A 128,130-nucleotide genomic window follows, 5' to 3' on the forward strand; every position below is an offset into this window, starting at 1 on the left:
AAGTAGTTGGCTAATGAAGTGTTAATCGGCTTAGCACCTCCCATATTGAATGGATCAAGTACCTTGGCTATGTACTCTGCCTGTGATAAAACTAGTTTCTTGTTTTCTCTATCATGCTTTATCCTCATGCTTAGGATTTGTTTTGCAGCTCCTAAATCCTTTATGACAAATTCTTTAGATAGTTGTCTTTTGAGATCTGAGATGTCCTTCATTCTTGAACCGGCTACAAGTATATCATCAACGTACAGAAGAAGGATGATGTACGACATATCAAACTTCTTCAAATAACAATAGTGGTCTGCATGACATCTCCTAAAATCATTTCCCGACATGAAACTGTCGAACTTCTTGTACCACTGCCTCGGGGCCTGCTTCAGGCCATATAAACACTTATTCAGTCTGCACACTTTGTTCTCCTTTCCTGGTGCCATGTATCATGTCGGCTGATGCATATATATTTCTTCTTCAAGGTCCCCATGAAGAAAGACTATCTTAACATCTAGCTGTTATAGATATAAGTCCTTTGTAGCCACTATACTCAAGACCATACGAATTGTAGACATTTTCACTACCGGTGAAAATATTTCAGTGAAATTGATACCTGACTTTTGTTGAAATCCTTTCACAACCATTCTAGCCTTGTACCGTTTCGAACCATTGTGCTCCTCCTTTAGTCTGTAAACCCACTTGTTATGAAGAGCTTTCTTACTCTTGTGTAGAGTGACTAGCTCCCATGTACGATTAGACTCAAGAGAGTCCATCTCATCATCCATGGCCTGCTCTTACTTAACTTGTGTATCCGACTGTAATGCCTCTTCAAAACACTCTGGTTCACTATTATCTGTCAGCAGTAGATAATGTAAGGAGGGTGAGTATTTGTTCACTCCCCAAGTGCAGGTTGTGATGTAGTAATAAACTCGGTAAGACCGAGGTCGAATCCCAAGGGACTGAAACCTATACGTTTATCTGAAACTAAGTAGAAATAGAACTAGCCTAAGATGAAATCTAAATCAAATATAAATTGATGAATAATGGTGAGAGATTAATGTAAAACTTAAGAGAAATCAGAGATAAGAAACTAGGGATTCAGAAGATCCACTTGTAGAGATGAGGGAGATCTTATGCCTGCTTCAAAAATCATGAAAATTAAACTGAACTTCCTCTGATATAATTTTAAAGAGATGAAAGGTATATGCATTAGAATGGATTCCATCACCAAACTATGCCCAAGAGACAAAGCAAACAATAGAATTAAACTAATTACCAACCAATCAACATGCTATGAAGGTTAGGAAGGGTACCGTCATCCGACCATGTCCAGGAGACGATGGTGAACAACAGGGCTTCCTGACATCATAAACATAAAAAGTAAAGGAACATGCTCAAAGCTATTGCAGACCCATTGTAATTTTAGTCATAACAGACCATTAAAAACTAAAAATATTCCCTTAATTAAACCAAAATCAACATCAGTTCAATCTAAACAAAAGGCACAAGCAAAGAGTCTCTTATCACACTACAAGCTTCACCTCTTAGCCCTAGCTAAGAGGTTTAGCCTGTCATAGACATGCTAAAATCTCATAAAAAAAGAAAAGGAAAGAGGAACCAAAGGAAGAAGAAGGAAGAAGGAAGATGTGCTGTACTCCACGTCCAAGTCGCTCCACTTTTCTCTCTCTCCCACGTCTCCCCTATTCCAGCCCAGGATCTCCTCAAGCTCTTTTTATAGCTGTTGGAGTGGTGGAAATCAGATTTGGAAAGCTGTCGCACGCGCAGCGAAAGCCTTTTCGTAGCTAAGTTTGGGGCTTCATAACTCTCGCGTTCCTTGCATTATTTCTATAAAATCAACGTCTCTTGGAATTATTTTGGCTGGCCTACATGATGGACGGTTCGGATCTTCCATATGATCAAAGATGGTAGGCCACAACCGCCTGAAAAATTAGATTTGGCGAACGTGTGTAACCTTTCGCACGTCCAGCGCTGTCGTGATCGGTGGGTCCCACAGAAGTACTTTTAGAGAAATCCAACCCGTCCATTAGATTCAAGACGAAATTGAAACGGATGGTTTTGAACATCTGTTGATGCGGCCCAGAGGAGAAATCACAATAAAATTACTTTTAAAATTGCAAGGCAGTCCGTTTGTGGCCTCTGTATCGTGCATATTTGTATGCATGGGTACAAACAGTCAGCATCGGTTTGACGTCTTCGAGGCCATATAAAAGATGGACGGCTTGGATCAGATCCCTGGGCCATGATGGTGACCCACTTCGTTCAGCAAAACGAACCGCCCATCGGTTTGTGAAACAGAGAGTTTTCGTCTCTGTTTTGGCAACTGAGATGGAACGGTCAAAGGTCCGTTTGACCATGGTAGAAGTACAGCGCATGGCTGGTGCACTTATGCACGTGCACATGCCACACAAGGTGGGGTCCACTGCAATTTTCTAGATAAATCTGCACCGTCCATCTATTTTATCTCCCAGATTAAGGTGTTGAATCCAAATTTGAGGTAGTTTCAAATATCAGGTGGGCCCAGAATCAATGATTTATGGGCTGATCTGTCAGTTGGGGCACTTTCATAGTGATCCGAGGGCTAAAATTTGACATGTACGTTAATTTATGTCCCCAATCCCATGTATGAAGTTTCGAGCCAATCGGATGACGGGAACCCTGTGATCTTGCATTCTGCGCAGTTTCGGGCCTGTTTAACGTGAACGGCTTTATTTCCTTAGATCCCTGGTGTGTAAATCCTTCAGTCTCAGTCCTCTGGAGTCCGTCTCCTGCTCTGATGACTTTAGAGTGTCAAATCCATGCTTTTAATATCCTTTTTCAATCAACGCTCCTGATTTTATCCTGCAATAAAAATACAATTAAAATACTCCATTAAGAATTATCATATACGTAAAATCTGGCAATAATAAGCGTCTGATATACAATATTTGACCCTCATCACAACTCCCAACCAGCATTTTGCTAGTCCCAAGCAAAACATGCAAAAAATAAGTTGAGAATTATAGGAGAATTTCTCTAGTGATTTTTGAAAAACATCCAAATTCCAGAATTCTAAGGTTTATGAATGTTAGGCATAACTTTCTCTTAGATTCAAGCACACGGTAAATGTCAATATCAAGTTCAAAGTATTAATCCATCAATTAGAATAATTCTAAACATTGAGTTTCATGGGTGTACAGTGTAATCTCAACTTATCATCATTAAAAGATCCAGTCATCAAATTCCTAATAACATTGATAATCAAAAAGGGTATTCAAGACAGCCAAACTTTCCTTACAGTTTTTCTTTTCATTCTTCCAGCTTTTGATTTTCCATTGATGGGGAGGGGAATCAAGTCCTTACTTATAGGGAGCAAACCTATGGTAAAAACCAGTCGCCCAATTTTTATTTATTTTTTAATGTTAACCTTGAGGAATCAAACCTTCACCTGTAGGGAGCAAACCTATGGTGAAGACTATTTACTCAATCCTTTCAAGCTTAGTGATTAGCAAGTTACACATTCCATATCGAACTGAAATCTTAATGTGCAAGCGAGATGTGTCTTGTGAAATTATGACTCAATCAATGTTTAAAATTTCTAATCATGGATTAACAATTTAAACTTAAATGTGAAATTTAACAGACAACTGAATCTAAGAGTCATAAATTACCAACATCACGTATCTTGAAATTCTAAGTCACAAATGGATGTCAAATTCGCATCAAATTCACAAGAATTTCTAAAAAAATTTCACAATTTTTGCTCAAGACCGAGAAAATACTGATCAGATAACCTAATCTCCCACCCCTAACCTAAAATCAATATTGTCCTCAATGTAAAAGAAATGAGCATGCAATGCACATGGGACAACGAAAGTAAAGTGATGGGAAGATAGTACCTGGATAATGAATCAAGATAGATACTTTCCAAAGATATCTACGTAAGAGAGGGTCAACATAAGAGACAAACCAATAAGAATAAAATCCTACATATACCACTTTCACAGGTGCTCTCGATTGCATTTAGCATATGCAACAAGGCTTTAAACCCCTAGGTTGCCCTTAGTGGACGAGTTGTAGTCTCGTGAGAGTTTGCAGTAATGTTACTCATAAATATTTGAACTAACTAACTAAAATAAAATAAAATAAAAGGCTGGGTTGCCTCCCAGGAGCGCTAAGTTTACCGTCTTTAGCCAGATAAATAAAGCAAACTACCTTAGTTCTATGAAAGCGATAAACCTACCTATACCTCCATCAGACTAGGAGATCAATCCTGGTAAACAGGAGCAGTCAGAGGCATGGACATGTCCTCTGAATCAAATTTCTCGACAAATGATTTTAATCGATGTCCATTTACTTTAAACTCTTTGCCATTGTCGAGATGTCTTATCTCAACAGCCCCATGCGGATAAGAAGTAACAACAATGTAAGGGCCGGTCCAACGAGATCGAAGCTTACTCGGAAAGAGATGAAGTCGAGAGTCATACAAAAGGACTTTCTGACCTGGCATGAATGATTTTCGTAGAATATGTTGATCATGAAATGCCTTCATCCTTTCCTTGTAAATTCTCGAGTTCTCGTACGCATCGTTCCGGATTTCTTCAAATTCATTTAATTGAAGTTTACGTAGCGAGCCAACGTTGTCTAGATTGAAATTCAAATTTTTGATCGCCCAGTACGCTTTATGTTCCAACTCCACAAGCTAGTGACAAGCTTTCCCATAGACAAGTCTAAAAGGAGACGTTCCAATAGGGGTTTTAAAAGTAGTACGGTATGCCCATAAGGCATCGGTCAATCGGATTGACCAATCCTTACGATCAGGGTTAACCATTTTCTCTAGGATATGTTTGATCTCCCTATTGGAAATCTTAGTTTGTCCACTTGTCTGTGGATGGTATGGGGTGCTCACCTTATGAGAGATACCGTATTTCTTCATTAAGCTCTTGAATGGTCTATTACAAAAGTGTGAGCCCCCATCACTAATGATGGCTTGAGGCGTCCCGAATCGCGAAAGGATGTTCTCTTTTAAGAATTTAATGATCGTGCGATGGTCATTATTTCGGCACGAAATTGCTTCGACCCATTTAATGACATAATCTACGGCGAGCAAAATATACAAATTTCTAAATGATTGGGGGAATGGTCCCATGAAATCGATGCCCCAGTAGTCAAATGCTTCTATGATAAGGATGAGATTCAAAGGCATCATATTTCGATGGGACAATGCTCCCAATTTTTGACAACGCTCACAAGCCTTGCAAAACTCATAAGTGTTCCTGAACATAGTGGGCCAATAAAAGCCACACTGTAAAATCTTGGCTGTGGTCTTTTTAGCAGAAAAGTGACCACCACAGGCCTGTGAATGACAGAAGGAGATGACACTCTGATACTCGTCATCTGGCACACATCTCCTAAGAATTTGGTCTGGGCAATATTTGAATAAATATAGACCGTCCCAGAAAAAGTTGCGCACCTTAGTAAAGAATTTCTTCTTATCTTATGCAGTCCAATGTGTCGGTATGGAACCTGTGGCAAGATAATTGGCAATAGCAGCGAACCAAGGCGAATGGGAGACTCTGAACAGTTATTCATCAGGGAACTTGTCATTGATATGGGTCGCCTCAGGGGAATCAGAGGTATTAAGGTGAGACAGATGATCGGCCACTACGTTCTCTACTCCCTTTTTATCTTTAATTTTCAAATCAAATTCTTGGAGTAGAAGGATCCATCGTATCAAACGGGGCTTAGAATCATTCTTAGAAAGAAGATACTTAAGTGCCGCATGATCTATGTAGGTAATGATCTTGGATCCGATCAGGTAGGACCTAAATTTATCCAAAGCGAACACTACGGGTAGGAGTTCCTTTTCCGTAGTCGAGTAGTTCACTTGGGCAGAATTTAAAGTTCTACTTGCGTAATGAATGACGTAGGGCCTCTTATCTTTTCTCTGGCTTAGAATCGCTCCAAGAGCATAATCAGAAGCATCGCACATAAGCTCAAAAGGAAGGCTCCAATCGGGTGGCTGCATGATAGGTGCAGTGGTAACATGCCCTTAAGCTTGGTAAAAGCTCCTAGCATTGTTCAGTCCACTCGTATGATGCATCCTTTTGCAGAAGATTACATAAGGGACGAGAGAGGAGACTAAAGTCCTTTATGAATCGTCTGTAAAACCCCGTGTGTTTTAAGAAGGATCGCACATCTCTGATGTTCTTGGGTGGAGGTAGGTTAGAGATAAGATCGATTTTTGCCTTATCTACCTCGATTCCCTTGGACGAGATGATATGCCCAAGGATAATTTTCTTGTGAACCATGAAATGACAATTCTCCCAATTAAGTACCAAATTCTTTTCTTTACATCTTCTCAGCACACATTTAAGCCTCTCTAAGGATTTGCTGAAAGATGAACCGAAAACAAAGAAATCGTCCATGAAGACCTCTAGATATTTCCCCACCATATCAGAAAAGATACTCATCATACATCGCTGAAAGGTGGCAAGGGCATTACATAACCCGAATGACATCCTTCTGTAGGTAAAAGTGCCATAGGAACATGTAAATGTAGTCTTTTTTGGTCCTCAAGGGCAATTTTTGTAAGACCCGTATCCTAGCTCGTACCATCCTGTAGGCTTCCGCGGTCCTCCCGGTAGAATTTCGGCGACCCGCGATCTTTTATCGGCAGTTGCACGCGACCCCGAGTCATATCCGTATTCCAGAGCCGGGTCGATCCGAAACTTGTACCCTAGCGACCGCGCCGTCGCCGCGGTTCCGATGCCGCGTCTCGCACGCCAAGGCGATACCCAGGCTAGGAGATGTGGGCCTGCGTTTAGTTCGAGAAAATGCCGTGCATTTGTAAAATTCCAAGAGAATCTCTACAACCTTTCAAATCAATCCCATCAATCATGTCAAATGTCAAAGTACTCCCATCACCTCACACCCCATCCCCAAGTACAACTACCCCTCCCCTAAAGTCAACACTCTCTTACAACCAAGTACACTTACCCATCACTCACCATCCCTCTCTCCCATCACTTTTCTCCCATCATCTCTCTCTCTCTCATTCTCTCTCATTCTCCCAAGCAACCCCAAAGAGAAAATCGTCCATGGTTTCCATGGAGAAGCCATGTGTGGCCCACCTTCCTATCTTCCATCCCCACCCTCTAAAACCAATCTCAACCATTGAAGTCCGTCCTTTGGAGCTCTAGATCGTGTTGGTGGAAGAACGAATAGGCGATTAAAGGTGGGTGCTTATTAAGATAGACCTTTCCATGTTTTGATGATGGGCTAAGTGAGGCCTACTGATTGATGGTATGGATCTCACTTGGGACCTTAGATGTGGCCGATGGCCCATCTTGATTTTATTGTCATTCCATGATGGGGCCATTCTCCATGGACCCCATCATGACGTTTTCTCTCTAGTCTAAAAAGGGGTCATGTAGACCTTACATCTTGGTGGAGAAGGAATCTCCACCATTGATCTTTAATTTGGTGGGCCCACATGCAATGGGACCCACTTGATGTATGATTGGATGCTTGAAACGGAGGGCCCATAGTGCCGGGGTCCCTCCATCACGCGTGTCCCTCTTTCTCTCTTTCTCTCTCCCTCTTTTATTTATTTATTTTTGTGTGTGATGATATGGCCGTGTGGCCCACTTGGATGGACCCTACCATGAAGCATGTATTTTATCCAAGCCATTTGTGGGTGGGGCCCACTTTATATGGGTTTTTTACCCAAGCCATCCATCCTTTGGTGGCCCACCTGAGCAAAGCCTACCTTGGTAGATGTGTTATGCACAGACCGTCCACCTCCAGGGACGTCCCTGGACATGAAATGAAAATACAAATATGAGCTTGTTTCAAAGCTTTGGGAAGGGTTGTCTGTGTAGGCCCCACTTCGATGTATAAATTCAATCCACGCCATCCATCCTTTTCCCCATACCATTTTAGGTGTTGAGTCGAAAAATGGGGCCAATCCGACTTTCGGGCGGGCTATGGCATAGCAAATAGCGTGCGTACCATTAAAATATCCCCTATCGTTTCTATACACTAAAATATTTTGGATATTAGGCTTGTTTGGCTTGTCTTGAGCCATAAAGAGCCATTGGCTGGGTCGAATCCACCTGCTGCGGGCCCCACCTACGAAAATCCCCAGAAAAACTCTTTTTTTCAAAAATAAAATAAAATAATATGCTGCCGCTGACGTCAGCAGGCGTTGCTGCGCTGTGACGTGCTACAGGGGCTAGGGACGTGGGTCCCAGCCATGGGCTCCACCGTAGTGTTTGATAACATCAAAACCGTGCATTTGGTGGCCCCCTTTCTGGGTAGTGGCCCCTCCAAAAATCAACCATATATGGAACTTGGGTGGCCCACATTTCAGGAAAGAGTGGAACTGAACAGTTGCCATTGAAATCTGTTTGGGCATCCAGAAGTTTTGGACCACTATGAAATTTGTTTTGCCTCTGCATCCAGGGTCTGTGGGACCTTATCAACGGCCTGGATGGCAGATACACATTATGATGGGCCACATGTGTGGACCCCACCATAAAGTATGTGTTTTATCTACTCCCGCCCGCCCCTGTACACGGCTACGTCCGTGCAGCGTGGGCCCAATGATGTATGTATCCACGCCGTCCACTGCCTGGATGGTGGGACCCACCCCCCACGTGTGGGAGGGTGTGTGTATGCGTGCAGTGTGTGTGTATATATATATTATATTATATATAATATTGTATTATATTATATAATATTATATATATTATAGATACCATATGTAGATTATATATTACGTTATATATAATATATACTTGATGATGGGCCTTCATGTGGACCCCCCCCATGATGCATGGGTTGCATCCAAACCATCCACCATTTGGCAAGCTTGTATTACAAGCTTGAGACTAAAAATAAGACAAATCTATAGTTCAAGTGGACCCCACCTTGGTATATGTATGGGGCCTATTTTGATTTAGTTATGGCCGTCCATTGAGGCCCACCTTGGTATGTGTATGAGGCCCATCTTGATTTAATTGTAGCCATCCATTGAGGCCCATATGATATGCATATGGCCCATGTGATTAGGCCCATTTTGACGTATTTTAAGGCCCGCTTGTTGTATATGAGGCCCATGATCAAGGACCACCTATTGTGTATATAAGGTCCATTGGTGCGGCCCACCTGTTGTATTTGAGGTCCACCGTGACATGTATTAGGACCATGTGATGCAGCCTATAGTGATGTGTATGTAGCCCTTGTATGAGGCTCATTGCGATGTATATTAGGCCTTTGTGTGAGGCCATGGGCCCACTTTATATTTGGCTCTATGTGGTCCACTGCTTGGGAGCTATGTTAGTTAAATTACCACATTGATGGGCAATGATGGTTAAATGCCCACATTGTGACCTTCTCTTAGGCCTTGATAGTCTCATTCTCATCATTCACTTGTGGGTTAACCCTAATCAGTGGGCCCCATTCACCATAGACGGATGGCTCCGTACTATCGGATTTGATATAACCACGGCCGAGGGCCGATCCTTATATTATGGTTGATCGTCTGTTCATCTATGGACTCCACCTTGTTTACGTGCTAGTTGTCGATGCCAATTATCGATGCTAATTGTCGTGTTCGATTGCCGATTAGCGATCAAGGCCGATTATCATGGCCGATTGCCTATTCCGATTGACATGACCGATTTACCGATTCTGATTATCGATCGATCCGATTGTTGTAACCGATTTGTCGATTCTGATTATCGATCGATCCGATTGTAGTGATCGATTTGCCGATTCTGATTATCGATTGAACCGATAGACGTGACCAATTTACTGATTTTGATTATCGATCGATCAGATTGTCGTAACCGATTTGTCGATTCTGATTATCGATCGATACGATTGTCGTGACCGATTTGCCGATTTTGATTATCGATCGATCCGATTGTCGTGATCAATTTGTCGATTCTAATTAATTGATCGATCCCAATTGTTGTGGCCAATTGCCGATTCTGATTGACGTGACCGATTTACCAATTTGATTATCGATCGATCCCAATTGTCGTGGCCGATTGCCGATTCTGATTATCGATCGATCCCGATTGTCGTGGCCGATTGCCGATTCTGATTATCGATAGATCCCGATTGTTATGGCCGATTACCGATTCCGATTGTTGAGGCCGATTTTGATTGCCGAGGCCGATTGTTGAGACCTATATGATGTATATGCGATCCATAGTTGAGGCCCATTGTGATGCATTGGAGGGTCAGGCGATGGAGTCCATTGTGATGTATGGTGGGCCCATGTGAAAGGTCCATCGTGGTGTGTATTATGATATTGAGAGAGACCCATGGTGTTGTACGTTTGGCCCTTGTGTGAGGCCATGGGTCCAACATTCCTTGGGGGACTATGTTGGTTAAATGTCCACATTGTTTGATTGATTGTCGATGCCGGATATTGATACTGATTATGAGTATGTGACTGCATAGCATCATGATCATGCCCATATGCATCATTTGCATGTTTGTTATGAGATGTGGTTGACCATTGCATATGCCATTGGGCGGGATGTTATGAGACTCCCTGATAGGCGGAGGTTATCTCACATGAGCACACGATATACGTAGGATTTATGCATGACTGGATTGTATGACTCATGCATCTTACATTATGATTACTGTACGCCCTAGTAACATCAGGGCCGTAGCCTCCACAGGCATATCGTGGATGACCAGATGGGACACCAAAAATCTGTTCTACATGGGGTGCTATAGATATCCCTGGGTGAAAGTCTCTAAACCCTCTTGGTTCCAGAGGTTGCTCCAACGTTTAGACCGAGTGGATGCACGAGCGCATGAGGGCCGTATACCATTAGGCCGCATCTCCCACTGTGTCGTAGTCGGTTGGAAGGGGGTATGGCCTTACCTGCCCGAGAAGAGGGGGCAATGCTAGGCTGAGTCTGACCAGCTCGAGGAATGGGTCCACTATCGATGAGCTGGGCCCGATATTAGCAGGCGGATAGTGAGGTCTCTTTCACTCACCTTGTTGCGCGCGATGGGGTGGCAATCTGGTTTAGAGTGTAATAGACCCCGATGATTTTTCAGAGAGTAACCGTACTGATATGTGGACTTATTGAGCAGGAATTGCATATTCATTCATTCATTCACTATCCACTCGGGCTAGTGGTGCGTAACTATTTGTTACGTGTACCTTCGCATGACGAGGATTTCGGTTGGGCGCGTGACTAACCTGAGATCAAGAGTTTACCACATTGAGTTTGACTATCCAAATTTAGGTATGGGACTGATTTGGATAGAAGTCCCTTGTGATGGACCCCGTAGCCTGCGATACTACGTACTATCATCTTGACTTCACACTCCACCATGGTCATTTCATTTGCACTGCATATCACATTACATCCACAGTACTTAGCATTTTAGGTTACTATATTTCTGCATTATACGCCCTAGATACGACTGACGGTATTTATAGACTCATCAGGATTTGCATATTGCATTGCATCATCGGCATTTGATATTTGGCTTGCTGTCTCCGATTGCATAGCTGATCTGCATTGCTTCATCAATATATGATATTGTTTTCATTATATTTCCGCATCGCATAGCCTGGATAAGGCTGATGGTATTTATGGGTCTATCAGTATGTTTTCGCATTATCTTGATGTCGTATGATTCATAATCTTGTTAATATTTCCGCTTACTCTGGTATCATATGATTCATGACCTTGTTAATATTTCTATTTACTCTGATTATTCCTAATCTGGTCAGTATTTCTACTTATTCCGATATTATACGATTTATGGATTACCAGTATTTTCGGTATTGTATGATTATGATATTGTATTGAATACTTGACACTTACATTGTGCACACACTTTCACCACCCACTAAGCTTTCTATAAGCTTATGTACGATAGATGCATACAGGTGGCGTTAGGTCGCAGCAGCGTTGAGCTTGGAGCGTGCAACGGTCTTCTGGAGCTTGATTTTTTTATTTATGTATTTTCCTTTCAGCATTGTACTCAAATGATTATATTAATGGACATGTGATGATGATGTACCTTTGTGATTCGGGTAATCTTGTGGTTATGCTTATTGCGAGTTAAATGTACACAAAGAAAAAAAATCCTCCTTGTAGAATCCTAGGATAGGAATCTGACGTATGGACGCTAGGAGCCGAGAATGGGGTACTGCAGAGGCTGTCGGCACCGGATTCGGCGATCCGGATTCCTGTGAATCCAATTTTCGAGTTTGGGGCGTGACAATTTCAATTTGATTGTATCCCGGATGCCCGTCAAGGAAGTAATAGTAGGAATCACCAGCTAGCCTTTCTAAGATTTGATCGATGAAGGGCAAAGAAAAGTAATCCTTCCTTGTGACGGTATTCAGCTTCCTGTAGTTAATGCACATTCTCCACCCAGTAGTAACTCTGGTCGGCACGAGTTCATTATTGGCATTGGCTACGATGGTGATCCCGGACTTCTTAGGAACCACCTGAGTTGGACTCACCCATTGACTATTAGATATGGGGTATATGATACCCACATCCAATAGTTTAAGAATCTCGGCCTTAACCACTTCCTTCATGTTTGGATTTAGTCTACGCTGTGATTGCCGAGCGGTTTTTGCATTATCCTCACGATATATATGGTGAGTACAAATCGATGGGTCAATTCCCTTAAGGTCCGCTATCGTCCATCCAAGAGCTCCTTTATGCTCAAGGAGAGTACCTATGAGCATACTCTCCTGCGCTTTCTCCAAGTGGGCAGAGATCACTACTGGGTATGTCTCATCTTGACCTAAATAGACATATTTTAAATCAGAAGGTAAAGGTATTAGGTCAAACTTCGGTGGCTTGAGGTTAGACAGTAGAGGCACTACATCGGTTTGGGGCAACTCTTCGAATTGTGGCCTCCACCGGTTAACTTCAAGTACCGGCGCAGTATCAAGCATGGCACACGTCTCTCTAATCATGTCATTATCAAAATCATGGGAATGGGCCAGGCACATCTCTAGAGGATCAGAGGATAAGGCAAGAGGCGTTCTATTTTCCACGAAAGAATCAATCATGTTAATGTCGTGGAAATCGTCATCATCCTCTGAATTGCTGCCGTTATTGAAAAAGATGTTTGACTCCAATGTCAAATTTCTGAAAGACATAGTCATGACATCATTCCTGCAATTGATAATCGCATTTGAAGTGTCCAGGAATGGGCGACCAAGAATGATGGGAATCTAAGTGCTCATGTTATTGATGGGTTCGGTATCCAGGATGATAAAATCTACAAGGTGGTAAAATCTATAGACCTGGACCAACACATCCTCGATTATCCCTCTTGGTACATGAACAGTGCGATCAGCAAGTTGTAGTGTGGTTAGGGTGGATTTTAATTCACCCAATCCTAACTGTTTGTATATCGAGTAAGGAATCAAATTAACGCTTGCTCCTAAGTCAAGAAGTGCGTGATCAATTCGATAGTTCCCAATTACACATGATATGGTTGGGCTACCGGGATCTTTAAATTTCTACGGCACGTCTTGCTTCAGGATGACACTCACTTTCTCAGTCAATAAAATATTCTTTTGCATACTCTGTCGTCTTTTGGTTGTGCATAGGTCTTTCAGAAATTTGGTATATGAAGGTATCTATTTTACGACATCAAGTAGAGGAATGTTGACTTTTACTTGTTTCAACACTTCTAGAATATCCTGAGAGTTAGGCAAATGTTTTGGTGTAACCAACCGTTGGGGGAATGGAGCAACTGGCTTCTCTAGAAGTTCCAGTTCTAATTTTTGTAGGGCATCACTAGATCCATCATTGTTGTCCACTTCCGGGTCCTTAGGCTTTTCAGGCCTAACTGGGATGGTCTTGTCAATGATTTTACCACTCCTAAGAGTGGTGAGGGTTTGGCTTGTTCCATCTGATTTGAAGAGCTAGGGTCACTTATTTCATATTGCGCTTTGGGATTGGGGAGAGGTTGAGCAGGAAGCATCCCCTTTCCTCCACTTGTTAATTGTGATTCTATCCTTTGAATAGACGACACAAGCGTTCCTAATGCCGTGTGGTTATCATGAAGCACTTGTGCCGAATTCTGATTAAGTTGCTCTTCTTCTCGAATATGTTTTTGAACCGGATCCTCTTTAGGTCTCTCTTGTTATTATTGTGAAGTTTGATTAAAGAAACCTTGAGGGGTAGCAGTTTGTCCATTCCTCCAACTAAAATTTGGATGATTTCTCCAACTAGGATTATACGTATTAGAGGTCGGTCCATTGAAAGGTCTTTGATAGTTATTTACGGCATTGGATTGTTCATTCAACACCTCTCGAAAAGCAGGTATTGTAGAACAATTTTCAGTTGTATGAATGTTGCAATCACAGATGCCACAAACACTTTCATTAACCTTATCCTTCTTTCCTTCCATGACCTCAAATTTTCTTATGAGCGTAGTCACTTTATACTTGAGATCATCCTCTTCTTTCAAAAAGATACAATCCACCTTTCTCCTTAGATTGAGTCGGCTTAGACGTGGTGTTTGACTTTGGGTAATAGTCCCATGATTGTGTTTTTTCAGCAAGACTATAGAGGTAATCCCATACCTCATCAACATTTTTATTAATGAATTCTCCATTACACATTGTCTCGACCATTTGGCGCATGGAAGAAGTCAGTCCATCGTAGAAAAAATTTGTAATGCGCCACGTTTCAAAGCCGTGTTGTGGGCACAAACTGACCAAATCCTTGAACCTTTCCCAACATTGGAAGAATGTTTCATCTTCCTTTTGGGCAAAGTTAATGATTGCTTTCTAAGGGTAATTGTTTTATGATGTGGGAAAATTTTCTTTATGAATTCCCTCTGTATGTCATTCCATGTGCCAATGGATCTAGGACGCAGTGAATGTAACCACGTCTTGGCCTTCTCTTTCAAGGAAAATGGGAAGAGTTTCAACCTAATTGTATCCTCAGATACCTTAGGAAAGTATAAGGTGGCTATAATCTCGTCGAACTCTTTCAGATGTAGAAATGGCTCTTCAGATTCAAGCCCATGGAACTTAGGAAGGAGTTGGATAACCCCTGGCTTGATGTCCATATATCCTGTATTCTCAGGAAAAATCATGCATGAGGGTATACTCACCCCCGCCGGTTGTAAATAATCTCGTAAAGTATGAGGCGGGGGTGCTTGATGCACCTCATTCTCATCATGTGCTTCCTCAACCCTAGGTTGGGGTAGTGCGTGAGGTTGATTTGCAGCCATAACCTCAATTAACTCGGGGAAATTCGAGCGGTGTCTAGACCTGCGATGGATAGTCAGCCCCTCAACTAATCCTCCTTCACTCAAGAGACATCGAGTATTATCACGAGCCCACTTGGGCATGAAACACTCGTATCCCTTGATTTAAATTGTAAACCTAGTCCTAAGAAAGGAATTAAGAATCTAAAAAGAAAGAGAGGTTTGGAGAGAAGTTACCAAATTGGAGTCCCTAAGTTAAAAACCTGCAAAACAAACAAAACAAGTTAGTTTCTAAAAATAGAAAGTCTAAGATTATAAAATTCCTAATTAGAAGTAAACTAATTTCTAAAGAAAAAGAAGAAATTCCTAGAAAACAAATTAGGAAAGTCTTAAACTAGAAAGTAAGTTAATGAGAGGATATGAAAAATAGAAAGTAGAAATTAGAAAGACCTTACTAAATTAGAAGTTTTTATCTTAAAAGCCTATAAAACAGTAAGGTTAGTCTCAAAATAGAAAGTCTACAAATAGGAAAATTCTAGAAATAAAATAGGAAACAAGGTTAGGATTCTAAAAGAATTAGAATTAGAAACTTGCTAAAAAGGGAAACAAATCCTAATCTAGAAATAGAAAGGAAGAATTTAAGAAGAAATTACCAATTTAGAAACCATCTCAGAAACCTACAAAATATGAAAACAGGTTAGTTTTTAGAAATCAACAGAAAATAATCTAACCTAAAATTAGAGAAATCCTAATCTTAAACTAATCCTAAAACTAGTTAATTTCAGAAAACGTAATCGACAGTCCCCGGCAACGGCGCCAAAAACTTGTTCACTTCCCAAGTGCAGGGTTGTGATGTAGTAATAAACTCGGTAAGACCAAGGTCAAATCCCAAAGGACTGAAACCTATACGTTTATCTGAAACTAGGTAGAAACAGAACTAGCCTAAGATGAAATCTAAATCAAATATAAATTGATGAATAATGGTGAGAGATTAATGTAAAACTTAAGAGAAATCAGAGATAAGAAACTAGGGATTCAGAGGATCCACTTGTAGAGATCAGGGGGATCTTATGCCTGCTTCAAAAATCATGAAAATTAAACTAAACTTCCTCTGATGTAATTTTAAAGAGATGAAAGGTATATGAATTAGAATGGATTCCATCACCAAACCATGCCTAGGAGACAAAGCAAACAATAGAATTAAACTAATTACCAACCAATCAACATGCTATGAAGGTTAGGAAGGGTACTGTCATCCGACCATGCCCAGGAGACGATGGTGAACAACAAAGCTTCCTGACATCATAAACATAAAAAGTAAAGGAACATGCTCAAAGCTATCGCAGACCCATTGTAATTTTAGTTACAACAGACCATTAAAAACTAAAAACATTTCCTTAATTAAACCAAAATCAACATCAGTTCAATCTAAACAAAAGACACAAGCAAAGTTTCTCCCATCACACTACAAGCTTCACCTCTTAGCCCTAGTTAAGAGGTTTAGCCTGTCATAGACATGCTAAAATCTCATAAAAAAAGAAAAGGAAAGGGGAACCAAAGGAAGAAGAAGGAAGAAGGAAGATGTGCTCCACTCCACGTCCAAGCCGCTCTACTTTTCTCTCTCTCCCACGTCTCCCCTATTCCAGCCTAGGAACTCCTCCAGTTCTTTTTATAGCTGTTGGAGTGGTGGAAATCGGATTTAGAAAGCTATCGCACGCGCAGTGAAAGCCTTTTCGCAGCTAAGTTTGGGGCTTCATAACTCTCGCGTTCATTACATTATTTCTGTAAAATCAACGTCTCTTGAAATTATTTTAGCTAGCCTACATGATGGACGGTTCAGATCTTCCATATGATCAAAGATGGTGGGCCACAACCGCCTAGAAAACTGGATTTCACGGATGTGTGTAACCTTTCTCACGTCCAGTGCTGTCGTGATCGGTGGGCCCCATAGAGGTACTTTCGGAGAAATCCACCCCGTCCATTAGATTCAGGATGAAATTTTGGTCAGAAACGGATGGTTTTGAACGTCCGTTGATGTGGCCCAGAGGAAAAATCACAATAAAATTATTTTTGAACGTTGCAAGGTAGTCCGTTTGTGGCCTCTATATCGCGCATATTTGTATGCATGGGTACAAACAGTCAGCATGGGTTTGATGTCTTCGAGGCCATATACAAGATGGACAGCTTGGATCAGATCCCTAGGTCGTGATGGTGGCCCACTTCGTTCTGCAAAACGGGCCGCCCGTTGGTTTGCGAAACAGAGAGTTTCCGTCTCTGTTTTGGCAACTGAGATGGAACGGTCAAAGGTCCGTTTGACCATGGTGGAAGTACAACGCACGGCTGGTGCACTTGTGCACGTGCACATGCCACACAAGGTGGGGTCCACTGCAATCTTCTAGATAAATCTGCACCATCCATCTATTTTGTCTCCCAGATTAAGGTGTTGAAGCCAAATTTGAGGCAGTTTCAAATATTAGGTGGGCCCAGAATCAATGGTTTATGGGTTGATCTGTTAGTTAGGGCAATTTCATAGTGATCTGAGAGCTAAAATTTGAAATGTACGGTTAATTTATGTCCCCAATCCCATGTATGAAGTTTCGAGCCAATCGGATGGTGGAAACCCTGTGATCTTGCATTCTGCATCAGTTTCGTGCCTCTTTAACGTGAACAACTTTATTTCCTCGGATCCCTGGTGTGTAAATCCTTCAGTCTTAGTCATCTGGAGTCCGTCCCTCGCTCTGATGACTTTAGAGTGTCAAATCCATGCTTTTAATATCCCTTTTCAATTAACACTCCTGATTTCATCCTGCAACAAAAATACAATTAAAATACTTCATTAAGCATTATCATATACGTAAAATCTGGCAATAATCAGGGTTTGATATGCAATATTTGACCCTTATCAGTATCGGACCGTGGGTCTCCTCTCCTGAGTGGACTGCCTCACAACTGATGTCTGTAGCTCTGCCTCATAATGCTCTTGTGCATGATCATCCTGTGGCACTGTAATACCCGTGTCCGGTAACTCTTCCAACTCTACAAATTCTTTCTTCTCAGCCTTATTTTCCTGCACACTATACTTATGCATCACTTTTTCATTGAAGACTACGTCCTTACTTCCGATGATTTTTCTATTTTCTGCATCCCAAAACCTGTAGCCAAAATCATGCTGCCCGTAGCCTATAAACGTGTACCTCTTGAACTTTGCATCCAACTTGTTTCTGTGCTCTGCATCAATGTGAACATATGAAGTGCAACCGAATATTCTGAGATGTGCAAGGTTCACTTTTTTCCGAATCCGCGTTTCTTCTAGTAGCCCACCATCCAATGGTGCTAAGAGACTTCTATTGATGAGATATGCGGCAGTATTCACAGCATCTGCCCAAAAGGTCTTGAGTAACCCTACATGTAAGCTCATGCTCCTGGCGCGCTCTTGGATGGTCCTGTTAATACGCTCAGCCACACCATTCTGCTGCGGTGTCCCTGGAATCGTTTTCTGATGTTTGATTCCATTTGTTGTACAATACTCCTCAAATCTCTTATTACAGTACTCTCCCCCATTATCAGATCTGAGACATTTTACTGTTTTACCTGTCTCATTTTCTACCATAACTTTTCACTTCTTAAATATATCAAATACATCAGATTTATGTTTTAAGAAATAGACCAACAGTTTTCTACTAGCATCATCAATAAAGAAAACAAAATAATGTGAGCCACCAAGAGATAATACCTGTGCCGAACCCCACACATCAGTGTGTACAAGCTCCAACAGATGCATCTTTAGAGCGCATCCTGCCTTCTTGAAACTTACCCTCTTCTGCTTGCCATACACGCAGTCCTCGCAGAATTCCAAGTCAATAGACTTCAACCCTAGTAGCTTCCCTTTTGACAATAGAACTTTCATCCCTTTCTCACTCATATGCCCCAACCTCTGATGCTATAACTGCCTATTCACTCCAGTTGATGTGACTGCGAGTGAACTATACGATCCTGAAGTCACGTACAAAGTACCTTCCTTCTTGCTTCGAGATATCACCAAGGCACCTTTTGTGATCTTCCAGGAATCACTGGTGAATGTCGTCACATAACAGGTATCGACTAACTGCCCCACTAAGATCAAGTTCCGTCTAAAACTCGATACATGTCCGATATCCTTCAATTTCAAAGTCGTTCCGTCTTTCTGATTTATATGAACGTCTCCCTTTCCAATAATACTGCACGGCTCATCATCACCCAGGTAGACTCTCTCAAAGTCACCTGACACATAATTATACAGAACTTTCTTATATGAAGTGGTATGAAATGAAGCACCTGAATCTATAACCCAAGACTCATTCCTTGCATTAAGAGATAAGATCAATGCCTCTGTGTCACTCTCCTCAGATAGATTCACTGAATCCTTCCCACCTTGAGAGCTTCCTTCTTATTTCTTAAGAGCCCTGTAATCACGTTTCATGTGCCCATTCTTTTCACAATGCCAACACCCGTCTTTATCTTTCGGTCCCTTGGACTTTTTCCTCGACCTAGAACGTCCATGTTTATTGCCTCCTTTGTTTAGCGACCTTCTTCTTCGTTCAACGTTTAGAGCATTCCCTAAATCCCCTGAAACTCGTGATGTCTTTCTTCTAGATTCTTCGCTGAGAATTAGACCGGCCACATTATCAAATTTCAGCTTTATCAACCCTGAAGAATTGTTCACAGCAATCACTAAACCATCCCAACTGTCTGCCAAACTGGATAAGATCAATAACGCCCTAACCTCATCCTCAAAAATAATGCCGACGAATTCTAACTGGCTCGTGATTGTATTGAACTCGTTTAGATGTTTAGTCACGTTCCCACCATCTGACATCTTCATGTTGAATAGCTGTTTCATAAGATGAACCTTGTTGGACGCTGAGGGCTTTTCATACATAGTGGCTAGGGTTTCCATTAATTCTTTTGTAGTTTTCATTTTGAATATATTGAAGGCGACGCTCTTAGACAAAGAGAGTCAGATCGTTCCTAAAGCCTTCTGATCCAATAAAAACCATTCATCTGTCATCCTTTCTGGTTTATTCTCTTTTCCTCCTAGAGGAATATAGAAGTCCTTCTGATACAGATACTCCTCCATCTGCATCTTCCAGAAGGTAAAGTTTGAACCATCAAACTTCTCAATTCTAGTCTTTCCTTCTTCCATCATCGCTCCCAATAGAACTAAACGAATAGCTCTGATACCAGTTGTTGCGCAACATGCCAATAATGCAGTGAATCGATCCAATTTGCGGCCTCACCCACAAACGATAAAGAAGAAGAAATATAGACTAGGAACAGAATCAAAGCATTCCAAATAAACCACAAGACAAGACATACTTGAAAAAATCCCAACAAGGGTAAAAAACCACGGATGCAAACTTCCACTATGAAGAAAAATGAAGATTACAAGGCAATATAGTAACCTCTCCCTTGGAAGTATAGAGAAAACTCTTTGCCAACATCTTAGAATTATTTCTCATACCATAGAAAAGCCCTAAGGACACCTATTTATAGTTTAGGCAACTTCTCTTTTGCACCTCTGCGAAAACCAACTCAAATTTTCGCAATCTGTATCAAATCCGGAGTCAAATCTGCGTAAGCTTGACTGGTCTTATGGAGTCTTCGACCGATTGAGCGGCACCCTCGACTGGTCAAGCACATCCCACGACTGGTCAAGCACCTTGGAAATCCAAAATCTCAACTCGATGGAAAATGAGTCGAGTCAGTCCACGACTGGTCGAGCGGGCTACTCGACCGGTCAAGCAGGTCACTCGACTAGTCGAGCGGCCATCCAGATGTGGCTCCAGATCTCAAAAAGTGTCACTTGGGCACGATTGGAATGTTGGATGCTCATGTGACTCACGCTGCCTACCGAAAAAATAAAAATGAAAATGTGTTTTAGTCATTTAAGCGTGCATTCAAATGCACCCTTGAGTTGAATTTTCAAACATTGAGTTTAAATCATGGGAAAATGTTGAAAATTAGCAAATCCTATAAAATTCTGAGGAATAGCCCTGGAATTGAAATTTATGTTACATTTTGTTCCATCATGGATTGTAATATGGAGCCCAAACGCTCCATATGAAAGCCAAGGACTGAAATTTCAATTTGTTTATTTCTACTTTCTTAATGTTTCATTATGAAATTATCTAATACTATTAATTTGGAATTGAAATAACATATGATAGAATTGATTCTACCTTAGACTAATAATTGCAATTCAATGGGATAGTGCATCCAAACACACGCTGAGATCTGTGGTTGTGAGTGTAGTTAGCTACTTATCCAGTTTCAATTTGTTGTGGCACTCGAAACACGCTTATGAAACGTATGTGGTCCTGGAATGCCTAGTGTACGGATATTTTCATTGGTATTGACATTTAGAATCTTTTTCGGAGAATTTTTTGTACTATACTACAGAATTCCTCGGCGAGGTTGTGATTGGTTTGTTTGATAAGCAATGGACATCCGTCTCTCAATAGTCAAAGCATGACAATGGAGGCAGTGAATCCAGACCATCCATGTAGCGAATCTTATATGTGACTATCCCATGGTTGAAAATCTGATGTAGAGCGGGTCACGGATAATTTCATGGAGGGCCGATTGGAGACATAGATGATCCGGACCGTCAGAACTTAAAACGGATGTATTTCGTAAACCAGAATGAGTTATGGAAGTAAAATATTTGATTTTGGGGTAGGATGAGCTACTTTAGCCACCTAACCCATTATGTCAGGTTATGCAAGCTGGATTTGCGAAATACCATCAGATCGACAATTGTTTCCTTGTTTTAATTCCATTTTTACTATAAATAGTAAGTTTTAGTTTGATTATAACTCTTCATCAGTTGGGCTTTAATAGTTGCATCGAACTTAAAAAGTGCTTAAAGTAATTAGGAGAATAGCGTGGTGAAGCCAAATAGGATACTTACTATGTTTTGCCGAAAACCTTGCGCACTAGTAGACATCACACGACCGTCTTAGTAAGTTGCGAATTCTAGGAGTTTTAGTTGTAGTTTGATTCTGAAATTTCTTCCACTGCTTAGTATCCCTATTTAAAGGGCTGTGAACTCATTTATTTCATTCATCAATCAATTTCTAATTTTATAGAATTTATTTTCTATTTTCTTGTTCTTTTCCTCGTGGATTCAAGAAGTCTCTGTGAGGAGTCCAGAGAAGTTCCGTAGATTCAGAACAATTATCCCCTTGATCAGGAAGATGGTACTCGACCTCACGTCCTTTACTGTGTTAAAATCACATAGAACTGGCTATCCTAGCCAAACGAAGGGTGATTTGGAAATGGACATTAAACGTGAAAATAACTTTTGGTTAAGATTCAATAAAAAAACTAATGGTTATGATTGTACTGTTGTTTTTTTTTTTTTTTTTTGTTACACACGCGTTCACACTACATTAGATTTTCACCACAATCGGTACTCAAACGCATGACCTTGTAGGTTACAATGGGTCGGGGGAGCCGGTATTATAAAGCCAAGACTTTGCTGGAAACAATATTTTAAAAATAGTAGATAATATTTGAAAAAATAAAAAATTTAAATAATAAAAATAAAGAAAAGAAAAGATGACTTATGTGTCAACGAACTCAGTTAGCAAAACAATACTTGACTAAGACAAATATTTAAGAAATATAGAGAAATAATTGATTTTGGAGTGAGTAAAAATAGATTAGATTTTATTAATTTATAAGCCACAATTAGATGCTTAAAGTACCATTTCAAATGAGTTAGGTCTGTTGGGTTTGAACCCAACTGGTATGACATTATCAGTCTTCACATAGACCTAGACCCAAACCCCGACTCGGACCTGGCCTGGCATGGCGTGCACCCATGCACATCCACTGTCCAACCTAGAACAATTCGGCTCGTCGCACACGCGTATGGTTAATGGCATAGGTTTGGGCTAATGACGTAATCTCCTATCGAACCAAATTTACATGTCTCCTGAGTAGGGACTCATGCCTAATGCAAAACTTCTCTTTTATACACTTTAGTTTTTCTTTGGTCCTTTTTTATAAGGGAAAAGAGAGCTACAAAAAATAAAAAACTTTTCAAAAAAAGAAATAAGAATTTAAAAAAAAATAAATTGAAACACTTTATTTATATATATATAAAATCTTTTAAAATACGACAATCACCCACATGTTTCAAATTCAAAATACTCCGGTATAAGATAAAAGAATTGTGTAATAATGTCAATGTCTATCTGACTTTAAGCATAAATGGCTATACATGTCACCCACACAACTCTTCCGCTACAGTAGATTTTGCAGTTTGGTGTCTTTTGACCATGCACCTTTACTTGAATGTTCATGAGTGCTCTGGAAAAACGACCTTTATATTTTTATAGAAAGCGACTCCACTTTCATACTCATATATATGAATTCCATTAAGTATATATAACAATTGGATACACCATCATATTTGGTAATGAATTCATTAAGAATTCAAAAACTCATCATCTAATACATTGTTGCTTACACTACTTAAACCATAGGAAGGGGCAAGTTCTCTACAATGCTTCACAGTCTCCCAGTGTCTTGTTATTTACCCATTAAAGCTATCGCATGAGATTTTCACTTATATAAGTTTGGGTTTATGCTTTGAAATCCAAGGACGAGGTCTTTGGTGTGTTTAAATTATTTCATGCTATGGTCGAGAAAGAGACAAGTAAATCATTGAAGTGCATCCGCACTGACAATAGTGGTGAATACATTGGCGACTTTCATGAGTACTGCAAGTCACTGAGTATACGGCATGAACAGACGGTTCCCAAGATCCCCCAGCATAATGGTGTAGCTGAGCGAATGAATCACACCATTGTAGAGAGAATCAGATGCATGTTATCCCATGCGAAGTTGTCCAAGACGTTCTGGGGAGAAGCAATGCACACGGTGGTGTATTTGATAAACAGGTCTCTATCAGCCTCATTGAATGGAGAAGTACCTGAGAAGGTGTGGACTGGACATGATCCATCGTATAGTCATCTCAGGGTGTTTAGATGTAGGGCATCCGTTTACGTACCAAAGGACGAGAGGTCCAAGCTAAAGATGAAGATCAAGCAGTATGTGTTCTTGAGGTATGGTGATGAAAAATTCCGTTACAGATTGTGGGATCCGACCGAGAAGAAGCTCGTCAGGAGCAGAGATGTGGTTTTCTTTGAAGATTAATGTATAGAAGACATTGGTAAGCCAGAGAAGAACCAGCCTAGTTCAGGTGAGCTAGAGGACATGGATCTGGTTATTCCTCCCGTGGAGCCTGATGACGGGGGAGTACAGCAAGGTGCAGAGGACGAGGGAGTTCCTACAGAAGATGGACCGGGGGAGCAGCCCCCACTTGATCCACCTGTTGAGCCACAGGTGAGGAGGTCATCCAGGTACAGACAGCCATCCAAGAGGTACTCGCCGCATGAGTACATTATGCTCACTAATGGGGGAGACCCAGAAGATTATTTTGAGGCCCTAGCCGACGAGCATAAGGGGGAGTGGTTGAAAGCTATGCAAGAGGAGATGAAATCCTTGTATAAGAACCATACCTATGATATGGTGAAATTGCCCAAGGGTAAGAAAGCTTTGAGCAACAAGTGGGTGTTTAGAAAGAAGATTGAACAGAAGAATTCATAGAGGAGGTTCAAGGCCAGACTTGTGGTGAAAGGATTTGGTCAGAGGAAAGGTATAGACTTCAAGGAGATATTCTCGCCAGTGATGAAGATGACATCAATACAGGTGTGCTTAGGTTGGCGGCTAGCATGGTTCTGGAGATAGAGCAGTTAGATGTTAAAACTGTCTTTCTCCATGGTGACCTCGAAGAAGAGATCTACATGCATTAATCAGAGGGTTTCGATGTCAAGGGCAAAGAGCATATGGTGTGTAGGCTGAGAAAAAGCTTGTATGGGCTAAAACAAGCTCCACGGTAATGGTACTAGAAGTTCGACTCGTTCATGTTATAACATGGGTATGCCAGAACAGAGTCGAACCACTGTGTGTTCACGCGCAAGTTCTCAGATGGTGATTTCTTAGTTCTGTTGTTATATGTTGATAACATGCTCATCGTGGGAAAAGACATCAAGAAGATCGATAGGCTGAAACAGAATTTGGACAAGTCGTTTGCGAAGAAAGACTTGGGCCTGGTCAAACAGATCATAGAAATGGAGATAACCCGTGACAGAAGCAGCAGGAAGCTTTGGCTGTCACAAGAGCGGTATATTGAGAAAGTCCTAGAGCGGTTCAATATGAATGCAGCGAATCCGGTCAGTACTCTACTGGATTGTCACTTTAGATTGAGCGACAATCAGTGTCCCAAGACGAAGGTAGAGGTGGAAGAGATGCAGAAAATACCCTATGCGTTTGCAGTAAAAAGTTTGATGTATGCTATGGTGTGTACATGCCCAGACATAGCATATGCAGTTGGTGTTGTCAGCCGGTATCTTGTCAATCCTGGCAAAGAGCATTGGGCAGTGATGAAGTGGATACTGCAGTATCTAAGAGGCTCATCCAGGTTGAACTTATGCTATGGTGACAGAAAACTTATGTTAGAGGGCTACACAGATGCAGATATGGTAGGTGACATAGACTCCAGGAAGTCTACATCGGGGTTCATTTTCATGTTTGCAGAGGAAGCGATTTCTTGGCAGAGTAAGCTACAAAAGGTCGTAGCATTGTCGACGACAGAGGCCGAGTACATTGCAGTAACATAAGCATGTAAAGAGATGCTTTGGATGAAGAGGTTCTTACTGAAGCAGGAGCAGCATGCGGTCTATTGCGATAGTTAAAGTGTTATACACTTGAGCAAGAATTCAAGTCAGCACTCCAAGTCGAAACACATAGAGATTCGGTATCACTGGATCAGGGATACTTTGGAACAGAAGGTGTTACAGCTTGAGAAGGTCCACACGGACGATAATGGGTCAGACATGATGACCAAGGCTTTGCTCAAGGGTAAGTTTGAAGTTTGTAGAGACCAAGCTGACTTGAAGAAGGTGGATTCCTCCTGAGTCGAAAAGGGAGAGATTTGATGGGAATTTTCTCCTGATTGCTCGGTTCGATGAAATCGAACTAGTTTCGATATCATCGATAATTGCTGAATTTTTCACCGCTGGTCGCTGAACAGTTTTTTGGTCCTGTCGATATCATCGATAGGACTTTAGATGATATCGAGGCTGTCATCGAGAGTGGTTCAATGACATCGATAATTGTTAAAAATTTTCACCCCTGGTCGCTGGACAGTTTTGGTCCTGTTTCGATATCATCAAAGGACTGTCAATGATATCGAAGCTGTTATCAAGAGTCTGTCGATATCATCGAAGAGTTCTGCAGATGCGATTGCGGAAACGCAGATTTTACGGATTTTGTTTCTTATTTGGATTCTACCTCTTTCTATTCTTATATAAAAGGGTGTATGTGGGATTGGGGTGGATTCCAGGGTTTTCTAAAGTTTCCTAAAGGTACTCTGAGAGAGCTTAGGGCTATCAAAAGGTGTATGTGTGTGTGTGTGTGTGAGAGAGAGAGAGAGAGGAAGCGGGTGGAAGGGAGGCTATGCTCGTAGAGGTGATCTACCATATCTCAGCGCTTCCACGTCCTCGTAATCGGTGAGATCTCTCCGTCTTCTTTGTTTCTCTTATTGTTTATCCACTCCTGCGTGAGTAAAGATGGTTTGATCCAAGCGGTGTATGCTTGTGATCGGTTGTAACGTTTTGCTTTATAGTGGATTGTTGATCTGGACGAGCTCTCGTGATTTTTACCTCTTTGAGGGTTTTTCACGTAAAAATTCCTGGTATGGTGTGGTTTATGTTTTGATTTAGTACATTGCATTATTATTCCATAATTCTGATTTGTTTCGGGAGGCTAGATCCTAAGGTTTTGTGCAAGGCCCCCAACACCAAGCTCGGGTGCCCTCACTGTGCATAGAGAGTTCTTGAGCACATATCTCCCACCGTCCAACAATTGTGGGCAGGAATCTCAAGGCACATTTCACAATGGACTTCTGAAAAATCAAATATCCAAATGCTAATGGATTCTGGCCAACTTCTAATTTAAACATTGCTTTTGTACGTCCTTGAAGTCTTCCTCTTTTTCTTTTTTTTTTTACTTTTTTCTTCTTTTTTTTGTCAACGTACACTTTCCTCTCACACGTGTGGAATGTGGACCACCTGATGGCTTGTTGAAGAGTGATGAGGAGCAATTGAAGTGCCGGTTAACTACTACTCACTGGTAAGAGTAATTCTCACCAAAACAATAGAAATTATCTGATTCTCTTCTCTTGTGTTTTAAAATTTCGTATGTTGGATTCCTTCAGTGGTCCCTTTCATATAGATTAAGATCGTTTTCGTTTTGGAATTTTCTGTTCTTGTCGGAGAAATCGTTACCGGAGAGAGAGACATAGAGCCGTTTTCAACAGTTACTTTAAGCTGTTACAGGATAAAAAGAGAGAGCCGTTATGGGTAGAGATCAAGACCAATGATTGTTTGTTGTCTGTCCCACCTATTCAAAGGCTCGGTTCCCACACATGCGTGCCACAATGACATCATGTGGTGAGTAGACCTTAGGTACATAAAAATAAAAAAATTAAAAAAAAAAATAAAAAAATAGGGTAAAACGTGGAAAGGGAAAGAATCCTCGTCGGGATAATAAGTTAATAAAAAAACGACAAAAGAAAAAGAAAATAAAGAGACAGAAGAGGAATGGGTGGGCCACACGAATGACTTCAAGCACAAGCTAGATTTTGGATCTTTGTGTTGTGACGAACTAGAATACATTTATATCAAAACAGTTCAAATTGTGTCCTTTCCATGGATGGTGCCCGACGTTTGACAATACCGTTCTGGTGTTCTGTTTGTACATGGTTCATGGTCCAATGATCTGAACCATTCATACTACGGACCTCGCATGCACCAAAAATCCTGCAGATTGAAAGATTGTAGCCCTCATATCAACGGTTTGGACCATGGATGCCACATGTACAAACATATAACCCCCAGATTGGAAGATCTTTAGCTGAATGGTATTTGCCTCTTTCTACGTTGGATCTGAGCCACTGATGTGTTCTCTCTTAAAAGCCTTTTTTTTACACCTGTTGAAGCAAACTCCCCATCCACAGTATTTTGGTGGATTGGCTACTTCCCATCCACAAGATTTCAGGGGATAGGCTATCCATGGTGGGGCCCATGATATGAATGGCCCAATTGCTGACTCAGAGCCTCCACCAAATAAGATAAGTTTTAACTTGGGGACCCGTTTGGATACCACTAAATAAGTTACTTTTTCTACTTACAACAGTAGATAAGTTACTTATTTGAGATAAGTAACTTTGGTTTAAGATCAATTATAAATAACTTCTTTTTTATTTGAAGTTACTTAACCACTGAATCTAAATAAGTAGAAACCAAGACAAGTTACTTGAGGGATGTTCACAACCCCAAGTGTGGGGTCGCAATGTAGTAATAATCTCGGTAGACTGAGGTCGAATCTACAAGGACTGAACCTTGTACGCAATCTGAAAGTGACTAGAACTAGAACTAGAAGAAGATGTAATCTAAATAAAGAAAGTTTAAGGGAATAATGGTGAAATCTTAATTAAAACTTGTAAAATTCAAAGGTGGGAAACTAGGGTACCAAGGATCCACTTGTAGAGATCAAGGAGATCCATGCTTGATTCACGAACACAACTAGAAACAGAGTCATATCCTCATCCAGTTGGAAGATAATTCATTAAAATCCAAATATGAACTTCCTTTGATCTAGTTATCAATAGAAGATAGGTATGAGAATTAGAATGGATTTCATCACAAAACCATGCCCATGAGACAAAGTAAATAACAGAATTTAACCAATCCACATCCAATTTGAGGGAGTTATGAACGTTAGGAAGGATTCCATCATCCAACCATACCCATGAGACGATGGCGAACAACAGGGATCCTACGTTCATAATCCCTATAATGAACAGAACATGCTCAGAGCCATCGCAGATCCGTTGTAATTTAAGTCACAATAAACCATTAAAGACTAAAAACATTCCATGTAATCAAACTATAATCAAAGAGGATTCATAAACATAAATCAAAATCATAGAAAACTCCCCATCATGCTACAAGCTTCACCTCTTAGCCCTATCTAAGAGGTTTAGCCAACCATAATCATAATCAACTAAAGGCTCTTAAAGGAAAGACATAAACAAAACTAAGAAGAAGGGAGAAAAACTCCTGATAGCAGACAACCTCTCCACACCTTCTTTCTCTCTTTCTTGCTCTACCCGTTCACGTCCACCCACATCCAGATGATGAATGCCCTCTCTCTCTTTCTCTCTCCCTTTTATAGAAGCACCGGGGGTAGTGGAATGAGTTGGTGTGGAGTTTTATGCACAACAGCATGCGCGGCCGCGAAAACACAAGCCGAGTTGCGTTCTAACGGTGTTTTCAAACTGTGGACGTCCAAGAAACACGTTTTGACTCCATAATTGGGGTAAAGACACTCCTCTGAAGATTCTGGACGGTTCAGATCATCCAATCGACCACAAACGGTGGTCCACAACACCCCGCAACGTCTGAAAAAATCGGACGTGAGTACGGTGCGAAAATTCCTACGCTAAGATGCTTAGTAGGCACCACAGTGATGTTTTCAGCGAAATCCACCCCGTTCATTGGATTCTTGGCAAAATTTTAGTTGAAAAAGAGTGGTTTTAGTCAAGTTTTGGTGCGATTCACTGTATCAAATCAACTCACCGTTCATCCTACATTTTCCAACGATCCACATGTGTACGTGTGTATGGGGCCAAAAGGCCATCATGGCCAGGGTGTGGCCACCCCCAGGACGTAATGGACAGTCCTGATCGTCTGTTTAGACGATGGGTGTGGCCCACTACTCAACTGATGTTGTACGCTATTTACTTTTTACGGAAAGGGTCGGGTTAGCCCGGCTTTGACCGGGATGCCCAACTGGTGTGGTGCAGGTGTGCACCAGCCGTGCACACTCATCCCTTCATGTGGGGTCCATAGTGAGGTTTATGAGAAATCTGTTCCATCTATCCTCCCTCTCATCTAATTTAAGGGGTTGATACCAAAATTTGAAGCATATCCAGACATCAGGCGGGCCCCAGATCAGTGATTTGTGGGCTGATCTGTCCGTTGGGCTGCTTCCACAAAGATCCAAGGGCTGAATTTCAACATGTACGGTTGATTTAGGGTCCTCAGGTTAGATATAAAGTTTAGAGTCAAACGGATGGTGGGAACCCTGTGGTCTTGCATTATGGACGATTTTCAGGCTTCTTCATTATTGATCACATGATTTTCTCAGATCTTTGGCATGTAAATTCTTCGATCTCTGTCTCATGGGATCCGTCCCTTGCCTTGGTAATTTTTGAACATTAAATCCATGCTTTTAGTACTATTTTTCAGTCTGGGCTCCTAAATTCACCTTGTAGCACAAACATAATTAAAATAGGGCGTTAAACAGTATCATGTTCGTAAAATCAGATAATAACTGGGGGTCTAATATGCAATATTTGACCCTCAACAAGAGATAAGTAGCTTATTTTAAGTAACTTACAATCCAAACACCCCGTAAGTGATGAAATTACTTTTTTTTTACTTGAGGTAGTTTGGTAAGCATAGTTGTAAAAATATCTTATGTGCTAATAACAACTTTATCTCAATAATTTTTTTAAAGCTTATTGCTTTTCTACTTCTCTCTCTTGATCCATGTAAAAAAAAGCTCTCTCTGAATGTCCATGTCAAAGGAGGCTGATGTAGAGCGGGTCGCAGACAGTTTCATGGCCAAGATGGATCAAAAAAGGCCCCGTCAATGACAAAAGTGATCTGGACCGTCGGACCTTAGATCGGGCATATCTCATAATCAGGAATGAGTTATCGGGCGTAAAATATATGATTTTTGAGGTATAATGAGCTGCTTTAGCCACCCAACCCCACTAGCTGGGTTGCGCAAGCCGGATTTGCAAAATACCCCTGGATCGACGGACGTTTCCCTATTTTAATTCCGTTTTTACTATAAATAATAAGTTTTAGTTTGATTATAACTCTTCATCCGTTGGGCTTTAGGAGTTGCACCCAACATGAAAAGAATTTAGAATAATTAGGAGAACAGCTTGGTGAGGCCAAATAGGACACTTACTATTTTTGGCCAAAAACCTTGCGCACTATTAGACATCACGACCATCTATAAATAGTAAGTTTACTATTTATAGTAAGTTGCGAATTCTAGGAGTTTTAGTTGTAGTTTGCTTCTGATTTCTCTCCCATTGCTTGGTATCCCTATTTAAAGGGTTGTGAACTCGTTTATTTCATTCATTAATCAATTTCGAATTTTATAGAATTTATTTTCTATTTTGCTTACTTTCTTTCTCGTGGATTCGAGAAGCCTCTGTGAGGAGTTTAGAGAAGTTTCGTTGATTCAAAACAATTATCCTCTTGAGGAAGACGGTGTTCAACCTCATCACGTTCATCCCTGCATCAGAGGCTCTCTCTCATAGTCCATATCAAAGAAGGCCCCACATGATGGATGGTCTACATTAAATGTGGGCCCCACATGATGGATCACTACGTATTAATATGGGCCCACATAATGGATGATCCACATCAAAGGTCAACCCATGACAATAAGTAGCCTACATCCAAAGTGGGCTGGTATGATTGACGACCCACTTCAAAAGTGGGACCTCCATGATGGACAGTCCACATCAAAGGTGGGCTTCATATGATGGGGCAATGGACATTGAAGCTGGCCTCACATGATAGATGACCCATATTGAGGTGGCCTCACATGATGGACTGTAACGTCTCGAAAAAATCCGTACAAGGACCCGAGTACCACCTCAGGAAGAAATCACCCAGGACCAAAACCTTTAGAAATTAGGTTAATATTAGCAAGTGCTAAACTAGAGTACTTGTGAAATTAGCACTAATCACTTCAAATATGATCTGCACGACCTAAACCATGTAGTATCATTGACGCTACATTACCCTGAAATCTAAAATCCATCCTTAAACCCAGTTGCTCTCGGGAGCACACCGAAACTCTGTATCGGATCTGGACCGCACGTCGAAAGTCCGATAACCGCAAAACTATACAGTTATGATTGCATTACTGGACTTGACAATCTCCTCAGAAATCAAGTCTTAATTGTATCTAGAAATGCACAACTTGAGCCCAGAGCAAAGTGTGTGAGAAACGTGAATATCTTTAGAAATGAAATTCGAATTGAAATAATCTGAGTCGTGTCGCTTACGGGCCAAATATAAGGATTTAGACCATCAGAATCTGACCCAAATACACCCTCGAATTAGGAAAAATGTCCCATACATGGCCATATACTTGTGGCCCTGATCGAGTGACCGTGACCGTTAAACTGAAACTGGTCCGCCACATCTAATTTGTAAACCCGATCAGAGCGAAAACTCAGCCTGACCTAGATCCAATGTCAGGGAGCTTAAGTCTGACTACGCATGGAAAAGAAGCCACCAGAAGTGCTCCGATGGGCTAAAATAGACGCCCTTTGGATATAACCTAAGTAAACCTTGACCCAGGGGTCATTTCCATCAAACCTGGGCCTATATAAGGGCCTTAAACTCTCTCTCTCATATTCCATACGAATTTTTGAACCCTAAGGAAGAGAGAAAAGGAAAAAGAAAGGAAAAGGAGAGAAAGTGAGAGAGTGAGTTGGAAATTCCTCCTGGGATTCGATCTCATTGCTCCTCGGGTTTAACTACCGCTTCTACATCGCTATTCCGGTGATTCCAACTCCGTACTTAGGTAAGAAACCTAACCCTAACCTGTTATAGGGTTTCAAACATTGTAAGTAGTGGAATAGCTAACCTATTTCATACTGTAGGTCGCCAATCCGCCGTTGACAAAGGCTAAGTGTCTAAAACGAATCCGTTATGTGTTTACTGGCATAAGGTGCGGACTATAAATATTTAGGTTATGGTTTTCAAGGCTTTCAATATCAATTAATGATTTATGACTGACTTGAATTGCTATCACATGCTTAGATACAATGATTCCCACACTTTACATATATATATGACCTATGTTGAATATAGTGTATTCCTTGTATTTGTTGATATGACTAAATGAATATGGAATTAGGATTAGTACTTGTTATGATAGATGTTTGATAATACATGATCGTTGTATGTGTTGCAACTCCTATTGAAAGGATTTTCTATGGTATACATTTTAAGTAAATTAATCTATGTATGTGATATGTGTAGTGTAAGTGTTTGATAAAATGCTTATATGAGGAAATGATTGTTTAAATGTTTAAAATGAGAGTGTTGAGCTAGGATTCTCAATCCCCTTCTCTATAACTATAGTTTCGTTCATGTAACCTATTTTCTTACTATGTGATTTATGGAAGTAATGGCTAGGTAAGATAACATGTGCACTATGTGTTTCATGAAATACTTAAATGCTTGAAATGGTTGGACTGTTGTGTAATGCTGCTATGCATATCATATGCGATATATAAACTGCAACTGAGTGTGATTGGGACTATGACTTAGTCTAGGCAATTGGTAACAGATGTCGATTAGGTGGCTGAGGTTATTTTCGTCATATAAGACGCGTTCGATAAACCCGACTCGTACTTTGGTTGTTGGCAATGGTTAGGCCACATGGAGCGCTTACGCCCTTCATGTCAATCAACTTGAGGTACGCTCGTACTAGTCGAGCTCGTCGAGTAACCCGATTGATTCGATGTATGTTCACCATGTATAGACGCTACTGTTTGAATCTAAGGTACCAAACTCACCAGTGAAAATCCCTTTAACCATGGTACCTCGATCCACTAAGACTCATGAGCCGGGACTTGGTGGTATGGGACACCGTGGTCGAGCTGTCGGCCTACGCTAGGGTGACAAGCCTCCCCGTAGTGTTCAGTGAACAACACAGCCTCGTGAGCCGAATACGGTGGCATGGGACACTGTATTCGAGCTGTCGGCCTACACTGATAAGGTGACGAGCCCTTTGCAGTGACTGCGAGCATACGCTAAGACTGCGTAGAGGCGACGAGCCTTTCCGTAGCAACAAGAGTACAAACTAGGCCTACACTGATAAGGTGATGAGCCCTTTGTAGCGACCTAGAACCGTAACATCGTATGAGATTTACTAGGATTGACGACCCTAGAATGGATCATCGTTTGGAAATTGATATAAGGGAGGTACCGTAGCTTCCCAATCTTGCTGTATGAAAAGGACTAATAAGAACTTGGTAATCACGTTCATGCACCGCACTGCATGTGTTGTTTGGCGTTGAGTAGAGAGCATGAGGAAGTGACTGACATGCGCGACCGTTAGATGAAGATCGCAGAGGGAGTGCAGGCGAGGGCATGTATCATTTATACATACCATTCTTGCATTAATCAGAGTACCTAGGGATGTTTGATTGTATTGTTTTATCATTACTGCTTGACTGAATTGAGAACATGTTAACCTTTGCTTTATTGTTCCACTGAGTTGATCACTCACTCCCACGTTATGGGACGGTGTTTTAAACACCAACCAGAACCTGTCTTCGTTGCAAATGGAGACCCGACTGATGAGGCAGAGGCAGACTTCACAGACGATGAGGATGCTTTCTCATATATGTAGTATTCAGGCGGGTTTACATAGACCGTTCTGATCGGCGGGGCTTCAGGGTTATACTTGTAGTGGACTATTACATTTTTGACATTTTGTATTTTGAGACAATACATGTAATTATTGACCTGGCAATGCATACATACTTTGGGGACCTATACTAATTTATAAGTTATACATATTTGAGTCAGTTTTCCGTTTGCGTATTACAACTGTCCCTGGATTATGTTTTGCTGATTTGTCTTAATCTTATTCATGTTTTATGCACTAGTACAGACGACATTTAATCATCATTAAATATGTTGTATAAGTGATGCGTTGGAACTCGGGAGTTAGACTTCTACTCGACCCCCGATTTTCAGGGCGTTACATGGACGGTCCACATTAAAGGTTGACCTGTAATGGTTAATGACCCACATCTAGGGCTATACACGAACCGAGTTAGCTCGGTTAGCTCGCTTGGCTCGACTTGAAAAAACTCGGTTCGAAATTGAGTTTGAGCCGAGTCGAGCTGGTTTTTTGAGCTCGAAAAAATTTCGAACCGAGTTCGAGCTTGCCCGAGCTTGACTCAACTCAGATCGAACCCAACTCGAATTGAACTCAGATCGAACTAGTTCAGTGACTTGGTTACTTTGATATTGATCTTGTTCACCAAGTGTTTGATGAAATTACTCAACGAAGTGTCGGCTAGTAGCAAAGAAGGTATGTTTCATCAAACAAATACTCTTTTTTCTTGATTTTGATATTGCCTACAAGGTGTTTGATGAAATACCTATAAAACCATTACTGGTGTTTTACATACAGAAAGAATTTGAAGGTGCAGTCCATGTGTTAATGAAAATGCTATACAGGTAAACTCGGCTTGAACTGGCCTGAGCTGATGACCGAACCGAGCTGAGCTGGCCAGTCAGGCTCGAGGACCGAGCCAAGCTGAGGTCAGCTAGTGGTCGAAATGAGTCGACCTGTGCTAAGCTCGACTTGGTTCGACTCGTGTACACCTCTACCCACATCTAAAAATTGGAGCCCATCCACACGTGGACTCTCATAATATTTTATTACAGGTTAGGTGGGGGGTAACAAAGTCAAACATGGATTGGGCAATCTGCTTAAGGTGAAATGTCCTCCCTGCCCTTAATTCTTTCAGAATTTGAGCCTCTTACCACCTGATCCAACCATCCACATTGCGTGACAAGGTACATCCATTCCAACAACCAATCCCAACCCTTAAAGCCTTCTTTAATCCTTAGACTTCTTATGAATTACCAAAAGACCATTCAAGGCACCTATAAAATACAATTTCCCTTTTTCTTTTCACATCATTCACCTCCCATCTTTCACCTTCACCTTCCATCCTTCACTTAAACCCATCCATCCACTAAGGTGAGGAAAAAGTGAAAGGAGAGCGGCTTCTATCCCAAGTCAACCTAAGCTTTAGCCACCTAAGCCACCTTAAGGACTAATCCAATCCACTCAAGTCAATCCTTGCAACAAACCCATTCATCCAGCTCTAATCAACTTCATTCATACTTGCATCTGCATTGTGCACTATCATCTCCACTCCCAACCGACCTGCTCGTCTAGTCAGTTCGAGTGTATGTTCCGTGGCTCACCAGCACGTCGTATCTTGCCCATAAAAAACTCGGATCAACTAGGCCTTCGATTGCTTCTCCAAGTGGGCGAGTTCGGATTGAGAAGTCTGACTCGGTCCATCGCTTGAAATAGGAACTACATACAACAATGCATTACACACACATTTGCATCATCTATGTGTAAGAGCTAATCTACTCCTTGGCATTTCGTCTTGTCATGTGAAGTAGAGACCGTACGCTTATACGAGCAGAGAAGGTACCTAACACCTTCCCTCTTTGTCACCATGGTCCCTTACCTGAAATTTTCAATCATATATCAAGACTTATTTTAAAACAAAATTCTTTGATTCATTCTCTTAAGGTTTCTACAGGGTCTAGCTGACTATGAAAATTTAAGTAATTGGCTAGTGGTGACTCAAAGTTAAACATACAATACCCCAAGTTACAAATACACCAAAAAGCTTGAAAAGGCACCCATGAATGTGATCCACTCGCAAACCAACGTCCGTAAAATGTCAACTCCACTAGGGATGTGCTAGTTCCATTAGTCGCAACCCAACATGAAAAATAGGACTCCATGAAATCTCAGGGATATTAGTTTTTGCACATTAGCATTAACATTCATCCTAATATCCAAAAATAAAAATAAAAATAAAAAATTCAAAAAATCCAGAACCATTCACCCATTGGAACCAAATGCCCCCAAACAAACCCTTTCTACTGCATCCCAATCTATACTTGATCCCAAACTGTTATGGGCAATTGGTAAGAAGAAACTCTCCCTTTCCCTACTCTTGATATGCTAGAAGTCCTTCCCCCATAGCCACGTCCAGTAGAATCGATACAAGTCTCTTACATCCAAGAGCTGGCACAGAACATGAAGACCATACCCCTTGATTGTCATCAAATCAAGACCTGGCAACAGCTTTCCCAAACATTTGTTGGCTGACTGGCGTATGATCTTAATATGGCACCCATGAGAACGAACTTGGCTACCCTGGAATAGAGAAGTGACGAAATGTTGTCTGTTTATGTTAGTCATTGGCGGGCCATGGTCGTCAGAAGGAGAACCCCATTGATGATGAAGAATAGATTTTCATGATCGTCCACTCGGCAAACCTGAGTATCTCTAAGTACTTGATCTCGTACTTTTATACAAATTTCACTTAACTCATCCATGTTGGGGAATAAGTCGATGATAGAATAAGTGCTAGGATAATCTCCCATTGACCTCATAGGCCTCCTTTGCCTGTAGGGTACATGATTGGGATTGGTACATGAATGAGAAGGCCTGTAGGGTACATGAATGGGATTGGTAATGGTCCCGCCCAACAAACAACAAAAATAAACAACATTGTTTCCTTTGCCTAAAGCAACCAGTACTATACTCCCTAACCGAGAACGGGGGGAGGGGGGGACAACTCCCACAATCACAATTGGAACACTTGTAGCAGCACCCCAATGGAAATGCACAGTACCTCTACCAAAATAGGCAGATGATGGTAAGGTCTTCCAAATTATCTTCCTCCTAACTATAATGAGAATGAGTATTATGAATACCACTAAGGTTATGGTCACACTATGAATCATTGCTTCTCTCCGAAGCATGAGGTCCAAGATTTGATAGATAGTCAAAAAGTGGTAAGGACTTGGTCAATTTGGGTGCATCAAAAATACAGGTCTAAGGATATTTAATCGTGTAAGGCATACCATAGTTTGTAGGGGTAGATAATTCCATAAGTGGTGCTCTCTTATGAAACCCTATTTTCTCCTTATAAATAAATCATATCCCAAAGGATATATATTTATAGAGAGAGAGAGAGAGAGAGAGAGAGAGAGCTTGGATGTTCCCACCCTTGTAGGATATTTAGAGAGAGTAACAAAAAGAGGAAGGGAACGAAGAGAAGAGAGAAGACATTCCACCTCTCTCCTTCCATCACATGTCCACATATGTGGGGCTTGGTGAGGCCAGCTCTCCGTGTGCATACCCAGCCCTATCCCAAGCTTGACACGACTCTCCTCCTTTTCTCGCTTTTTTTTAGAATAGACTGGGGAGAGACTTTCTACTTTGAAAGCCCGATATTAGATTCTACAATAATTAGGCGACACAAATCAAAGTACAGTTTTTATTTTTTATTTTTTTTATTTTTTATTTTTACTTTAGATTCTCTAGAAACTTGATATTATTGAGATGGAGATCTAAATTAACACCTAATTAATTTTTTTAAACTCTAACATTCGTTGTTGCGTTTGTAGAATTCCCAACAAAACAAGTATCTAGAAATCAGAGATCCTTACTCTTGCTGGGGTGGTAGACTCTCAGGAGTTTCAACACCCGGTCAAGGGTTCGAGTATCCATAAGTAGTGAAATTCCACAAGTGTGAGTGTGTGGGGGTGTGCTAAAAAAAAAAAAAAAAAAGGGTATCTAGAAATCAGAAGTTAAAATTGTTCCACTAATTTGATCATTATATGATGACCTATCTTCAGTGAGTCCTACAACTTGGACATATTAATTTAAGCTAAATATCTGCCACACCTATAAATTTTTGCACCCTAGATGTTGTTGTTACCAAAAAGTAACATCCACTTTTAATATGGAATTATTTAATACTCTAACAATGCAGGTCGCTCATTACATAAACACTCAGAATTGTCTGCCTATTATAAATAAACTTAGATTCAATTAACTGACTAAATTGTGGAATTGGATGTTGTTGAGGCAATCCTAGGATTAGATTAGTTGAAAAATCCTAACCTCTAATTTGTGGACGCTTTTTTTTTTTTTTTTTTTTAAAGACCAATAATTTATATTTCATTTTTAACTGTAATAAACGTTCACCAATCCAATAGTTAGATTATCAAATAAGTGTTTTTTTTTTTTTTTTTCATGATACATCTAAAATGGGTGCCACAATTTGGACAGTTTAGTTTGAACTACTTGTATGCCACCTTGCAATTTCTAAGTACTTGTATAATCCATCAGACTTTGCCAGAATATGAAAGTTTTCCTCATTTTTAATACGTACTTCCCATGTCATGCTGATTGTCTGGGTAACAAACACCAGTAAGTCTTCACACAGAATAAATCGGTATAAATGCATCATTGTACCACATCCATCATTTTGTGAAATTGCAATCTTGGCATATGACAAATAAAGGATCAAGACAGTCGTTGAACGTCTCCAAAAAGAGGAGAAGAGTGTCGTGAGAATGAAAATCTAAGAATTTCTACTTGCATTGAATTGCTAATCCCTTTTGTAACATCCCAATGGTTGAATCTTCAGTACCCCCAAAGAGAAATGCCCCTCATGCATTTGAAATGCCAATTACTTTGAAAATTTTAATTTAAACTTTTCAAAAATAATTTTACAAAATAAATATCATTTTATAGTATTAATAGTATTTAAAAAAAAAAAAAAAAAACAGTTTTAAACATCTTGGTTAGCGAACTATTGTCTATTCGACCATCTCCTAAAAATAGTATATCCAGCTCACATCACAATAAAATCTTATACTATGACAAAATGTAATGTGCTTCCATCTTTAGAGAATGCGTAGATCCCTTGTCCACATATGGAAGCACATGATATTTTTCCATAATAGAAAATTTAATTGTGATATGAGCTGTATATGCCATATTTAGGAGATGGTCTGATAGGGATTACCCTTTTTGCATTTTCCCTTAAAGTTGGGCCATTTGCACTCTCCTTGTCCAGACAGTGAACTTGGATGGTTTAGATCTACATTATGAGGAACCAGTCAGGCCAACATATAGAAATGGTTGTATATAGTTTTCTATAGTCCTAAGGAATATTATACTCTTATGAAAGATGAGTAAGAATACATACAAATTTTCTCCTATAAGAGAACGGGGGAAAGAAGAATCTTCTGTTATCCTGCGTTGGCTAGGATAAAATAAAAATAAAAAATCATGTCCATAAAAGATTCTTTGGTTTTAGATTTTAAAAATTGGGACAGTTTCATGGCAAATATGGATCAGAAAAGGCCAGATCGGAAGCAACGGTGATTTGGACCGTCGGAACTTAAAAACAAACGTATCTCGCAAATTCGAATGAGCTATCGGACGTACCTAATATGATTTTGGGGTAGGACGAGCTACTTTAGCCACCTAACCCTGCTACGCCGGGTTGCCCATGCCGAATTTGCGAAATACCATTAGATCGATAGTCGAAATCCTGTTTTATTTTCATTTTTACTATTTTACTTTGAGTATAACTCTTCATCCGTTGGGCTTTAGGAATTGCGCCTAACACGAAAAGTGCTTAGAATAATTAGGAGAACATCATGGTTCAGCCAAAAAGGACACTTACTATTTTTGGCCAAAAACCGTGTGCACTAGTAGACATCACAACTGTCTATAAATAGTAAGTTTACTATTTATTTTATAATAAGTAGCGATTTTTAGGAGTTGTAGTTGTAGTTTGATTCCGAAACTTCTCCCATGGTTTAATATCCCTATTTAAAGGGTTGTGAACTCGTTTATTTCATTCATGAATCAAATTATGAATTTTATAACATTTATTTTCTATTTTCCATGCTTTTTACTCGTGGATTCAAGAAGTCTAACTGAGGAGTCCAGAGAAGCTTCATGAATTCGGAGTAGTTATTGGTGAAGAAGATGGGACGGTGATCAATACGGCAAACACAAGATTGCACTTAAGGACGTGGAGGAGAAAGATCATGAGAGCATGAAGTCACTTTTTATGAGCTTCAAGGTCCATCAATGGTAGAATATAATGGGCACGTTTGATTTTATTATTCCCCTATCATCAGTGCATTAATAATTTTGAAATTTTAAAATTTACGTGCCTAACTTCTGGGTACCATTAGTGGTTGGGATCTCAGAGAGAGATATATAGCTATTGATCCAACATTATATTAGTGAAAATTGTACATCACATCGTGAAACATGTTACTACCAATCGTCACTGTCGCTGGAGCTTAAAAGATGAAAAACTGTGACAGTGATTGATGTCGTGCTTAATGGTATGTACCTACCAGGTCCTTAGATCAAAGAATCTATTATCCTAGGGAAACAAGTCGCATAATTAGATTGTTCTATTTTCACGGGTAAAACCTATATCATTAACCAGCTGAAGGTATTTCAAGATTACAAAGGTGATGCATTTTTATTACTCCTACATAGTAAAGATGAAAGTCTGTTTTGGATTATAAAAAATTTAAGGGTGTTTTTGGTTGCACAACTATCATGAAACCAAAATATTTTCTTGGAGATTTATGAATACTCAAGCATGACCTAAGTATACCATGTTTGATTTGTAGGCACTTGTAAATTGTATGCATGACCTATATTGATTGAAACTACACCAATGTTGAAGAGTGGGTCGAGGACAGTTTCATGACCAAGAAATGGATCAGAAAATGTCAGATCGGAAGTGGAGGTGATCCGGACCGTCAGAACTTAAAATGGACATATCTCGCAAATCGGAATGAGCTATTGAACATACCATATATGATTTTGAGGTAATATGAGCTACTTTAGCCACCCAAAACGCTATGTTGGGTTGCCAAATACTATTAGATCGACAGTTGAATTTATGTTTTAATTTCATTTTTACTATTTATAGTAAGTTTTAGTTTTAATATAACTCTCCATCCGTTGGGCCGTAGGAATTGCGCCCAACATGAAAAGTGCTTAGAATAATTAGGAGAACATCATGGTTTGGCCAAATAGGAGGCTTACTATTTTTGCTGAAAACCATGCGCACTAGTAGGAATCATGACCGTCTATAAATAGTAAGTTTACTATTTATTGAAAGTTGTGAATTCTAAGAGTTTTAGTTGTAGTTTAATTCTAGAATTTCTTTTATGCTTAGTATCTCTATTTAAAGGGGGTGTAAACTCGTTTATTTAATTAATCAATTAATTTATGAATTTTTTAAAATATTATTTCTATATATTTTTTTTTTCTTGTAGATTTGAAAAGTCTTTACGACGAGTCCAAAGAAGCTACGTGGATTCGGAGAAGTTATCCTTGAGAAAGACTGATTTTGGTTGAAGTAGTTCATCCCTATGTCAACCAATGAATTAAAGAACCCATTGCCTTTTAAATCATCCTCAAAATCAGATTTTGGTTGAAGAATTCTAACCTTTATCACGGATGCCTTTTTATTGAAATAAGACCATGGGATTTTTCATTTCTAACCGTCCAATAACTATCCAGCAATCCGACGGCCAGAAATCAAATAAGTATAATTTTTAGTTCATGTTACATTTAAGCTAGAAACCATAATTTTTAATTTGAGTTACTCGAATGTCACGTATTCATTTCCTAAGTAATTCCAAAGCATCATCCATCCCTCTGTGCCAGAGTATCAAATTCTTCCTCTAATTCTTTGAGAGCTGATCAAGTGCGCGCTTGGTTTTGACGTCCATATCGTTTCCTGTACAGGTGGCAGACAAGGATGAGATCAGGACCTACGATCGACAGATTCGGTAGTGAATTTCCAGACGGAAGCTCATATCTGATCGTACAACCGTAACCATTTAATGGGTGGTGTACAAATCAACAGTAAAAGACGGGGCTCACATTCAACGACGTAGGATTCGTTGGTTACAGTTGTAAGATGGCTTTAGCTGGACGGACAATCAATGGAAGAGCACAGGGGATGAACGCTTCAGATCTCGCCCACGTGCACATGTGTACAGAAAATGATGTGGATCCGCAATTACTCGTCCTTTCACCTCCCCTTTATTTCTTTTCAGATATAAACACGCGCGGAACGTTTCATGTAAGTTTTCACGTGCGGGCTTCTTCTTTTTCACGTACCAAGTGTGTTTTTGCGCGAGCGTTTTACGGGATTTGGATTCTGTAGTGACCCCTCCGGGTAGGTACAGGTAGGCTTTCGAAAAGCTACGCGGACCCACTATGATGTACGTGTTTCATTCATGCCGTTCATCAATTTTCTTAGCTCATTTAACGACATGATCCCAAAAATAAAGCAGATATAAGCCTAAAGTAAACTACACCACGGATAAATGGTGGCTAAACACCTATCATTAAAAACTTCTTAGGGGTCACAAAAGTTTTCGATCAAGCTGATATTTGTGTTTTTCCCTCACCACAGTTCTCGTGGTGTGCTCCCCGTCAGTTATAGATCTGTCTCATTTTGTTGGGCTCCTGCCTTAATAGGTGCTGGTCAAATAGATATACCGAGTCCATAAAACACATACATCATGGTGGGCCCACAGCACCAATCAGTACTGAGATTGGGTCACTACCTGAGTCCGAGTCCAGTTTTACGTGAAACCTTTTACAGAGCTTTCTCTTGTACAAACATGTCACTTGTCTAAGACATCTGAGCCGTGCAAAAAGTGGCCCACAGTATAAAGAGCATATCTGGTGAAAAAATGGATCGAGTCTTGTACACTGAAAGACGATTGGCTGTCTATTGATTTCAACAGTGAGCCAGCCTGATGTGTGGACCATCTTGGTTTTTATCCCATGTGAATTTTACAGTCAGGACCACCTTTTTGCAGGGCCGACCTTTTTATACTCTTGGAAAGTGTTATGGTTCATATTCACACGCTTAAACCATAAAAGTTGTGGGACCCAATGCGTACAGGTCATAATCCTATAATCAGACATACAGGACAAATCTAACCACTTAATAATGAGCATGTGTTCGTTGAATTTGGACCACTTACTGTCTATATTTTAAGTTTATTTTAGATGTCGACCAATTTTCTATTTAGAACATGATTTGTGATACTAGTTAGCTCATAAATTATTCAAGGTGGGCCATGGTTTTGTATTATATGCACAATACCTAAGTGCTTAAGTATATACCGAGTATCAAAGCTTCTTCTTTCTTTCTTATTTCTTTTTCTCTAGCATGTTTGTTTTAGGGCATAAATACCAAAACGTTGATCATATGGGCCACCAATGGCAGGGATGACAAAAATATCATAACCCAAACCAGTTCTATTGGCCTAAAACGAACGGTCAAGAAGAAAAATACCGCAATGCCAAGAATATGGTTTTTTTTTTTTTTGTATGGCTTGTTTGTTTTGATGAATTTTCTGATAATATAAAGAAAATGTGTGATCATGATGATTTTATTACTGCCAAATCAGCTACTGAAATTGTCGGTCAAATGTAAATTAATGAAAATATAATTACTCTTTTTCATGTAATTAGTGAAAATTTCACGTCCAAACAGTCATATGAGTATATTTTGCTGATAATTTAACATTAAAGTAATGAAAAAAATATGGTTATTACAATTTTACTGCTAATAAATTAAATACTGAAATTGATAACAATAAAGATGCTATTATCAGACAGGTAAAATAATTTATAACCATTGTAGGTGTAAAATAATTTATAACCATTGTACGTTGCCTTTTAATGTGATAATGGTAAAGTAAATTATAAGCCCTTGGAGTAATTTCATACCTGGGCCATCTATTAAATATGTAGTCCACTAATTCAAATATCATTTAGTATATCTTATATTTTATAAACCATATGATGTGGACCGTTCTACCTGATGGTTTATTTTGAGTCGAACATCCGTCGCTAACGCCCCTTTTATGCACTTGTGTATCACGCATCGCACGAGCAGACTATTAAATCATGTCATGTGTAAGCCGCCCAAAAGTACGAAGAACTTTAGTACTCTGTTGGAGTTTGCGAATCATACACTGACACATAGAAATACGTATATCTCATTGAAGTGATGGGCCAAATGCAGGAATAATCTTCTTGATATTATTTGGGTGGGCATCTAAGTAGCTCTAAGGTTTCACCTTAGAGACCTTAGAGCTATCCCATCAATAAGGTTTCATTTTCACAAGTCATTCTCTCCGTTCAATAATCCAAAACTGTTGATTTGATAGGTTTCACCTTATATGGCTCTTGCACCAAGAACAACCAATTTTAGAATATAGTAACTGTATACATGTGGCATGCGAATTCAGACCGTCCAAAGGTGGGGCCTACACTGGTTTGGATTGAAGTGTACGTCGTACCAAGCATGATGGCCATGATGAAAGCGATACTCTTCTACCATATGAAATACCTCATTGATGGGATAGCCAAATGACAAATTACCTTCATTTTAGTAACAAGGCTCACTATAACAGTTGGACAGATGGGAGATTGTAGTGGGAGGATTGGTTTCTGTATGGTGATCAGGACCAGTTAAAAGGTAGGTCCCACTATGAGTAGGTCATGGCCCATGTGTAGCATTCGATCTACAACACAGTTAAATTCATAAGGAAAAAAGATGAAAAAGGAGACAGTTCCTCAATCCAAACCATCCAACACGGTTTCTCATTTTAGGGCAGGAGCCTAAAATTGAAGTATATCCAAAGCTCAAGTGGACCACACCACGTGAAACACAGGTAATAATGATATCCACTGTTGAAACCTTCCTAGGGCCCACAGTGATGTTTATTTGTCATCCAACCAATCTGGATGAAGGGAAAACACAAATATCAGCTTGGTCCAAAACTTCCATGGCCCTGGGAAGCTTTCAACGGTAGGCATTCAATCCCCACTATTTCATCTGGTGTGGTCCACTTGAGCCTTGGATATCCTTCAATTTTGAGCTCATGCCCTAAAATGAGCTGGAAAAACATATGGACGGTTTGATAAAACACATACATCACGGTGGCCCCCACAGAGTCCTTACCCCCCGCAGCAAGAGAGTATTCCGTGAGCCACATAGGTGCAGTCCGGCGAAGGTTGAATGAAGGTGTTATAAAGGAAAAATGGCTGGTGGATTTGGTCATTTATAAGGGAGGTCAATTTCGTCATTTAAAAAGGAGAAGGCAAGTTTGTCCCTTAAAAAAAAATAAAAAATCAAATACTAATCTAATAGCCATAGGGAGAAATCTAACAGAAAGTAATATAACTGCAATAATGAGGTATCTAAATAAAAAGATGTTTAAAGTAGGTACCGGAATGTAAATTCCGGATTAATGAGGGAGCTGTTCATAAAAATCCCTAGACATAAAAACACCCAAGATAGAAGTGGGATGTTAGTGTGGGAGATATTTGATATTAGTCATCTGGATCCCAGATCCTTGGGCCCCACACGGATTGAAATTCGTCAATTCCTATGGCAGGCTTCTATGATAGTCTGCCACCATTTTGGAGACGGTGTTGATTTGTCCTCCAAACATGTGACACTCATGTATGGCCATTCATACAGGCAAAATGGTGTCCCGCATTGTGGATGGAGCATCTCTCTAACACCACACCGATCCAGCATCTTATCCTAACCATCTAATTGATAGCTTTAATGTAAAACAGTAAATGCTCCAGATTTCATGCACAAAATTAGACGGTTGCCATCAGTCTAACTAGAGCTGTACACCAGCAGAGTTAGCTCGGTAGCTTGCTCAACTCCACTCGAAAAAGTTCAACTCGACATGGATCAAAGCTGAGTTCGAACTGAGTCGAGCTGAATTTTGGAACTCGAAATGAGTTCGATCTAGTCCAGCTCGACTCGACTTACTCGAATACTGATCGAACTCGGCTCAACTTGGTACAAAATATATATATATATATATATATATATATATATATATATATATATATATATATATATATATATATATATATATATATATATACCTAGACATCACAATTGGCCCCACAGCGCTTGTGCCGGTTTCTGAAAATCTACAAGCATTTTCACTAAAATCCCTCAAAAGCTCTTCTTCTTCACTTCTTTCTTTCAACTTTTTTCTTTGGTAAGTCAAGATGGATTTTCAAGTGATAGTCCTCACTGGCGGCACATTCAAAAACCTACACCTCATCATTTTAAAGGTCCTCCTTTTCTCATTTTTCTCCTTTTTATTTTTTTCAATTTCTCTAAATAAATTAGAATAAAATTCTTTTTGTTAAAAAAAATAAACATTTTCTTTCATTTTTAATTAGTATTATTTATTAAATAAAAAAAATACAAGAAGCTCCAAAGGCCCTTCTTCCCGCCGCAAACAAGTCGGTTCTCTCTTCTCTCCTTGAGCACTTCGAATCCAACAATCTCACAAATCTCATCATTGCACGCTTCTACTCTCCCTTTCCCTCTCTCTCCCTTAAATTATTTATGCGAACTCAAATGCGGCTGAGCCGGGCATGAGCTGCTGTTCCGATCTCAAAGGTCAAGCCGAGCCGAGCCCTAGTTGAGACTCGAGCAGTCCGAGTCAAGCACGACAACTCATGTACACCTCAAAGTCTTAACTTTTCAGTTATGCTCACCAGCAATCTGGACAGCCTAGATTGCTGGACAGCCATTCCATCCGTGCAGTTGAAGAGTCACCACCATTTTTTAAATGGTGTATGCGATCGTGTGAGTCTCGCTCAATTCACAAACTATGGTCTAGATCATAGCCAAAACTCACATACATCATTCTACGTAAGGAGAACTAAGAAATGTCTTAATATCTCTCACTGGGCCACGATGCACGGGAGGACGCAGCATCGGTGGATCTGGGGATCCACAGAAGTGGGTGGATCCCTTACTGTGAGCCACTGTAATGCATGTATCTTATATCCATTCCGTCCATCCGTTTTGAAAGATCATTTTAGTGAATGATTCCAAAATGAAGGATATCCAAGTCTCATGTGGACCACACCACAGGAAACAGTAGTGATTGAATGCCTACCATTGAAAACTTCTTAGGGGCCACCATAATGTTTATTTTCCATCCAACCTATTGATAAGATCTCGAAGACCTGAATGAAAGGACCACATAATCCAAAACTTGCATGGCTCCCTAGAAGTTTTTAACTGTGGACATTTAATCACCACTGCTCCTGTCATGTGGTCCACCTGAGAGTTGGATCTACTGTATTTTTTGGCTGATCACCTAAAATGAGCTGGAAAAACGGATGGACAGTGTAGATATAATACACATAGATCAATGTAGGCCCCACAGTCAAGGATCCACCGAAGCCACCTCCCAAAACAAGGGGAATGCAGAAACATTTTTTTTAGCCGTCCATTTATTTTGTAGGGCCATGTGAGTATAATGGCCCGACGTTTGAACAGGAAGATCCAAAAACCATGACCAACACAATGAAAAGATCGGTTTTTGCACACGTGTGCCAACCACTTCCGTGTGTGCTTAAAAAGCCTCTTGTAAGCATCATCTACTTGTGAAAATAGGGGTCCCAAAATCCAATTAGGATTGGAGGAAACGGTCAATGCTGCTTTTTGGCATGTTTCTTACAGATAGGACGTTGATGGTGATGCTGATGGTGCAACCCACTCACGAAAAGTAAATCACTAACGCTGAGAAGATACTATCAAAATCCGTCACCCTTTTAGGGTCTAGTGCATTTTAGCAAGTTGTGATGACTGGCTTACTCATTTCACATTTGACGGCTGATTAATTTCAGAATGTCAGTTGTTAACGAGATTGTGGGTACAAGATGGGCCCGACCCAATTGTAATGGGTATAGATATAACATTTTTCCTCATTAAGAAATTGGGTCTAGTTCCTGTCTCACCTTTTTGGACCTGGTTAAACTTTGGGTCCAATTGGGTTTGGATCCGGTCCATCAATCAAGACCTTGGACCTGGTTAAATTTGATTGAGTTGGGTTAGGTATAGTTAATATTAATATTGTTATATATTTGAAAGTGCATTAATTGTTTCAGCAATGAAATAAGGCTCGCTAAAGCCAGTTGTATATAAAAGAACTCCTTTATACACATCATGCATATGTCAAAGTGGCACATGTGCAAACATATTTCTCAGGTGGTGTCACGCCCCGAAATTCGGGTACAGAGTGTGCACCCTCAGACGCCTGAGTTTCAGTTTGTAACTCATACACAAAGTGTACTAATTTAATTCCTTAATCAGTTTAATCAGAAATGATAATTATATCTAGTCTAAGTTCCACTATAATCTCAATTACACATATATAACACTTAGCACCAATTAACCAGGCATATATAAATCTTAACAACCCTTAAAATAAAATAACCTTAAAAATCATTCATTTATTATACCATCATACTATAATGATGTTTATTCCATTTTAATATTGTTTCAATGAAATAAATCTAAATAATTCATTAAAATTTCAAAATCAATACCAATATACATTATACGTTAATCAAACTATGCTAACAAATAAATCATATAATCAGAAATTGTCTAATGCCGTCACTTCATCTTCAGATAAGTATGGTTATATTTCACATGGGTTGTGTTCAGGTACAATAGATCCTTCCGGTTCTTCCACCACGCCATTTGTTAATGGTCCTCTCTACAGTTTTTTCATCAATAAAAAAGTAAGCTGGCCAGTCTTAATGAAATAACCCAACATGATTCATAATTATAGCAATTAAAATAATATAAAAATATATGTACAATGATATGAATGTAAATAATGTATGACTGCATCAGATGGGGTGACGTCCATCTGCTTGGGTTGGAGGTCGTCAACCCGCATCCACCCGTTGGGTAGGTTTCCACCTTTCGGTAGACTTGGGCATAGCCCGCATCTGGTAACGCTCTACTAGAATCGACATTTCTTCCAAGGAGGGCCTTTAGAATCGACCATGTATTATACAATGTAATGAATGATGGATGATATGTAAATGCATATTTTTTTTATATTTGGCAGAGTTATTTTGATCAGAATATTCACATATGAATTTAGCATACAATTGTCATAACAAAATTTTTAAATCAGTATATCAATCAATTAAACAATCACAAACAATTTATTTTAATTTTAATGAATTATGAGACAAGTTGGGTTACTCACTTGAGTCTAATAGTATTGACTCTGTAATATAATTAGGTTGATTCGAATTCCGATGTCTTATCAATTATATCAACGATATTATTATTCATTTATTTGTATTACATGGTGTGGCCCACCTTGATATGCATTCTAAGTGGCGAAAGCCTAAATGATTAAATAAATAAAATTATATGTTTATTTAAATTTAATTATCAAGATTTAGATTTTCTTTTTAAGATCCTGAAATTTAATGTCAAATAATTAATCGGGGTGACCCACTGAATGATTGGATCATCCAGATTCTTAAGGTCTTGGCATATTTTGCCTTTACACATTAGACGGAAGATGTGGATCTAATCACACATACACCGATGGCCCATCTCGACCTTTTACTCCAAGTGATACCAACACTTGCACAAAAATCTAAAATTCTTTTATTAAACACTTCCAGATCTGACTAATGTGACTCATCCGATAGTTAGATTGATCTGAAAATTAAGGCCCTTGTATATTTTGGCCTTAGGGATTTTATGATCCGTACAGATCTATCTTAATACAATCAGATTTCATACATTCAATTTATCTTTAAAATATTACTAACCAGATCTGAAATTATAAAAGCATCACTTTATTAAAATTGTCTCTACACACCTATACAATGATCGTGTGGATGATCTACACCATCCATTGTATAGATTAAGAAGAAATTAACCACATAATAAAAAAATAAATAAAAAGATCTAACAATTAGAACTTACCTGATCGAGCCTTCTTAAAATCTCCTCTCTTTTTTTTTTCTTTATATTGAATTTGAATTTTTTTTATGACATTTGATAAAAAAAAAATTTATTATTACTATTCTAAAAATCAATCCCTAAACCTCTCTCTCAACTAAGAATATCTCTACCAACTCAACTATTAACTTGTTTTTACTTTTTTATTTAAAAATAAAATTCTTAAATATTTATTTTAATTCTTTCAATGTATTGAAGTTTAAGGTTGTTACCGGTGGTCTAGACCGGATGTAGATTTCTTATTGATGCCGTCAATAATAAGTAGCTACTAAACCATGCTTTGGGGCCGATCATGATATATGTATTTTATTCATGTTGTTGATTCATTTTTTAAATTAATTTTACACCATGAGTTTAAAGTCATTTTACACCATGAATCTAAAAATGATGCATATCCAAATCTTATGTGAACCACACCAGATGACATGGTGGTGATTGAACACCCACCGTTCAAAACTTCTTAGGGCTACAAAAGTTTTGGATGAAGCTTAATGGTGGGCGTTCAATCACCACTGCTTTCTTGTGTTGTCACACACTTACATTTAGATCTATTTTTATTTTTGGCTCATGTCATGAAATGACCATAAAAAGTACACTGACAACATGGATGAAACACATACATAAACCATGGAACACTGGCTCGATAACCTCTGCCTGGACTTGCAAATACTCTCATTTGACCTGACAAATGCTCTTATTTCATCTGAGTCCAACTAAAAACTTACATCTGAAGACCCTGCGAGTACTCAAACCTGAGCGAATCAGAGTCCGAGTTTTCAAGAACAACGAACTGGAGCAAAAGGGTTTTGGATGTCAGGTACCCGAACCTGATCGGATCTGGTTCCAGGTCTTCGAGAGCTAGTCTAGAAAAGACCCGAACCTGACATGTGCGGAATTTTATTAGCCATGAGTGAGGGTTGGGGAGAGAACTGAAAAGACCCGAACCTGACAAGAGCTGAAGTTTATCAAGTCTATGTGAGCCAGACCAGAAAAGTTCCAAAGCTGTTAAGAGCTGAATTTTATAAGCCACGAGTATAGTACTGTAAGAGAGGACGTGAACTTGACCCAGGACGGAAACGTTAATGCATCTGCCAGGAACTTGTTACGTGGCTGCCAATCAGAACTGTTCAATTTATGCGCTCCGTAGCCAAACACCACACCAACCGGATGATCTTAACCGTCCATTCAATGGAAATATCTCCATTGGACTCACCCACGAGTGCCTTTTCTCAACTTCTGGTGGGTGAGCTGGAATGGGACGACCCACAACCTCAGGGTTGGGATAAGGAGAACCGTCCACTCGAGAAGCGGGTTTGAACTCTCTTAGGATGGCCATCAATTGGATGGTTACGATCACCTAATCACTGTAATTTCCACACCACGTGAAGTCCACAACGGTACTGGCAATTTAGATGGTCTGGATTAATATATTCTAGATGCACCATGGATGTGTGAAGGAGTATGATCGAAACTACTCAGGCAGAGTACCATATGAGCTCCAAAGAATGGGATTTATGGGAGGACTTTCGTCGAAAATCCCATGGTGGGTATTGAACCACGGCCACGTTTGAATAATTATGGGGTGACCTTGTCAGTGGTGTACATTTCGTATTCATGTGTTGCCCACCGGCTGAAGAAAGGAGATGGTGGACGCTGTTGTCTCTAAGTTAAAATAAATAAATAAAAAAAAGAAGAAAAAAAAAAGAGGGACAGCGAAGGGGGCCTCTCTAGAAGGGAATATGAAAGGAAGACCACATGAACGTGGTCTCTCTCTCTCTCTCTCTCTCTCTCTCTCTCTCTTGAATTATTGCATTGGCTGCTCCTGTTGTACTTTTCATAGCCAAGCTTTCCATTAAAAAGGAAGCTTCCTGGTGGAGATGTAGCATCCCAGGGAGGGTCATTTTTACACGAGGATTTGGAGGGGTATTGAATTGATTCTATGGGTGACTGGTACTTGAAAGATGGGTGTGGCCAACCACCACATGATGTGTGTCTTTTTTCTTTTTGGATGGATGTGTACAATCCATTATTATTATCCTCTTCGCCCAGTATATTGGGCTGACAATGGGCCCGACTCGGGCTGTGTTGGGCTGCACCAGGCGAGGCAGAGGTCCATCAGAGCCCGACCAGCAAAGTAAAAGCTGGACCCGTGCCGACCCATGATGGAGGCAAGAATATACATACATGAGATAGACATCCACTTCCATGCAAGACTGGGACTGTTCACTAGGGTACCCGTGCATGATGTTTACAAAAATACCATTGGAACCTTAAATGGGTCGGGCTAAGGAATACTCAGTACGCTCTTATCGTATTGAGTAAACTCTGTTGGGCCCACTCTGAATTCATGTGGTTTATCTACGCTGTCTATCCTTTTTTCCATATCATTTTAGGGTTGAGCCAAAAACTGGAGTTTATAAAAAGCTCAGGTAGACCATACCAAAAGAAACAGTGAAAGTATTGATTTCGACAGTTGAAACCTTTCTTAAGCTCCCAGTGATGTTTATTTGTCATCCAAACTGTTCAAAAGATCACACAGACATGGATGAAGTTAATAAACAAATATAATCTTGATCTAAAACTTCTGTCGTCCCCAAGAACTTTTCAACGGTAGACTTCAATTCTCACTGTTTCAGGTGGTGTGGTCCACTTGAGATTTGGATGCGATTAATTTTTTAGTTAAAACCCTTAGTGATTAATTTTTTAGTTAAAACCCTATAATTATATGATAAAATGGATGGACGGAGTTGATACAATGCATGAATGACGGTGGGCTCTACAGAGTTTACTCAGTATGCTTAGTGGGCTAAGGGGTCTTAGGCCAAGCCCATAGCTCAGGCGTACGTAATATTTTAACCCAAGCACAGCCGAAATAGCCCAAGCTAGTAATACCTAGGGCTAGTTAACCCAGACCGATATCGGGTCCAGCAGTTTGAAATTGGGGCTTAAGACTATCCCCGGACTGCCCATTGCCAGTTGCCACCCAATGGTTCAATATATCGAGAGTATTGGGATGTGGGTCCCACCGTGGATGGACCATGTTCCCAAAATATGGAAGAACGGAAGATCCTAGCCACCAATGTTGGACATTTTATCTAGCTGAATGTGGACAACTGCTGTATTCTTTATTTTACTGTTTAGGTTAAGTCCCAATATTAGAAGGCTAGGATTGTCTTATCAAGGATATTTTTGGAGTGTGGTTCTTCCACAGTTTCTCTCAATATACCAGTTGCCTGGGGAAGCGGATTGCATCCTGTCCCTGCTTGGCAGAGGCTCTATGGGGCCACCATGATGTATGGGTTTTATCCACTCCATCTTTCCATTTTGCCTTATCATTTTAGGAAAGAATATATTCTGATTCTCTACTCGCCGGAAAACTCTGTTTTTCTACATTGTAATTGGTACACATGATTACTGCCGTTGTCAGCTCTAAATGCAATGGATGATGTTGTGGTTCAATTAGATTGCAAGAAGCAGTATTTTATGGCTGTGGCAAGCAGAGGATTCAGAATCTCTAGACAATGAGACCAAAAAACGAGGCATATCCAAGGCCCATGTGAACACACATTGGGAATTGAGCACACATCATTAAAAGCTTACTGAGACCCGCAGAAATTTTGATCCAGCTGATATTGGTTTTTTAAATTCATCCAGGTCTACTTGGCCTTATGCATAGGTTTTTTGGACAATAAGTATTACTGCGGGCCCTTGGAAAAGTTAGGTGAGCCATACTTACTAAAATACACGGCTGCGTAAAGAAAAAATGGTGATGGCATTCACCAGATAAGCTGACTGGGCTGATTTGACTTGGTACGTCTATAGGGTGGGACATGCTTTACGATTGTCGTAGATCTTTTACAAGTGTGCCACGTTGGAAAATGTCCTGGGTGAGTACGAGAAAGGCGGACTCAGATCTGGTGCACACTTCGCTTTTCTCACCCTTTTTTTTTTTTTTGTGTGTGTTTTTCTTTGTAATGCATCTGGTGGTAAGCGCACGTGCTGGAGTACACTTTGTAAGTTCACTTGCCTGGCATGTGGAAATAAAGCACGCCTGCAGCACCGTAGTGTTGTCTGGTATCTTCAATCACTACATGAAACAGGGTCTCGATCAACCAACCAACCGGATTAATTAATCAAGTGAACCTGAATTATATAAACCGGTCTTTCGACAGTTATGAACAGGTTTGATCAATCGACCTGGAGGCTTCAGCGGTCGACGATATTCGAAAATACTTGTAAATTCTTTGGACACTTTTAAGCATGTTTTAGTGGGTGCTCAATTAACCGAGTGTTTGCTTAATCGACCGTTGCTTCGAATGATGATGTGCAATTTTACGTAATTGCATTTTTAATTTTCTATTCTGAGTATTATGCTATATATATGGGTGTAATTGCAGAATTGAGGTAGAACAATCAAAGCTAAAATATTTTTAAGGTTTGGAGAAAAGAAAATAAGGATTTTCTGAATAGTAAGTTCATTTATTTCTTATACTTTTCATTTTTATAATAATTGTTGTTGCTTTATGCCATGGTTTTTTTCTGCGAAGGTTTTTTCACATAGAATTTGTGTGTCGTTTGTGCATGCTTTATTGCATATATCTTTCAATTGTTTTATTCAAATTCAAGATTTGCTCTCGTAAATTTCTAACAAGTGGTAACGTTGGTTTCAAATTTAAATCTGAAACATGTCAATGAAATGATTGAATGTTAAGTATAAAATTAAAAAGTTGGTCAGTAAAAATAACTTTAAACTATGTAATGTGAAGATGAGAGACATTTTAGTTTAGCAAGGGCCACAACATGTACTCACTGGCAGAACCATCCCACGTCTATAAGCGATGAAGAGTAAAGGAATTGGATGAAGGAGTAAAAATTCCAAATCAAGTATGCATATCTGACGAGGTTTTGTAATATAACGCCCCGAAAATCGACACCTGAGTATAAAGACTCCGGCCCAGAGTTTTCAGGAGTTAACTTATTAAAATGCACGTGTCCTCATTCAGATTTAAGTTCATTTCACACACAAATAATCAAAGTTACACAATTTAACTTAACGGAACCAAAGCGAGGTAGAGATAACAAAATATTTAGAAATATAGGGCTAAGAGTCAAAAATACAATTCCAATAGTGATGATTGCCCAAAATGAAATTATACAAGCTACAATGAACATACAATAAAACTTACACATAAAACACAACTTTAACATATGCATGCACAAGATTAAGTAAACGAATGGACTTCCAGCTTCATCCGACGCTCCCAAGGTATCACGACGAAAGTTTAAGTCGATCCAAGCCTATCCGCCAGAGGCCTTGCTAGTATCTGCATCAATAATATTGCATGGTTGTAATTTTAAAATACCATCCCAGGTGGGAGTGAGTAGCTAACTTAGTGGTTCCATTAGTTCTAAGTTACACATGTTATCGACTCAATCAGCGTAATTAATGATAAACAAGACATCAAACATTTCCTAAACACTCTTGTTAAGTGTATGAATGAAATTATGAAATGATGCATGCACATTTCAATCCAACACTCCATCACACATGACTTCAACGCCTATTTCGCAAATGCCAACGCTTCCTCATCATACGACTTCAACGCCAAATTGCTACATCATATCTAATGCAATGCAATTGATGCTTATGTTAGCCGAGTAATTATTAAGTTCCATTGATACAACATATTGGCGAAGCTAGGATACCGATGTTATATAACGAGTCCTTATTCGGATCATGTAGCTTGTTGACGCACGTAGTAACTCCTTACCATTGTCTCTTGATCTAAATTTAGGCGTCACCCGTTTATCTCACTGTTAAGACTCAAATATTGCATAATTTCTTCCATTTAAATCTTGATTTTATGAACATGAATCAGCTTAATGTTCTATTTTACTCAAATTTGTATTGCAAGTTGAATTTAAGAGCTTGTATTTAAAAGGGTGCTAAAAGTATGAATTTAATGCTCAAGAATCACCAAGGCAATGGATGGATTTTAAGAGACAAAGATTGAAGAATTCACATGCTAAAATCAAAGAAAACCAAATGAGGAATGAAGAGAATTAAAAATTTGAAGTAAAGAAAAATAATCCTGAAATCGTCCTGAAAATGTATATTCTGAAACTTTAGGTTATTTTGTGAAATTGCGCAGAGTGAAGTCTATTTTGAAAAACTAACGCAGAATGAAGTCTATTTTAGTAAATTGCGTAAATTTGAGGCGATTTCTAGAGTTTTCCAACTATGTACGAAAGTTGGAGTTCTCCACTTATAAATAGGGCTTCCTAGGGCATTTTTAAGCATCATTCAAAGCATTCAAGAGCAAGATTTAGGATTTTTAGAGAATTTTCAATTTTATTAAAGTTTTATAAATTATTTTTTTCTTTTAAATCTTTTCTTTTTCCATTTATTTTTTTCTTGTTGTTTTTTTATTTTTGCAATTTAATTATGTTTTTCTAAGTTCTCTTTAGCCCAAGCTAGAAGGGAAACCCATTGGTTTAATGTTTCCATAGTTATGATGATTGATTGTTTTAATGATGAGAAAAATAGTGAATGCATGTTATCAATTATTTATGTTTAGTTTTTAATCCTCATGTGAGATCCATATGTTTCCATCATATGATATCCATGTTAATGGATAGGCTTACCCTGTATCAATTAGATTTCCTAGATAAGAGAGGTTCTCAACCTGCTACATTTCTTTGATATTCATTATCTCATGGATATTGAATTCTTAAAATCATTGGCGCTTGAGAATATATATTAATGATGTAAATCCATTATTTTCTAATATTTTATATCATTTATTTAATATGTTTAAACTGTTTTATTTTCTGATTAGGCCACCATAGTGCTCGGATCCTAATTGTGTTATCCAAGTCATCATGATTTTAGAACATTAACCTATGTGTGGAACTTTGAAGCTTGGGTGTTGTTTTAATTCAGTTGAATTACATCCATTCAAAACTCTCAAAATCAAATCATCAGTTTAGTTTTTATTACTTAGTTTGTTTTGTATTTGATTCTCTCCTTCTCGCAATTCATCTCCCTATAGGATCAACCTCGTATTCACGGGATATTACTTACAAACCTCTACACTTGGAGCTAAGTAATTAAGTTTTTGACGCCTTTGCCGGGAAGACTGAGATGATTAGATCTGTGCAAGATAGCTAAGGTAAGTTCCCTTCTAAAACCTCCAAAATTTCATGGCTTGGATTCTGAAAACCCCTACTTGCACCTCAATGACTTTGAGGAAGTAATTGCAACATTACAAATAAACAATAGCAATAGGGATGTACTCAAACTTAGGTTATTCTCATTTTCTCTAAAGGATCAGGTCAAACATGGCTCAACTCTCTAAGACCTCATACCATCATTACATGCAAGTCCTAAGTAGAGAGTTTTTGAAAAAAATTCTTTCCCAAGTACAAAACAAATGCACTAAAACAGGAAATCATGTCGTTCTTCCAAAAGGGGAATGAATTGTTTTTCCAAGCTTGGAAGCGCTTCAAAGACCTTCTACTCACTTGCCCACATCATGGTTATGAACCATGACACTTAATTGATGCGTTTCAAAAAGGGCTCACTATGGATACCCGTCAATTCATAGAAATGATGTGTGGTGGAACCTTTCTTGACAAAGATAATAATAAGGCTTGGGATTTTTTATACATGTTAGCAGAGAATACGCAGACATAGGATGTCTCTGCTAAACCAGACCAAACTAGACTCATTCCTAGAGAAAAAACGGGGATGTACGTCCTAAGAGAGGAAGACGAACTTAATGCAAAATTCGCTGCATTAGCTAGAAAATTCGAAGCCTTGAAAAATAGGAAGGTTAATATGGTTAAAGAAAACACTTCCTTAAGTAATTTTTGTAGCATTTGTAGTGGCGCAGACCATGACATAAAGGATTGTCTAATAATTTCAGTTGTACAAAATATCATGCATGAGCATGGGCCAACAAATGCTATAAATAACTACCAAAGGTCAGTTATGCAACCAATGGAAAACACGTGCAATCCAAATTGACGTAACCATCTTAATCTTAGTTGGAGGAATGGACCACAAATTAATGCGCCCAATGCACCTCAAGGCCCTCCACAAAACAACTTCTTTGGGGCACCTAACAATGCACCATATGTGTCCCATCAAAGCGATTATCTATGGAAGATGCATTAACTGTATTCATGAACTCTCAAGTTCAAATAAATCAGTAAGTATATGGGTTGGGTCGAACCCTGCCCAACCTGATGGCCATGAAACTTATAAATGAGCTAGGCGAGATGACTCAATCCAACTCGACCTAAAAACCAAAACAAATTAATAGACTTAAGTACATATACAAATACACGATGCATTTTTGTTTTTATGCATCCATTGTTTAGGCGTGGCTGGTCATACCTAGGGTTGTCAATGGGCCGGTAGTCCCGATGGGCCTTTGGGCTTAACCCGTATTGCGCCGGCTTTGGAGTGGTGTATCAGGCCGGTGGTTGGGCTCGGGTTCAGGCTTAAATCACTAGCCTGACTGTAAATTGGACCAGACCGAGCTTAGCTCCCCAAAAGCCCATGAACCCAGCTCGGCCAAATAGGTATTTGCTAAGCCTACTTTTCTCCCTTTTCTTTCATTCTCATCCTCTCTCTCACACACGAGGCACACCAAAATATTATTTATTCATAGAGATATTTAGGGCTTGGGCTCAGGTGGACTTGGGTTAGACTTTGTGTAAATGTCTCAGGCCCGACTCAGGCTGGACCATTTCAGCCCTGCTTAAGTTCAGAATTACTGGCCAAGCTTGGACAGAGCTTGGCCTGGACCTAACCCGGCCCATTGACAGCCCTAGTCATACCTTTAGCCCCGTATTCCATTCTTAAACCGGAGTCTGGTAATGACAGGTCCAGTAGACTTGGTTGAGCTTGATCTTATTGCAATTAAATGGGTCAGGTCGGTTTGAGCTTGGGCTTGATATATTTTAAGTCTGATTGGGCCATGAGGTAATGGGCCTCAAGTTAGGTCCTGGCCGCAATTCTTGGCCCATTAATGATAAAACTGGTTCATTCCTGGGCTGACCCAGAGCCAGCCCCACTCGAACCAGACCCGTTACCACCAATAGTTGCATGAGATTGGCTTTGAGTTTTGCTATGCCCCTGCACCACATGTCAGTGCATGCAGCAACATCGCAAACACATGTAAGATGAGCAGTCCATGAGGTGGACCAGTGATGAGTGCGGGGCCACATGTGGCATTGTAGGGGTGAATGTGATGGGCCAAAAACATATGACAGCAAAGAGGTGGAATGAAAATGGAGATTACACTGGCCCATTTCGTTTCATGGCAAATACTGTTTACTTCTGCCAATTAAACGTGGGCTTTGCTCAGCATCTTTTAAACATCCCTTGGCGGGCTGTTGATTGCACAGACATCACCTTAATTTTAAGCTATGGCCCCATCCACATCAGTGGTCTAATCTCTATAGGCGTGTGCCATATGTACCTGCTGATGTAGAGCCGGTTGCGGACAGTTACATGGCCAAGATGGATCAGAAAAGGCCCGGTCGACGACAAAAGTGATCCAGACCATCGAACCTTAAATCGGGCGTATCTTGCAATCCGGAATGAGTTATCTGACGTAAAATATATGATTTTGGGGTAGAACGAGCTACTGAAGCCAACCAACCCTGCTATGCCAGGTTGCGCAGCCTGGAATTGCGAAAAACCCCTGAATCGATGGTCGTTTCCCTGTTTTAATTTCGTTTTTACTATAAATAGTAAGTTTTAGTTTGATTATAACTCTTCATCCATCGGGCTTTAGGAGTTGCGCCCAACATGAAAAGAGGTTAGAATAATTAGGAGAACGGTTTGGTGAAGCCAAATAGGACACTTACTATTTTTGGCCGAAAACCTTGCGCACTAGTAGACATCACGACCGTCTATAAATAGTAAGTTTACTATTTATAGTAAGTCGCGGATTCTAGGAGTTTGAGTTGTAGTTTGATTCTGATTTCTTTCTCATTGCTTGTTACCCCTATTTAAAGGGTTGTGAACTCGTTTTTATTTATCAATTAATCAATTTCGAATTTATTAGAATTTATTTCTATTTTCTTGCTTTCTTTCCTCGTGGATTCGAGAAGTCTCTGTGAGGAGTCCAGAGAAGCTCCGTGGATTCGGAGTAGTTATCCTTGAGGAAGACGGTGATCGTCCTCATCACGTTCATCCCTGCGTCACCTGCCATTAGGATAATCCATGTCACATTAATTATCTTTTCTTAATAACTTGAAAAAGAATATATATATATATATATATATATATATATATATATATATATATATATATATATATATATATATATATATATATATATATATATGGAAAAGCGTACTTAAAGCCACTAGAGGTCTCAAAGTCCAACTGGTTGGACCAGAAGTTGATCTCCATCCAGCATACATCCAGCTTCCTGGTGGTGTGGCCCACCTGAGTTGTGGGTCTAACCATTTTTTGCTCCAGGGCCAAGAATCGACGATAGAAATGGATGGGCAGAGCATATTTTACAAGTTCAACATTGTCCAGTGTTCTTCTGGTCGGCAGCAACTTGTACCCATACAAGTTTGTAAACGATTCAACTTGAAGTACAATTTTACATCTATGAAAATTGCATGATAATTTTCACTGAATTCCTTCATGGATCATATCAATGAAATCTATAAAACCAAGGGGCTTTTTTTTAAAAAATAATCTATAACAACACTATTTAAAGCCCACAAGTTGTACTTTGGTTGCACTCACTTAGATATGATATCTGGTTTAAGCTCCTTTCTCATATCTCATTACAAGCTCCAGTGGTCGTCATTCATCTGAAATTCCAGATTCCTGCTGCCCCATTTTTTTCGCGGTAGGAAAGAGTGTGTGCACGCACCGTTCGGTGGTGCTCGCCATGCATATTGTAGCCGCGCTCCTTTGTTACAATCGCATTGGATCATCACTCGCGAGATGAGAGGAAGAGATAGAGATGAGAGGGGGGGGGGGGTGGTAAGGTTAACAGTTTTTGTGTGAGTTAATGTGTTGTTGGATAAAGAGCATTATTATACATTTAATGCATACAAGGGCATTTCAGAATTAACAAAATACAACCAGCTTACAGGCCCTTATTTGGAAATAGCAAAGGATAGGCCCTTACTTGAATATAGCAAAAGGATAGAATTTGACAGAACAAACAGTTTCATCATCATAATTATTATCATTTGTCATTCCAATCTGTTAATAATGATCATATTATTATTATTATTATTTAATAAGAAGAAAAAAAATGGTTGTGAAATAGAATATACCAGCAAGTGAAGGTCAATGGCTACAAATGCATTCTCCAATGGACTTTTATACCCCGCACACCGTCTGTCTTAATACCCTAGTTTTCAAAAGATTACACTTAAAGAGTTCTACTAGGCTTTCCTCGCTGCACCAGGGTTCTAGTTCCTGGGAGGCAGGAACCGCGATTTGGCAACTCTAGACCGGTCTTCCACCATTGATGGGCCATGCCCCAAGATTTCTATGGGATAATCCTAACCCTCGGTTCATGGCCTAAAATATGAATGGCAATTACAATTCACCAATTCGATTATTTCATGGCCCAATTGGGAGAGTTATGGGTCAAGGTCCATCCATGGTGGAACAAAATAGACCGATGGTCTTAATTATTGAACTACGTGCCACACTTGTAAGAACTGAATACCCCAGGTATTACCGTGCAAAGCCTGTGGGATCAAAGATCCCATTTTCCGCTCCACACATGCATACGAACAGATGAAACCCTAAGAATGGAAATGGACTAGAATACTTGGATGCCATTAAATCTCAAACAATCAAAAGGAAATAATAAAATCAAACAAAATTTTCTGAAGACAGGGACCATTGGTCGGTCTATTTTCAGCTGAGAGCCTGGCATAATAAGAAATAATCAGATTCACTAACAATGCTGCCTTCCGCCCAAGAAACTGGAGCATGAATATTCCATAGAAACCATTCAGCCCAGATTGCCCCATGGAAATTTTGTACATTCACAACCACAGCCCTTGTCGAACAAATGTCCGTCTACACAGAAATAGGGGGGGCTCTTCTAGTAGATCTGCAAGTTAATCAATTAATAATCCAATGGCTCAGGTAAAAGAGAGTGCCCCAAAGCAGTCGACGGATGGATGCAGGACTTTACACATCAGAGGGAACCGCATGCAAAGAAAATCTACCCGTAAACCCCATGTCCACAGCAGTACACAGAAACCTACTCTGGAAAGGAGGGGAAGCGGAGGAAACCACCAATTCTTGTAGAAATATATTACAAAAGGAGACCCTATAGTGATACAACAGGCGAGAGACCTGCAGAGGCCCAAAATCTTTCTCGGGTGGGTTGACGCCTGAATTGGTTTTCTCTTCTGCAACAGCCAGCACAAACGCTTTCTCATATATAGATGTTTTTCACATCGTTAGGGCCAAAACTCGCAGCACAGATGGGACATCTCCGCTGGCGGCTCTCGAGGATTCTTTGGACACAGGTACCGCAGAATAGATGGTAGCATTTGGTGATGACAACCTGAGAGACACAAAACAGGAAGATTAAATAACAAGAAGATACAGAATGATAAAGACAATCCTGTTCATCCTTCTTTTTTTTCTTTTTTCCTTTTGTGTGCATTTCTTTCTTTCTTTTTATACAATGTGGGAAATGTATGAAGCATTAACATTCATTTTAAGAGAGCGCTATGGTATATACAAAGACAATTTGGTTCGTAATGTGGGTTCCATAAACATGAATGACAAGCTTTTTAAGCATGTTGGCACATCAACCTTGAGGCACCTTGTTAAAGAGTACTATCAGGAATTGGCTCAGAGTTCCAGTGCGTAATAGAAAGAGAAACAGCACCACAAGTTGTGGTGCCATACCATCATTCCCACTAACATGCCACTAGTACATACATCTGTAACATGAAAATCACCCTCATCAGTAATCAGGCTGATCAACTCACCAGATGGACCACACCTGTATGTCAAGTCAGAGCGTCCACTGATTCGAATGGTGTTGACCATCTGTTGCCCATCTAATGAGCAGACTGCCCTTTTTGGTGTCAGGTGCCTTCAAGGGGGGGCTACCATTTTCATGGCACGGAGGTCCTAAACAGTCAGCAGAAAAATTGGCGTGGAACCACAACTTGTGGTACTGTTGCCTGTCATAGTTTTAAATATCGATATCAGGCCCCATATCTGCTCCTCAAATTACCTTTCCAACATAGGCTGATACAGTCTATAAGCCTGTATCGGTACGGACCCATATTGGCCACCTGCAGGCCAATATATATCAGATGTGGCTGTATTATATCAGATATTAACAACCATGTTGCCTGTCTGGGATCAGTTCTCTAATACAAATACCGCTCCAAGCATGTCGGATGCAAATGGAGCAGACAGTACACCAATGATAGCATTTGAAGCTTTACCTCCTTCTGTCTGTCATGGCAGACACTACATTTCAGTATTTCCTTGTATTCTCTGACTTCTTCTTGAAGCTTTTCTAACACTGATGTACCCTCTGTGTGTGCACTAAGTAGTGTAGCTTTCCTCGTCACAACATCCAGTTCCTCTTCGGTTCTCTTCTTGTTAAACCTGAAATTTTAAAGAAATATGACCATTAAGAGCTCAATTCAGGATTATTAGACTAACGTGAAAAATAGATGACAGACTGATTACCTCTCGTTCTCTACTTCTATCTGCAGCTCTGCAACATCCAGTCGGCTTCTCTCAACCTTGGACTGTGATTCACCAAGTGATTGTCGTAGCTGCTGAGATTCTCCTTGTACCTCCAACAGTCTCTTTTTTGTATTCTCCAAAGCAAGTGAACTTTGCCAGGCATCCTCTGCAAGTTTTCCAACCTGCTCTGAGCAAAATTTCAACTGCAAAGGAAGTATATGTGTCTCAACTCTCAAAACTCAAAGAAACTGGGAATGATTTGGCTCAAGTGAACTGAGAATCAGAAAAGTAACCTGCTCTTCGATCTGTGCCGCTTTCATGTCATAGAAATCAAGAGATGCATTGGCATGCTGCATCTCCTTTTCCATGGTCCGTTTTTCCATGTGTAAAGTACCCTGAAGCTGTCTTGTCTTCACACTCTCTAAAACAAGCTGAAACAAGAAAGGTTGGAGTCAGATGATTGCAATCTGGGTGAACAGAATGAAACAAAACAAGATCTAAGACTAACAAACCAATACTGAGCACCAAAAAAAAAAAAAAAAACAATCATGTTTGCTAATGGAAGATAGCCAAACACATCTGTATTCTGGCTTGATCACATGCATGGGCATATACATGCACATACACATGCATGCAAGCACATTATAACAAAAGATTTGCAAGGATAGCTTTTAGTTCCTAGTCTAATATGTCCAACAACAACCAAGAAAACAAGTGTTGTCATTATCCTTGATTTAGAAAAATATGATATCAACCAAAAGAAGTGTTGCTGCTATTTCAAGAAATATGACATCAATAACAATAATAGCTTACCTCTAAGAGACCAACCAATCATTTTAAATAAGTCTGAAGAAAACAAACACATTCTACACTCAGATTTTCTGTGTCTGTGATGTGTCTTGGCCAGAAACCTAAAAAGGTAAGTCAAAAGGGAGTAGCTTTCTGAGAAATCCCTCAGTTCTACATGTTCATCTCAAATCTCTATGTTATTATCGTGAATGATACAGTTTAGAGTACAAACTTGTAAAACTAACACAAGCTTCTGAGTTCCATAGGCAGAATAAATAACCAAATGTAGTGAAGGAAAAGAAGAAGCAGAACTTGCTGCTACAACCAGCATAAAAATAAATTCATATGCATGCACTACAAGAAAGACAACGGAAAATATTTTCTGAACTGAGAAAAAAATTTAGATCACCTTGATGTTGTAGTCATCTCTCTCTGTAATTTGTTGTAAGAGTTGTTGGTTCTGAGTTTGCATATCACCATAAGCTTGCCCAATTGACTGCAGGGAACAGAAGCCAAAATTACACTCCTATTCCCATTCCAACTTCCATAATCCATCTAGAAAAGGGGGGGAAATTAAACCTCTATCTCAGACAAATAGGCCTCGCCCTCTTCGTGTTTGGATTTCAGGACCTCGGAAAATTTACATATATCCCTGAGAATTTTTTTTTAAAAAAAAAGTAGATTAGTTATTCTTCTGACAAAAATTTCTTGAACAGCCACAATTTTAAGAGATGATTTGTGTGCCATGCCATGAAAATAGTGCCTGCCTGGTCCAAATGGGGGGGGGATGAATTGACAGAAGAATGGTTGATAATTAGTAGTGCTTTTAAAAAATGAGTTTAAAAGGGAATTTGCAACTGAAGGGATATGCCTGAAATTCGGGCCACAGCATACAAGGGCCACCTCCCGAAAGGCCTGGATCTCACATGTGCCACAGGCCCACAGTGGCACATGTTGAATAGTAGGATTCAAGATCCTAACTATGAAGCAGTGTTTTAAATAGCTTCACTATGTAGTGTTAGCTTATGGTAGGTAGTGTAGCTTGCCCTTAACATCATGTACTTCATGAAAATAACTAAAGTCACATGTAGCCTATGCTACATGCTAATTGTGGGGATGCTAGTACATTGGGAAAATTGTCTCGCCACGAAGGTCTAGCAAATTCATTGACAGAACAGCAATTGCAGTAAAGTGGAAAATGACAGCATTAAACTTATATGCTTAAATTACAAGTTAATTCGCAACTAATAATAATAATAATACAGCATGCACACACAATAAAGCAACAAAGAAAGATTAATTTAAAGCTAACCTTCCAGAAGCTTCCAATTTCTGCCTCAGGTCAGCAATCTCAGCTTCAGCAGTAGCTAGCCTCTGTTGACATATTGCTTCAGCTTCATTGGCAGCTTTAACACGCAACTCCAAATTGTGCTCGTCAAGAGAAGATTTAAGACTTTGAACGTGAGCCCAAGCTTTGTATTCCAAGTCCCTAGACTCGATCACATCCCTGCAGTTGGAAAGAAAAAAAAATGGCAACATTTTGGTATAATCATGAAATTCTACATTCCACACTGTAAGCAGTATTATTTCAAATATAATGCCTTGGGTGGGAACTTTTTTTTAGGCATAAAATAGAATTAGAAACACACTCTGGAGGAGGATTTCGCTACCCACACATCCTTCCAAAATCAGATATTTTCCCCATTTCCTAGAGAAAACCCGATCACCTACATAAACTTTTCCTTCACACTGGACACCCCTTTCCAAATCCCAGATTCTCTATATAATGATGACTTCCTAGTCCCCCGGAGTTAACTTCCTGATAAATTTTTACACAACACCATCCCATAAATGTTATGCAGGTTTCCTTATATGTAGAGGAATGCCCAAATGTGTGGAGGGAAAAGATCCCATGCACCCAAAGAACCCCGCCATCTACCCCACCTCCTCAGATGACATTCAAATGGCCAACATTTTGCTTTTAGCAATATTCACTCTAAAGCCCGACACCACCTCAAAGTACATAACGATCATCCTTAGCTTGTGCACCATTTCTGGTTTTGCTTCACAAAAACAATCTACGAACTGAAGAAGGAAAACCAGGGAGCTGTCTCTTCCAACCCTAAGCTGCAGATAAGACCCAATTCCTACCCTCTTTTTAGCATTCTGCACAAAGCTTCCTCGGATAAGACCCAATTCATCAATTAAATTTGACACCTCCCAAACATATAATCCCGATTTGGTCCATAAGATATTAGCAAATTCCTTACCAGTGAATAAGGGATGTCCTTAGCATGGTTATTCCACCATTTCAAGGGGCTCTATGCTTTCGTCAAAAACTAACAAAAAAAAAAAAAAAAATACACTTTTTTTTTTTGTTAGCTTGTTAGTACACACACTGTCAGTTCACACTTCACTGTTAGCCACCCCCACTAGGGAATCGATACCAAGACCTCAGTGTTGAAACGAGGTATCTTTCACTCAATCTACCACTTGAGCTATGGATCTGGGTGTAAAAATAAAAATAAAAATAAAAATAAAAATAAAAAAATACACTTCGATCATCTATTGGTGGCTACTGATTCTAGAATCAACAGTGGGGTCTAGGGATGCTCTACAAGGTGGGCATGGAAAAAGCCTATGGTCATGTTGACTGGGACTTTCTGGTTTACTTTCTGGATTGGATGGACTTTGGGAGGAAGTGGACCAGCTGGATTAAAAATACAATAGTATGCCATCATTCCCTATCCTGGTTAATGCCTCTCCCTTAGGTTGTTTTCACTGGTTCTTGAGGGCACCAGCAAAGCTGACCCACTTTCCACCTTTTCTTTACCATTGTGGATGAGAGCCTAAGTATGTTGATGGCAGAGGCTTCCTCCTTGGGAGTCTTGAGAAGATTTAGTCTTGGAAGGTAATTGTATCCCACCTTTAGTTTGCACCCACATGCTCATTTTACATGAGGCATCCATGAATAATTTAAGGGGTACAAAAGGAGTCCTTCAATATGTCGAAGCAGTTTCAGGGTGTCGAGTTAGTTTGAGGAAGTGCGCTAACTGATGTAGCCACAAAAAGGGAGGTGATTGATTCCATTACCAAGCTTTTGGGATTTTAGAGCTCTAGTCTTCCGATGAAATAACTTCCCTTTTCATGAAAGAAATTTTATTAAATAAATTAAAATTTAAAAAAAAAAAAAAAAAATTTAATTTAAAAAAAGAAGAAGAAGAAGAAGAAACAAAGGAACAGTTACAGCAGCTGTAATCAGACAAAGGCCAAAACAACACTCCCTCACTTCAGGAGGAAATGTAAAACCCATCACCTGGCAACAATCTGCAATTGCTCCCTAGAAACACCCTCTTTAGCCATCTGGTCTGCCTTCAAGTTTACAACATGATGCACATGAGCAAACAACACACTGATATTGGCACATAAATCCATCACTTGATCAAATTGGCATTTCTCCATGGGCAGCGACCAGATTTGACCCCAAATGATACCATTGTTGGAATCCCCTGCTAATACAATCAATTGTGATCAACAAGACAACAACTAATCTGATCCTCTGCAGAAGAGCAGCAGCTTTTGCAAAACTCAAGTCTCCCACTCCAAAAGGCCCAGAAAACTGAAGCACAATGTCCTGTTATCTCCCACTCCATCTGGACCCAGATTCCCAAATCCCGAATATACCACCAAAATCCATCTTAAAGCTTCCTTAAGGCATACTACACCATCTTTCTATAACCTCCTCTGAACCAAAACCACAACTGATTATGACTTTCAAATAAGACCACAGCAAAGATGCAGAAACCCTTCTCATTTTCCTATCGGCTTTACTCCACGTTACTAACACCCCAAATATTTTCCTTGAAATAATATTCACTTGGCAGGCTTAACCCTAAATATCGTATCATTCTTTTCAACCACAAACTCCAAAGAGTTACGTGAATGACCCTTTTCCACAGAAGGCACCCAATAAAATATCTTGATCTCCCTGTTGAGGGTAATGCGGATCTATCTAATTTTGGGACCCGATCAAGGGAGGATATATAAAAGATTGGCAAAATTTCCTACAAATCCTTGGGAGGAAGGATTTCTCTCATCAAGTCCATTTCCTCCAATTTGCCAGTGTATTTCCTCTCCCTGTTTAAGATGCTGACTACCGTGGCAAAGAAGATCGAAAAGATTCAGACTTATTGACGTAGGAGAGGAGAGAAAAGGGGTGTACGTTTCATCTTCTCAAGTAAGCAGAAGGCAGTGTAGGTGTGGGTTCCAGTCCTTGCCTCAGTGGTAGACTCTGAGGAGTTTCAACACGAAGTCTTGGGTTCGAAACCCATAGGTGGTGAAATCCTACTACGGCGTGCGTGGGTGTTTGTGTCAGGTGCGTGTGTCAAAAAAAAAAAAAAAAGGCAGTGTAGGTGTGGGTAGGATTATGGAGATCAATTGGGCACTGCTAGGTAAATGGTGATGGAGATTTGGAGAATAGTGGAAAGCTTCATAGAGGGAGATCATATTTCGAAGATATAGGGTCTCAAGGAGGGAATCAGTACCTCAGGATCACTACTCAGAATGTTTGGAAGGCTATCAGTTTCATTCATAGAACCAGTCACAATGGGTGACACCTCTATGACTGAGAGGGAAATATGATGTGTGATGGCACTCGTTTTGTTATTGGCCATGGTAAATGTTAATAGAGTCGAACTTTGGAAGGATGTGTGGCTTAATGAGGTCCCTTGGTCAGTTCCCTTCACTGTTTGCTTCAGCAGTTGATCCCAACGCTAAGGTTGAGGTACATTAAGAGATCTCCAGGCATTTTATAGTATGAACTAATTATAGTATGATTGAGAGGGCAATACGATGTGTGATGGCACTCGTTTTGTTATTGGCCATGGTAAATGTTAATAGAGTCCAACTTTGGAAGGATGTGTGGCTTAATGAGGGTCCTTTGGCCAGTTCCTTCATTGTTTGCTTCAGCGGTTGATCCCAACACTAAGGTTGAGGTACATTAAGAGATCTCCAGGCATTTTATAGTATGAACTGTGGGCCTTCGGAGGAATCTTTATGATGGTGAAACAGGAGCGGTCATTTCTTTTATGCATAAAGAGGAAGTGAGATTTGGAAGTGGGTGCCTTGCAGTTGTTTATCTTGTAAATCTCTTTTCAAGCATTCGCATGGACTGCCACTGCAAACAAAATTATAAGTCGCCTTAAGAAGAAGATTGTTGTGATCCAAATATGTGAATCATGTGTAGAAAGAATGAAACAACCAGTGGATTATATTTTTCTTCATTGTGGGACAGCTAGGATTGTTTGGGACCATCATTTTTCTTCATTGTGGGGCCACTAGGACTGTTTTGGGAGCATCTTTTTCTCCAGGTTCCTTTGGTTTCTGAGGTAATTGCTAGCTGGAGATGGACCATTCTCAATTAGGGGCAGAATAATCTGAAATCTTTTTCCATGCATTATCACCTTTCAAAAGAGAGAAATTCTAGAATTCTTGTGGGCAAATCTATACCAATCGACTTGCTCAAGCACTAGGTAGCCACTTTAGCTTTCTAATGGGCCCCCTTTTGGTGAACATAAACATACCAGTTTCCAAGGTAAGACATATGGACAAGGTATTCCGTAACGGTAAAGGCAGTCGTAGCCGGTATTCAACAACGGTAAAGGTGGTCATAGGTCATAACAGCCGTTAATACCTTATAACAGTCAAATTAAAATTTCTAATTTCTATGGTGGCCCTCCTTTGGTGATTAACAAACCAGTTTCTAAGGTGTTGTTGGCTGGACATATGGACAAGGTATTCAATAACGTTAAGGGTGGCCTTAACAGTCATTACTGCTTGTTACTGCCCTATAACGGTCAAAAAATTAAAAAAATAAAATTAGAAGGAAGAAACTGTATCAGCCACGTATCGGACTGTTACGGGTGTGCCATAACGGTATTGGCAGGAATAACGGTCACCACTGATACCGTTACACATAACAGCTGTGTCTTTTCCTTTTTAAAGAAATAATATAAAAAATGTCAGAAAAATATGGAATATTGAGAGGATTCCAAATATGTATTCTTTTGTGGTTTTGAACATGTTTATGATGGTGCAACGGTCCACTCCTTAGTAAGAATGCTATCTCAGCCTGTCTGAGGGTTAAAACCTAACGGGCTATGCACTCATCCCAATAATGCACATCACTAAGCATTTGGCCTTATTTTATTTTTTTTTAAAATTACAATTAAATTCAAATGAATAGTGTTGCTGATTTGGGTGGCAATCATCCCACTAATGCACATCCATAAGCATTTAACATAATTCCCCACAAGTAATTTTAAGAAAAATTAAAATTAAATTCGGAGATTTCGGGTACCACTCGAATGCTCCCAAATCGACCCAAAATTCACGCAATCTATGGCACTCATCCCACTAATGCATATCCCTAAGCATTTAACATTATTTCCCCCAAAAAAATAAGAAAAAAATTGAAATTAAATTCAGATGAATAGTGTTGTCGATTTGGGGGACCACTCGAATGCCTCCAAATCGACCCAAAATTTATGGAATCTATTCCACCCATACTAATGAAATCAGCCCCAAATTATACTTATTTCATCATCCAACTATCAAATTGGTTGACATTTTGAACAGTGAAGAATTAAAAATATCCAGTGGTCCTATTCAACAAACGAGTGTCTGCAAATCCGCTGTTAGGATTATTCAAACAATTTGATTTTGGAATTGTGACATAGCAACAGCAGACCCCACATGTTAATGGGCTTAGTTTGATTTAATACATGCCACGTGTATAGATTTCTGAGTACAAGTGTATCAAGCTTCATACGCGACCAGAGTATCGTAAAAGGGAAAAAAGAGAATGTCTCAAGTCACCACTTGGACCACAAGCTACAGTCCACCCAATAGATAACTTCTAACTGGTCAAGTGCATGTGAAATCCAACCTTTCCAATAGAATGGCCCCAAAATGAGGGTCACCTAGTGTAAAAATCATCCATATTTACTCTCTTCAGGTGGGCAACAATAGACAATTTTCTAGCCATTGATAAATAGCAAAAAAAAAAATAAAGTACAGTCCACTCGATGAGTGGATATGCCTGAGTTTTGCAAAAGGTGATCCTCGTAATGGGGCCAACCTCTTGACTGGATTGGATATCTCACACACTGACACACATAAAGGGTAATAAGTTATCCGTTGTTGGGCCATAACTTATAGTCAACTAGTTGGACAGACCTTATTAAAGACATGGACATAAAGAAGCCACGTAAACTGCTCAAAAGACGAGAGAGAGAGAGAGAGAGAGAGAGAGAGAGAGAGAGAGAGTTGTAGAGAAGTCCAAGAGAGAGAGAGAGAAAGGCAAGAGATGTTCAGTTCCACTCGTGGAAGAGAAGAAGAAGGTAAGTTATCTTTTTCTCTGGAAAATGGATTTTTCAAACTTTCTTTTTTTTTTTGAAAATGGATTTTTCAATTTTTTATTTTTTTGAAAATGAGTTGTTCTTGCGCCATTACGCTATTATGATGGACCGTAATGGTCCGTTCAATGTTGTCATATGCGATCGCATAAGCTATTATGCCATCACATATGCCATTTTAGACCAATGCACTGCATAATGCCATGATGGCATTCAGTTGTTATGCCGTTGGAGCTTATGCAGTCTCACAAAGTATGCAACCACGTAAGTCAATGTGAGGGCATAACCTCCCAACGGTCAGATTTTTTTTACCATTGAGACTCTCTCTCACAGTCTATTACTCTCATTCTCTCTAAAAATGAAATCAATAAAATTTCTGTGTTATTTTTTCACATTTTTTAGCATATGCATTCATTTGAGTAATTGTTAATTGACTTCTTATAGTCTAATAGTCAAAACAATTCCCCCACTTGTAGTATTTTTACATAATTTTTCACATTTTTTCATTTTTCCTAAATTTCCTTTTTTTTATTCTTTTTATTTATATATTTTTTTTAAAAATGTTTAGGAGGTTGTTTGATCGCATATGCAATTATGTCATCACAAAAGCACACAGCCCCCTTAGATCGCATAGGATCACTTATGCCATTTGACAACATTGGGCCCATTATGGTGTGTGTTTTTTAGGACAGCCTGCTACAACCCTGTATTGTGTAACGGGTTACGTTGTTATGTAACGGTCATTGCAGAATCTGGAACCTTTAAAAAATAAAATCCTGTTACAGCCGTTAGGTTACAGCTTTTGAATACCAGAATAATCTGGAATCTGTTCCCACTCCAAAATTAAGTAGCAAGCTTAATATCCTCACCTCATTGCAAGATCTCCCTTGAAATTCCTTCGATTGCACTCTACACAGAAAACATAACTGATTGCAACACCATCTTCCAAAGAGTCGAGCAAATGAGACACAGAGTGCTGATAGCAATGCCATCTTCCAAATAATTGAGCCAATAAGACCCAGAGCACTGTTTCTCCAAGCTGCAATTTGCACCTCAACTGTCACTTGGGCCCAAAGAATCCCAAATCGATCAAATATTGCTGATCTAACCTTCCGAATTCCAGGAAAGATCACAGTGCAATAGAACTTGAGGCAAAGATTCTTCTTGCTTGACACACATCGAGCGGCAATCTAAAAAGCCCTAATCTTTTTAGAGCTTTTCTGTTGTAAAAGTCCTTAGTTTGAACTTCATATCTTTTAACTCTTTTCTTATGTTCAATTATCTTTTCAAACTTCTATCTTTTTAATGTAAGCACAGTCTCTTATAGTATTTCTTTCTTTCTAACAGTTTCTGCTCTGATAAAACCTTAAAAAGATGAAACCTAAGAGCCTTGCCCTTCTATTTCTAAACATCTGAAGTATTTAAACTTTAACACGGTCCTTCATCACACTTGTATAACCTTAACCTGGGATAACAGAGACGAACAGGCTCCCCACAAATGTCCTTCAGAAAGACAATATTTTGATAAAGTTTGCACAGTTTTAAGGTTCCAATTTCTGGATTAAAGTATTGTTCTTTTACAGAATTTTCCTTTCTAAAAAGTGTGAATCTCATATGAAGGCAGATGCTGTGCAGCAGCGCTGCATTTTACACCACGAAAGTAAAATCTGAACAAACCTTAGAAACTTCTGTCTTTTTCTTTCTTCCTTTTTTATTTTATTTTTTATAATATACAATCAAAGATATAAGAAACATGCTAAAACGGCATCGAACAAGAAGCAACAGGAATCCAATGCATAGCAGCACCCTGTTTCATCCTTGCCAAGATTCTTGACCATATCATTGACCTCTCGAAACATGAGAAAAAATATGGATTTAAGGAAGATCCAAGAAATGAAAATGATGCATATAACAAGCAGCCACCACCGACCAACATGATTATATAATAGAATCAGTATATAGAACAAAAATGTGATGATGCATTGCAATACAAACCATGTACACAAGAAGATTCTATGGAAATACAATACATTAAAAGGAAGCATAAGAAGTTCTAACCTGGAATCAGTGGATTCACGTTTATACATTTCTAGAATTAGCTTTAGCTCCTGGTCACTCTCCTTCAAATCCAAGACCTGCATTTAAATAATTTTTAAAAAAAATCCAGTCAAGCCCTTTTTTGGTAAATAGAAAAGGAAAAAAAAAAAAAAAAACCCTTTTTTAGTGGCAAGTGACAACATCCTTCTTCCAGGGAACTGGACCCAACATCTAAAATCAATGTCAGGATGGAAGAATGCGGGATTGCAAAATGTGCACATCATACATTAATTAAATACAATAAGGAAAGGAAAAATAAGTGAAATTCACAGAGGAGAAGATTGATAAGAATATAGATGGCCTTGACAATTTCACATTCATGTACAGGCAACAAAATCATTGGATGCCAACAAAGAAGTCAGGGAACAAATATTTTTGGGCCAAAAGGTTTGTTTCAGCTAAAGTCCTCTCCTAAGTTCAATGCTGATTGTTCCCACTGGGAAGGAATTCCACAGAAACATATAAATTTTGGGAACCAAAACACTGGATCCTGCGGAAGAGAGATTTACTCGCTAACTCACACCATTAATTACATAACAGAGAGAGAAAACTGAGCTCCAAGTCATAAACTCTCCATTTCCCATCCCACAGAGGCCATGAGGGCATCATTGACGGCAGATATACGCAACAAAGATGGGTTACACAATCACTTCAAAAGGCAGGGTTATTCAATAAACCAGGATCAAATTTCTTCATTGCAACTATATCGTATTGTTGCCTCATCAAGCTACTATCGACAGTCCATACTCAACAGAATGAAAATAGTTGACATAAGAAAGAGAAAATACCACAGCCTGCAGTTTCTTCAGTTCCGCGGCTTGGTCAGCAGATCTACCAGATAAAGTTTCCAGCCCATTTGCCTGTATTGAGATGACACCTTTAGTCCTACAAAAAATATGTTGCCGGCACACTGATACAGATACATGTATTAGTGCACCTACATGTGCGTGCATGCATGCAAATGAACCAGTGAGCGATACTCACCTTCCTGTCAAGAATATTAGACAAAGACTGAACTTCAGCCCGCAGACAATGAACTTCAGAAGCAGCCTCTTTGTATTTACTCAGTTGACTTTGCATAATATCGATATTCTTGGGGAGAGATGAAAGCAGTGCTTTGAACTCGGCAATGATTTCTTTCCTCCCTGAAATGCACATGGATGCCCCAAAGATATCACATGGAACAATATGTGAAAGAAAAGTTGGGTTACCATACACTGAAGACACAGAATACACCATAGATAAATACCCGGTTCTCTTGAAGCCTCTTCTAGCCTAGTCTCAAACAGATTTCTTTCTTCAATTTGTCTCTTTATCTCTTTCTCTAGTTCACTTTTTCGATACTCAGCAACCCCACAAGCTCTTTGAGAAATTTCAGCTAAATCAACTTTTGCATTCACTTCTTTTTCCCGCCAGATAAAATTATCCTTCTCAACCTATATCAATGTTTTTTTCCATAGAAAATAGTCAGACCAAGGATGGTGTTTCGTCAACTGAAATAACTATGCAAGCATCTAAATGCATCTACCGACCAGTTACCACCTGTTGTTTCTCCAATAACGAGTGATACCGATTCACTTCTGCTTTTGATTTTTCGATCTGATCACTTAGCAGGAGGTAAGCTTTGGATGAAGATATGTGTTTCACACCCTTCAAAGTGTTCTGTCAATTAATATTTCAATCAAGATAGATGAACAAATGGACTTTAAGAATTCAAGAGCAAGCTTAGTCATTTAAACCAGACCTGCAAATTAGCTAACTGCTTCAAGATAACTATCCTTTCTTCATGCAAATTCCTAAGCTCTAGAAGACGACTTGAAGATAAATTCTGCACAAAGGCTCGTATGAAAACATATACATGTCAGGCTGGGATAAGTACTGTAAAATGCGCCCATAAAGGAAAGTAGAACGACTGATGAATTACCAAAAACTCCTTGAGTGAGGACTCCATATCTTGCAAGTCTTTTTGCTTGTCTCTGGCTTTATCTCCTGCAACATGTTTGTTTCCTATATTTAGGACCGGGAAACAAGCTCCTTGGGCAGCATCTCTTTGTGCCTTAAGGACTGCCAGTTTACAGTTGCTTTCTTCTAACTCTGCAATGGTATCTTCCAATTCCCCTTCACACATCACCAAAAAGTTGTTGTCACACTTCTGTGTTTTGCAGCAAGATTTCAGGTTTTATCATTTCTAATTCCAACACAAACAAAGATCTTTTAGATGGAGAAGCATTTTAGTAAATAAACCAGCAAAGTTCATAATTGATGAGTAGGATATACCTGCCAAACGGTTAAGCTCAGCTTTATTCTTTGCATTACTGTCTCGATGGCTCTGGACCTCATTTGAGAACGATCTGTGCTTCAAATGAAGGTCACTTAGTGCCACTCGCAAGTTCTTAACCTCCATCTCTAATTCATTAGCTGTCTTTCCTATTTGTCCGCTGGGTTCTATAGAGAATAGAAAATAATAGATTAAAGCTAAGGAACTAATCCTTAAAAGGCCCTAAAATAAATTATACAAAACCCAAATAGGAGACATCATATTATAGGCTAAAGCTTACCATCATCAGGTAGTACCGCTAGAAGTGGAGCAGTCACACCATCATTTGCACACCACAGGTCATTAATGGCAACTACAATGTTTTGTAAGATGCTTTTGGTCGATGCACATGATGTCTGTATATCAATTTCCATTAAATCAGCGGAACCATTTGCAGAGCAACTATCAGTGGCACCAGTTTGCAGGAGTCTGCACATAAAAGTATCCTCTGGGGGAGAAGATACCCCATCTGAAATGTGAAGTTAAAAGCACATAATAAGGACAGTTTTGCCCAGCATTCAATTTTAAGAACCTCTGTCTCATAAAAGTGAAAAGTACAATGAATATATCTATTCCACAATATGGCAATAAAATAATTAGAGTATACCGTAAATGACATATCCTCTCGGCCACTTCCAGCCACAACTTCCCGGTTTTAATCAGGTTATTGCCATAGAGAATGAAAAGAACCAATTACATGGAAATTTGCTCACTTACGTCAATAAAACCAGAGAATTAAAAAAAAAATGAAAGATGCTAGTTTATTTTCTTTCCTTCACCCATTGCTTTTTTAGTGCAACACCTGCATGATTTAATATCCTTCTTTCAGCCAGATGTATAATCAGCAAACTACTCGTAATATCACCTGTAGTTAGCGATAAAGATCTTATCTATGAAACAAACACAGCATGCACATGCATGCCAGCAAAAAAAAAAAAGATTCAGTTTGGCAACCACTAACCTCTACTGATCTAAAAAAAATCTACGATCAGTAATGTTGCTTGAGTAGAAGCATGGGTACCTAAAAAGGGCTGGGTTATTCATACAGAAAACAGCTAAATTTTTTTAAAGGCAAGAAAACAACTAGATATTATAAATCACAGAGAAATTAGGCTTGCTTACTCATACAGAATCCCCCTCCAAGAAAGGTGCTTCTCGGAATCCTCCTAATGGATGGTGAAAGTTGAACACAGACAGTAGTTCCTTTGGCAATCTGGGGGATTTTGGGGTGGGGGAAGGGGTTCACAATGATAGAGCTTAAGTGGAATTGGCATTTCCAGGCCTGCCAGAGTGGGTGAGTCAAATAGGGCAGAATTGGAACTAGGAGGCAATAAAAACTGGTATCAAGCTTTATCGGGTTTCTTTTCATGGCACTCTACTCACTTATGGAAGGAGATCCATAGATTGCCATAGCATATGTGTCGGGCTTTTGTGAGCTGTTGTGGAAGTGGTGCCCCATAAGCTGAGTGTCTACTTATGGAAGGAGATCCATAGAATGCCATGGCATATGTGTCGGGGTTTTGTGAGCTGCTGTGGAAGTGGTGCCCCATAAGCTGAGCGTCTTAGCAGATGTGCTAGCTAAGAAAGATGTAACTAGGGAAGGGGTCTTGGTTGGGAATGCTAATCCATTATCTTAATGAATATATGCACTGTTATTGCTTTTTGTATCCTTCAAATAAAATTATCTATTGTTGTTGCTTATCAGAAGAGAAAAAGTAAAAATCTCCCAAGGTATATACTTTGGGCATGCCATTTGAAGCATACGGTGCCCACCGTTAAGGATACGCCGAATTGGTGTAACGGGCGATACGAGGGGCGTCACAGGTGATACGCCCCTATATCGGATTAAAAAATGCTCCAAAAAATTTGAAAAAATATTAAGAAAATCCAAAAAATTATAAATATTCCAAATATGCATTCATTTATAATTTTGAATATGTTTATGGTAGTGTAATGGTCCAATCTTTGGTGGGAATGCTATATCGGGCTGTTTGACGGATTTATGAACCTGACAACTTGGAATTGACTACAAACCTTTTATATTTAGTTTTCTAATTATATAATATCTATAAAAATTTACTATAATGAATGTAATATCAAAACATCTTATATTTTCAGGTTTTACTATTATTTATAGTATTGGTGCATTGCATACCTCGCAACTCGCATACATTTCATTTCGATATATAGAGTTTACGGACTTTTGTATCCTATTATGTAATTCATATACCTAACAATTTGATATCATTTTCCCTCATAGATCTTAAGAAAAAATTAAAATTAAATTGGGGTAAATAGTATTGTCGATTCAAGGCTGATTTACGCACCATTCAATGCCACAAATTAGCCTCAAATTAATGCAATCTATTGGCACTTATCCCACTAATGGATTGGTGGACATTTATCGGACAATGAAGAATGATTTATCAAATGGTCCTATTCCAAAAAAAAAAAGTGTCGGCAAACTAATGGTGAAAATTGTTCAAACAATCTAATTTTGAGATTGTGACTTAGCAATAATAGTCTCAAATTTTAATTGGTTAATTTTGAGTTGATATATACCTCACACACAAAATTTTTAAGGCCATGTATGTGGGGCCCACTCGATTATGTATTATATATCCATGTCGTCCATCCATTTTGGCAACTCATTTAAGGGCATGGTAAAAAAAAAAAATGAGGCAGATCCATGTCTCAGGTGGACTATTGGAGGGCCAGGCGGGCCACCTCGATGTGTTTGTATATCCATGCCGTCAATTTGTTTTGCCAACTCATTTTAAGGCATGGTCCAAAATTTTAGGTAGATCTAAATCTCAGGTGGTCCACTAGTGAATGACACCTTAAATGTGGGGCCCACCTCATGCATTTGTTATATATCCATTAGGCAAATTCAAATCATAAGTGGACCACTTGTGGATGAGACCCTGGACGAGGGCCCATCTCAATGTATGTGTTGTATCGATGCCATACATATGCTTTAGCATGAGCCAAAAATAAATAAGAATTAGGACATGGCCCAATTGCTATTGAATGGTGCGCTGTAAGCCAACATTATGTATATGTTTTATACATGCCATCCATCCATTTTGCTAGCTCATTTTATGGCATGAGCCAAAAAATAAGGCAAATTGAAATCTCAAGTATCATAGGACAAGAAATGGTGGTGATTGAATGTCCATCATTAAAATGTTTTTAGCCTACATTGTAATGCTTATTTGCCATCTAACATATTGATCCAAAACTTTGGTGGCCCCAAAGAAGTTTTTAATGGTGGGCATTCAACCACCACTATTTCATGTGGTGTGGTCCACCTGAGATTTGGATATACCTCATTTTTGTGCTCATGCCATAAAATGATTTGGCAAAATGGATGGACGGTGTGGATAAAACGCATGCCCACATAACACCGTCCAGTAGCAGTCGCTACCGGCAGCGTCAGTAGGCCATGGTGAATGTGGGTGAGCCGTAACCATGGGGCCCGCCCCCATATATGTTGTGTATCCACGCCGCCCATCTCTTTTGCCAGCTCCTTTTAGGGCACGGTCCCAAAAAATGAAGCAGTTGCAAATCTCAAGTGGACCACACCATAGGAAAAAGTGGTCATTGCACGAAACATCATACGCTTCAGAGCATGGTGTGCCGTAAAGGTCGTAACAGTCGTAACAGCTATTATGAAAAAAAAAAAGACCCATATTTGCCATTAACGACACATTACATCCCCTATAAAGGCCATAATAGCCCGGTAATGGTCTATTATGGGACATATACAGGTTTTTCATACTTTTTAATCAACGTTTCAGGGCAGATACAGGTTTTTCAGGAGTTTTTTCAATAAATAAAAAGAGAGACCATAACAGCTGTTACGGGGCTATAACAACCATTATGCCCCGTATTTTAAAGGTAACAGCGGTGGCCATTACGGCCACCGTTACCGTTACGGAACACCTTGCTTCAGAGTATTAAAAAATCGAGACGTGGCTATGAAACAGCCACATCTCCATTTCTGTTTTCAAGAGAAGAAAGAACGAGAGTGAAGGAAAATGAAAAAGATCGAGAGGGAGAGAGGCTCTGAGAAAGAGCGAGCAAGCGAGAGACAAACAGAGAGAGAGAGAGAGAGAGAGAGAGAGAGAGAGAGAGAGGCGCAGGGTCAATAAGAAGAAAAAGGTCAAGAAGAAGAAGAATGGTGCGACGGTGGCCATAGTAGCCACAATAGCAAAGAAGAAAAAGAAGAGATAAGTTCATTTTCTTTTCACCTTTTTTTAAATTTTTTTAAACTTTTTTTTTCTAGTTGTTTCACTGTCATAGGGCCATAACAGTCGTCATAGCCTGTAACGGCCATAACGGCCCTTCCCCCCCGCCCCGTTTCAGACTCATATGCTGGTATGAATCGACCGTTACAGCCAAAACGTAACCATTTTTTCACACCTTGATCTCCAATAATTACAAAAGGTTGTTCAAGTATTGGAAATAGGGCATACCTTGTAATGAGTGATAGAAGAGAACAATATGACAATGAGGTTGAAAGTCCAATAAAAATTACTTGATTGTGTTAGAAGGTAAAAACTATGTTACACAGATACCAACATGAGTATTTCATGGGTGTTGCACCAACATTTCAAAATGAAGCGTATGCGATAGGCGGGACACATTTCATAGTGGCCAAGTAGCATATGATAGACAAAGCTATTTGCTAAATTTTAGGAAACTAAGGTAATCAGTTTAAATTTCAAAACTATACGAAGAGTCACATGGTGTATGTTGTTTGCAAATTACATAATTTTGATTAACAAGACAAGGGATGGCATAAACACAAAGCTAGATTTATAGAGAGATGCTTTAGAATCTAAAGGATTTAAAATTACTCAGACTAAAACAAAGTATTTGGAGTGCAATTTTAGTAATAATTGGAGTGAAAACAAGGATTTAGTGAGGATTGTTGACCAAGAAGTTTCCCAAAATGACCACTTCCGATACCTTGGGTCAATAATTCATGCTTTACAAGATGGATTTTTTTAAGAGGTATCTAAAATTTTATTAAGAAAGCTCACCAAAAACGAGCAAAGAATACACAAGGAAAAAAAAAATGCATATTCATGGGATGTGTGTAGCTGAAAAGACGATGTTGAGATAAATGAATGGCAAGATGAGGGAGGATAGAATTAGAAAAAGAATGCATTACAAGGAACTCAGTGGTTACACCAATACGTAATAAGATGACAGAAAGTAGCCTTAGATGGTTTGGTCATGTGCATGGGATACAAAGAACCACACAGGTTAGGAGTGAGTTGGTACAAGTTGAAAGCTCTAAATGGCCAGGGGGAAGGCTCAAAAGGAAGTGAATGGAGGTAATTTGAAAAAACTTGATGACCTATGGTCTAATTGAACATATGGCCCTTGACAGAGTGGAATGGCAAAACAGGATTCATGTAGCCGACCCCAATTAATTTCGAAAAGGCTCAAAGATGATTATGAGGAGGATGAACTGCATGCCAAGTAATGAAGAAAACATAAAAGGCATGTACTAAGAGTCATACAAATCTACTGAGTCCAACAGTATTACTCACAGCAAACTGTTGAATATTACAATTATACCAAATCACAAGACACTTAGATATCTATTTAGTCTGCATGTCTTACCCTCCAAATTTTGAGAATGTTTCACATCATTTCCACCATTTGCACAATCTCTTGTGGAAACAGAAAGTGACTCCAGCTCTAAGTCATCCACCAGCTGTGAAAACAGCACATGAACTGATGTGAGAAACCATAGCAGACTGCACTACACCTACTGCAGAAGATTAGCTCATAGGGTAAGAACCTGCTCCCAGGACCTATTGACCACTTTTAACGTGTCATTATAAGTCTGTTGTTTCTCCTTCAGCCGATGGAATTTATTCTCAAGGGCAGAAAACTCAGCCTTCTGAGCTTCCAATTGCTGAACAAGCTTCTGATTTTGATATTGGAGCACAGCAGCATCAAGCTACACAAGACAAAAAATCACAAGAAATCAAACTAAATTTGAGTAAAGCATGCATGCTCTCACAGGATACCATCCACCATATCTGACAAAAAAATGATGTCCATAACAGATCTTTGTCTTCCTACAGCAGCTATGTCTAACTTATGTAGAATCTCTGGTTGGAATACAGAATGCTCAGGCATATGCAAACTCTAAATTCAAGAAACAGAAAGTCGGGCAGTGAATTGGCAGTGAGATGGCTTCAACCCAAAGACGCCACTAGAAATAATAAAAACCAACTAATGAGAGTAAAGAGTACAGGAAGGATAATAAATCACACAACAGCCTTTTATCCAAAGTGTCTATCCTTAAATTTCAATAGAAAAAAAAAAGGTCAGTTCACTCTCACAATTTCCAGAAACATACTAAAAAATAGCATAAATTTCTACAGATGGGCATATGACTACCAGACCCTAACAATACTATTAACGAATCCATCAGAAATTCATCTTCAAGAAATTTCCTGACATCTAAAATTAGGGTAACCAGATGTTCCAGAACAGGAAATGCATCGTTGTCGTATTCCTCTATTGTATTTAAATTTTCAATATTAAGAGTAAAGACCATATTCATGCCGCACCCATGCCATACTTGTACTGTATCCGGGTACACTGTAGCCTAAAAATTAACAGGAAACTGCTAACAAGCCAAGGATCGCCTAAGGACGAACCAAGAAAGATATCTAGAAAGGATCAGTTCTAGAAATATGGAACGAGAACATAATTCAACAGCCAAAACAGTAAGTATATGAGTAAAAGATCTCTATATCAAGAAAGAATAGAGAATTATTCATACCAGGATAAAAACAAATTCACATGTAGCATGATCGAAGAACCAAACTGATTACTATCATGAGAATGATCATAACAAAGGCAAAAACTTAAGAAATTCAAATCAGCAGATTCATACACTCTCCACAAATTCATACAGGAATTACAATCAGAAATTACAGTTCTCACCAACAGAAATAATGAGAATTACCTTTTTGTCCTCGGAAGACGGGAGAAGGGGGTGCTTCTTCGCAGCAGCAGCAGCCGTGGGGGAGATGGAGCTGAAGTGGCGGCGCTTCCGGTCCGGCTCGCCAGTGCTCCCCATCGCAAAAAGGAAAGAAACCCTAGCTCGCTGCCCCGCTCACATTAGGCGAAAAGGGGCAAATCTCAATCTAGAAATGAGAAGATTGGGGCAAAAGAGAGGGGAACAAGAAGTGGTGATTTTGATTGCAGAAATGGTGTTCGGAAACCCTAATTTATAAGGGCTCCATGGGAATTGTGTAAATAAGCAGGGAAAGAGGGTTGGAAGATGGAAATAGGGTTTTCGCAGTAGAGACTGATTTGTTGGCCCTTATTTTTGAGAGATTCAAACAGATTTGTATGAGAAGGAGAACAGAGAGTATAAAGAGAAGAAAAAGGCAAGTAGGAGTTGTTGGGCGATTGGAAGAGGTAGAGAAGGTGCGTTTCAATGCATGCAGTCCGCTGTGAGAGGGGGGAGAGGGCATAAAAAATCTACGTATTTTATATGGCTACATTGGGAATTTTGTACGATGGCAAGGGCATATCGGTCAATTCAGCTAAACAAGCGTCATGTCTTCTTCCGTGCGGTTTATGATTAAGCGCTTGGTTGTTTCCGAGAGAAGAGGTATTTTTCAACGGGAGTTATTTCGTACTCCAGTTGTGTCTGAATCTTGATACGCATGCACTCAGATATTGTGCAAGAGGCTTGCGTTATAACTCACATGAATGAACCTACCAAATCGTGGGACTTGCTATCATGAGCCAGAGTCCTAACATCAGATTTTTTTAAAAAATTTTTTATTTAAACAATACTAAGCTCTTATTCGTAGACACTTATTAGTTGGAATGGGAGATGTTTGCATTTTTAACCGTACAATGAATGTCCACCAATCCGGTAGTCGGCTAATCAAATAAGTGCAATTCTTGGTTCATGATAGATTTAAGCTGGGAATCACGATTTGGACAGTTTAATTCGAATTAATTGCATGGCACGTTTGCAAAATTTCTAAGTAACTTGTGTGCGTCATCACACTCTGCCAGAGTATCAAAGATTTTCTACCGTGAAAGAGGAATGCTAATATGGATGTCGCTGTAACCAATTTTTTATGTCTCCCTCCTAGCGGTAAGAGTGCAAAGTAATTCTGATGAGATTAACCGTTGATCTGTTGGGCCACCTTTTGAATAGTCCATTTGCCGATATTTTAGATGGATGGATGATCTTACCGTCCATTTTCTATGAGTTTTATCAGTTGAATGTGAACCGTTTCCCTAACCGGTTCCTTTACAGGCCACTAATCTAAAGGCTGCGGAACTACAATTCCATTGATTTTTGTGATGGGTGTTATCCACGTTATAGGCCGATATATCAACGGTCCCGATCATTATACATTCTTTCCTGCTGGTAAGGTACTGCATAGAACTTCTACGAAGCAGCCTACGTATTAGCAGTCGTCGGTACAATGCTCGACCCGAGAATATCTACATTCTACAGTAGCCTCGGGTTTTCGGTTAGCGCAAATGGGTCAATGTTTCAGTGATCCAAACGGTTGATATAGTGGGACCACTCTGGATGGCCCATGCAATAAAAATGCATGAAACGAGAAAAACGCCGGTGGACAGAAAATAGATGGCCGGGAAAAAAATAGAGCAAGGGTCCACAATCAGCCATGAGAGATGGCCAAAGACTCGATCAATGCAGTCTTCCTGCATGGGACGGACGCGGATTGCGTCCTAACCCCACCCGTCTCTAGACCCGAACGGGCAGTTCTGTGGGCGGGCCCACTGTGATGTATTTGTACATCCATGCTGTCTATCCCTGTACATCCAAGCCGTCCATCCCTTTTCTCCGGTCATTTTAAGGCATGAGCACAGAACGTAGGAAGACCAATCGCTCAAATGGACCCCATCACATATGACTCTTGTATTTAATACAGCTGTCATTTAATGCTGTGTGCATTTAATGCAACCAAGCATATTATTTGGTGTGGTCCACTTGAGCGTTGGATCTTACTCACTTTCGTGCTCAAGCCATAAAATGACCTGAGAAAAAGGATGGACGGCTTAGATGTACAAATACATCACGGCGGGCCCACCCATACAACTGCCCGTTCGGGGCTGGAGACGGGCGTAGGACGCAATCCGCGTCCGCATGGGACATGCCCGACAGTTACAAAATACAAACGGTTCGGACCATTATAATATGGGTCCCACCCGTACAAACTCAAAAACCCCGCTCCCTATTGTAGGGTTGATAATGATATTACCCAGTCGAGCATTGCCTCATACCACTCGGTCTGGTTGCCGGGTTCCGTTGCAACGGTCGTGGACTATATAATTTCGTGCAACTAGCCACGTGCGAGACCCACTTTGGTGTGTGTAGGGCATCCAATCCGTCCAGAAGGATCGTCCTGCCTTTAAAATGATATGACCCAAAAATCAGATGGATTAGATCCAATCATCAGGTGGCCCACACCATAGAGAAAATGAACGAACACACGCGATGATTGGATCGCCTGATTCTTGTGGCGTCCAATTTTGACGTTGATGATACTCTTCTTATACGGGTAGGATTCCGTACACATTCGACGGTGGGCCCAACACGTAATTAGTTGCACGGAGTTTTCTGCAGTGGAGGAACCCACCTCCCCTGGAAGAATAATAGTTGGTTTGGAATCTTCTACAAGGAAGAAACCCGGCAATCACCTCCGTGTCAACCCCGTGGTTGCAAAATGCAAAGAAGAGAGAGCTGTCATCCAAGAGCAACTCATACCCCAGGTTAAATATGTCATTTTATCACGAAAATTGGTTTGTTTGTAGTCGCGCATTTGGCCGGGCTCTGTGCGAGAGAGGATCTCGGAAAGGACTGCGACGCGTACGCACGCGGATGTCCTGACTTTGCGCTGACGGTACGTGAGACAAACATGCATCAGATCCACACCGTCCATCAGGTGGGCCGCCACATTTCCACCACGAATCCTAAAAGTTAGTCCAGCCAACCGCACCACAGGGAACAGTGTAAAATCATGCTGAAAACCTCTAAATTCCCGTGGTGTGGTCCACATGAGTCTTGAATGTCCTGATTTGGGAACTCATTCATACTGATGTGTGGGTTGGACAGCAAACACACACGCTACAATTTGGACGGTTTTAATGACCAGAATTGGGGAGCTCATTCATCCTGCTGTTGTACGTGTATTGGACAGCATATAAACACCGCACACGCAACTTGGACGCTTTCAATGATCGGACTTCCCATCTCAACTGTTTCGCGTGGTGTAGCCCACTGAGTGAACACTGCGAGGCAACTGATCTCACACACATCAGCAAAAATCACGGCCCGGTCTGCCTATCAAAGTCACCCAAGCATTTTCAATATCCGAACTCCCCAAGTCCAAGAACAATACTCGCCTTTATTCAGTCCCACACTGCTACTGGTGAAAGCTGATGGGAGTGTTGGACCTACTACCCCATGTGAGTCGCCTGATAAATGGTAAAATGGGTGGGTCCCATCATGTAAATGGCAGACTGCAGTAATAGGAAGCCCTGTGGACCACTAATCCCTACCTGATCTGGACGAAAAGCTTAAAATATATATTTGCTCCGCCTTTTAAGTTTTTCTAGCTCTCTGCCAAGAGGCGCCTCGCACATATTGAAGTGTCACACACGTGCGAGATCCAGGCCCTTCACGAGCCAGCGCCCATGGAACCACGAACGTCTCTCAGGAAAAATATATGGCGGGTCCCACCTGAAGTCCTCGGATGGCGGAAGGTCAGTGAGATCATAATCACAAAAACAAACCATGCTCCCTTCCAAAATACCCTCACAGATAAAATTAACAAAACTTTAATTTATTCTTATTCCCGTTCTTTCCAAAGACCAAATGGCAGACCATGGAGGAGCTACCATATGTTATTTTTATTCATCTTTCATGGCAATTTCATGCCTCCTCTTTTGTCCAACCTCCACAAGCAATGTTAGAAGAGCCTCACACACCTGAGAAGCATCCGCTTCACCTGGGTCGTCATTCAAGGATGAATACACCATCCATGCATGGTCCAATTTACGCTCTGGCCGGACCACAACGGACCCAGGGACCTCTGCATCCCGCCGTGTGACAAGCCCGTCGCTCTTCTCTCCATATCTGATCTGAAGTAGCTGTGCACATGCAGCCATCGCAGCCGCAAGAGGCATGACCACTGGGACTTTGGTGGGTTGTCCTGCGGCAAGGGGCGAAACTAGAGGGAGCTCTGCATGTGCCACGTGGGACAGGGTCGCAAGAACCGCAGGAGCAATGCTGGCCTCTGTGTGGAATGACACAACAGGCAATTCCTTAGGAATCTGGTGTTTGCTTAAGAACTCCTTCCTTCTCTCATAAGTTAGATCCTCTAGCGCCTGCATGTCGCCCTGTAACACATTGGAAAAGCTGGAATTGAGTTTCAGCAGGATTGTATACTCCAAATGGGAAAAGGTTTGAAATCTTCGAACTGGAAATAAGACCCCATGATAAGGGCCATGTACCCATTTCTCACATTTTTTGACATGTTTTGATGATCAGCCATGAATGACAGGGACGGCAGACTTGGATGCACAACCAAATTGAATTGCAATTGTTTGAATAAGGAAGTTGAAAATACTAGTTGTCTGGGCTTAAACCAAATGAGTAATCTCAATTTAACGTATGGTCTAAGGGCCTGTTTGGGTGCCACTTAAAAATGAGATTACTCATTTTTAGTAAGAATTAAAATTTATCTTGATAGCCAACAATCCTCATCTCTAATACATAGTTCTGTAACTAAAATAAGATGAACTCATTTCTTAATTGGCACCCAAACAGGCCCTAAGCATTTCGCTATCACCAGCATCGGTACAGAAACCTACCAAAAGGGAGGGGGGAACATAACCAAACATAAAAAAGAATACCTTGATCACTTTACATATCAGGATCTCCATGAGTTTCCGTAATTGAACATAGTCTCCAAGCTGCCCTCCCCGCAAGATATCCGAGGCAATTGGGCTACCTCCATACGGGCTCTGCAGTAATGCCAGCCCAGCAACCTTATCTTTCAAATCAGACCAGTACATGGACAAGGCAGCTGCAGCATCTACTCCGCCTTTACTGTGTCCAAGAACCATGATGCGTTTCCTGGAGCCCCAGTAGACTTCCTCGATGTATTCTTTTAATTCTCTGGCATTTTTCTCAACAGAAGCCTGAACGCTCAATATTAAAATATAGAAGAATCACATTAAGATGCAAAAGAAACAAAACAATAACCAGAGCACACACCTCGCTGTGAATCTTGGCAATATGACAGGCCAGGCCCATCTTCGAGAAAAACGTTTTTGTACTAACAAAATAAAGTGGGCCATGGTTGCTAAAAAGACCTGCCAGCAAAGAAAAAAAAAAAAACAAGGAGTTTCATCATAACTACTTGAATAACCAATCAAAAAATGTCAAGTTGCTTAGGACTTGCTAAGACTAAAAATTGCCCTACCTGGAACCAATAGATACACCATCGAATTTGGTAACTTGTGCTCACCATTCCTGAATAGAAGAAGAAGAAGCCAGAGTTACAGACCAATGCTCAATTGAGTTAAATTGCAATGGATTAATTCAGAGGGAAAAGACCAAAGTGAGATGGCCCCACACTTCACAATAAGGCACTGGCCCTCAAAATAAGATTTCCTTTCTCATTAGAAACCAACAAAAGGAGATACACAGCCCAGATGCAACAGAATGTGCACAGAATTGCAGTAAGGATCAGGACAACTCTTATGGATTATAATGGTGGCACCTCCAGTTTGGTCATTTCCTTCTATATTGATTGGATTATTGCAATTCATTCCAGTCAAGCCTCCAAACAGACCCCAGAAAAATAAACTGCATAACAATGTTAGGCAGATGAGTGCGGAAATAATCCCTTTACTTATTTGCACGAGGTTGAATCGTGACGCAGTCATACCTTACGCTGTCAAGTAATTCAGTGAATCTTTGAGTACCATCCTCAACAGGAGCTGAAGCACCTTGTAGCCAGCCTATATCCCGTGCTGATCCGAGGACGGTCTTACGGGCCCGAGAAATCAGGCTGTGGATCAGTACACAGAAGACACAATTTTACAGAAGTTATCAATGACAAGTACTCTTTCCACTGAAAGAATGTGTGTGTGTGTTTCGTGTGCATCCTACACTTGGGAAGCCCTCCAAAAAGCATGAACAAACATGTCAAAGCACCAATATATGAAAAGATTGACTCGAAAATGCATATTTTAAACAAAACAAGCAAAATATGGGGATGGGTCCTTACTCTTGCTCCAGTGGTAGACTCTCAAGAGTTTCAACACCCGGTCAAGGGTTCAAATTATGATGTGCAAGATTTTCAGGCTTTAGATCACACTAGTTCAGAAATAATTACACAAAATTCCACATCCCACACAAAAGTTCAAACACTCAATCAGGGGAAATCTTATGCGGATCCCGGCCTGCACATGTTAAGGCTGGATCAATCAAAATTATAGACCAAACAAGAAGCAAAAGAAGGTAAATTCATCCATACATACACAGAAATAATTCCCCCAATCCAAGGGATTCAGAAATTTCAATTCAGAGAACCCTAAGGTTAAAGAAATGACATAAATTTGGGGATTTGAATAATTTAGGGTTAGGTTTAGGGATTTTGGGTGAAAGATGAGTAAAAGACAGGAGAGAGATGAACCAGAGAAGTACCGCACGTGTGAACAATAGCAATGGCCCAGACACACGTGCATGTGATTCCAGCCGCACGTGTGTGGGGCCCACTATTCAAAAAAAGGCCAGCTTGGTCCTAGTTGGCCAAGGGTGGACTCCAAAACCCCCCAAATTTCAGTTCGATTCGATGCACGGTTTGTGCGTAGTGTTCCGCCGAAGTTTCAGCCCTCCTACAGGACCAGATTTTATCTACTATAGAAAGAAAAACGACTGCAATAGATGATGGATTTGAAGCGTAGATGATTGTAGAAGGAGAAATATGGATGGAAGAAGGTGGGGGCGAATCGGGATAAGTGTGACTTCGCACTACAGTAATTAGCCCTTCGAAGAAGAGAGGGCTGCTAACTATCGGGTCAAATACTCCTAAAACAATAATAAGCAAAACTCAAAGTACTAGATTAATTAGAATAGTGGGCCATAATCATGAGAACCCATAGTGGGATTCACATAACTATCGGGCCCACTCCAATGAACCAAAACATAGTCCTCTAATTAGGAGGCCCTCCCTGGACGTTGTCATCGATCCAAATCGATGGTGGGGACCTCCTTCTCCTTATGTATGTGCATAGGGGGGCATGCATATGCGTGTGATGTCCCCATCTGAGTGCTCATAGGTGGTGAAATTCCACTACGCCATTAGTGTGTGGGGGGGTGTGTGTGTGTGTGTAAAAAAAAAAAAGCAAAATATGTGGAAGGAAAATTTGCTACAGTTATCAATTTGACATGCAAGGCAAAGCCTACGTTTTTATTTTATTTTTTTTTGAAGGATCTCGATATATATATTAAAGGAAAAGGAGCTACAGAGGAAGTGGGGCCGCTGAGGAAGTGAACCACCTACGCTCCAAGAAAAAAAAAGATTACAACCCTTTAGATTATCTACATTAGCAGCCTGCTCTATAATCAACTGCTTTGCTCTACGCATTGAGAGCTCCACCGAGTTGGAGTCATTCCTGAAACATCTTCCGTTTCTTTCTTCCCATACAGACCACCAGACAGTTAGGAGAGCTATTCTCCAAATCGGTGTCCTTTGCTTGCCTAGGCAAAGCCTACGTTACTACTCAAAACTACAAAACTACCATTGTATAGCTTAATTTATGAGAACTGCCTGTGACATGTGTCTGACACAGATAGCATGAAAAATCTAGGTACATTCTAGTAAAAAATGACATAACATGATATTTTCCCTAGTTGAAGAGGTATACCATGTACTGTGCTAACAGACAATATCTACCATGCGCATCAAATCAGGCCATGCAAAGTTCAGCTGGTTGGAGTCAACCCAACCATACAGTTCCCGTGCATAGTCACTTTCTCACCCATAAAACATTGAATGAGAATCAAGGTGTCCCGCATCGGTATCGGTTGGCGTAACGGTGCCCTCCGAAACCGATACGGATACGAGAGCGTAACGGCGCAAATTAATTTTTTTGCCAAAAAGATATGAAAAAATATGGATTACATTCGGAATATTCTAAGCATTCCAAATATGCATTCATTAATAAATTGGAACATATTTATGGTGGTGTAACGGTCCACTCTTTGGTGAGAAGTTGTATCGAACTGTCTGATTAATTTTTTAACCAGGTAACTTGAATTTGACTACAAAATTCATATATTTAATTTTCTAAATATGTAATTTATATACTTAACAACTTGATATCATTTCTCCCAATAGTTCTTTAAAAAAATGAAATTAAATTCAGGTAGATGGCGTTTCCAATTTGGGGGCTGACTTGGAGGACCAATCTATTCTCCAAATTAGCCTCAAATTCATACCATTTATTGTCATTATCCCACTTATAAATTGGTGGACATTTATTGGATAGTGAATCATAATTTAAAAAAAATTAAAAAAAAAAATCGAAAGGCCCTATTTTAAAAAATAAAAGTCCACAAATTAACAATTAAAACTATTCAAACAATTTGATTTTGGCATTGTGAGTTAGCAATTGCAGTCAATAATTTAATTGCCAAATTTTAAGTTAATATATATCTCGTGTACAATTTTTTAAGGCTTGAATTAGGAGGGACTCGGATTGTAAAGTGCAGCACACGTGTCAAAGTTTTTTGGGCCCCACCCGTGATGAATGTGTTATATCCACACCGTCCATCCATTTTGCCAAATAATTTTAGGGCATGAGCCCAAAAATGAGGCACATCCAAAGCTCAGGTGGACTGCACCATAAGAAACAACAATAATTAAACATTCACCATTAAAAATTTATTGGGGGCTAGAAAAGTTTTAGATCAAGCTGACATGTGTGTTTTCCCTTCGTCCACATTAGTGTGACCCAATTAATAGGTTAGATTGAAAATAAACATTATAGTGGACCTTACGAAATTTTTAATGGTGAGCATTCTATAACTACTATTTCCTATGGTGTGGTCCACCTGAGATTTGGATATTACTAATTTTTTGGATCTTGACCTAAAATGACGTGGCAAAATGGATGGACAATATGGATAAAATATATACATCATGGTGGGGCCCACTCGGGTCTGATCAAATTGGATGGAAAATAAACGTTACCGTGCGCCCTACGAATTGTTTAACCATGAAAATCATCATCTCCACTGCTATTTTTGGTGTGGTCCAGATGATCTCTGGATATAATTCATTTTTTGGGTGGTGCTGTAAAATGATCTCTGAAAATAGATGAACGGTGTAGATGTAATAAATACATCACTGTGGAGCCCATATAACTTTGATCTCCTTTGAACCGTTCGTACAACTCGGAGCTCAAGGAGTGTCAGCACTCGTCTTTGCGTGACACGTACCTACAGTAGCTAGCTGCTGCAAATTAAAAAAAAAAATGGAGAGAGAGGGAAACCGAAAAGAAAAAAAGAGGGAAAGAAGAGAAGAAAAAAGAGGGAAAGGGGGAAAGAAGAGATTGAGAGAGAGAGAGAGAGAGAGAGAGAGAGAGAGGAAGAAGAAGAAGAAGAACAGGAAGAAGCTGCAGCCGCAACCGCAGCTGCCCGAGAAGAAGAAGAAGAAGAAGAAAAGAAAGGAAAAAAGGTAAGGTTTTTTTTTTTCCAAGGCCCGTAACAGCCGTTACGGGTCCGTAACGACCGTTATGGAATTCCGTAACGGCCGTTTCGACCCCGTATCGCGTAATGGGTCCCACCGTTACCTAACCGATTTAAGATACCTTGAGAATGTGTATTGTTTTATTCCATTCATTGCTGAAGGTCAAATATGGTGGCTCTGCCATGCCAAAGGCTAGCTAATTCTGGAGTGTCTGCCTATTAAAATCAAATGTGTCCAATTCATTTAAGAATCATATATGACAAGCTAGCACGTATGTACCGGCAGCTATTTTCACTTTACATACAGGCTTTCTTCATCAAGCATGACACCAATATTTGGCAATTGTTGATCAAAACCAGAAACACAACCATGCTAATATCTCTTGCAACCTTTATAGGGAAACAGTGTGTTGCACAAGCTCTTATCCAGTTTTAATCTAAGTAGCAATTTGTACCTTTGAAATATAGAAGATCCATTTTGGACATTATGAGTGGATTCCGCCTGTTCGTTTGTACTTTGGGATGAGTCTCCTGTTGAGCTCTTTGCTCCCCTGTCATGCATGGGTGGGGCAATGCAGGTTGCAGCAGGAGGTTCAAGGGATGTGAAAAAGCTCCCAAATGTAGACTGAGGATTGTTAGAAGGCAATCCCTTGGTATGTCTGGGTGATAATGCCACTAATTCCTGTGCATTCATGCTATGATCTTCAGCTTCCTCTGTAGTAAAAAACATGAATCCAGCACAAAATTATTCCAATTTCAAGCATCATATTTCCATTCCCAATCTACAAAATGGTGTACCACATGAAATGCATTAGAAGAGCTATATGATGGATTCTATATGAAACAATATATCATATCTAAGAATATATATATATATATATATATATATATATATATATATAGGGAAATGGTTCTATGCGGTTGACCTCATGGGAACTTCCCATGAGGTCAAGCTGTGTGGGCCCCACCATGATGTGTGTCAAACATTAACACCACATATATATGGGAAATGGTTCTATGCGGTCTACCTCATGGGAACTTCCCATGAGGTCGAGCTGTGTGGGCCCACCGTGATGTGTGTCAAACATCTACCCCGTTAGTCAGATGCACCATTCCATGGGGGGCCTCGGTCTTAAAAATCAAGTCAATCCATGATTTTTGTGGGCCACACCACATACAAAAGTTGAGAGGGGTTACCCCCCCATTAAAACATTCATAATCATTTGTTGGGCCCACCGAGATGTGGTTCACAAATCCAGCCCATCAATTATGTGTGTCCCACTTGGATGAGGGGTCAGACCAAGTTTCAAACGCATCCAAATTTCAGGTGGGCCCCACCAAGTGCTTTTATATGTTTTAGGCATGTCTTCACATGATTTTAGATGTACGGCCCACCTGAGTTCTGTATACGGCTGATTTTTGGAATATCCCATAATTTAAAGGGGACCCATCAAATGCACAGAGTTGATGTTCGACATAAATCACGGTGGGGCCCACACAACTCGACCTCATAGGAAGTTCCCATGAGCTCGACCGCATAGAAACTTTTCCCTATATATATATATATAAAACCATGGCATGAGGGCATTGGAAACTTACTGTCAAAGCTCATCATGCAGTTACATGAGAAGAGATGATCAAATTTATACCTAAACTATCAATATTGATGTGATAATTCCTTCAGTAAAAATGAAGAAAAAATCGAGAAAAATGGCGTGCCATTAGAAGAGAACTGCAAGCTGTGCAGACCAACAAGAAGTTGAAGAATAGGAGTATGAGCAAGGTATGGCATGGCCAAATACGAGGGTACAGTTTCACTGCCTATTAGATTTGCTGCTTCAATTGAGGTTAAGGCAAGAAATGGGAGAAGTCTGTTTTGGAATAATAAACTATGTAATGTATAACCTTCTGTTGTAAGTTCTTGAATTTGTAGAAAGAGGTAAAAAATCTTTTCTTATAATGTTAAAACTATTGGGAATATATAGGGAAGCAGAATGGGTCACTCTAACTTGCAAGGAGCCTCTTGATTGTGGAGGAAAACAGAACTACATTGATTCAAGAAGTCATTTTCAAACAGAGAATAATGGTTAAAGTGTCTCCAATTTGGACTCACGGTGCATCTAGTCTCTTTTTGTGTTGTACCATGAGCAAGGATGGTTACAAAGCTTGTTTTCGTGTTATTAATTTCCTTTCATACATTGTTGTTGCCCTTCAAAAAGATTTCATACATTGTTGCTAGTTATTTGGCTGCAGATTGCCTACAGCCACTCACCTTTAGTGAATTCTAAGTTTTGATTTTTTATGGTGAGTCAAAACAAGGACTCATGCGATGCGTGTTGCACATGGTAGGGTGAACTATCCATCAAGTCGATTCATCCATTTGGCCCTAGTAAACATTATTTATGTTTCAAAAATCAAAATCAAATATACCAGACAATCATATCCTTGGTTTTTTCCTTTGATCATCCAATATTAATATTCAAAATCAGGTGGATAAGAATTCCTAATAGTTGTAATTTTTCATACATTTGACATCCGTGCTATGAGGATCCAATATATTGATTGACCTTATTGATACAAAAGCATGCCACGTGCACCACTTGAGGACAGCTCTACATTCCAATTCCAAAGGTAATGCAGGGGCATTTTTATATCGGGCTCGAGTGGGGTTGCCTGTGGGATGCAGAGGCACACTCGGGGTGGGCAGCCCGTGTGAGGCGATACCCATATGATTTAGGGCCCACGAGGGGGGTTTAATTGAGGTCTTAACCCATGAGATGTGGGGCCAGGGCTATGAGATAAAGGAATTGATTCGCCATGCTCTAACAATTCGAGCTTTTAGAGCAAGTAGTTAATTGTCATGCATCAAATTGGTATCAGGGCGGGGAGGTCTCGTGTTTGAGACTCCTCACCGGGGGTGATTAATGCAAGGGCATTTTCACACCAAGCTCGAGTGGGGTTTCCTGTGAGATGCAAGGGCACACGTGAGGCGGGCGTCCCGTGTGAGGCGGGCGGCCCGTGTGAGGTGGGCGGCCCGTGTGAAGCGGGCGGCTCGTGTGAAGTAGTACCCATGTGATTTGGGGCCCACGAGGGGGTTTCAGCTGAGGTCCTAACCCATGAGATGTGGGGCCTGGGCTATGAGATAAAGGGATTGATTCATTATGCTCTAACAGTTCAAGCTTTTAGAGCAAGTGGTTAATTGTCATGCATCAAATGGTCTACGCATCATATCCCCCTATCAGTTTTCAGTAACAAGAAATTGATAATCTGGCCACATAAGATGCTTGATATGCATGGACTTAGACATGGCATATATTAACTCGAGCTAAAAAGACTCAACTGTGGAACAAACTGTTGCTAAGGTCCAATAATCAGATTGGTTGAATAATCCTAACCTCTGATTCATAGAAACTTATCTGTTTAAATAATACCATTGAATACATTTTGTGACGGTTTTATTTGATTGTTGGTATGCCACATAAGCAATTTCTAAATAATTTTCAAGTGCTTGTGCATCAACCATCACACTGCCACAGTATCAAACTTCTTTTCTGGGAACTCCCGAAGGTGGTTGCAACACTCTTCTCTCTTTATATCCAAGTTTGAGTCTGATCCCTCTGCAGCTGTTGTAGAATAAGTTTATTCTACAACTACGTGCGTGGTTCCCACTGTAATATAAGGCCCACAGCCACTCCGTCCATAAGGTGAGCTCCTTCAGGTTCACCCCAAATAAAAAAGATTAGACCGATCCAAAACAAAAGTGGGTCACAACATAAGGAGTAGTTGCGATGGGGATGCCTATATCATTAAAACCTCCAATGTTGCGCACGGGCCCCACCATTCTTATTTTTTTTGTACATTTCATCCAGTCACTAATAATATGTGCCCCACTAGGATGAACGGAGACCTAAAAATTCAAGCATTCAAAAACTCAAGTGGGCGAGATTTTACATGGTGTGGCCCACCTAAATTTGGAAGAAAATGAGGGGCTCACATGATGGACAAAGTAGATGTCATGCACACATCATGGTGGACCCCACACATAGTTGTAGAATAAGCTTATATTCAGCAAATGTTGCATCCAACTTCAAGTTAAATCCATGGAAAGACAAAGGGGAGGTCATAGGCAGGATTTCACTTCTTGTATTAGGTTGGAGGATATGAAGATGAAAAGGACAGGGAAAAAAGTTGGACTAGAATCAGATCCAAGGTGGCCATGTGATAACTCCACTTACAATATCTTTCCCAACTCAGCATAAACTCTCTTAACAAAGAAATATTTGAGTAATTTGTAATAGAAGATTTAGAAGGTTTCAAACTCATCCACTTGAAAAGAGAATTCATAAAGCATGGGACGAATAAGGTTTCAAGGATATCTCACTACATTTAGAAAGCATGGCATATCAACAAAAACAGTATCATACAAAAAATAATAATGATAATCACAACAGAGAGCAATGGAAAAACCAATATATAGACTTTGGAAAAGGAAGTCCACCAACAAAATTGGAGAAGCAGCGACCCAAGTATGAAGTTGTCTGTGAAATATAAGTAGCAGCTTCATTGAGAGCTGGAACAGATGGAAAAATCTGAGGGATAAGCCCCTCATTTCCCAAACGATCATCATGAACCTGACAAAGAGCAACTGTTAGAAGTTGGAAGATATCATTGCAACTAACCATATATTTCAAAATAATATCCATCCATTACTAAAATTGAAAACAAAGGAGCATGGAACAAACAAATTACTTTTTCATAAATAACAACCTCATTGCCATAAAAAAAAAAATAATAAATAAATAAATAAAAACCAATCAAGAAATAGAGATGTTCAGTCTCCATCAATATCGTAGCCTTCATCCAACTATTTGGGGCCAACTTTACAAATCCCGTTTCATCAATAATTCCTAAGGTCCGATACCTAGGTGACAGAAAACCCCTTCGAATATGTTCACACCACCTTGATCCAAGTCCTTCAGGTCTTCATCTCATCCTTTTTTAGGACCTTCAACCCTAATCGATGTTCCTCTCAGCTAGAGCCATCTACTGCGTGTGACCAAACCATCTGAATCCATTATTTCATCATATTATCTCTCATTCCAAGAACTCCTAGACTGCTTGGGATGAGCTCATTCTTAATTCCATCCTCCCTAGTATTCCATACATTCATCTCAACATATTCATCTTTGCAACACCAAATCTCTATTCATGTTGCTTTCTAGCCACCCGACATTCTGCCCTATATAGCATAGCTAGTCAAATAGTTGTCATATAAAATTTCCCTTAAATTATATAGACATACAATGGTCACATAACATCGCGTAGGCACATCCACACTACATCTACCCCAATTCTAACTCTAATGGAAACACCCTCATCAAGCTCTCCATCCTTCTTTTCTTTTCTTCTTTTCTTCTTTTTTTTTTTTTTCAAATAATAAGCCAAGATGTGGAATGGTTTCTCCGTTTCTTCTGATACTCGTTTGCTCTCAAGGTGTGGAATTGTTTTTAACCAACTTCAATGGGTCATGCCAAGTTCAGTTGGTAGTTTCGGGTTTCCTGATGGCTTGGCACGGCGTGTAGAGGTAGGGAAGTAGGTGAGGCAATTTGGCAGTTGCGCTTGTTGGCAGGCCTTTGGGTGATTTGGGAAGAGAGGAATGAGAGATGTTTTCGAAATGCAAGCCACAATATCGGGTGATAATGAGGGCGATGGGTTTTGTTGTTGAATGGAATTTGTGTATTGATGGGAAGAATGACTGTACTTCTCATTTGCAATTTGTAATTTGTGCCACCTCAGCACTTCTCTAATAAAAGTATCGTTACTTTAAATAATAATAATAAGCTAAGAGTAATTAAAGTTTCATTCCAAATATTATCTTCTTTTTCTTTCCTTTTTTTTTCTTTTTCTTTTCTTTTCTTCTTCTTCCTCTCTCTCTCTTTTTTGTTGTTTTCATGGGTGAATATTATGTCTTAGTTTTGATCATTTTTAAGAACTTGGACTCTAAAGCTTTCCTCCAAATCTCCCATTTAGCATTTGCCCTCCCTAGTTCCATCCACCAACACAACCTCATTCACAAACAACCTACACCAAGGATTCATTAATGCAAGGGCATTTTCACACTGGGCTCGAGTGGGGTGGCATGTGGGATGTAGGGGCACACTCAGGGTAGGCGGCCCGTGTGAGGCGGGTGGCTCGTGTGAAGCGGGCCCCATCCATATGAGGTGGAACCTATGTGATGTGAGACCCACAAGGGGGGTTCGGCCGAGGACCTAACCCGCGAGATGTGGGGCCTGGGCTATGAGATAAAGGGATTGATTCACCATACTCTATCAGTTCGAGTTTTTAGAGCAAGTGGTTAGTCGTTTTGCATCATTCATGTTACAATCAATCCTTCAAAAATGATCAAGATCATACTCCATTCCCAACCAACTAAGTGATCTAGCCCACCTAACCATCCAATTGAAAATGAGGCCTATTCAACTACCTAGAGAAGATCAAGCCCATCCAACCAACCAGATTGAAGTTATGAACTACATCCAGAGCTCAAACTGATCTGAGGAAAGATTAGGACCTTATCAATGGCTCCCATGGATGTTATGAACCAAATCAGCGGTCAGTTTGGACTATGGATCCACGGACCCAATTGGATGGCTCATCTAGTGGACTGATTGGCCTATGGGGCCCACAGGTTCAAGCAGATATTAAGGGTTTTAGCATACACCCCGCATGCGGTTGTTAATACAAGTGCGTTCAAGTTTAATAAGTTCCCATCCTTATTTACAAGTCTATAAGACCAACTTGAGACAATTTATGGAAGGAAAGAATTCAAACCAATAAGCTTCAAGGCTTATCTTATTTATCTTATTTAACTTTGAATAGGAGTTTGAAAAGCCATATATACATATCCATATGCATCGACTAATGGAATGAAATGGTTCTGATGTTTTGGATAAAGAGTGTTTTCTTTTACTGTTTCTTGAGATCAGGAAAAATAACTAGGGAGAAACCCTATGGGAAGATATTTCCATAGACTTGCATGGTGAGACTCTTTTCAACTTATATTTTTTTATTTTTCTTGCTACATTGGAGATCGAAATTTGTTGCAGCATATAGAGGTAGAAACTGATCTTCTACTGGGTTTGGTATGTACACTTAAGCTCAAGCAAGTCAAAAAAAGGTAAGTGCCTAATGCTGACCCATGATGAAGACCCACCACTATTGGAAATTCATTTGTCTCACTGCAACCACTTTCATTCTTGTAACAACACCTACGTACATGCCTTTAGCGATGTGCGTATATCCTCTCAAGAGTCCCTTCTCTAGATTTGTAAAAGCCTTGCATAGATGCTTCCTTGTCTCTTTATGTTTTCATCAATTGTCCAAGTAGGAAAATAACATCCTTTGTTGATCTCTCAAACATGAAGCCAAATTCTTTTTTTATTTTTTTGAAAGGTAGCATGAAGCCAAATTCAGCTTATGATATCCTTGTTTCTAGTCTTAGTATTTGCTCCTTCGCCCTCTACCAAAACTTCATAGCTTAACTCATAATTTTGATCCTTCAATAGCTGAATAGCTGTTGTAACTTTGCGCATCTACTTTGTTCATATCCCTTCTTTTGTGAAGGATCACCAAATCCATTGACCTCAGAAAAGACGTGGGCGCAAGTCTCTACGGAGTTCTAATTTCTAAATGTCCAAAATTTAATCAATCATTCATGCTAATCTGCAAGGAACCAATGTTTTGTTGTTTTGTTTTTTGTTTTTTTTTTTTTTTTTTTTGGTATATATGTTCATGCTATAAAATTGAATGCTACCAACTACCTACATTGTTAGCTTGATGGAGTTTGAAAGTGGTTCTACCATCTTGCCACCTTTTCTCTTTTATGATACCACCAGCTGTAACCATTAACTGCTTTCTATTTTAATTTTTAAACCAAATTCAACAATCAAACAAGCTCAACAAAAATTGGCCTATGCATTCAGCAATGAGTGTGCACATACATGCACATGTGCCCCCCACCAATGGAAAATACTTTGCAATTGATAAATATTCGAGAATGCAAAAGGGGAAACACTGAAGGTATAAGCAACGGGAATCAATAAACTATTGAACATAATATGCACAGAACAACAGAGCCTAATATACCCTCCTTGCACCTCTTTCAATGTGACACTAGCAGTTTAAAACCAAATCCAAGAAAAAATGTGCACTCAATACACAGGAAAGAAACCTTTTTTAAGAGTATAACTGTAAGTAGCACTATTAATGTTCTGATCCTTACCACCAAAGGGGAGGTTGATTCTCCCTTGGCTGAAGATCCATCCTCCATGGTTGCAACAAATCCTAAAAAGCATAAGCAAAGAAGTGATTAGTTAAAAATGAACGGAACTATGCTCAAAAGTAAGAGAGTTGGACAATGATGCCATTGAATGTACCATTTATAGATGATGTAATAAATGACTGTGAAACAAGTAGATGAAATGTTACGACTTCCAAGGTAAACAAATAACAGAAAAGTACAACCACAATTGTTGCTGCCTCGAAAAACACCACCATCAAAAGCTGAAATATATAACAATGATGGCAGTGACGCATTGCAAACAAAACTATCATACATTCGAGCACAACCACCAAGCATGCATGAACTGGTAAGAAAAAACAAAAGAAACATATTTGAGAGCACAGAGATAGTTTGGAGAATATATTTTTACCTAGACAAGCTATTACACAAGATCTTGATGAGTATATTGTCTTCTTTTCTTTTTTTTTTGGGGGGGGGGGGGGGGGGAAGTAATCAGTTTATCATTCAAAAGGCCAAAGCGATCAAAATTAACTACAACGCCGCCAAAGGGGCAGATAAAAGAGGACACCCAGCAAGGCCCTTTATATTTGAGGCCCACTGAATTATATCTAATTTAGCCCTGTCAAAACCTTTTGAGACCGACCCATTCTGGTTTTGGAAGCACCGGTTATTCTCTCTCCCTATAAGGCCCAAAACACAACCAATAAAACCAATCTCCAAAAACCTCCATTTCTTCCCAATCCCACACCCATGCCAGGCCAAGAAAAGGCCCTGTACGATACACGGCATCACCCACAACACAATGAGCTTTGCCAAGAACCTCACCCACATCTCACTAGTGAAAGGACAATGCATAAAGAGATGGTGAATCGATTCCTTGCTTTGCATACACACTAAACAAATATTAGTTATCATTATCTTCCTTTTCTAAAGATTGCCAATCGTCAGTACCTTTTTTCTACCTACCAACCATGCCAGAGCCACTACTTTAAGGGAAGCCCCAAAGTGCCAAACAAAAGAGGTTTGCCCTTTGCACCCTCAAAGGAAATCCCATGAATCATCCTATAAAATGAATTAACTGAAAACCACCCAAACTTGTCGATATTCCATTTCAACTCGTCCTTGATGCCTAAATCGAGATGAATGCCTTGGAGCCGCTCTAATGGACCAATTGGCTCTTCCTCTCCCCCTTCTGATAGGTTCCATCGACATGGAGGAGACCACACCACCATGTTACCTAAAACTGAATAGCATCGAGTAATGGGAATGTTCACTTCCGGAGATAATCTAGCAACCCTCAGAGACTCATTGCAGAGAGACCTCTCACCATTCCAAACATCCTCCCAAAACCGAATCCTCTCTCCGTCCACTACAGAGAATCCAGGCCCTTCCTTGAATTTTCTCCTCAACCTAATAAACGACTTCCATAATGCTAAGGCCCTGTAAAGAGATGAGTCTTTTGTCCACCACTCTCCCACTTTAATTCCATACTTCCTAGTTATCACCTCTCCCCACAACCAACCCTCTTCTATATCCAATCTCCATAACCATTTCCCTAACGGTGCCTCGTTCATGGACTCCAACTTTTTTTATGCCTATGCCCCTTTCCCGTGTGGCTTGCAAACCTTGTCCTGCTTCATTAGATGGAACTTGTATTTCTCCTCTACTCCATACCATAGGAAATATCACCTTAGCTTCTCCAACCTATCTAAAATATCCTTCGGGCATATGAACAATGACGTGGAAGTAAAGAGGAAGATTCTTTACTTAACGTTAGCGTACCTCCCATAGAGAGATGCTAACATTTCCACCTTGACATCTTCCTCTCAACTCTTTCAACCACCTTATCTCACAAATGCTTTGCCATCTTGCCGATGCATAAAGGAAGACCAAGGTACATTGAAGGAAATGACCCAGCCTTATAGCTAAATACCCTGCAAGCTCCTCCACTTCTTCTTCTTCTTCTTCTTTTGAGATACCAACCCCCAAAATCTCGCTTTCGACAATATTCACCTTCAAGCCTGACACCACCCCAAAGCACCTAATTATCTTCCTCGGATTGTCCACCTCGGTCTTTTTTACATCACAAAAAAGGATGGTATCATCGGAAAATTGGAGATGAGAGACTTAGAACGTTGTCTTACTCTTATCCACCTTAAACCCAATTCAAAGGCCTGCCACTAGCCCTTCTCCAACAACTTGCTTAACACTCTCGCTAGTCGCTACCACTGGAAATAAGAAGGGTGACAATGGATCCCCCTTCCAGAGCCCCTCTTAAAACCTTGAAGAAGCCTTTAAGAGATCCATTTACCACCAAAATTTAGCCGACCAAATACTTTTTTAAACCCACCTTCTCCATCTCTCTTCACAAGTGCACAACCCATCCGACGGAGCATGTATTCTTAGAAATCTCAGTCCATGTGCTCGTACGCTTTTTTGATATCTAGCTTACAAACTATACATTTTTTACATTCCCAATGGCAATCATTGATGCCTTCATGCGCAATTAGGACACTATCCAAAATCTGTCTTCCATCAACAACAACACTTTGAATGCTAGAAATGACAAACGCAAGCACCGAGGGGAATCTTGAAGCTGAATTTTCAATAAAATCTTGCAAGGTCCTTCAATTAGACTGATAGGCCTAAAGTCCTTTAGGCACTCAACACCTTCTTTCTTGAGAGCCATGAACAATGCACCTAGGTCTCCCAAAAGGCGCCCATTATCGAAGAACTCAACTATGAACGCTATCAAATCTCATTTCACCACATCCCAAAACACTTAGAAAAGCTAAGGGGAAACCTCCGGCCCAGGCATCCATTGCCACCTTAATTTCCTTATAGACCAGTCTTTCTAGAGCAACAACTTCATCTTTAAGAATAGTATTAATTGGAAAATTATCAAGCCTCGACCAACCCACCTTTCGCCCGAGAGGAGGATCTTATGGTACTAGACTACCGCATCACACACCTTGGATTTTTCTTCCACCCTAACCCCATACACCAATACACTATGAATCTTGTTGTTTCTAGTCCTGGCGCTACCGATTCCGTGGAAATTTTCCATGTTCTTGTCTCCCTCCTTCAGCAACGTGGCTCTCGATCATTGTTGTCATTTAATTTCCTGTTCCTCCACCTGAATTTGTATTCCATCAAAAGCTTCTCCTTCAAGGTCCTCTCTTCCTCCAATAACTCCACACCCTCTTCCTTCACATCTAAACTTTGAATGCCACAAAGAATTTCTTCTAGTTCCACTTCCCTTTGCACTAGCACCTCCTCCTTCAAATGGTTAATCTTCCCCTTAAGTCTGAGTTTCCGGAATAGGGTAAAACCTGCACATCCCTCAACTAAGAAACACAACCACTAGTCCTTCAATGAATCTGAGAATCCCATCACCTCTAACCATGACGGTTCAAATATGAACAGTTGTAAACCCCAATCATTCTCATCAACTTCCAATAGAATCGGGCAATGGTCAGAAGTAGGCCTAGAGAGGCCTCTCTGCTGCACCAGCAAAAACTTCACCTACTATATTGAGACCAAAAATTGTTCTAGCCTAGACATAATATTCCTTTCTTGCCCATTAGACCAAGTAAATTTAACATCTGCAATCGAGATGTCCGCAATATCATTCCTATTAACCCAATCCGAAAATTCCCTCATAACTCGAGTTATGTGGCCACCATTTGATTTCTCAAACAAGAACCTAACGACTCTAAAATTGCCTCCCAAACACAAAGGTAGCCCCACTTGCAATGAACTGAATCTAGTTTAACCCACAATTGACCACGCAAACATGGAGAATTCAGGTCATACACTGTTGTGAAGACCCATCCTATCTGAAACCCAAAGCCAAGTCCCTCAACAACATGAAGGCAAAAAAGTAATTGTACCACCAATCTTCCTTTGCCTAAACATTGTTGTCCCAAATCACCACTGTACCTCCCGTAAAGTCCACTGCATCGAGAGACACCCAATCCTTCGGCACATGTCATCACTTTTTATTTAGCTAAAATGACCAAAATAAATGTTATTGAACAAACATATCCCCATGTCCTTCTAGCTATGTTGATGATACTAACATCACGCACGTGCGCACACATGCACCTACATATGGACACACCCACACATGCACGCACGCACCCATGCACGTGCGCACACATGCACACATATTCAATGACCAAAGGAATCCGAACCATTAAGTGAAAGAAAGAGATGCAAACTTGCATTGAACATATTAAACAGAATTGTAAAAAGATTGAACAATCACATTGAAAAGGTTATGTAGCATTTTTTAGCAACCCCATAACTATTCTCCACGATTCAACACATTCCATTAATTTTTGGGCTAGACTAATATGTGCGCTTTCCGCCATTTCTTAATTGGCAGCGACTCATCAGTGTGTGCCACAATGTACTGAATTTGCATGAAATCCCTCAATGGTTAGACGATCCATCTCCATCACCCATCCACCACACACATGACATGCATGCATGTCAATCAGGTCATCCAAATTGCCAGCACCATCTGGTTGGATCAATCCTAGTGTCACACTGATCAAAGGTTCCTAACCATTAAAATTGACAGCCATAAAACAGATGATTAAAAATAAGCCATCAGCACTCCAAATTCAACAGCTGACATCAGATTGTTAAGATATTCCGACCACAGCATTTTTGGTATACGATCCAACCGCAATGGTGCTCAATCCCTGTTGGTCTGGATGAATTATATGTATGCGCTGATAAAAGCGTCTCAGGAAGAGATCTACTGTTTCCACTCACAGAAATACTGAAACAACGGACGGGAAAGCATACAACCCTTCATACAAATCACAATTGATGCAAATTAATCGATGAAACCCTAATCGAATTGATATAACAGAAATCTAAACTTCAACATGCAAGCACCCATCCAGGATTCATGGCAGCGATGAATTCGGATTTTTCAGATGAAATTCTTCGGAAACCCTAAATGAAAAGAGTTGCTGTAGCCCTTACCTAAAGAAATCGGATTGCAAGTCAGATATCTGAACAAAAACGTCTAGAATGGAATTGGAGAGAGAGAGAGAGAGAGAGAGAGAGAGATTGCGTGCCGCGTGCGTAACCGACGTATAGAGAGAATCGGGTTTTAACTACCGGTATTTTGCGAGAAATGAGGGGATGGCGCGCTGGCACCACACGTGCCCCCGTTGTTACCCGTGTGAAGGGTGTGTGTGACATCGGTCGAAGGAGACTCCCATCATCTGGAAAGACCCTTGCCACATAAGAAAATTCCCCGTCCAACTCGGGCATTAGTATCAATGTGCCTGCCCGATTTTTAAAGTAGATATAAATCCCGAGGAGCCGAGCCGATTAACGTTCCGGATTATGAGCATCTATGCCAATACCGGACATTTAGGGCGCTTTCAGTTATGATGTACGGCTGCAAATAGTGTTCGTCACGCGGGAGATGAAGCGTGCTACGCCAACGGCAGATTGCGTACTGAGTAACTCAGTACGCTCTGTGGGGCCCACCATGATTTATTTATTTTATCCACTCTGTCCATCCATTTTACAAGATAATTTTAAGGCGTGACCCCAAAAATGAAGCATATCAAAAGCTTAATTTGACCACATCAGCTTGAATTGAACACCTACCATTGAAATTTTCTTGGGGGCAATAGAAGATTTAGATCAAGCTGATATTTGTGTTTTCCTGTGTGATATTAGGAACAGGTTGGATGATAAATAAACATTACCATTGGCTTAGGAAAATTTCAAAGGTAGAAATCATTATTCTCATTGTTTCACGTGGTCTGGTCCAATCGAGTTTTTGACATGCTTCAATTTTAAGCTCAAATACTAAAATGATTCGCAAAGATAGATGGAGAGCGTGGATAAACCACATACATTCACTGTAGGCGTACTGAGTAACTCAGCATGCAATCGGATTTGGCAGACTGGGCTGCTGCTAGATATAACGGACAGTGGCTCCAAGGTACACCGTGATCGTGGTGTACAGCCATCCACCGTTTGAGGGTGCAGGCTAGGCAGATCCAAGGTTCAAGTGGACCATACAGTGGTGTTAAACACCCACCGTTGAAAATTTTTGAGACCAAAGAAGTTTTGGATCAAGCTTATATTTGCGTTTTCCCTTCATCAAAGTCTATATAATCTCACGAAGAGGTTGGATGTCAATTAACCGTTATAGTAGGCCTTAGGAAGGTTTACTTAAGCTTTTGAATCTGCCTTACCCTACAACGATAAGGCAAGATGGATGGACGGTGTGTGATGCAGAAGGCCTCTGACCGTTCCTTATATAGCCAGGGACAGGCCAGGTGGTAACCAATCGGGTTCTCTTGATATGTGACGTGTTTTTCGGGTTCTCTTGATATGTGACGTGTTTTTCGGTCGGATATGAGTGTTTTAGTGATCGAAACCATGTTTATATGATGGGAACCATGTTGGGCTGGGGATGCCCTTTGATCATTTAGCTCTTTCCATTTAAATAAGCAGCATCTTTTTAGCCGTTGTTTTGTGGGCCATTGATCTATTGTTTAGCATCTTCAAACCTTAAGAGATTTTAACATCAGCTGCAAATCTCGCTGAAACAATGATTTGGATCACGGAACATTATCCTTGGACAAACGGCCCTGATTCATCACACTGCAACGTATTGTGACCGTTGGTAACCAGATCCGGGCCATGCACCTGTCCTACACTGTCTGATCTGGGGTTGGCTATCAATAGAACCTCATGACGTGCATGGCCCTGGCCTGAATAGATTTATATAATTAATACCCTAATTAATTATATGCTTATTCAAGAGTATAATAATCCCCGTTTGCTAAATCTGAAGTCTAAAGGCTGAATCTAAAGTCCGAAGCCTGAATCTAAAATCTAAAGCCATCTTAAATCTAAAAAAAACTTGTTCAATAATTATGGCTGAAGTCTAAAAATTAAGTACTGAATCTAAAACAAACTAATAATTAATTTATAATAATTAATTACAAATTAATACTTTTTACTTCCTATAACTATATTTAAAAACAATAAAATCCAATTACCATGTCACTGGATGAGGTTATTGTACGACAGTTAACATTTTAGTCAAACACAATGTATGCAATATGTATGTCATCTAATTGTCCAGTGGTAGTGCTCCATCATGAAAGTGGGCTTCTCAAAGGTCAAGTCCATTTAACCATCATGCGGGCGACCAAGCAAATTTGATAGTTTTGCATTGTTGTCCATTGCTTTCCATGGTATGGCCCACCTAATGATTAGATTATCTTGATTAATTGGTATTTTATTATCATAGTGGGTAACACTTGATACATGATTTAAGTGGTCCACAAATACTTTGTTTGTTTGTGGGGCTCACCTTAATATATGTATTGTATATCCATGTTGTTCATTTGTTTCAACATATTAATTATTTTAGCAACTATCTTAAAAATGAAGCCCACAGCATAAGGATTGAATTTCTACCATTAATAACTCATTATGGGCTATGGAATTAAATCAAGATATTGTTTTGTGCTTGCCTTTCATTCATGTTTGTATGAGTTTTTTTACGTTTTTTTTTTTCTTAGCTTGTTAGTACACAACACTGTGAGTTCACACATCACTGTTACCCACCCCCATCAGAGAAGGGGTATTTTTCACTCAGTCTACCACTTGAGCTATGGATCACGGCGTATGTTTGTGTGACTTTATCAATAAGTTGGATGGTAAATAAATATTACAGTGAGTCTTAAGAAGTTTTTAATGGTAGGTATTCAATCACCAGTGTTTTTCTATGGCATGGTCTACCTTAGATTTGGATGTGTTCCATTTTTTAAACCATTTTCTAATATAATAAGAAAAAACATAATAAGGAAAAATGGATGGACATGGATATACAACACATACATCAAAGTAGGCCCGCCTCACTTGCAAGGTTGTTGCGCTTACCTCACTTAATCCCACTAAATCCGTTACCATGACTGACCAGCAACCACTGCCCAGTAGATGCACTTACTCCTGCACCAATGAAAAAGCATGATGTGCATACGCACAAGCACATGACCCATGGTGAAAAGGGTTATATGGTAATTTCACGTAGAAAAGTTTTACATTTTCAGTGCGCCGGCCATGAATTTGGTGCGCTTACGTTTAACTTTTGACTTGTGTGTACGTGGTGCTTTGATGGACACAGCCAATGTCCACTTACAACGCTTGTTTGTTGGTTCTAACGTATAAAGATATACTAGAAAATCTTTGAAATAATAGCTGAAGAATGTACAGAGTTGAGATAAGTTATAACCGCTATCTTAAAAACAGATTTCTCCCAGTAGGAAGAGCATACCTGATACAAGTCTACCCCCTGAATACAATCAATCTACTAGAAGTTCTAAAAAGAGCCTAGAGAAAAACTAAGGGGAAAAGAGATTTTTTGGAGCACAAAATAGCTCTTGTCTTCATATCTATGAGCAGCATGCCGATCAGACACACCGTATCTCGCCGCGGCTGACGCATGCGCATATGAGGTTGCTCACATGGCATACCCTTATTTTCAATATGAGTGCGGATCCTCTGCCTCCCAGAGGCAGGAACTCCCTGCCTCCAGCGTTTTCATTGGTCAGCGTCACTGCAAGTGCCACCTCATCAATATTTTAAATATAATAGAAAAAGTAAATTTAATAAAAACTATAACGGAGACGTTAAACGGAAGCGGTTTGTGCGTACAGTACCTCATTACGGTAAGCGCAATGAGTAGAGTCTGTGGAGCCCACCATTATTCTCATTCGTGCAATGTACCAACTCCATCCATTTCTTTTATCATCTAATTTTAGTGTTTTACAAAAAAAATTAATCATATCCCAGGATCAAGTGGACCACACCACCTGAAACAGTGTGAATTGAATTCTACCATTGAAAAGTTTTTGGGGCTATGGAAGTTTTATATCAAGATGATATTTGTTTTTGCCATTCATCCATGTCTTTATGATCTTATGTACAGTTTGGATGAAAAATAAAAATCATTGGGGGCTTAGAAACACTTCAATGGTGAAAATCAATATTTCCACTGTTTCCTTCGGTATGGTCCACTTGAGCTTTTGATATACTTCAGTTTTGGGCTCAACTCCTAAAATGATCTGAAAATACGGATGGACGGCGTGGAAAACCACATGAATTCACAATGTGCTCAATAGAGTTTACTCATTACGATAAGACTCGGTACGCAATCCGATTCCACATTTTAGACACGGATTTCCTGCCAAAACCTTTTGCAATAAGATGCTACGCATAGATTATAGATGGGCCAGTGCGACGTTTGTGATAAATCCAACCTGTTCATCCATTTTTAGAAATCATTTTAGGACATCATACCAAAATTAATGAATATACAAAACTCAAATGGGCCACACGAGAGGAAACAATGGGGATTTAGTGTCCACCATTGAAATATTTATATGGCCACAAAAGTTTCGGTCTAATATTTTAGCATTTTCACTTCATCCTGGTAAAAATGACCTTATATACAGTTTGGATGGCATATAAACATCAAGAGGCACAGGAAGGTTTCAACGGTAGGAATTTCTTTCTCCACTGTTTCATCTTGTATGGCCCAGTTGAGTTTTTTATCATCCTAATTTTTTGTTACATGTCTTAAAATGAGCTCTAAAAATGGATGAATGGATTGGAATTCTTATAAACACACGGTAGACCCACCATACATCCAGTGCTGGAACTTCATGCAAAACGCTTTCCCCAGTGAATCCGCATCCACGGTTTCCATTGGAAACGTATTGGCTACTCCCCTGCCACTTGGTGCTATGTGGGCCCACCATGATGTATGTGTTTCATCCATGCCGTCCATTTATTTTTCTAGATCATTTTATGGTCTGAGACCAAAAATGAGGTATAACCCAATCTCAAGTGGATCACATTGCATGAAACAGTGTTGAATGAACGTTAACCATTAAAAACTTTTTGAGGACCATAAAAGTTTTGGATCAAGCTGATCTTTGATTTTTCCCTTCACTTGTGTCTTTGTGACCAAACCAACATATTGGATGTCAAATAAACAGTACGGTGGGCCTTATGAGGACTTTAATGATGGATATCCAATCACCATTGCTTTCCTGTGGTATGGTCCATATGAGATTTATATTCCTCTCATTTTTGGGATCAACTTCTAAAATTATATGTATAAGTAGATTAACGGAATGGATGAAACACATACATCATGGTGGGGAAGTGATGTCACCCATTTATATGGGTCCCACTATGATGTATGTTTTGTATCCACACCGTTCATCCATTTGGAGAGATCATTTAAGGCATGAGCCAAAGAATGAATCAAATCCAAAACTCGAGTGGATCCCACCATAGAAAACAGTGGAGAGACTCATGCCCACCATTTATTATGACTTAATCCAATCCAAACCTCGTCACTTTGTCTACTGAACCCCGTCACTTTGAACCGCAACCCCATCACTTTGTCTACTGAATCTTGTCACTTTGTACTGCAACGTCGTCACTTTGTCTGGTGACCCCGTCACTTTGTCTAGTGACCCCGTCACTTTGTACTGCAACCTTGTCACTTTGTCTACTGAACCTCATTACTTCGTACTACAATTTCGTTACTTTGTCTATTATACCCCGTCACTTTGTACTGCAACCCCGTCACTTTATCTACTGAACCCCGTCACTTTGTCTAGTGAACCCTCTCACTTTGTACTGCAACTCGGTCACTGTCTAGTGAACCTCGTCACTGTCTAGTGAACCCCGCCACTTTGTACTGCAACCCCATCACTTTATCTACTGAACCCCATCACTTTGTACTGCAACATCGTCACTTTGTCTACTGTACCCAGTCATTTTGTGTTGCAACCTCGTCACTTTGTCTACTATACCCTGTCACTTTGTCCAGTAACTATACTTAACCTCATCACTTTGTCCAGTAACCCTACTTAACCCCATCACTTTGTCTAGTAAAACCCCATCATAAAGTGACGGAGTACTTCACAAAGTGATGAGGCAAAGTAGACAAAGTGACAAAGTTGCAGCACAAAGTGACTGGGTACAGTAGACAAAATGACGAGGTTGCAGTACAAAGTGACTGGGTACAGTAGACAAAGTGACGATGTTGCAATACAAAGTAATGTGGTTCAGTAGACAAAGTGACGGGGTTTCAGTACAAAGTGACGGGGTTCACTAGACAGTGACGGGGTTGCAGTACAAAGTGACAGGGTTTACTAGACAAAGTGATGGGGTTCAGTAGACAAAGTAACAATGTTGCAGTACAAGGTGACGGGGTTCACTAGACAAAGTAACGAGATTGTAGCACAAAGTGACTGAGTACAGTAGACAAAGTGACGAGGTTGTAGCATAAAGTGACGGGGTACATTAGATAAAGTAACAATGTTGCAGTACAAAGTGACAGGGTTCACTAGACAAAGTGACGAGGTTCACTAGACAAAGTGATGAGATTGCAGTACAAAGTGATGGGGTTCACTAGACAAAGTGACAAGATTGCAGTACAAAATGACGGGGTTCAATAGACAAAGTGACGGGGTTGCAATACAAAGTGACGGAGTACAGTAGACAAAGTGACGAAGTTCCAATACAAAGTGATGGGGTTCAGTAGACAAAGTGACGAGGTTGCAGTACAAAGTGACGGGATTCACTAGACAAAGTAACGAGATTGCAGCACAAAGTGACAGGGTACATTAGACAAAGTGACGAGGTTGTAGCATAAAGTGACGGAGTACATTAGACAAAGTGACGATGTTGTAGTACAAAGTGACGAAGTTCAGTAGACAAAGTGACGGGGTTGCAGTACAAAGTGACGGGGTTCAGTAGACAAAGTGACGGGGTTGCAGTACAAAGTGACGAAGTTCACTAGACAAAGTGACGGGATTACAGTACAAAGTGACGGGGTTCACTAGACAAAGTGATGAGGTTGCAGTATAAAATAATGGGTTCAGTAGACAAAGTGATGGGGTTGCAGTACAAAGTGACGGGATATAGTAGACAAAGTGACGAGGTTGTAATACAAAGTGACGGGGTTCAGTAGACAAAGTGACGATGTTGCAGTACAAAGTGACGGGGTTCACTAGACAAAGTAACGAGATTGCAGCACAAAGTGACGGGGTTCAGTAGATAAAGTGACGATGTTGCAGTACAAAGTGATGAGGTTCAGTAGATAAAGTGACAGGGTTGCAATACAAAGTGACAGGGTTCACTAGACAGTGACGGGGTTGCAGTACAAAGTGACAGGGTTCACTAGACAAAGTGATGGGGTTCAGTAGACAAAGTGACGGGGTTGCAGTACAAAGTGACGGGGTACAGTAAACAAAGTAACGAGGTTGCAGTATAAAGTGACGGGGTACAGTAAACAAAGTAACGAGGTTGCAGTACAAAGTAACGGGGTTCAGTAGACAAAGTGACGAGGTTGCAGTACAAAGTGACAGGATCACTAGACAAAGTGAGGAGATTGCAACACAAAATGACAGGGTACAGTAGACAAAGTGACGGGGTTGTAGCATAAAGTGACGGGGTACAATAGACAAAGTGATGATGTTGTAGTATAAAGTAACGGAGTTCAGCAGACAAAGTGACAGGGTTACAGTACAAAGTGACGGGGTTCACTAGACAAAGTGACGAGATTGCAGTACAAAGTGACGGGATTCAATAGACAATGTGACGGGGTTGCGGTTCAAAGTGATGGGGTTCAGTAGACAAAGTGACGAGGTTTGGATTGGATTCAGTTGTAATAAATGGTGGGCGTGACTCTCTCCACTGTTTTCTATGGTGGGGTCCACTCAAGTTTTGGATTTGATTTATTCTTTGGCTCATGCCCTAAAATGATATCTCCAAATGGATGGACGGTGTGGATACAAAACATACATCATAGTGGGACCCATATAAATGGGTGACATCACTTCCCCACCATGATTTTTGTGTTTCATCCATTCCGTTAATCTATTTTTACATATAATTTTAGGAGTTTATCCCAAAAATGAGACGAATATAAATCTCATATGGACCATCTCACAGGAAAACAATGGTGATTGGATATCCATCATTAAAGTCCTTATAAGGCCCACCGTACTATTTATTTGACATCCAATATGTTGGTTTGGTCATAAAGACCCAAGTGAAGGGAAAAATCAAAGACCAGCTTGATCCAAAACTTTTATGGTCCTCAAAAAGTTTTTAATGGTTAACGTTCATTTAACACTGTTTCATGCAATGTGATCCACTTGAGATTGGGTTATACCTCATTTTTGGTCTTAGACCATAAAATGATCTAGAAAAATAAATGGATGGCATGGATAAAACACATATATCATGGTGGGCCCACATAGCACCAAGTGGTAGGGGAGTAGCCAATACGTTTCCAATGGAAACCGTGGATGCGGATTCACTGGGGAAAGCGTTTTGCATGAAGTTCCAGCGCTGGATGTATGGTGAGGTCCACCGTGATGTTTATAAGAATTCCAATCCATTCATCCATTTTTAGAGCTTATTTTAAGACATGTAACAAAAAATTAGGATGATAAAAAACTCAACTGGGCCATACAAGATGAAACAGTGGAGAAAGAAATTCCTACCGTTGAAACCTTCCTGTGCCTCTTGATGTTTATATGCCATCCAAACTGTATATAAGGTCATTTTTACCAGGATGAAGTGAAAACGCTAAAATATTAGACCGAAACTTTTGTGGCCATATAAATATTTCAACGGTGGACACTAAATCACCATTGTTTCCTCTCGTGTGGCCCATTTGAGTTTTGTATATTCATTAGTTTTGGTATGATGTCCTAAAATGATTTCTAAAAATGGATGAACGGGTTGGATTTATCACAAACATCGCAATGGACCCATCTGTAATCCTTGCATAGCATCTTATTGCAAAAGGCTTTGGCAGGAAATCCGCGTCTAAAATGTGAAATCGAATTGCGTACCGAATCTTATCGTAATGAGTAAACTCTATTGAGCCCATTGTGAATTCATGTGGTTTATCCATGGAGTCCATCCGTATTTTCAGATCATTTTAGGAGTTGAGCCCAAAACTAAAGTATATCAAAAGCTCAAGTAGACCGTACCAAAGGAAACAGTGGAAATATTGATTTTCACTATTGAAGTGTTTCTAAGCACCCAATGATTTTTATTTTTCATCCAAACTGTACATAAGATCACAAAGACATGGATGAATGGAAAAAACAAATATCATCTTGATATAAAACTTCCATGGGCCCAAAAACTTTTCAATGGTAGAATTCAATTCACACTGTTTCAGGTGGTGTGGTCCACTTGATCCTTGGATATGATTAATTTTTGTTGTAAAACACTAAAATTAGATGATAAAAGAAATGGATGGAATTGATACATTGCACGAATGAGAATAACGGTGGGCTCCACAGACTTTACTCATTACGCTTACTGTACTGAGGTACTCAGCGCGCAAACCGCTTCCGTTTAACGTCTCCGTTATAGTTTTTATTAAATTTACCTTTTCCATTATATTTAAAAAGTTGATGAGGTGGCACTTGCAGTGACGTTGACCAATGAAAACGCTAGAGGCAGGGAGTTCCTGCCTCCGGTAGGCAGAGGATCCGCACTCTTTCAATATAAAAGATTAGTGATAGATTTTAATATATAGGTTTAATTTTTCAAACAACTTTTAAACATGAAATAAAACTAAACATAATTAAGACAAGTTGATTAACAAATGTAAAAAGTCAAATTTTCTTAAATTTTTTAAGAATAAAAATAAAAAATTCAAACAACTTTTATTCAACGACAATGCCTATTTTAATGCAATGGCATATGCAATGAACGGCCTAGATCTCGCATGCCAAATCAATTTCATGAACAGACGGCAGGCACTAATTCCGAATAGAGCTAGGCAGAATCCGACCCAATCCAATCCAAACCGAAGGCCAGGATCGGGTCAGATCGAGTAGGCCCACTCAAATCCGACCGTACATCGGATCAAGTTCGGATCAGTGGCTAATCCGGACTAATCCGATCTGGACCGATCCGATCCGATCCGGTCAGGTCATATGAAGTTAAAATAGAGCCGTTGGATGTTTGCAACTTTAACCATTGAGAAATAAAAGGCTGGGGTTAAACCATTTCTCAAGAAAGGTGAGCCAGTCGGTGGCGCATTGATGAGGCGGCATCAAGCAGGTGTACCAGACCTTGAAACTCGAAAGCAGATTGGTTGGTCTACCATGGAAGCGAATTGGAGTAACTCATTATACTTACTGAGTAAACTCTGTGGGCCCAACTGTCATTCATGCAATTTATCCACTCCATCCATCTCTTTTAACAAATAATTTTAGGGCATTATCCCAAAAATGGAGTGTATCCAATCCTCAAGTGGAGCACACCACCGGAAACAGTGTGAATTGAACATCTACCGTTGAAAATTTATTGGGGCCAAAGAAGTTTTAAATTAAGCAGATATTTGTTTTTTCTCTTCATCCCTGTCTTTCTGATCTTATGGGCCTTATAAAGTTTTCAAAAGTGGAAATCAATACTTATACTTTTTCTTGTGGTATGGTCCACTTGAGCTTTAGATATGCGTCGATTTTAGGTTCAACCCCTAAAATGATATGGAAAAACGAATGGACGACGTGGATAAACCACACGCATTCACGGTGGGCCCCAAACAGAGTTTACTTGGTACGATAAGAGGGTACTGAGTTACTCAGTACGCAATCTAATTTCATGTACAACACGTCAACACAGCAGCTATACAGCTGGTGTAGATACATGTCGTGCGAAGACGAGCGGAGACACGCCTCGAGCTCCGAGTTGTACAAATGGCTCAAATGAGATCAAAGTTACATGGGCCCCACAATGATTTTTTTTTTATATCCATACCGTTTATCCATTTTTCGAGATCATTTTAGAGCATTCGAAAAAAAAATTGAATCATCTGAAAAGCTCAAATGGACCACACCAAAAATAGTAGCGAGGATAATGATTTTCAGCGTTAAAAAATTCGTAGGGCCCACCATAACGTTTATTTTCCATCTAATCTGTTAATAAGGTTAAAAATAGATGGATGAAGAGGAAAAAGAAATTTCACATTGATCCGAAACTTCTGTGATCTCCAAAAGGGTTTCAATGATAAACATTCAATCCCCCACTATTTTTTTGTAGTGTGGTCCAACTGATCTTTAGATCTATCTTATTTTTCGGCTCAAGTCTTAAGACGAGCTCTCCAATGGATGGACGGTTTGGATATAACACATACCTCATAGTTTGACCCACAAAACTTGATAACATCAATACACCACCAGCCAATTCGCTTCCTGTTCTAACTTGTACTCCACGTATCCACCCACTTCAGGTCTTCTATCCCATTCCCACCCATTCCCCTTCTGTACCCAACCCGATCCAAACCATACTCAATCCAATCCGACTCGAACTCAATTCAGGTCAAGCCAACAGTGCATCGGATCGGATCGAGTCAGTTGACCCAAACTCGGTCCCAGATCGGATTGAGTTTGAGTCAGTTAGTTGAAAAAATCGAATCAAGTCAAGTGAGACCCAATCCAGTCCGGCTCAACTCAATGCCCACCTCTAATTCTGAATAGAGGATGATGAGGCTTCTCAGGAATTTACTGAGAGATAATAACCCCAACACGTGCCAGCATTGTACAAGGTGAAATATGGTCCGTTAAGCAGCGCACCACCTATGCGCTCAATCCCAATCATTAAGCATCTCTTCTCATTAGATGGGCCACACTTTAACCTTGAATGTAGACCGTTTCAACAATTTCTTTTAAAACTGTCCATTCTTCCCTATACATGCAAGCAACGGATGAACGGGCCAACCTATTTTTGGTCCAGAGCACATACATGATGCCCACGTGATAAGCGTACCCGATGTCGTACATTCATGCCACCATCCTGCAAATAGATTTATAGCCCTTCTTGCAAGAGTTCAATCCCATGAGGCTTGCTGGAATATATCCCTACAAATCACGGGATACATCGGGGCTTTAGTCCTGGGATCTGGGTCATATTTTAATGATCCATACCATTCACATGATGAAAAGTCAAATGGTCAAGGGGACGAGATATTCCAGTGTAAGATTTTTTTTTTATTTTTTTTATTTTTTTTTAGAGCATCATATGAACGGCTTGGATCATAGATAGAGAGAGACATTTATCAAACATCAACACGAGAATATTATACCATAGCCCCCTCTTCAAAATGCACTACATGGCCTTATAACAAGAGAGAGGGAGAGAGAGAGATTATAACATCCATCTACTCACTAGGAAAAAGCAAGATGACCCATTTACTCAACGGCCAAAACACACCCATCTCCACAATTTGAAATGATCACAACCACTTATATCAGCATGATGTATGACAAACCCAAAATCCATGTCTTTGTGAAGAAAAGTAGGCATACATGCATGTCATTATAGGCTACGAACAAGAATGCCTTCAAAAGTGATGCCTGGACCAAATGCCAGGACCAGGCCCCACTCCTCCCCACCCTCTCTCTTCAATTCCTCTCTCATGTAATCCATCACATAGAATATTGTATTACTACTCACATTCCCATAATCCATCAACGCCCTCCTACTACATTTCAGCTTCTCTTCTCTCAACTTCAGGTTACTCTCCACCCTATTCAGAATTGCTGGCCCACCCGGATGAACGGCCCAAAACAAGTCGTTGAACTCCTTCAAACCAGCTTTCTTCATAAGCTTCTTGCAAAACTCTTGGATGTGATCTTCGATCTTCTGTGGTAGATCTCTCCCCAGCTTGAAATTTATGCCCTCCTCCGTCAGGCGCCCGTTGATTATGTTCTGAGTCCCTGGCAAGAACTGCTGCACTGCATAATTCAGCTCCATGAATGGCATCTCGATGGCTGTAAGTGGGTCAGTCCCCACCACAACCGCTGCAGCGCCATCGCCGAATAGCGCAGCCCCCACGAGATCATATGGACGTGACATGTTCGGCGGGCGGTAGCCGAGAATGGTCGTCTCCGAGGTTGTTAGCAGGATGCGGCTGCCGGGATTGTTCTCTGCGATGTCCTTAGCAACACGGAGGCCAGTGACACCTCCATAACACCCTAGGAAGTATAACATCACACGACCCACGTCGCTCCTCAGCCCAAGCTGGCTGGCTAGGTAGAGGTCCCCTCCAGGCAATCTTATTTCACTGGAGGACACGTAAACGACGTGGGTGATGTCCGTCGCAGGCCGTCCCCACTCCTCAATGCAGGCCAAGCTTGCTTCGACTGCCATCTCTAAGACAGCGGTGTTTGCTATGTCCAGCCTCTGCTTGATCGTTGGCGAGCCCTCCGTCGCCAGCTCAGGGTACTTGTCCAAGATCTCCTTGGACATGACAGTGTACCTTGTTTTCACAGTGGTGGTCTTGCCTAGAAAAAGAAGAAGAAAATGAAAATAGGCTATTTATCAGGTGTCCCCCATGTTTCATTAATCAGGGCCAGGTGTGATTGGTTGAATGTGGACCATTAGGGCTCATCTTGGCAGAAGGGATTTTGGGTAGTTAGGAATAAGAATATAGAATTTTCATTTCAAATCATGTTTGGCAACCCCCAAAATTCTGGATATCCAACCTACTAAGGCTTTCAAAATCCAAGAGAAAATTTAGGAGGGGTTCTAAATTATGAATTTTCAGTCATTTCCAACTAACATAACTGTTCTCTCCTGTCTTTCAAGGACCTCTAAGTTGAAATCCAGGTTATATTTCTGGATTCCAGAGGATTGAAAATCAAGCCTGCCAAACACAACTGAAAGAATGCAAAATACTTGCTGCCAGACAACCTCTTTAGTGCATGTCTGCTCACCCAATTACTGATCGCACACCATAAAAATATTATCTAAGCAAGAAATCAAACACATTCGGCAATGAACATGGCTTACACAAGCGTTCCAACTTCTCCTTCATTGCCCCATCCTCGCATTTGGTGTCGCGAAAGTAGGCTTCGACAAGGAACTCTTGGGGGATGAGCTGTTTCGGGAATGCCTTGCCAAGTGCCAAAATCGCCGCCTTCCCGGGCGTATGTGGACGCTTGTTGGTGGCAAAGCAGTGGCTAGCATTGTCATTAACATCAGCTCTCGACATCTTTGGCCACAAACAAAGGAATGCAGGACTCTTGTTTTTGCTTGATTTTAGATGTATGATACGTTTTCCTTGAGGTTGGGATTTTAAGGGGATGGGAGCTTGTTTCTTGGAGAGGGTTTGGTTTCAAGGGAAGTAAGACATGAACAAGGAGAATATGTATTTTATTCAGGTTTGGTACTTCATTCGGTTGTGTCCTTCCGAAGTGTGATGATTCTAAAGTCTAACAAAACCCGGGTAGATTTTAAATGAAGAAATGCACAGGGGGTGATGGAACTTAACACTACCTGCTGACCTGACCTGGACCCAACTGGAAAGTCTGGGTTGGGGTTGACCATTTTATATTTGGGTTGAGTTTGGGATATGCTTTTTCAACTCAAAATTAAATAGGTTGGGTTTGAGTTTGGTGGAACTTACTAAATACTAACTATGTATGTGTGCATGTGCATAAATGAAAACATGTGTATTACATAATATAAAATAATATAAGTATTAAGAAAACCTTGAACTTTGTTGCATTGTTGTAATTTAGATAATGGTATGGATTCGATTTCATATTAATTAAGAGCTTTAAATATGTTATTAAATTTTTTATTTTTATGCAAAATGGTGATATTGATTTTATTTTTAATTAAATAGATTAAATGAGTTGTGTCACGCCCTGAAATTCGAGTACAGAGTGTGTACCCTTAGACCTGAGTTTCGAGTCGTAACTCGTACACAAAGTGTATTAATTTTATTCCATTATACAATTATTCAGAGGCAAAATTAATATTCATTTTTAGATTCCAACTAGATCCATCTACAATCATTTACATAATGATTTTATCATCAATATTTGTCCATTCTCAACATCCATAAACATTCAATCAACATAAATTTATCTATCAGTCAATACAGTTTACCAATGAATACTTGCTACAGACCTAAAACAATTCAATTAAATAAAACCAATCAAATGTTTAAAATCTTACAACTAATCAGATTATCCTAACATAAAAAATTCTAATAAAATAAGGAATGGTCCAAATGCGGCCAGTTCCTCTTTTGATAGGCACGGCTACGTCTCACGTGTATCGTACACCAGTTCAACTACAATTTCTTGTTCTTGTGCTAACTCATCAGCTAATTGCTCATATGTACGGTTTTACATCAATAAATGGTAAGCTGTCCAAGCCTATTGGGAATTCTCGATATGGTTCTTTATATCAAATTATAATAGAATGTCAATAATCATACCCAATATATTTTAAAAAAAATGTAAATACAATACATCAATGCATCAAGTGGGAATCCGTCCACTTACTTGAGTTGGAAACCCGTCAACCCGCATCTGCCCCTTGGCAGGCTTCTACCATTTGGTAGGCATAGGCAATGCCCGCATCTACTTTTTGAGTAGGCTTCCACTAATATAATGGGCTTCTAGTAACGATTACCAGGATACCATCCAGGGAGGTCTTCCAGGAATTCAGCACGTGTTGTGCATGCAATTGATAGATGTACCAAGTAATCATAAATCATGTATTGTATAGATTATTTCGATTATCATATTTGAATTAACATAGTCTAATACATTAATCAAATCATATCATTATTAATACAGAAATCACACATTCATCTAAATCAATTAAGAGTACATGACAATTATATCAGGGTGAGCATACAACATATCAAATAATCCATCTATTTTTACTTGATGGATGGGAAATATATCGGGATCACTTACCTTGATGCAGTGGAGATGATTCAGTGAACCAACGGTTTGAATTGAATTAGAACTTCCTAAAATCATATAATAAAAAAAAGAATTTTCTTTAATTTTACGATTATACATGATGAATAAAACGTATGATTCATTATTTATTATTTCTTCATATCAATATTACCCATCAAATGGTCCGATCGGTCTAGAATTTAAGATTTTAATTTATTTTAATCTTAAGGAACGAATGAATAATAATAATTTATTCACACATTTCAGATTATGTCATATAATTTTCTATGCCAAATTGTATCTTGTGAAGAGAATTATTATTTCGGTATTTATTCAATTTTGCTAGATTAATAAAGAAAATTGGTAGATTTATAATCAATACGATCCATTAAGGTGTCGAATTAGCCTGATTCTTAAAAATATTACATAATTAAGTATTATAACATACATGAACAATACGGATCATACTGATCGTTGTCTATCATGTAAAAAATCTCACATTCTATACATTAGCCTTAAAGTCATTAAAATTTCACATTCTACACATTAACCTTAAAGTCATGCACATACGTTCTCACATGAATGAATTAAACCTACACAATGGGTATTTGATTGATTCAATCCATTCAATGTGTAGATCATGACAAATTAACTATTGAATAAATAAAATAAAGAAAAAAATACTGTGAATTCCAAAAATCCTCCTTCCCACTTTCTCTTTCATATTTTTTTCTACAAGTTTTTCTTTGTTTCTTTTAGTTTTGATAGGTCTCTCGCTCTTTTACGTTACCTTTTTAAGAAAGAGGGTTCGTTGGAAGACTACGAGATACGAAGAAAGTTTTGAATAAAGAGAGATAAGAGGAAAGATGATGAGATCTGTGGATCTCTTTCCCACTCAAAATTAAAATCTCAAAATTAAAATTACAAATTTTAAATTAAAATTTTTTTAACAAAATTTACGGGCATTACAAGTTGGGTTTGGATTAAGCCATTTGTAAATATATTTAGTTGAGTTGGTGTTGAGTTTTCCAACTTATTTGATAAATGGGTTGGGTTTGAGTAGACCTCATCTTAATTGTGCCCTGAACCTAACCCACCTAAACCGGCCTATTAACACCTCTAGAAATACTTACATCCAACTAGTTGGACAATAAGTCACCATCCGCCAGTGGATAACTTCCTAACCTATCATTTGAACGCAACATTCACCCCATCCAATAGCTTGGTTCCCTGCCATGAGGATCTCCTTGTATTCAAAATAAGCCCGTCCACTCATCAGGTGGACCACACCAGTATTTTGTTATTTCTCAGCAGCTAACATTATTTTCTGACCACACCTGTATCTTGTTATTTATGAGCAGCTATACATTATTTACTATAGTTTTCGTCCACCTGATGAGCAGATGGGGCTAAATATTGCACAGAAAAATCCTCATGCTGGGGCCGAACTATATGATATGCTGGATGTCACATGCACATGAAATGTCGAAAATTATTCCCTGGCCACAGGGTAAGTTATGGACCGAAAGGTTGGAGGTGAAGATTTATGAGATGAACCATGGGCAAGAAGCTCATCGCCATTTTAGAAACATGCCATATGGACCGAAAGGATTTATGAGATGAACTATGGGCAGGAAGCTCATCACCATTTAGAAACATGCCATGAAGCAATCCACCATGCATGTGGGATACGTGCATTCAATCCAAATAGTACAAATTACAGGGTCATTTTTGGATGGATCATAGGCAAAATATGACACAATTGAACCATCCTATCTGTCCAATTAATGGCTATCAAATGGCCGATTGCAAGTAACATGATCAATGGCAGAATTCAGATTACTAATATTGACATGCCATTGTCAATTTTGAATTGTGATGTTAATGTTGTGTGCCTTGGAAAGCCAACGTGTTAATCTTAACCATTGATCTGGTGATATTGACCTTAGATATGGTCATTATAGGTCATGTGTGGACATGCCATTGATGTCATAACTAATATATAAATATATCTTAAAATATACCTGTGTGTATTAAAAGAGAGAGATTCTCCGATTATCCTTGGGAACTTGACACTGCACACAAAGGCTACTAGTAAATGTTCCTTATCTTGTTGCTTCATAACCATTAAATAAGTTTTAGGACAAACTTGTGATTTTATGTAGTTGTCCTATGTGAGGAACGGATGCCGAATCAAAATGAAAGGACTACATTATTCGGTTCAATAATGAGTTAGTGTGCATGTGCCTTAACCTATATGAGAGTATAAGTGTGTCATGGGAATATATTCTTGGTACTAAACTTGTTGGACACTTGCATTAGAGGATCGGCTCAAATCTAGAGACCTATCATGCCTGGACTATAATTGACTTGTATATGTAATAACTTTGATTAATCCTTATACTCGAGGGCGCACGGGGAGTTCAAGTTCCTGATATAATGAGCTTTGGCCTACCTTACAAAGTTAAATGCAATGGCTCACATGTAGGTGTTGCTGGGTTCATGCTTTAGAATATAGTTGAAGTTTATATGATCTAATAAGGGATGCATTGATCTTCTAGGAACACTCTTATCACTAAGATCTGGTAATTAGAATATGATTTTACAAGTGTTTTCAACTCTTGATTTTTTTAAAACCATAAAAATGTTATCATCACATCAATGCTAATTCAAATTATTAAGATCTTGTGTTTCATAACTTAATTTGTTTAGGAATTTGGACTGAGGATGGATAACATATTCAACGTAGTATGTAGCCACGGTTCGATAGGATTGCATACTTTAAATGTATTGAGACATTTCATAGTTTGCAAGTGGTGGAGCACCATACTTTACAAACTTCGCTCATAATTTCTAAATGCCCACATATACACACATGTAGAGTCCACTATGTATTCATCTTCTTGCATTGCCCTAGCTCCACTTTACGGTTAGTGTGTTAGTTTTCATATCTCCTCAACTAAAATAGTTCTAGAAGAGAATCTTCTGCTTTAAAGGTGTTATGGAAAAAATGAGCCGACCCATAAGAAAATGTTGGACCAGCAACCAACATGACCCAATGGGCCGATGGCGAGGAAAGAGCCAAGCCATTCGACGTATAAAGTCAAAGTCGGCACGACCATCAATCGGCATATTATAGGTCGGCACGACCTTCAACGGACTCTCCGAAGGAATAGCTTAGTAGAGCTATCAACCCTCGCAAAAGCAAAAAAGCTGAGGGAAATGTGAGGGCTACTGAAGTTAGTGATCACAAGGACATCACAAGCATGCTTTGCCAGTTTTATCATCGGAACGACACTGACCTTCTGATAGCTCGGCTAGCGTATCTCTGAGGCATCGTTGCCTCCATCGTCCAACCTTATCTATAGGTCAGACGAGATTACCAGCTTCTGACTGATGTCCAACCTTATCCAAGGAAACGACCCGAAGTTCTCTCCGAGGATCACAGGGGGATAAGTTCAGAATCCCAAGGATCTTGGGACGATCTCCGACACACTGGGAATTCTAATTCGACTACAATGTGTACCTGTTAAACAGAAAAGATGGCTCGACGGTGCCCTCTTACTATAAATAGGGAGAATCCCCAATGGTGAAAGGTACACAGACTCGTACACCTCTAACCCTTTACGTCATATCATTCCTAGAAAGACCTGGATTTCTAACTTTGGCATCAAAGGGTCCCCTGTATTAGCCAGGGTCTTCCTTGTTAGTTTTATGTGCAAGCGTGCTAGGATGAGAGAAGGGTCTACCGAAAAACTGCATCAACAAAAGGTATATCATTAGCAATCGAATAATTTCTTATATCGACAATCAAAAGATATATCTAAACCTAAATTTCTAGTTCTGATTTTTCAGTAGAAACTTAATGATATCTAAATAATGCTCCTTGGTTAATCCAAAACTCTAACAAGTCCTCAATTATAAGACAACAATTTGGATAGCCTGGATTGTGACAACCGTGGATGAGTTTTGCAAACAGTAACAATCAGCCTCTTCCGTTCTTGCTTTACTATTCATGGAAGAAATTTTAGGACTTTATCCGTCCGCAGAATGTACAAAGAATGTGGACCATTGGTATATTTCTCTAAGCATACTGCACAGTTGGCAGTTGGCAGACCTGATTACCAAACCAGCCTATTTTGGGACCAACACGTACAGGTGGAGTCCACCTGACGAATGGCCCAATCTCGAACATATCATCCGCATTGCCTTTGCCATTAGAACCAAAACCAACATGGAGTATCTCTGAACTCCGCCTACGAGTCACACTTTCACCCCTTGATTTGGGGAGAATTACATGATCCTCAAACATACTCAGGTTCTCACTTTGGAATGATGGGCCACGACATTTCATAACTCAGACGATCAGTTGGACCCCACCATTGATGCACCATGCCCCAAAGTTTTCCTTTATGGAAGCGAGTGATAAATAAGAGAAATATAACAACAGCCGACATTCAACCGGAAAGTCCTACGATTGTAGCTAGGATTTTCCACCCTTAGTTTTAAAGCATGGCGAACCGTCTGCCGTGGGGCCCACCAGACCAACTGCTTGGGTCGTGGTAGAAACCAAAAACCCGAGATTTTTTGTTTTTAGTACCCTTAATGATGGTCATGATGGTCTCCTTGATTTTGGTCTGATCTGACCCGTTTGCTGAGGTCTGCCGGCTATACATTCACCTTTGCATGCAAAAAGTACCAACGTGTCAATCGTGCAGGAAATCCACGGAGACAGTCCACTCAGCAGGTGGGCTGAGTGTATACATAAGAAATGGACGATTAGACGAAACTTGGACATTGTCCACATTCAAGGTACACATGTAAACAGGATTGAGTGCCCATGTGGTGTGGGCGTGAGTGTGTTAAAAAAAAAAAATACACATG

General features: G+C 39.9%; 3 protein-coding genes, 1 long non-coding RNA gene and 1 other non-coding gene across 6 annotated transcripts; 1 reads left to right on the forward strand and 4 right to left on the reverse strand.

Moving 5' to 3' along the window:
- Positions 1 to 14,699: 14,699 nt before the first annotated feature.
- On the forward strand, positions 14,700 to 14,805 carry LOC131234159 (small nucleolar RNA R71). The gene has a single exon (XR_009165567.1). It is a non-coding gene; the product is annotated as a small nucleolar RNA R71 (small nucleolar RNA).
- Positions 14,806 to 63,088: 48,283 nt separating this feature from the next.
- Positions 63,089 to 84,847, reverse strand: LOC131232271 (E3 ubiquitin-protein ligase BRE1-like 1). 2 transcript variants are annotated; one of them, XM_058228510.1, is made up of 19 exons: positions 84,331 to 84,847; positions 83,149 to 83,310; positions 82,968 to 83,061; positions 77,572 to 77,799; positions 77,291 to 77,458; positions 76,938 to 77,131; positions 76,758 to 76,841; positions 76,556 to 76,663; positions 76,263 to 76,449; positions 75,998 to 76,158; positions 75,802 to 75,873; positions 74,975 to 75,051; positions 66,814 to 67,008; positions 66,081 to 66,153; positions 65,911 to 65,997; positions 65,006 to 65,143; positions 64,713 to 64,915; positions 64,463 to 64,628; positions 63,089 to 63,561 (listed from the first exon to the last, which is right to left on the reverse strand). In XM_058228510.1, exons 1-19 carry the CDS (start codon positions 84,442 to 84,444, stop codon positions 63,430 to 63,432), a joined length of 2,643 nt encoding a protein of 880 aa, XP_058084493.1. In that variant the 5' UTR covers positions 84,445 to 84,847; the 3' UTR covers positions 63,089 to 63,429. The 2 variants fall into 2 exon arrangements, with proteins under 2 accessions (XP_058084493.1, XP_058084492.1); XM_058228509.1 differs by having other exon boundaries at positions 76,556 to 76,675.
- LOC131232272 (uncharacterized) lies at positions 77,817 to 80,559 on the reverse strand. The gene is made up of 3 exons (XR_009164833.1): positions 78,453 to 80,559; positions 78,292 to 78,351; positions 77,817 to 78,132 (listed from the first exon to the last, which is right to left on the reverse strand). It is a non-coding gene; the product is annotated as an uncharacterized LOC131232272 (long non-coding RNA).
- A 3,293-nt stretch (positions 84,848 to 88,140) lies between the features above and the next one.
- On the reverse strand, positions 88,141 to 107,656 carry LOC131232273 (uncharacterized). Its single transcript, XM_058228511.1, has 9 exons — positions 107,570 to 107,656; positions 102,410 to 102,471; positions 98,627 to 98,759; positions 94,584 to 94,842; positions 90,320 to 90,442; positions 89,852 to 89,901; positions 89,644 to 89,741; positions 89,280 to 89,567; positions 88,141 to 88,763 (listed from the first exon to the last, which is right to left on the reverse strand). Exons 2-9 carry the CDS (start codon positions 102,455 to 102,457, stop codon positions 88,275 to 88,277), a joined length of 1,488 nt encoding a protein of 495 aa, XP_058084494.1. The 5' UTR covers positions 102,458 to 102,471; positions 107,570 to 107,656; the 3' UTR covers positions 88,141 to 88,274.
- Positions 107,657 to 119,634: 11,978 nt separating this feature from the next.
- LOC131232847 (type III polyketide synthase A) lies at positions 119,635 to 122,222 on the reverse strand. The gene is made up of 2 exons (XM_058229338.1): positions 121,334 to 122,222; positions 119,635 to 120,825 (listed from the first exon to the last, which is right to left on the reverse strand). Exons 1-2 carry the CDS (start codon positions 121,533 to 121,535, stop codon positions 119,858 to 119,860), a joined length of 1,170 nt encoding a protein of 389 aa, XP_058085321.1. The 5' UTR covers positions 121,536 to 122,222; the 3' UTR covers positions 119,635 to 119,857.
- Positions 122,223 to 128,130: the final 5,908 nt, after the last annotated feature.

Source organism: Magnolia sinica, chromosome 18 (assembly GCF_029962835.1).
Source record: "Magnolia sinica isolate HGM2019 chromosome 18, MsV1, whole genome shotgun sequence".
Classification (NCBI taxonomy): Eukaryota; Viridiplantae; Streptophyta; class Magnoliopsida; order Magnoliales; family Magnoliaceae; genus Magnolia; species Magnolia sinica.

Bases quoted from the DNA above. Each gene is read 5' to 3' on its own strand.
- LOC131232271 (XM_058228509.1), bottom strand. From the start codon at position 84,444: ATGGGGAGCACTGGCGAGCCGGACCGGAAGCGCCGCCACTTCAGCTCC. The intron at 83,062-83,148 runs GTTCTTACCCTA...CTGTTTTCACAG, and splicing joins TCAATAGGTCCTGGGAGCAG to CTGGTGGATGACTTAGAGCT. The intron at 77,800-82,967 runs GTAAGACATGCA...TTCACATTTCAG, and splicing joins ACATTCTCAAAATTTGGAGG to ATGGGGTATCTTCTCCCCCA.
- LOC131232273 (XM_058228511.1), bottom strand. From the start codon at position 102,457: ATGGAGGATGGATCTTCAGCCAAGGGAGAATCAACCTCCCCTTTGGTG. The intron at 94,843-98,626 runs GTGGACTTCCTT...TTTTTACTACAG, and splicing joins CTGCTTCTCCAATTTTGTTG to AGGAAGCTGAAGATCATAGC. The intron at 88,764-89,279 runs GTATTCTTTTTT...AATGTGTTACAG, and splicing joins TGATATGTAAAGTGATCAAG to GGCGACATGCAGGCGCTAGA.
- LOC131232847 (XM_058229338.1), bottom strand. From the start codon at position 121,535: ATGTCGAGAGCTGATGTTAATGACAATGCTAGCCACTGCTTTGCCACC. The intron at 120,826-121,333 runs GTAAGCCATGTT...TTCTTTTTCTAG, and splicing joins GGAGAAGTTGGAACGCTTGT to GCAAGACCACCACTGTGAAA.